The sequence below is a fragment of the Phyllobates terribilis genome, unplaced genomic scaffold (genome assembly GCF_046119375.1).
Source record: "Phyllobates terribilis strain yellow unplaced genomic scaffold, ASM4611937v1 Scaffold_1__5_contigs__length_1240528914, whole genome shotgun sequence".
NCBI classification, from domain to species: Eukaryota; Metazoa; Chordata; class Amphibia; order Anura; family Dendrobatidae; genus Phyllobates; species Phyllobates terribilis.
In genome coordinates this window covers 1,069,171,640-1,069,315,818 of record NW_027362761.1, presented here as the reverse complement: position 1 = coordinate 1,069,315,818, position 144,179 = coordinate 1,069,171,640, and positions in this window count along the sequence as shown.

Genomic DNA, 144,179 nt, shown 5'->3' with positions numbered 1-144,179 from the left:
TCGGTACGCCACTGCGCTGCAGCCGGCGTTGCAAAGGCGGGACTCGGGGGAAAAGAGTGCGCGCTCTCTGCTCCCACATAGAACGCTGACATGCCAAAGTTAGCGTTCTCTTATGTGCCACGCACGCAGCGGTACAAATATTGAACCTTGTGTGTGCGCGAAGCGCACCCCTAATCCTTGCTGTCACTGTGCCTCCAGATTTAAAAACGGGCCGGCGGCCGGATCAGTGGGTCGGTGGCCGGATCAGCGGGCCCCGCGGCCCACTATACATGCAGACATCCATGGCCCACCGGGATAATGCCCGGTGTGCCAGATTATCAATTCGGGCCTGCTACCAGGTACACATAAATTGGCCAATTTATGCGCTAAGATTTCTCAATTATTTATATTCTCTAGAGTAGTAATGCTATTCAGATTTCATATATTTCATGTTTGCATACTTAGCGTTACAGAGTGCTACTTTATTTGTTAGTTATATATGGAGATGACTACTCTTAGTAAGCACCTATACACACCTGTTTTCTGTTTTGGATGTGACAGTCAGTCTTTTTCGTTGAACTGTGCATTATAGTCAAAAATTGAAACCTCTTAGGCTTATTAGACCAGTGTTAAGCCCCCCTATCTCCAAGACTGCACAGAGTGAGCCATCAATTAAGACTATGTTCGCATGATAGTGAGTTTTTCACACTGCAACTTTTCTGCAGCATTTCTGCACCTACTAGGTAAATTAGGTTTCTTGCATTTTTTTCATTGTGGTTTTGAGTGCATTTTTTTCACATGCATTTTTAACACTTTTCTCATACTGCGTTTTTTGTCTCTTTTTGGTATGCCATGATTTAAATAAAGCTGCTTTGTTTTTTTGATACTTCCACGTACTTTTCCACAGCAGAAACGCACTATAAATGCATCTGCTTCGTCACAAATCTTACTCCATTTGGGGCTGTAGTAAAGACCCCTATACACAGTAGACTAAAGTCAACTGATCACACCGATATTGACGTTTTTGGACTATGGTCTAATGTGTATGGAGGCCCCGTCCGACTGATAGTCAGGAGAGATGACGATCACGCATGTTGATTTTGGATTGCATTGTTCTTCCTGAGATAAGCCTGGCTGTCAACGTGCCAGCTAGTGGCTTTCTTATAGTGAACACAGGAGCGCTTGGCCGAACCAGCGATCCTGTGTATGGTAGAGTCGACTGAAATGGCTATCGGCCGAACGATCAGCCAAAGCATCGTTCAGCCGACAGCCATGTAATGCGTATGACCAGTGACTCGCCCAGGGGATGGGGATGACTCGGTACCCGGGCCTTTAGCCTTAAGGATGTCGCAGTGGTCGGCTCCCGGGCCCGTACCCTGGGGTCTCTCTTTAAAAGGGTGGATAATTATTAATTTTAAGAACGAGTTTGTGACGCCACCTGTGGCTTCTGGTGAGGACCACCTGCGCTGCTCAGTCCACTGAGGCCGATGATAAGGCAGCTCGATGGTATAGCTCCCCACAGGTGGAGCTAGGCCTCAGGGCAGTGTATAAAGGGGGATGCAGGACAGGCGAGACCCAGCCGGGTCAGAGCAAGAACAGGGACAGACACGATTGTCACTTCAGTACCTTTTACTGATGGAAATTCAGGCACATCCCGGAGTACTGTAGGGTGAAGGGTGCTTGTCAGGATCCTCCCCAATGAGCAGGTTTTGGGCCTCCTGTTTCTTGCCTCTGCGTAGTAAGTTTCTGACCTTCCTGGAGCTAGGCCTAACTTTATCTCTGTCCTGCGCTGGCTGACTTTGTGGTAGGGCCTTTTCATGGAGTACACGCACCTTAGCTGCGGGCCTATGTGTCTCCTGGCTCTGGTACGTATCAGCACTTTAGCAATCCTGGAACTTGTAGTTCTCCAGGGATTCCGGTTATATCTTACTGGGTAGTGGAGATCCCGGTAAGCTTCGGACCCGGTGTCCGGTAACTGCTTCGAGGTGAGCTAGTTAAGCTCCTCTGCCCCCTATGTACTAGCTCTCCACTCGCCTTTGGCCTACTCGGGCCCTCACTAGGCTACTCACTCTAACGGCAGCTTGCCGTGCTTCACCGATCTTATGGTGCCGGCACACCTAAAGCTCACTACTCTGAGCTACAACTGAGTCTTGATCTGGATAAGCTCTACTGCAGGATAGCAATTGCAGGAGCGGGAACAGGCTTTTGTCCTCTGAGGTAACTCCTTTCATGCTGTACTGGACTCACTGCTAAAGACTGAACTAGACTCTGACTGACTGCTGTCTGGCTCCACCTTCCTTATTTATCTATCCCTAACGGGCTCCCTCTGCTGGTCTGAGGTGGGAGGTGGAGACGTGTGAATGGTTATGGGGGCCTCTTGTGGAGGAATCCTTCAATGCACACTTCCAGGATCTGTGATACCAATCGCAGCTGGGCGTCACATTCCCCCCTAGTTAAACTCAGCACTCCCGGGCTGAAGTACATTTTATAAAACAATAACAATAGGAAACATGAACAATGCAAGAACAATCTTCCCTTTATGGGAGGCACGAATCTTAAACGTTACATAACAGTATAACAAATACAGAGTGTCCTCAGAATTCAAGTCTCCTGTGGTGAGGTTCCCATACAGGATGTCCATCTCACTGGGTAGAGTACTTGGTGGTTTTGAGGGACCTGTCCTAAACCCTCAACGTAGGCCCTGGGGTGGCTGCAGGGCATGAAGATCCCGAGTAGGACCTCCAATAGAGCCACTCCAGACAGGTTTTCCTTCTGAGGTCACCTAAAGGGGCACTCCAGGGAGTGCAATTATATACAAAAACAGTTTTTGGGCTGCACACAGTCCTCAGCCTCGCAGTTCTTTAGGTATGCATAAAAGAATTAATGAGGTAAAGCACAAATTGATAAAAACATGCATGAAAATACACAATTAATTCAGTACATTTCAACTTAATACACAATACCCCAGGGGTAACTTTCTACACTTTCAGAAATTTTTCTATTTACTGAGTGTACCTCACAGGGGGTTTACCTCTCGTGCTACGTGTTGATTTGCGTAGTGCGGTGGTCTGTGGGGTGTCAGTGTCTGTATTTTCAGTTACTCTACCAGTTCTACGGGTGACTAAGTTGTAAAACTGCCTTAACCTCTCTCTTGGACTGGTAAGTTCACCATTGGCTGGGCCCTCTTGCTCTGCTCCTGCCGGGGATCCTTCATCCGGGAATACTTCTCGAGCTGGCTCTTCTGCAGCACTTACAGGTTCAACTTGCTGTGGAGGGTTTTCTGGCTGTTCATAGAATTGGAGTACTGGGATGATTACTGCACCTCCTATTTGAGGCCAATCAGCTGGGAAGTCTCCTAGGTCAGTGTGTATCACCACTTCTTCAGGTTCTTCCTGGATTGTGAGAGGCACTTTTTCTTGGGGTTTCAGTAATTCTGGACACAACTTTAGGTGGTCCCTGGACACTGTAGCAGTCGTCCTTTCTCCATCTCGACTGATTACACAGGTCTTTTTGTTGTCAAACCTTGACGGTAGCACAGTGTAGGGGTCTTTTTCCCACTGGTCATCAAGTTTGTGGTTTCGTCTTTTTCTTTTCAATACTGTTTCACCTGGTGTGAAGGGTTCTGCCGGTGCGTTTTTGTTATAGTGCGCTTCCTGCTTTTCTCTCACCCGAGTGCGACTGTCCTCGACACAGGCTTGTACTCTTCTGTACTACTCTTGTCTGGTCTTGTCCCAGTCCTCAGTGGTCATATCAGCTTCAGGCTCAACAACACCAAGCTCCAGATCCATGGGCAGCTTTCCTGGCCTTGCCTGCATGAGATATGCCGGAGTGCAATTGGTGGAACTCACTGGTATATGATTATACAGATCCACTAGGTCAGGTAGTAGGTCTGGCCACTGATTTCTCTCCTCAAGTGGTATGGTATTTAGCAGGTCGATGATGATGTTGTTCATCTTTTCGCAGAGACAGTTAGTTTGTGGGTGATACGGTGTAGTTCTTATCTTCTTACAACCGTACAAATGGCAGAACTCCTTGAACAACTCAGCCTCAAAGGCCGGGCCTTGGTCCGTCAGCACTTGCTCAGTGTAACCATGAGGTCTACAGAAATACGCTTGGAACGTCTTTGCTGCTGTCTCTGCCGTCAGGTCTTTGACGGGGGCGACCACCAGGAAACGTGAGTAGTGATCCACCATGGTCAGAGCATAAGAGTATCCTGACCTGCTGGGGGAGAGCTTGACATGGTCCAGGGCCACGATCTCCAGGGGTCGAGTCGTCTTGATGGGTTGCAGGGGTGCCTTCTGGCTGCTGAAGTCTTTTCTTCTTAAGCCACAGGGTCCACAGTCACGGCACCACCTTTCAAGGGAGCTGCGCATTCCTACCCAGTAGAATCGACTCTTCAGCAGGGTCTCTAGCTTTTTCCAGCTAAAGTGCCCCGCCTGATCGTGGTAAGCTTTTAATACCATCTGGATGTCTGTCTTGGGGACCACTATCTGCCACACCATCTCATGGGTTTTTGGATTGATGTACCTCCGGCACAGCTTCTCACGGTAGATAAACAGCCGGCTTCTCTCGTTCCACAGCTGCTTTGCTTGGAGAGACGCATCCTTCTCCAGGCAGGCACCTTATTGGGTTATCAGCTCCTTTATGCAGCTGACAACCGGGTCACTGTCCTGGGTCTCTTTCCAGCTGTGGTGAGGCAGGGGGTTTAACATCTTTCCACGTGGCTTCCTGGAGGCCCGTTGCTCGTGGATCATCCCATTCCGGTGAAAGGCAGGTAGCTCTATCTCTTCCAGGTCATCCACTTCTTCTTCTGTGTCTGACTGGTGAGGCATCCTAGACAGGGCATCGGCGTTGGCGTTCTTGCGGCCCGCCCGATATTTAATTGTAAATTGGTAGTTTGACAGCCGAGCCATCCATCGTTGTTCCAGTGCTCCCAACTTAGCTGCTTCAAGATGGGTCAAGGGGTTGTTATCAGTGAAGGCAGTGAACTTACTGGAGGCTAGATAGTGCTTGAATCTTTCAGTGATGGCCCAGACCAAGGCCAGGAACTCTAGCTTAAAGCTGCTATAGTTCTCTGGGTTTCTCTCAGTCGGGCGGAGCTTCCTGCTTGCGTATGCGATCACCTTCTCTTGGCCATTCTGCTTCTGACTTAGGACAGCTCCCAGTCCTTCGTTGCTGGCATCTGTATACAGCAGGAACGGTTGGCTGTAGTCAAGGTAGGCTAGGATCTCATCGGTTGTCAGGATCTCCTTCATCTCCTGAAACAACTCGGCTTGCTCCTTACCCCAGTGGAATGGGGGATTTCTGCCTTTGGGGGACTGCCCTACCAGGAGGTCTTGCAGAGGAGCTGCTTTCTTCATGTAGTCCTTTACGAACCTCTGGTAGTATCCTACTAGTCCCAAAAACTGACGCACCTCCTTGAGGTTCTTCGGCTCCGGCCACTTCTGGATGGCTGTGACCTTCTCCTGGTCTGGTGCTACCCCTTCCGGACTGACAATGTGCCCCAGGTAATGTACTTTTCTCTTAAGCAGGTGGCACTTTGAGGGCTTCAACTTCATCCCGTACCGGGACAGTAACGCAAATACCTCCGCCAGGTGTTTCAAGTGGTCCTCGTACGTTCTGGAGTACACTATCACGTCGTCCAGGTAAATTAACACAGTCTCAAAGTTGCGCTGTCCCAGGCAGCACTCCATCAATCTCTGGAACGTTCCGGGGGCATTGCAGAGTCCAAATGGCATACTGTTGAACTCGCAGAGTCCCATCGAGGTGGTGAAGGCCGTCTTCTCCCGATCTTCCTCAGCCACAGCTACTTGCCAGTACCCACTAGTGAGGTCAAGGGTGGAAAAGTAATTTGCAGACTTTAAGGCAGCTAGGGACTAATCTATGAGTGGTAAAGGGTATGCATCTTTATGTGTAATGCGATTTACTTGACGGTAATCTACACACATTCTCGTGCTCCCGTCCTTTTTCCTAACTAGCACTAGGGGAGCTGCCCAGGGACTACAACTATCCCTTATTACTCCCGCCTTCCTCATGTCGTGCAGCATTTCTTTTGCCTTCTGGTAGTGAGCTGGGGGTATAGGCCTATAACGTTCTTTGATTGGGGAATGGTTACCTGTGGGGATATGATGTTGAACCCCCTTAACCCTCCCAAAGTCAAGTGGATGTTTACTGAACACCTGCGAGTATTCCTGAACCACCCGGTGCACACCCTGTTTTTGATGGGCAGGAGTGGTGTCTGTCCCAACATGGAGCTGTTGACACCAATCCTCCACCTGGGTTGCAGGGTCATTATCCTCTACTTCATCTGGCGAGGTTAAGGACTCCGCCTCATGGATGCAGTTGTTATTGACAGCATGTAATTTGGCAACAGTGGCATAACGTGGCAGTCTGACCTCATCTTCCCCTAAGTTGAGAAGACGGACGGGCACCCTCCCATTACGTACATCTACCACTCCCCTGGCGGTTAAGAGCGTGGGTCTATGCTCGGAGCAAAGGGGTTCTACTACCGCCGGGCAGCTCTGTCCTCTAAGACCTATGGCAGCTCTACACCAGATGAGCATTTCACTCATTGGGGGGATGACAATGGGCATGGGGTCTGTTACCCTCACGTTACCGATTTCACCATCTGTTAACCTTACTTGCTGTTGATACATCAGGACTCGGATCTCCCTCTGCAGTGCCCTCCTCTGTCTTGGTCTGGCAGTGTCGGCAATCTGTTGGAGTAAGAACACAACCTCTCCCAAACAGTTACCAACAATGTTAGTGCCTAATACCATATATGGATTGGTGTCATCAGGATTAGTCTCTACTACAATTAGTCCCTGGTCCTTTAGCTCCACTCTCCCCACCTTTACAGTCACGTTCTTAACCCTGAGTAGGGTAAGGGGGAGTCCATTTGAGGCATATGCAGAAAGATTTGGAGCTGGCGGACGTAGGTCGTCCATGGACCAGAACCTCTTGTAGAGGACGTCAGGCATGATGGTTACCTGAGATCCTGTGTCCAGCAGAGCATGGGTCGGGATCCCGTCCAACACAATGGACAGGAAAGGTCTTCCTCCGACGAACCTGTTGTACCAGTCTGATGGGCCTGGTGAGTTTACTCCTGGGTGTCGGCCCTCGGACCCAGGGTTTTCTCGTTTAAAGGACAATTCTGGGTGATGTGTTCGGTCTCGCGGCAGCGGTAGCAGGCAGGGTCCTTCTGTGGACGGCGCTGGTCACTGGTCCTCGGCGAGGGTGGTGTTGGTCTCCTCCTCCTTCGCATCTAGGGGACATCCCTAGGGCTATCGGCTAACAGGATCTTCCCTCCTTCCTCGGGCTCCGTCCGCAGCTGCAGAGCACTCAGCACAGTGGTCAGGGTTTTGCTCAACTGATGCACCTCAGAGCGCAAACTGTCCAGTTCTTTAGGGGACGTTGCTGGAACTTTAGCTTCAGCAGCCACTGGGGAAAAAGTGGGTGTAGCAGGCACTGGGGTAGCCCCACCCTGGTAATATTGGATGGCATTTGTTTCCAGGGGCTGCAGTCCTTTTATAGCCATGTCCTTGAGATTGTCAAAGGTGGCATCTGGATGATCCAGGGACCACCAACGCACAGTCCTGCTCTGCTCTGTAGACTCTTCCTTCAGCATTTTGTTCTCATTCTCAACGCTGGTTGGACTAACCTGGTTCAGAGCCCGCAGGGCCCCCTGCAGACGCCAGGCGTAGTCCCGAACATTGTCCTCTGGCTGTTGGGAACAGCTGTAGAACCTCATCCGGAGGTCCGCCTCAGTAAGGTCCTCAAAGACAGTCTGTAATTTTCAGAATATTGCGGACACTGACTCCTGGTCTGCGGCTGACCATGTTTCCACTTCCCGTTCCGCAGCACCGGTCAGTTGTCCTAATACAACGGCTGCTCTTTGTTTACCGGTCATAGAGTACATGTCTAAGATACCACATATCTTCCGTTTGAATCCAGACAGGGTATCTGGTTTGCCGTTGTACTGGGGGAGCCACTTCGCTCCAGGAATGTACGGTAAAGTCATAGGAATTACAGGTGTTACAGGCGCTGCTGGTGGAGCGGCGGCTTCGGCCTGCTCATCATCGGGCGCGGGCTGAACTTCAGGGACGTTGGCCGGCATGTCGGCGTCCTGCTGTTCGTCGGACATCTTGGCGCCCCCCTAGTTAACCGTGGCCTACCTTCTGGTTTTTCTTCCGGTAGGCTGCAGCTCCGCAGGTGACGGTCATCTTCAGGACCTTGCGTCGCTTGCATCCTACGTCAGCGCGTTCAGCGACGTTCCTTACAGGACCTGGCGCTTCTAGCTTTGACGTCGAGGCGTGGGGCGTGTCCGGGGCTTCGCGCTCTTTTGCAGGTACACCCCTAATTTTCCCGCGGTTACGCCCTTCTTCTCGCTCGGTGGCGGCAATCTTCACCACAACTTTACGTACACAGTTCAGAATAAAGGCACACAGTACCCGGTGGCAACGGGTACAACACTTCGTCGTTGAAGCGGGCACGTGATCCTGTTCGTGACGCCAGTTAGAGATGACTCGCCCAGGGGATGGGGATGACTCGGTACCCGGGCCTTTAGCCTTAAGGATGTCGCGGTGGTCGGCTCCCGGGCCCGTACCCTGGGGTCTCTCTTTAACAGGGTGGATATTTATTAATTTTAAGAACGAGTTCGTGACGCCACCTGTGGCTTCTGGTGAGGACCACCAGCGCTGCTTAGTCCACTGAGGCCGATGATAAGGCAGCTCGATGGTATAGCTCCCCACAGGTGGAGCTAGGCCTCAGGGCAGTGTATACAGGGGGATGCAGGACAGGCGAGACCCAGCCGGGTCAGAGCAAGAACAGGGACAGACACGATAGTCACTTCAGTACTGTAGCGCCGGCGTCCCTGCTCTCTGCTAGGCAGGGACGCTGTTCCCCTCACCCCTCTGCTCTGAGCCCGGCGTCCTCCTCCCGCTCTGCTGGCAGCGCGCGCTCCTTCCCGGCCACTGTGCTTAGGGCGCGCGCGCGCGCTCCCTCCCTCTTAAAGGGGCCGCGCGCGCCGTCCTAAGGAGTCCCCGGCCAATGGCCGGAGGACTTCACCATATATAAGGCACCTCCTCCAAAATGGAGGTGCCCGAGCAATGTTGTTGCACTGTTCACTACTCTGCTTCAGCCCTCAGGTACCGTTGCCAGTTACCTGCCAGATTCCTGCCAGTTTGCTGTCTGATTCCTGCCTGATATTCCGCTTACCTGCCTGCCAGTCTGAGGTCCGACGGTCTGCCTACCGACTCCTGTCAGTCTGTCTAAGGACCAGCTTGCCCGCTCACCTGGGAGCGCTCTTCTGCTACCTGCCTGCTAGCCTGAGGTCCGACGGTCTGCCCTCCAACTCCTGTCAGTCTGTCTATGGACCAGCTTGCCCACTCACCTGGGAGCGCACACCTGCTACCTGCCTGCTAGCCTACCTGGAGGCTCCGCCGTCACGTGCTGTGACCACCTGCCATTCCAGAGACTCCTGCCCGCTCACCTGGGAACGCACACCTGTTTCCTGCCTGCTAGCCTACCTGAAGGCTCCGCCGTCACGTGCTGTGACCACCTGCCATTCCAGAGACTCTCGCTTGCTCACCTGGGAGCACACATCTACCATCTGCCTGCTAGCCTACCTGGAGGCTCTGCCATCACAGGTCGTACCTACCCTTTACCCAGAGACTGCCCCGGTCACTTGCCGTGACCTCCTGCCCATTCATCCAGAGACTGCCCCGGTCACTTGCCGTGACCTCCTGCCCGTTCATCCAGAGACTGCCCCGGTCACTTGCCGTGACCTTCAGCCCGTTCACTCAGAGACTGTCCCGGTCACCTGCTGTGACTGTCTGCCCGTCTTCCTCTTCCCTGGTCGCCACCCACTCCCTTACAAGGACCGCCCCCTTGTATAGTAGCTCAGAGATTCCACCTCCCAGACCTGTTACAGTTTGCTCGGGCCATGGAACCCGGTGGCACCCAAGCTCCCTCACTCTCGGACCTGTGTCATGAACTGTCCCGTCAGAGGTCCCAACAGGAGTCCATCCTGGGTCATAGAATCATAGAATCATAGAATGGTAGAGTTGGAAGGGACCTCCTGGGTCATCTGGTCCAACCCCCTGCTCAAAGCAGGATTCACTAGATCATCTCAGACAGATGTCTGTCCAGCCTCTGTTTGAAGACGTCCATTGAAGGGGAACTCACCACCTCTCGTGGCAGCCTGTTCCACTCATTAATCACCCTAACTGTCAAAAAGCTTTTTCTAATATCTAATCTGTGTCTCCTCCCATTTAGTTTCATCCCATTGCTTCTAGTCTTTCCTTGTGCAAATGAGAATAAAGATGATCCTTCTACAATGTGACAGCCCTTGACATATTTGTAGACAGCTATTAAGTCTCCTCTCAGTCTTCTTTTTTGCAAGCTAAACATTCCCAAATCCTGCAACCGTTCCTCATAGGACATGGTTTGCAGACCAGTCACCATTCTGGTCGCTCTTCTCTGAACTTGCTCCAGTTTGTCTATGTCTTTTTTAAAATGTGGTGCCCAAAACTGTACACAGTATTCCAGATGAGGTCTGACCAAAGAGGAGTAAAGACCGATAATGACTTCACGTGATCTAGACTGTATGCTTCTGTTAATACATCCCAGAATTGTATTTGCCTTTTTTGCTGCTGCATCACACTGTTGACTCATGTTCAGTCTATGATCTATTAGTATACCTAAGTCTTTTTCACATGTACTGTTGCTTAGCTCTATTCCTCCCATTCTGTATATGCTTTTTTCATTTTTATTGCCCAGATGTAGTACTTTGCATTTTTCCCTGTTAAAAACCATTCTGTTGGTTGCTGCCCACTGCTCCAGTTTATTTAGGTCTTTTTGAATCCTCTCTCTCTCTTCTCTAGTATTAGCTATCCCTCCTAGCTTTGTGTCATCAGCAAATTTAATCAGTTTACCCTCAATTCCTTCATCTAAATCATTGATAAAGATGTTGAACAATACAGGTCCCAGGACGGAGCCCTGTGGTACCCCACTTGAGACATTCATCCAGCTGGATGTGAAGCCATTTACAACCACCCTTTGAGTCCGATCACTAAGCCAGTTATGAATCCACCTAACAGTTGCCTGGTCCATTGCATACTTGGTCATTTTTTCAATAAGGATGGTGTGAGATACTTTGTCAAATGCTTTGCTGAAGTCAAGATATACTATATCTACAGCATTTCCCTGATCCACCCAGTCAGTGATTCTGTCATAGAAGGAAATTAAGTTAGTCTGACATGACTTGTTAGTTACAAACCCATGCTGACTCTGGTTAATCACTTCATTCTTATCCATGTACTTACATACATGTTGTTTAATAATTTGTTCAAAGATCTTTCCTGGTATAGAAGTCAGACTCACCGGCCTATAGTTCCCTGGGTCCACCTTCTTCCCCTTTTTGAAGATAGGAACAACATTTGCTCTTCTCCAGTCTTCTGGGACTTCTCCTGTTCTCCAAGAATTTTCAAAGATTATGGAGAGTGGTTCTAAAATTTCTTCTACGATCTCCTTCAGTACTCTGGGGTGTAATTCATCTGGACCTGGAGACTTGAACTCATTTATGTTAGCTAAATATTCCCTCACAATCTTTCTGTTTACAGATAACTTGGATTCCTCTATTCCTTTAAAAGGACAGTGAAGATCAGTTGATGTTACATTTTCTTTCTGAGAGAAAACAGATGCAAAATAGGAATTAAAAAGTTCGGCCTTCTCAACATCCTCTCTTACCATTTCTCCATTTTCATCCTGTAAAAATCCTATAGCATCTTTGACTTTTCTTTTACTTTTGACATACCCCCAAAATCCTTTTTTATTGCTTTTGACATCTCTTGCAAGCCTTAATTCATTGTCAGCTTTAGCTAACCTGATATGTGCCCTGCAGGATCTGCAGACTGCATTATAATCTTCTTTAGATATGCCTCCCTCTTTCCATTTAATAAACATTTCTTTCTTTCTTTTTAGCATGTGTTTAAGTTCTGTGTTCATCCATCCTGGTTTCCTTAAAAGCTTCCCATTCTTCCTACTTTTCGGGATTGTTAACGATTGTGCTTTGAGAATCTCATTTTTAAAAATTTCCCATCCTTCCTGGACATTTTTGTCCTTAAGGACATCCAGCCATTGGATCCCTCCTATTCTCTTTCTGAGTCTCTTAAAATCTGCCTTTCTAAAATCTAACCTTGAAGTTTGAGTCTTCACATGTCTTCCTCCTCTAGTTATCCAAAATTCTATAATAGCATGATCGCTGCCTCCTAGGGTCCCAGCCACCTTTACCTCCTCAACCATTTCCTCCCTGTTTATAAGGATTAGATCCAAAGTAGCAGATCCCCTTGTTTTCTCCCCTACCTTTTGGAAGATAAAGTTGTCAGCAAGAGAGGATAAGAATTTGCTTGACCTGTTAGTTTTACTTGAGAGAGATTCCCAACAAATGTCTGGATAGTTGAAATCTCCCATGACCACTACGTCATATTTTTTGGAGAACTTGGTCATTTGATACATAAAGAGTTCATCCATATCTTCAGCTTGCCCAGGTGGCCTGTAGTAAATGCCTACAATGGTGTCCTTTCCGTTGTTCTCTCCTTGTATTCTTACCCAAACAGTTTCCACAGAACTCCCAGTCTCTGAAGCTTCAATCTCTGTGCAGATATACGCTTTTCTAACATACAATGCAACACCTCCTCCTCGTTTATCAAGTCTGTTTCTTGCAAATAAGTTGTATCCTTTTAGCCTTTTATTCCAATCATGTGTATCGTCCCACCAAGTTTCAGTGATTCCAATGACATCATATTCCTTTTCCTGCATTAGTAGTTCCAATTCTCCTTGTTTGTTGCCCATGCTTTGTGCATTTGTATAAAAACATTTTAGTTTGTGATTGGTTTCTCTTCCTCCCATATTTTTATTATTTAAATTGTTTTGTCTTTGTTCTTCCTTTCCACTTCCAGTAGCAGAGATCTCAATAGTATTTGTCAGCTGTATGGCTTTTTCTGGCCTTTTGCTTCCCTTCCCACATTGTTCTAGTTTAAAGCTCTTCTGATGAGTGTAGCAAGGCGACTTCCAAATACATGTTTTCCAGTCTTCGTAAGGTGCACCCCATCTCTAGCAAGTAGTCCATCGTATAGGTAATTCATTCCGTGATCCAGAAATCCAAATCCTTGTTGACGGCACCATCGACGTAGCCAGTTGTTCACCTGTAGAATCTTATTCCACCTCATTGTTCCATGGCCATCCACTGGGAGGATGGATGAGAAGACCATCTGCGCTCCCAATTCTTTCACTTTCTTGCCTAAGTCTTCAAAGTCACTGCAGATGGTTTCCAGGTCCTTTCTTGCGGTGTCATTTGTCCCCACATGTATTAGCAGGAATGGGTAGTGATCTGTAGGTCTGAAGAGTCTTGATATCCTGTCAGACACATCTTTAATTTTTGCTCCTGGAAGACAGCACATTTCTCTTGAGGTTATGTCTGGTCTGCAGATAGCGGCCTCTGTTCCTCTTAACAGGGAATCCCCCATGACCACCACTCTCCGTTTTTTCTTCACAACATTCTTCTTTCTCCATCCAGGAGGATTCTGAGGGCTTACAAGGTTATTCATTGCTGGCAAAGTCTTATTTTGCTGTATTTCTTCATGGTTCTCCTGCGTGAGAGCCTGGTACTGGTTCCTGAGCAGTATGGGTGCTGACTGCCTCTCGATCCTCCTGCTTCTGTGGGTCACATGCTTCCATTCCTCTGTTTCGTCAGGTGCAGTTCGAATTTCTTCTCTTTCTGAATCATGAAGAGATAATTCTGCTCTGTCTAAGAACTCTTCACCTTCCTTAATGATTTTCAAGGTAGTTAACCTCTCTTCTAGATTTCGCAACTTTTCCTCCAACAGGGACACAAGCTTGCATTTCTGGCATGTGAAGTTTGGCTTTTCCACTGGCAAGTCTGTGAACATGTAGCAGGATATGCAGCTCACCAAATGGCTCCTGGACTCTTCCATGTTCTTATTGTTAATGTGTTATGAAAACAGTGAAAAAAGCTTAAGAAAAAAGCTTCAAAATGCGCGCGCCTACCGGCGCGCGGTTTACCGATGTCCTCTTTTCAGCTCTAACAGCCAAAATCCAGTGTTCTTTGAGCTCGCGGAGACTCTTCACTTACCCCAAAATGCAGTGGGAATATGCAAATTATCTCCTCAGGACTCCTCCCCTGGTTTACCGATGTCCTCTTTTCAGCTCCAACAGCCAAAATCCAGTGTTCTTTGAGCTCGCGGAGACTCTTCACTTACCCCAAAATGCAGTGGGAATATGCAAATTATCTCCTCAGGACTCCTCCCCTGGTTTACCGATGTCCTCTTTTCAGCTCCAACAGCCAAAATCCAGTGTTCTTTGAGCTCGCGGAGACTCTTCACTTACCCCAAAATGCAGTGGGAATATGCAAATTATCTCCTCAGGACTCCTCCCCTGGTTTACCGATGTCCTCTTTTCAGCTCCAACAGCCAAAATCCAGTGTTCTTTGAGCTCGCGGAGACTCTTCACTTACCCCAAAATGCAGTGGGAATATGCAAATTATCTCCTCAAGACTCCTCCCCTGGTTTACCGATGTCCTCTTTTCAGCTCCAACAGCCAAAATCCAGTGTTCTTTGAGCTCGCGGAGACTCTTCACTTACCCCAAAATGCAGTGGGAATATGCAAATTATCTCCTCAGGACTCCTCCCCTGGTTTACCGATGTCCTCTTTTCAGCTCCAACAGCCAAACTCCAGTGTTCTTTGAGCTCGCGGAGACTCTTCACTTACCCCAAAATGCAGTGGGAATATGCAAATTATCTCCTCAGGACTCCTCCCCTGGTTTACCGATGTCCTCTTTTCAGCTCCAACAGCCAAACTCCAGTGTTCTTTGAGCTCGCGGAGACTCTTCACTTACCCCAAAATGCAGTGGGAATATGCAAATTATCTCCTCAGGACTCCTCCCCTGGTTTACCGATGTCCTCTTTTCAACTCCAACAGCCAAAATCCAGTGTTCTTTGAGCTCGCGGAGACTCTTCACTTACCCCAAAATGCAGTGGGAATATGCAAATTATCTCCTCAGGACTCCTCCCCTGGTTTACCGATGTCCTCTTTTCAGCTCCAACAGCCAAAATCCAGTGTTCTTTGAGCTCGCGGAGACTCTTCACTTACCCCAAAATGCAGTGGGAATATGCAAATTATCTCCTCAGGACTCCTCCCCTGGTTTACCGATGTCCTCTTTTCAGCTCCAACAGCCAAACTCCAGTGTTCTTTGAGCTCGCGGAGACTCTTCACTTACCCCAAAATGCAGTGGGAATATGCAAATTATCTCCTCAGGACTCCTCCCCTGGTTTACCGATGTCCTCTTTTCAGCTCCAACAGCCAAACTCCAGTGTTCTTTGAGCTCGCGGAGACTCTTCACTTACCCCAAAATGCAGTGGGAATATGCAAATTATCTCCTCAGGACTCCTCCCCTGGTTTACCGATGTCCACTTTTCAGCTCCAACAGCCAAACTCCAGTGTTCTTTGAGCTCGCGGAGACTCTTCACTTACCCCAAAATGCAGTGGGAATATGCAAATTATCTCCTCAGGACTCCTCCCCTGGGTCACCTGCGGAATGTCAATTCTCGCCTGGACACTCTGACTGCTCCACCAGCAACCACCGCCAGTGTCATGACTCGTAATCCGGCAGCTCCGCTGCCCACCAATACTACGGTATCCTACCCCGGACCCCGGCTTTCTGCACCTCCTCGCTTCGGAGGCGACTCCGCTCAGGCTCGGGGCTTTATAAATCAGTGCACCCTGCACTTTGAACTCCTGTCCCACCAGTTTAACTCCGACCGGGCCAAAATTGCCTTCATCATGTCCCATCTCACCGGGGAGGCCCTGGCCTGGCTAAATCCTCTATGGGAGAGAGGAGACCCCCTGGTGTCCGACTTGCCTGCCTTTCTCACGGCTTTCCGGAAAGTCTTCGACGAACCTGGACGGAAGACCTCATCCGCATCATCTCTGCTACGCCTCCGTCAGGGAAGTCTCACCGTGGGCCAATATGCCATACGGTTCCGTACCCTTGCCTCGGAGCTGGCCTGGGATAACGACGCTCTGGTATCTGTCTTCTGGGAGGGTCTGTCCGGCCGTATTAAAGATGAACTTGCCGGTCGAGACATTCCTACCACTCTCGATGACCTAATAACTCTTGCCACCCGGATTGACCTACGGTTCCAGGAGCGTGCCAAAGAAGTCACCCGTGAGAGGAGGTTCCCACGTCTAGCTCCTACTTTTCAGAAATCCGTCACTCCCTCCATTTCTCCCCAGGTACACTCTCCTGAGCCTATGCAGGTCGACCAGACCAAGATGGTCAAAACCCGTCAGGACTTACGCCGTGTCGAGGGGAGCTGCTTCTACTGTGGCAGTAAGGAGCACCGGATCCGTACCTGCCCGGAGAGGTCGGGAAACGCCTGTGTCTAGGTTCGCTCAGAGAGGTCGACCTAGACAAGAATAAATCCTCTCCATCTCTGCTGCTGTCAGTCTCAATTATCTGCGGGGAGAATCGTTTTTTCGAACTAGCCCAACTTGACTCTGGAGCGGCCGGGAATCTTATTTCACAGGCCCTGGTAGAAAAATACCGCATTCCCACCAAACCTCTGGCTATACCATTATCTGTCGCTGCTGTGGATGGGGGCCTCTTACCACGTCCCATCCAACTCATCACCGAATCCGTAACTCTGCAGGTGGGAATGCTGCATTCTGAGAGCATCTCTTTTCATGTTCTGCCTGGACTCTCTCACGCCCTCTTACTAGGTCTACCTTGGCTCCAGAGACATGCACCCGTGCTTGACTGGCAGACCGGAGAAGTCCTTCGCTGGGGACAGGACTGTCATAAGACTTGTTTGGTTCCTGTTCATCCCGCCCGTCCTTCTCCTACCCCAACTAATCTACCTGGACTTCCGATTCCCTATTGGTCATTTGCTGATGTCTTTAATAAAAAGGAGGCAGAGACATTACCCCCTCATAGACCATACGACTGTCCTATCGACCTGTTACCCGGTGCTACGCCTCCCCGTGGGCGTATTTACCCATTGTCCGCTGCTGAGACCCGGTCGATGTCCGAATATATTGAGGAGAATTTGGCCAGGGGATTCATCCGGAAATCTACCTCCCCGGCGGGAGCAGGCTTCTTTTTCGTAAAAAAGAAGGACGGCTCTCTCCGTCCCTGTATAGACTATAGAGGCCTTAACCAGATTACGGTGAAGAATAAGTACCCCCTTCCGCTCATTCCAGAATTATTTGATCGTCTGAGGGGGGCTAGAATCTTCACCAAACTGGACCTCCGTGGGGCGTACAACCTGGTCCGTATCCGTCAAGGGGATGAATGGAAGACTGCATTCAACACCCTGGACGGCCACTATGAATATCTGGTAATGCCCTTTGGTCTCTGTAACGCTCCTGCCGTCTTTCAAGAGTTGGTCAATGACATCTTCCGGGACCTTCTCTACTCCTGCGTAGTGGTGTACCTGGACGACATCTTGGTCTTCTCTCCGGATCTCCAGACTCACCGGAGAGACGTTCGTCAGGTCCTGCTCAGGCTCAGGCAGAATCACCTCTTCGCTAAATATGAGAAGTGCCTCTTTGAGCAGACCTCGCTTCCGTTTTTGGGCTACATTATTTCTCAGACCGGCCTACGAATGGATCCAGAGAAACTGTCTGCCATCGAGAAATGGCCCCGACCGGAGGGGTTGAAGGCCATTCAGCGGTTCCTGGGCTTCGCCAACTACTACCGCCTCTTCATACCGCACTTCTCTTCCCGGACTGCCCCAATTTCCGCGCTCACCCGTAAGGGCACTAATCCCAGAGAGTGGCCGCCCAAAGCAGAGGAGGCCTTTCTTTCCTTAAAACAGGCCTTCTCTTCCGCCCCGGTGCTGCATCGCCCAGATGGCAACAAGCAGTTCTTCCTGGAGGTTGACGCCTCCTCCTCTGGAGCCGGAGCGGTACTTACCCAAAAATCATGTTCCGGGAGAATGGTAACTTGTGGCTTCTTCTCCAAACTCTTCTCCTCTTCTGAGCGCAACTATTCCATTGGAGATCGAGAGTTATTGGCCATCAAGCTGGTATTGGAGGAGTGGCGTTACCTGCTCGAAGGGGCTCTTCACCCGGTAATAATTTACACTGACCACAAGAACTTGGCTTACCTCCAGCATGCCCAGAGACTTAACCCGCGCCAAGCTCGGTGGTCCTTGTTTTTTGCTCGCTTTGATTTTATTCTTCATTTTCGCCCGGCTGACAAAAACATCAAGGCGGACACCTTATCCCGATCCTTTCTGGTGTCTGATCTCGAGGAAGAACCGAAACACATCATCGATCCCGCCAGAGTAATGCAGGTGGCTCCCGTGAGTCTAAATCGTCTCCCTCCCGGTAAGACGTTAATATCAGTACCTGATCGGGAGAAGATCCTACACTTGGGTCACTCGTCTAAACTAGCTGGCCACGCCGGTCAGAAAAAGACCCTCCAGCTTATTACCCGGCACTACTGGTGGCCTACCCTACACAAGGACGTAATAGACTTTGTTTCTGCCTGTGTGTCCTGCGCCCGCAACAAGGTTCCGAGACATCTGCCAGCCGGTCGCCTCCTTCCGCTCCCAGTACCTGCTGCCCCCTGGCAGCATATAGCAATGGACTTTATAACTGATCTACCCGTCTCTGCCGGTTGTACGGTCATTTGGGTGGTCGCTGGCCGCTTTTCCAAGATGGCTCATTTCGTTCCCCTGCCAGGCCTCCCGTCTGCACCCGAGCTGGCTAAAGACTTTATCCGCCACATCTTCCGTCTTCATGGCCTGCCCCTCCACATCGTGTCGGATCGTGGGGTACAGTTCACCTCACGCTTCTGGAGAGCCACTTGTAAACTACTAGACGTCACCCTGGACTTCTCCTCCGCTTACCACCCACAGTCTAATGGTCAAGTGGAGCGGATCAATCAGAACCTGACCAGTTACCTCCGGCACTTTGTTAATGCCCACCATTCAGACTGGGTGGATCTCCTGCCATGGGCCGAATTTTCTTACAACAATCACGAGAGCGAATCTTCCTCCGAATCCCCGTTTTTTATAGTCTTCAGTCAGCATCCTCGGATCCCATTTCCCGTCTCCACCTCGGTGGACAATCCGGCTGCGGAATCTCTTGTTAACAAATTTTCCTCCATATGGGAGAGTACCCGATCCGCACTCCTTCTGTCATCCGAGCGTATGAAAAGACAAGCTGACAAAAAACGTCTGGATCCTCCTCAATTCCGTCCAGGGGATAAGGTCTGGCTCTCGTCCAAGTATGTCCGGCTCAAGATTCCTTCCTATAAGTTAGGGCCTCGGTTCATCGGTCCTCTGGAGGTCATCAGTCAGATCAACCCGGTGGCCTATAAATTGAAACTCCCGGCCAACTTGCGGATCCCTAACTCCTTCCATGTATCTCTCCTCAAACCTGTGGTACTTAACTCTTTTTCCAAGCCTACAGGTACGCCTCCTGCTCCGGTTTCCGCTGAAAACGAATTTGAGGTAGAGAACATTCTGGCCACCAAAAGGGTAAGAGGGAAGACCTTTTTTCTAGTAGATTGGAAGGGGTTTGGTCCTGAAGAGAGAACGTGGGAGCCCCGGGAGAACATCCATGCCCCTCTCATCCTTGCTAAATTTCTCTCTGGCCTAAAAAAGGGGGGACCTAAAGGGGGGGGTACTGTAGCGCCGGCGTCCCTGCCCTCTGCTAGGCAGGAACGCTGTTCCCCTCACCCCTCTGCTCCGAGCCCGGCGTCCTCCTTCCGCTCTGCTGGCAGCGCGCGCTCCTTCCCGGCCACTGTGCTTAGGGCGCGCGCGCGCTCCCTCCCTCTTAAAGGGGCCGCGCGCGCCGTCCTAAGGAGTCCCCGGCCAATGGCCGGAGGACTTCACCATATATAAGGCACCTCCTCCAAAATGGAGGTGCCCGAGCAATGTTGTTGCACTGTTCACTACTCTGCTTCAGCCCTCAGGTACCGTTGCCAGTTACCTGCCAGATTCCTGCCAGTTTGCTGTCTGATTCCTGCCTGATATTCCGCTTACCTGCCTGCCAGCCTGAGGTCCGACGGTCTGCCTACCGACTCCTGTCAGTCTGTCTAAGGACCAGCTTGCCCGCTCACCTGGGAGCGCTCTTCTGCTACCTGCCTGCTAGCCTGAGGTCCGACGGTCTGCCCTCCAACTCCTGTCAGTCTGTCTATGGACCAGCTTGCCCGCTCACCTGGGAGCGCACACCTGCTACCTGCCTGCTAGCCTACCTGAGGCTCCGCCGTCACGTGCTGTGACCACCTGCCATTCCAGAGACTCCTGCCCGCTCACCTGGGAGCGCACACCTGTTACCTGCCTGCTAGCCTACCTGGAGGCTCCGCCGTCACGTGCTGTGACCACCTGCCATTCCAGAGACTCTCGCTTGCTCACCTGGGAGCACACATCTACCATCTGCCTGCTAGCCTACCTGGAGGCTCTGCCATCACAGGTCGTACCTACCCTTTACCCAGAGACTGCCCCGGTCACTTGCCGTGACCTCCTGCCCATTCATCCAGAGACTGCCCCGGTCACTTGCCGTGACCTCCTGCCCGTTCATCCAGAGACTGCCCCGGTCACTTGCCGTGACCTCCTGCCCGTTCATCCAGAGACTGCCCCGGTCACTTGCCGTGACCTCCAGCCCGTTCACTCAGAGACTGTCCCGGTCACCTGCTGTGACTGCCTGCCCGTCTTCCCTGGTCGCCACCCGCTCCCTTACAAGGACCGCCCCCTTGTATAGTAGCTCAGAGGTTCCGCCTCCCAGACCCGTTACAAGTACCTTTTACTGATGGAAATTCAGGCACATCCCAGAGTACTGTGGGGTGAAGGGTGCATGTCAGGATCCTTCCCAATGAGCAGGTTTTGGGACTCCTGTTTCTTGCCTCTGCGTAGTAAGTTTCTGACCTGCCTGGACCTAGGCCTAACTTTATCTCTGTCCTGCGCTGGCTGACTTTGTGGTAGGGCCTTTTCTTGGAGTACACGCACCTTAGCTGCGGGCCTATGTGTCTCCTGGCTCTGGTACGTATCAGCACTTTAGCGATCCTGGAACTTGTAGTTCTCTAGGGATTCCGGTTATATCTTACTGGGTAGTGGAGATCCCGTTAAGCTTCGGACCTGGTGTCCGGTAACTGCTTCGGGGTGAGCTAGTTAAGCTCCTCTGCCCCCTATGTACTAACTCTCCACTCACCTTCGGCCTACTCGGGCCCTCACTAGGCTACTCACACTAACGGCAGCTTGCCGTGCTTCACCGATCTTATGGCTTCGGCTCACCTAAAGCTTACTACTCTGAGCTACAACTGAGTCTTGATCTGGATAAGCTCCACTGCAGGATAGCAATTGCAGGAGCGGGAACAGGCTTTTGTCCTCTGAGGTAACTCCTCTCAGGCTGTACTGGACTCACTGCTAAACCAGACTGAACTAGACTCTGACTGACTGCTGCCTGGCTCCACCTTCCCTATTTATTTATCCCTAATGGGCTCCCTCTGCTGGTCTGAGGTGGGAGGTGGAGACGTGTGAATGGTTATGGGGGCCTCTTGTGGAGGAATCCTTCAATGCACACTTCCAGGATCTGTGATACCAAGCGCTGCTGGGCGTCACAACCAGTCTTACACCATAGCTGATCAAGAATTAGGTGAGCTGTGGTGTCCTGCATTTTGGCCGAGTTGAGCGCAACTGGCCGGTAAAAAACAAAAGTCGCAAAATGTTTGCACTACCTCGTGTTATGCAAAAATTTGCTGACTTATCAAAGTGTCTGAAAAATGGCATAGAAAATCAAGTGTTGCACCTCCACTGATCTGCTATTGATAACCTATCCAATGAATAAGATTGTCCGATTTTGACCCTTTTGTCTACCATCGCTTGAAAATAAACTACAAATGATTGTGTGCCATTGTGTGTATGGAATGATTGACAAGATTTCATAGAGTTCACTGCATTTTGTTTTTCAAACCTTAAAAGGATATTCCAATTGAAAGAATTTATCACTTATCCGTAAGATAGGTTATAAGTTCTATATTGATGGGAATCTGATGCAGGGATCCCCACCGATCACTTGAACGTGGCACTTTTATCCTTACTGGAATGGATTGGCCATGTGCATACTTAACCACCAATTCATTCATATTCTATGTGACTGCCCAAGAAAACAGTGCCATAGAGATTAAATGGAATGATAGTTGAGTATACACACTGCGCCTCCATTTCAAAGGACATAAAAGTGCCCCCTTCTAATAATCTGGGGGTCCTAGCAGTCAGCTTGCATTGATCTAGAAGTTAACACCTATCTTTCTTCCATCACACCAAAGAAATGAGCCAGATAATATATTGGTATAAGTGGCTCCCCCTTTTTGAGCAAGGCATTTTGTCTATATACAGTAGCTTTCAACGGGCAGGTGTCTGAAAAGTCTGGACTGGGTCCTGCTCTGTCCCGATCTATTTTGAGGTCTGCTGACACATGGAGGGGTTTAATAATAGAAATAGGACCGTCCTAATAGCTTACATCTTGTCATGGTAGGATGGCTTTTACGCGTCTTTGATCAAAATAGTGTTAACTAAGTACCCTATGTTATTTCCTTGTACAATTATGATTTATTTATTTACTTACTGCAGGGTATTTGATTATTTAGTTTTTTTCTTTTTGCCTTCTTCCAATCGGTATAACCCTTTAATCTACCAGTTCAGTCTGCAACATGGTCTACCTCAGTAAGTTACTTTTACAGCCACAGATCACCTGAGCATTGAACCAGAGACTAGCAATTAATTGCAGGAAACCAATTCAGCAAAATATTCATAGAAAACATTAAAGAACAGCAGGAAATGGGATGGAAACCTAAACAGTGTAACATATGTGATCAGCATCCTGCCGGGGTCTCCACTGCTATGCTAATAGAGCTCTGCATACTGTCAGTGACTCTACATGGAGGTTGTGTGAACCCCACTGATATGGCACTAAGATGGGAGCTCAACAAAGACTTGTAAGGTGAAGAGAAGTAATGCAGGTGAAAAGTGCCCTAATTTGGCCACTCTCTGATGTCTTTTGTTATGCATGGTTTTCATATACTTTAGGTCTTTTTACTTTTGGTGGTTACTTCAACGACCTTTATCTGACTTAAGAATCTTTCCTTATGCTAAGTTTTAGATCTCTTTTTTTGTACTAAACCATTTACCATTTGCCATGGTGGGATAATTAATACTTAATTATAACCGTTAAAGAAAGGAACCAATTAACCAGAAAACATGAAAGTTAAACCTGATTTAGAGCATTGCATGAAGGTGGAGTCACTGAAATGACAAAATGACAAATGGTGGGATAAGTGTACGGTTAAATTGTAGGGTTACACTTCATCCTCCAAAGACTGGGAAATCCACCACAGCACATGGATCAAGTTTTAATCATACCATATAATAATAATCTTTTTATTTATATAACGCCAAAATATTCCACAGCGCTTTACAATTCTGACAATTTACAGACATTATCATCACTGTCCCCATTGGGGCTCAAATTCTACATTCTCTATTAGTATGTTTTAGGAGTGTGGGAGGAAACCGGAGGAAACCCACACAAACATGGGGAGAACATACAAACTCCTTGCAGATGTTGTCCTTGGTGGAATTTGAACCCAGGACCCCAACGCTGCAAAGGTGCACTGCTAACCACTGAGCCATCATATTACTTGTTGTAGGAAGAAGACTTTATTGGAAAAAAAGCTGTGCAAATTTCTTTGTGGAAGTGCTGCAGATTTGTGGCACATTTTCCCTTTGCATTGCAAAGCATGAAATTCACAGAGATAGAGCGGGTGAGATAAGTATTTCACATGTCACCAATTTTCTAAATAAATATATTTCTAAAGGTGCTATTGACATGAAATTCTCACCAGATGTCGGTAACAACCCTTCCAGTCCACACATGCAAAGAAATCATACCGTAGATGTCCATATATTAAGTTATGTGTAATAATGAGAAATGGGTGAGTAAACTGTTACTGACATATGTTGAGATTTTCAAGTCAATAGCATCTTTAGAAACATATTTCCTTGGTGACGTGTTCAATACTTAGTTCACCCGCTGTATCTGCAGTATAAATTTACATGCTGCGGATTTGAAATCTGCACTGTAGGTCAATTTACTATGAGGATTTTCTTGGTAGCTTAGGCATTAGAGTACATGACATTTTACACACAATGCAACTATATTAAACAGCAGATTTTTACCGTATGAATCTGAAATTCGTATACGGCTCGTAGACATATGCCTCATTTTTTCACACATATTGTAGTCATCAGTGGTGGACACAGACTGAAGTAGGCCTCTGTGCAAGAACAGTACATGGGCCCTTTTATATGTCTGTGACAGATGTTGTTTGCTGCTTTGGAGCTGAAAGTGGGCCCCTGTGCGGCTACATTATTTAAGGTATGACAACGATATAGCACAAAAATATGACCTTGTTTTAGTTTTACATGTATATTAGCCCATGCAACATTACAGCCCTGTAAGTTAGTGCTTGAAAACAGCTAGAACGTTGATAGTGGCACCAGGACCAGAAAATGACACGTCACCTGCAGGACTGGACATGGTTATATTGCTGTAATCTGGCGATGGCAGGTTTTGCTATGTAATATGAGAGCAGCATGAAGTAGAGGCTGAGACACAGATTTCAGCAATGTGTTATTTATTAGGCTGTGTGCTGTTGTTTCAATACAATGAGTGTTTTATCAGCATGTGTTTATCAATGCTGGACTACGTGCCCTTGGGCCTCCTGGTCCAACTACACCCCAGCACTATTTGACAGCTTACTGTCAATATACTGTCACGATTCCTCCTCTCAGTGTGGTAAGTGTCAGTTCAGCTGTCCAATCTGGGGCAGGGGCATACTGACTGAGCTGTCAGTATCATGATAGACAGCTCATTCATCCAATTTGAGGTTTGAGCGCGCTGCGCTGTCAGTGTGGTGAGTGACAGTCCAGTCACCCAATAATGGCCGGAGCATGCTGGGTTTCCTACAGGTGTCTCCTGTTCGGAATGATTCCCAGGCTATTTAGCTGTCTGTCTGCCTCTTGTCTCTGCCACTTGTAGCTTTGCTCAGTGTGGTATGTGTTTGCTCTGAGCTATAAGTTCTAATATTTTGATATTTGTTGACCGATCTTGGATTTGCCTTAGCCATCCACTTGCCTAGCCCCTTTGACTTGATCTGCTACCTTCTTGGAATTCTGACCCCAGACTGTGACCTGAAAACATCTTTGCCTCACCCCTCTGCTTATGACGTACTCTCCTGTCTTTTGACCTTGGACTCCTTGACTTCCCCACCTCGTGTCTGTGAGTAGTGACTAGCAACACATTACAACTGGACATACATTTGTCTTTTTCACCAGCATGGATTTTGTTCACACGCTCTGTTACCAGGTGGCAAATCTGATGCAGATGACTCAGGATCTGGCTAAGGAATTCCAGAGTCTTGGATCATCGCAACATCCATTGCAGGGTCAGAAGTTTCATGAAAACTTCCTATAGCCCTCCACCCACTGCCAGCAGTGTCTGTGACGTTGGTTCCTTCTGATGTACAGTTGCTTTCTTCCGAACCTATAATGGCCCTCCCTGTTAAATTTTCAGGAGAGAAAAAACAGCTTAGGGTGTTCAGGGACAGCTGTAGGCTATTTTTTACCCTGTGACCTCGGTCTTCAAGGGATGAGTTCCAGCGGGTGGGGATAATTATGTCCCAACTGCGAGTAGGCCCTCAAACCTGGTATTTTCTTTGTCCCCACAAGCCCCCGAACAGTCTTCTATTGATGCCTTAGGTTTGATCTATGATGAACCCTACAGGATCCAGGTCGCTGAGGCAATCATCATGAACTTGGCACAGGGGGGCTGCACTGCTGAGGACTATTGCACCGAGTTCCGGCAATGGTCCACTGAAGTTCTATGGAATGATGCGGCTCTCAGGTGCAAGTTCCACATAGGTCTTTCTGAGACTCTTAAGGATGCTTTGGTTCTTCGGAATTCCCCTTTGTTCTCTGACATATACCAGAGAGGGTGCCCGTTTACTCTTCTGGAGCAGGTTCATTTATCGAAGGTGGAGCCATTGGAAGTGGGAGTTGCCAGTTTTCGAGCTGTGGAGAAAAGATGTAGACAAGGTCTTGGACTCAATCTATAATATGGTCTTGCAGGACAATTTTTAAAATACTGTCCAACTTGCCCTCAAGCAAACAAGCCATTGGGAAAACGTCTAAGTCTGGTTGATTGTCGAGGGGGTCACCCAGTCTTCCAGGTAACTTTTTTTTTCCCTCTGATAAATTACTGCTTAGTATGTTTTTTTCCTTTAAGAACCAGGTATTGCCAGCTTTGCCTTTCATTGACTGTGGGTCTTCAGCTAACTTTATTTATTCAGGACTGTTTCTGAAATTAGGATTAGGGACAGCTAGTTTGGAAAAAGCCATTCAAAATTTTGTTATTGGCAAAACACTGCCACTTCAGAAATTCACGCTTCAAGTTGGAGCACTTCACTCTGAATCCATTTCGAGCTTTGTCTTGGATAATTTACCTGCTGGCGTGGTACTGGGACTTCCATGGCTACTTCTTCAAAATCCTGTTATTGATTTGTGTCAGAAAGAGATTGGTAAACTCGATCTCCGTCGCTGTATGTGTCACACATACAGAAACTAAGGTCACATTTAGTATTGCGCTGTTCATCTCCTTCTACCATTGTCTTTCCTTCCTCCCTCCTGCTATCCGTTTTGGTCAGACGTAGGTCCAAACATTACTATTTCTGATTTTGGATTGCACATGAATAAATCATCTAAACTGCCTTTGTGACATGGCGAAGTAGTGCTGTTGCTTCAAAAGCATCCAGCAACTATTAGAGTTAACACAGTCACAAGAGACAGGGAGTGGTTATCAGAGCCCCAGGGGGATTGTGGGGAACTTGTTTACTATTCTGGCTGCAGCCAAAGAGAGAAGTGGTGTGTGTGATCTGTATCTCACAGAAGTGCAGGAAAGAGAACGGGACTCAAGTCCAGGGTGAAGCTCAACACAGGTCAGATACCCTGCACAGTTAGTTCAGGAAGTATATCATCGGGCAGGAAGATAAGGACTGGAAGCAATTGTGCCACAGAGATCATCTCCCTCATCAAACCCTCCCCCCCTCCATCTCCATGCAGGATAAAGAATGCTGTGTACAATTGAGTCCTTGTGAAGGAAAAGCCTGTGGTTGTGTATGCATTAAAACTGTGCTGTACTGTGCTACAGGATAATAGACAGTGTACTGCTGTGCTGCTAAGGAGATTGCACTGTTATAACTGGAGCCTGCTGCTCAAAGAGACATTTACATTGCACTGGCCATGCCTCATTAAATGTTACTGTTCTACCGTTTATGAGAATTCTTGTCAAATGTGTCTGGTCAGTAATTGAATCTATCGTGTGCCTGAGAGAAGCTGCAACCTACGGTCACCCGGAATAACGGTTCCCCCAGGATTCCAACAAATTCATGTAACTGGTCTCGCCCCTATCTGAACTTAGGCGGTGTGCGTGTAACACCTTTCATAATGGAATGGCAAGTTCTTTATCTATAAAAAAAAGCGTTATAACATTTTTTCTCTTATAGATTTATATCTAATGAATGACATTAAAATAAATTCAAGAGACTGTCACTTTAAGGCCGGGGTCACAGGAGTGTTGATACTCTCACCTTACTGTGGTCCAATTCTCTTGCATGAGAGAATTGTGTCACAGGTGCGGAGAAGACGGAGAAATTCATTTCTCCATAGTCTCCATTGTTGATGTCTATGTAAATCAGACTGCACTCGGATGTCATCTGAGTGCAGTCCGATGTCTTAAACACATCCATAGACTTGAATGAGTGCGCGTGATCCGATTTGCGGAGCCATTCGCAGCATGCTGCAATTTTTTTCTCATGCCAAATCGGCATGAGATAAGAAATTTTTGATCTGCATGGCCCAATAGAATAATATTGGTAGGAGTGCGATCCAATAAAACATCAGATTGCACTCGTCTGAGTTAAACGCTTTTGTGAGCGACCCCTAAGAAGAACAATTCTTTTTCTAAAAGTAATTCACAATTTTTTTATTCTGACTTTGATGTTTCCAGCAGGGATCGACTGAGACTTAAATCATGTTAAGGAGATAGGAACCTAAAGCAGTGGAAATTTTTTTTTTTTCTTTTAGGAAGTTCCGCGCTTTTACTCTCAGGTTACTCTTTTTTTGTATTCATGTTCTTTACTACAACAGATAGGTTGGTTAATTAAAGGTGCCTCACTTATAATTACCATTTATAAAGCAGCAAAATTGTCCCCAGTGCTGTTCAATTATATTCATTAAATCAGTTCAGAGGTTATTAAATCCACAGCAGTAGGCATGCATGTGGTGGTTATTATGCGATTCTAGTATAATAAAAACAATATTCAGGAAATATTGGGTTGTGTAGTTTAACTGAAGTTTAATAGTGATATATGATTGAAAACATTGGTTGTCAGTTTACTAGATGTAACCAGAGGTATTCTGGTGAGGCCGGTTTTACACATCAGTTTTTTTCATTATATAAGAAAAACTGTTAATTTTTTTTTTTTCATTGTGCTTGTTTGGTTTGCATGTCACTGTTCACAGTCTCTGGTGCATCTGATTTTAGCCCCTTCCCAAGTGGGGAATTTTTCATTTTTGTGCTTTCAATTTTTCCCCCCTTTTTTCCAAGAGCTACAATTTTTTTATTATTCCGACCATATAGCCACATGAGGGCTTTTTTATGTGGAACGAGTTGGATTGTTGAATGACACTATTAATTTTATCATCTGATATATTGGAAAGGTCAAAAAACTCCAAGTTTGGCGAAATAGTGAAAAAGTGCAATTCCGCAATTTTTTTCTTTCATTTGCCATGCCTATTGTAAAGAAAAACTGAACTTGCAATATGATTTTCCAGGTCAGTATGATGATACACATACCAAACATGATTTTTTTATTTAACCCCTTTACCACTTTGGGTTTTTCCGTATTTGCGTTTTCGTATTTTGCTCCTCTTCTTCCCAGAGCCATAGCTTTTTTATTTTTTCGGCAATATGGCCGTGTGAGGGCTTGCTTTTTGCGGAACGAGTTGAAGGTTTTGAACAACACCATTGGTTTTGCCATATTGTGTACTGGAAAACGGAAAAAAATCCAAAATGCGGTGAAATTGCCAAAAAAGTGCAATTACACTATTGTTTTTTGGATTTTTTTTACCGTGTTCACTAAATGCAAAAACTGACCCTACATTATGATTTCCCAGGTCATTATGAGTTCGTAGATACCAAACATATATAGGTTCTTTTTTATTTGAGTTGTGGATAAAAATTAAAAAATTTGCAAAAAAAAAAAAGTCACCAATTATCAATACCTGTAGAGTCTCCATTTTTCAGGATCTGGGGCCGAGTAAGGGCTTAATTTTCTTGAGGTGAGCTGATGTTTTTACTGATACCATTTTGGGATAGATACGATCTTTTGATCGCCTGTTATTGCAATTTATTGCAATGTTGTGGTGAACAAAAAAACATAATTCTGGCGTTTTGATTTTTTTTCTCGTTACGCCATTTACCAATCAGATTCATTAAATTTTTATATTGATAGATCGGGCAATTCTAAACTGGGCGATACCAAATATGTGAATATTTTTTTTTTTATTGTTTCATTTTTAATGGGACAAAAGGGAGGGGGTGATTTGAAGTTTAATATTTGTTTTATTTTTTAAATATTTTTAATAACCTTTTTTCTACTTTTCACATGCTTCAATAGTCTCTGTGGGAGACTAGAAGCTGCGATTATTTGATCACCTGTGCTAAACACAGCAGGGTTTCAGCCCCACACTTCAGCCCTACTGTGTGTAGCTAAAGCGCTCACTTTGTATGAGCACCGACCACTGGGCGACACTCATAGCATCCCGGCAATGACAACCGCAGGGTCTCCTGTCATACCAACCGATCGGCGCCCCACGGTCATGTGACACGGTGGCCAATGGGCGGGACTAGTGATGTCCTTCCGCCGCGGCAATGTTAAATGCCGCTGTCAGAGATTGACAGCGGCATTTAACATGTTAACAGTCGCTGTTAGGGGCACATGACAGCTCATCAGATCAGCTGTAATGTGCCCGAAAACATGGGGTGCAGGGATGCGACCTTGGACATATGAGTACGTCCAAGGTCGTAAAAGGGTTAACTAGTGAAAAAAAATTCAGACATTTGTAAAAAAATAAAATGAAATTTGCTTGTGTCTACATTTTCCAAGACCCGTAATGTTTTAAATTTTTGATCGATGGGGCTGTGTAAGGGCTTATTTTTTGCACCCTGAGCTGATGTTTTTATTGATACAATATTGTGGTAGATTCACTGTAATGCAGTGTTGCGGCAGCCAAAAAAACACAATTTTGATGTTACAATCTCCTTTCTCATTACACTATTTATCAATTGGGTTCATGTATTTTACATTTTCATAGATCGAACTTTTGTGAATGAAGCGATACCAAATATGCATATTTTTTAACTTTTTTTATTTCTTTATTTTAATGGGGTGTGGTAAAGCGGCTTGCTCGGCTGTACACGGAGGTAGACACGGAACACTGTCTCTTTAAGTTTCGGGTTGGTTTATTAAAAATGTCATAAACCAACCTAGAGTCCATAAAGTAAACACAACCCATTCGGCATAATGGCAAAGCAAAATAAAAAGATGTAGCACAGTCCATATATCGGCCGGGTCCGGCACTCAGGGTTAACCACACACGGTTCAGCACAACACATGCAAGTTCCTCTCTGGAGCAAGCCTCTTCAGATACTGAACAACTAATGCCTCAACAGGCCGTGTATTTAAACCCCAGACCACACCCTGAGGTGGAGATATGGAGAACAACCTCATGCCCGCTCTATGGTTGTTCTCATAAAAACACGCCCTTTCACAAATGGTGGATTAACCTCTCTCAGCAAATAACATGCTGGAAGAAACGTAACGGTTTTAATTCACTGAAGCTAATAGCCTCAGGGAAACATATCTCCCCTCCAGTACTTTGCCATTGACTTTGTCACAGGGAGAAAAGGGGCTAATTTGATTTTTTTATTTTTTCACATTTTTAAAAACATTTTTTCACCTGCTACTGTACCTGAACCTGCGATCATCAAATTGCTTGTACTGTACACTGCAATAACATAGTATTGCTAGTATTGCTATGTATTGCAAAAATCGCGATCTCCTATTAACGCCATCTACAGGCTGACTTTCACAGGAATACTGTCAGGACAGGCACGGGCGTTTTCAGCAGACCCCAGGTCATCATAGCAACCCATCAGGGCCTTGCAACCGCATCATGGGCGCACTGATGAACGCATAGAATGATGAGCCCCCCTACCAGAGTACATTAAATGCCGTTGTCAGAGATTGATATCATTTTGTAGGTGGTGGGCCTTATACTGCGTGTGAGGGCTGTGGGGACCATCATACTATGAATAAGTGGCTGTTGGGACTCCATGTTATATATAGGGGATCTTAGGGGCATCATATTGTGTGGGGGCCTTTTTGGGGCATCATGCTGTTGGAGGAATTATACTGTGCTGGGGTTACTGTGGCGGATCATATTTTACTGGAGGCACTGTTGTATTATCATAATTTATGTGAGGGGGGACTTTGGGGGAAATTCACTATGAGGGTACCGTGAAGTATGGAGGGGCAGGTTTAAGGGTATTATACTCTATAAGGGCCATGAAAGGGGCTTCAATATTGGCATAATACTAACCCTGCCTACACTGCTAATTTTTGTTTGGTAGGGGGGTTGCGTACAGTGGTGGGGGGCAATTGGGACTTTTACTATGAGTCCCTGTGATTTCTATGTACGCCACTGCCTCCGACTGCCATAACAACCCATCAGCCACTCAGCCCATCGTATTGCAGAGATGCTGATGTGTTTATATAGGAAGCCCACTTCTTTCTCAAGCTCTTTAGATGCTGTGGTCAATACTTGCAGCCGGGGAAGAGAACTTGGGACTGCATCCCAAACCAGTGAAAAGATAAAGAAAAATGTTCTTTTTTTCGATTCTAAAACTATGAAAAATACTCATCTGCAACATAATACCCACATAATCCACTGGTGTTTGTCGTTAATGAAAATTATCCAAATCAGAAGCTGCATTAATTAGAGCAAAGGCCGACAGGAAGGCCATAGTGTACAAGTAATGAAAGATATAGCTGTTATTTGCCTTCATTTCCTAAGAATTGGGCTGGTGCCACCAGCAGAGAGTTTAATTACTGATGAAAGGTGGAATATTTAGCACGACCCATAATAATGTGTTTTATGTGACTCTTCCTGCTGATATAAATAGGGAGTCCTGTATAGAAAATGGCTGTGACCAAACTAGTTGACCTGGACTGTCCGGTTCTGTAATTACTTGTTTTACACAGTCTATTCGAGCTTTAATGAACTTGACTAATAGATGTAGGTATAGTAGTGGGAGAGAACTAGCAGGTGCCACAACAAAGGCGAAGACAAAGCTGTCACATTTTGGAAGTGGTTGCTGAAGTGCAGCTTTTCTTGCCCTGTGAATTTGTTTCTGGATGCCTCGGCTCTATTTGGAAGAAAAGCATAGATGCATCACAAACAGGAACAACATTTTTCTAATTTTGGTTCTAGATATTACCACAATGAATTTTAAACAAAACAATTCAGATGCAGTTGAAGTTCAGACTTTCAGCTTTCATTTGAGGGTATCCACATTAAAATTGGATGAAGAGTTGAGGAGTTTCAGCTCCTTAACATGTGCCACCCTGTTTTTAAAGGGACCAAAAGTAATTGGACAATTGACTCCAAGACTATTTCATGGACAGGTGTGGGCAATCCCTTCGTGATGTCATTCTCAATTAAGCAGATAAAAGGCCTGGAGTTGATTTGAGGTGTGGTGCTTGCATTTGGAAGGTTTTGCTGTGAAGTAAACATACGGTCAAAGGAGCTCTCCATGCAGCCGAATGAATTCTGATGTCTTCAGAGCCATACTGTGTGCTCAGATCCAGCCAAATGCAGACAAACTGATTGGTCGTCGTTTCATACTACAGATGGACAATGACCCAAAACATAAAGCCGAAGCAACCCAGGAGTTTATTAAAGCAAAGAAGTGGAATATTCTTGAATGGCCAAGTCAGTTGTTAGAACCTTTTTCTTAGTTTTTTTTCCTTTGCTGGTCACATGACCTTGTTGGCCTATTTAATCCTGCTCCGCCCTTCTGGCTTTGCTGGACTTCATTGTTTAACTACTTTCTAGCTAGCCTGTGCTCTGTATCTAACTCTGTTAGTTTGCTTGGTCTACGGACCTCTATGTTCTATATATTTTGTTTGTTCGTCTGTCTGCTACTATTTCTGTTAGGAGGTGTCCCATTTTCCTCCCAGTCCTTAGTACTTGTAGGGATTCCTTCCCCACATCTATAGGTCTCCGTACAGACTAGCTTAGGACTTTAGCAGGTCTGATCGCAGGATCAGGTCCCCTGTTACATCGTAGGGATTAAGCTGAGTTCTATCGTAGGGACAGATCTCCTCTCTTTCCTTAGCTCTGGTAGCAGAACATAACAGTAAGTCCAGCCCAGCAAATGCTCTAAGGAAAGATTTTTTTTTTCTGCTCCATCATGGTGTCGGTTCTGGATTTGGCTAAACACCTGCAGGGACTCTCTTTGGAGGTGACTGAGCTCCGTCAGCACGTGAGTAACTGTCCTGGAGCACATTTCTTGGAGCCTAAGGTACGTTTGCCGGATTTATTTTTTGGTGAACACCGAGAATTTTTTTCATTTAAAAATGCTTGCTTATTGTATTTTCGTTTGAGACCCAAGTCCTCTGGGGATGATTCCCAGCGCATAGGGTTTATAATGTCACTTTTGCGCAAAGAGCCTCAGGAGTGGGCCTTTTCTTTGCAACCTAGTGATACATGCTTCAGATCAGTGGATAGTTTTTTTTCTGCTTTGGGACTATTATATGATGATCCTGACCGTGTCGCATCAGCTGAGACTGAGTTAAGACGTTTGAGACAGGGATCAGGTAATGTGGAAAAATATTGTACTCATTTCCGTCGATGGTCTACTCAAACAGGATGGAACGATTCTGCTCTGAAAAGTCTATTTCTTGCTGGGCTCAGTGAAAGGGTTAAAGACCTGCTAATTGCTTATCCTACACCTGAAGATTTGCAACAGGCTATGCAATTAGCTATACGGGTGGATAGGAGACTGCGTGCAAGGGTTAATGAGAGCAAATCCTCTGCTATGTCAGTTTCTGGTTATGAGAATGTGTGTACTAACAGTGGTGAATCGATGGAGATTGGAGCGATGGCACCTCGCTCTCAAGAAAAAGATCGCAGCTTTTCTGAAGGCTTGTGTTTCTATTGCGGAAAATCTGGTCATTTAATTAAAGACTGTGAGCTTCGTATCAAGAAAGAAAAAAAAATGGTCAGTCATGCCTGTATTGCCTGTTTAAATTCCAAGGGTGTATTTTTAGCTGCTTCCACGATTGCTCAGGAAAAATTAATGGAATTTCGGGTGTTTGTTGATTGTGGGTCTACTCTGAATGTAATTGATGGGGGATTCTTGGAAAGACTCAATTTAAAACCCGAACCTTTATCATCCCCCATTGCTGTGGTTTCGGTGGATGGATCCCCTTTGAAGAATATTACTCTCAAGGTCTGTGAATTTCCTCTCACTATTAATGGTGTTCACCATGAGAAATTGGATTTGGTAGTGTTGAATAACTTGCCTTCTCCAGTAATATTGGGATTGCCCTGGTTAAAATTTCACAATCCTGTACAGGATTGGTCTACCAGTGAAATTAAATCCTGGAGCCATAAATGTTATGACAAGTGTTGTAACGGGCGTATTGCAGCTTTGGATAGGGGAGAATTGCCTGTTCCTATTCAGGATTTTTGGAGAGTTTTTTCTGAGAAGGAATCGCAGGTTTTGCCTCCCCATAGAGACTATGATTGTTCTATTGAATTTGTCCCTGGAGCGACTCTTCCTAAAAGTCGTTTATTTAACCTTACTATTCCTGAGAGAAAGGCTTTGGAGGAATACATACAGGCAAGTTTGGCCGCCGGTCACATTAGGCCCTCTAAGTCTCCTGTGGCGGTTGGATTTTTTTTTGTAAAAAAAAAGGACGGCGGTTTACGTCCTTGTCTGGATTTTCGTGAGATTAACAAAATTACTGTGCGCAATCCTTACCCACTGCCATTGATTCCTGATCTGTTTAACCAGTTAATGGGGGCCAAGTGGTTCTCTAAAATTGACCTTAAGGGGGCATACAATCTGTTGCGCATGAAGGAGGGTGACGAATGGAAGACTGCTTTTAACACTCCTGTGGGTCATTTTGAGAATCTGGTTATGCCTTTTGGTCTTACTAATGCTCCTGCATTTTTTCAGAATCTTATTAATGACATCCTTAGACCTTTGATCGGCAAAAATGTGGTTGTGTATTTGGATGACATTTTGATTTATTCGCCGGATCTGGAGTCTCATTGGCGGAGCGTACGTGAGGTATTACAGTTGTTAATGGACAATTCGCTTTTTGCTAAGCTGGAGAAATGTGAGTTCGCTGTACAGAGAATTAGTTTTTTGGGCTACATTATCTCCAGCGAAGGTTTTGAGATGGACCCGGTTAAAGTTCAAGCTGTACAGGAATGGCCTAGGCCTATTGGTTTGAAATCGATACAGAGGTTTTTGGGTTTCGCCAATTATTACAGAAAATTCATAAAAAATTTTTCTAGTATTGTCAAACCTCTGACCTATCTCACCAGGAAAGGTGCTGATGCTGTTCAGTGGTCTTCTGAGGCCATTGAAGCTTTTGTGTATCTCAAGGAGAGGTTCACCTCTGCTCCCATCCTTATGCAGCCTGATGTGACTAAGCCGTTTTTGGTTGAGGTTGATGCTTCCTCTGTGGGGGTTGGCGCAGTATTGTCTCAGGATAACGGGGATGGATTACATCCCTGTGCCTTTTTTTCAAAAAAATTTTCGGAGACTGAACTGAATTACGATATTGGTAATCGGGAATTATTGGCTATTAAACTCGCATTTGAACACTGGCGCCACTTCTTGGAAGGTGCGGAATTTCCCGTTCAGGTTCTTACGGATCATAAAAATCTGATATATCTTGATGCTGCCAAGTGCCTGAATGCCCGTCAGGCTAGGTGGGCACTGTTTTTCTCGCGGTTTAATTTCTTCGTTACTTACATCCCTGGTACTAAGAATGTTAAGGCGGATGCCTTGTCTCGCAGTTTTTCTCCCATAGTCGGTGCTGAGAAAGAGGAGAACATTTTACAAGAAGGTGTTGTGATAGCTGCTTTGGACTCCGTTTTGGAAGATGAGATTCTTAAAGCACAGGAGAATGCCCCATCTAACACTCCTCATGGGAGGTTGTTTGTGCCTGGGACCTTTAGGAGAGATTTGTTTGTTGAGTGTCACGAATCTCGGTTGGCAGGTCATCCCGGAATCTCTGAGACCAAGAGACTGGTGGGTCGCAGTTTTTGGTGGCCTGGATGGCAGAAGGAAGTCATTAAGTGGGTGCGCCAATGTACTATTTGTGCTAGATCTAAGTCCTCACATACTCCTGCTGCGGGGTTGCTTTGTCCTTTGGAGGTTCCCAGTGCTCCTTGGACACATTTGGCTATGGACTTTATAACTGACCTTCCCCCCTCTGAGGGTTTTACTGTCATCTGGGTGGTCGTGGACCGTTTTAGCAAGATGTGTCACTTGGTTCCCTTCGTCAAACTGCCCTGCGCTAAAACTCTCGCTAAGGCCTTTGTCAAGGAAATTGTCAGACTTCATGGCGTTCCTACTGACATTGTTTCTGATAGAGGTCCTCAGTTCGTGGCTCGTTTTTGGCGTGCCTTTTGTGACAGGTTGGGAGTTCATTTGTCGTTCTCGTCCGGATATCATCCTGAATCTAATGGCCAGACAGAAAGGAAAAACCAGGATGTTGAGCAGTTCTTGCGTTGTTTTGTGGCAGACAATCAAGAGGGGTGGTCTGAGTTTCTGCCACTTGCTGAATTTGCTCTGAACAATCATACATCTTCTTCTGCTGGTTGTTCGCCTTTTTTTTGCTGTTCTGGGAGACATCCGTCGTTTGGGTCGTTCTCCAAGTTGGGATCTGCCGTGCCTGAGGAGAAGAATTTTTCCGGTGATTTGGAGAGAGTTTGGACGGATGTGCGTGGTAATCTTCAGGAGGCCAACAGAAAATCTAAAGACTACTTTGATAGGAAACGACAGGAGGTTTTGTTCGCTGTTGGTGACATGGTTTGGTTGTCCTCTAGGAATCTGCGGTTGAGGATTCCTTCTAAGAAATTGGGTCCCAAGTTTGTAGGGCCCTTTAAGGTGCTTCATCTTGTCAACCAATCTGCTGTTAGGTTGAAGGTTCCTACCTCCTGGAGAATTAATCCGGTATTTCATGTCTCTCTGTTGAAAAAAGCTGTTGTATCGGATTGTGACGCCTCTGCCTCTGTTCCTCCGGTGGTGGAGGACGGGGAATATGAAATTTCTCGCATCCTTAACTCTAGACAGTATAGAGGTAGTTTGCAGTATCTTGTGGCCTGGAAAGGTTTCGGACCCGAGGATAACTCTTGGGTGAGGTCGGATGATGTTTCCGCGTCCAGACTTATCAGAGCATTTCACAGGAGATTTCCTGATAAGCCTGGTCCTAGGGGATCCGGAGGATCCTCTTAGAAGGGGGGGTACTGTTAGAACCTTGTTCTTAGTTTTTTTTCCTTTGCTGGTCACATGACCTTGTTGGCCTATTTAATCCTGCTCCGCCCTTCTGGCTTTGCTGGACTTCATTGTTTAACTACTTTCTAGCTAGCCTGTGCTCTGTATCTAACTCTGTTAGTTTGCTTGGTCTACGGACCTCTATGTTCTATATATTTTGTTTGTTCGTCTGTCTGCTACTATTTCTGTTAGGAGGTGTCCCATTTTCCTCCCAGTCCTTAGTACTTGTAGGGATTCCTTCCCCACATCTATAGGTCTCCGTACAGACTAGCTTAGGACTTTAGCAGGTCTGATCGCAGGATCAGGTCCCCTGTTACATCGTAGGGATTAAGCTGAGTTCTATCGTAGGGACAGATCTCCTCTCTTTCCTTAGCTCTGGTAGCAGAACATAACATCAGTCACCTGATCTCAACCCAATTGAGCATGCATTTCACTTGTTAAAGACTAAACTTCAGGCAGAAAGTCCACAAACAAACAGCAACTGAAAACCACCGCAGTGAAGGCCTGGCAGAGCATCAAAAAGGAGGAAACACAGCGTCTGGTGATGTCCATGAGTTCAAGACTTCAGGCAGTCATTGCCAACAAAGGGTTTTCAACCAAGTACTAGAAATGAACATTTTATTTACAATTATTTAATCTGTCCAATTACTTTTGGTCCCTTTAAAAACAGGGTGGCACATGTTAAGGAGCTGAAACTCCTAAACCCTTCATCCAATTTTAATGTGGATACCCTCAAATGAAAGCTGAAAGTCTGAACTTCAACTGCATCTGAATTGTTTTGTTTAAAATTCATTGTGGTAATGTCTAGAACCAAAATTAGAAAAATGTTGTCTCTGCCCAAATATATATGGACCTAACTGTATGAAAAAAAATGTGGATTTATCTGGAATAAGACATCGGTTCGCAGATATAATTTTATTCAGCTTCCTACCACCTACATGCCCATATAGGCCTCTTAGGAGAGTTGATCCTACTTATAACTCTCTCCACTTGAATGGAATCTATCTAAGAGATAGCAGATTAAACAACAGTAGACTAAGGGTATGTTCATACATGGCATTTTGCAGGTTTTTTTTATTTGCGTATTTTCGGGCTGAAAGGAAGAAGCATTTTACAGTACCAGCAAAAGCAATGAGATTTCAGAAATCTGGTACATATGCAACTTTATTTTTCCTGACTGAATTTGAGCGCTGCAACGTTTTTGGAAAAGCGGCAGCATGTCAATTCTTTAAGTATTTTTGCGTGGGATTTTTATCCATTGAAAGTAATAAGAAACTGCAAAAACACTGAAAAAATGCAGCATAACATTTGTGCTGGATTTGTTCAGTTTTTTTTAGCTGTGTTGTTGAATAAAACCAACTTTATTAACGTACTGAACAAAAATCAAACATGTAATCCACCTGAAAAACGCATCAAAAAATGTACCAAAAATGCAGCAAATAACTGTGTTTTATATGTAGCATTTTTACTACCAAAAGTGAAGATTTTGGCTGCAGAAAAATATGCTGCAAAAATGCTATGTGTGAACATACCCTATGTGTTTGATGAGTTTAGGGATGAAGGTGTTAGAGATAGGTTAGTAGTTAATAGAACAGTTCTGGTCAAGGGATTTTTTTTTGTAACGTGGTTATAATGGCATGTTTGAAAGATGAAGGATAGATACCGTAAGAAAGAGAGAGGATAAATATTTTAGTTAGGTGGATAGTGACAGCCGGGGAGAGGAACTGGAGGATGTGAGAGAGAATAGGGTCACTGTTGCAGATAGTAGTGTGAGAAGAAGTGTGTCACCCTGGCCTGGATGCCACAAAATGTAATAAAGCTGTGTCTGAGAGCAAGGGGGAGGTTCTCTAGTCAGGGGAACATTAGCATGCAGTACCTCCTGTCTCAGGCCAGTAGGGGGAGCAGGCTGCCCCTATAAAAGCTGGTGCTGGGGGCAGGGTTAGTGAGAACTGGATGACCTGTCTCAGTACTGAGACTTGTCCCGGAGCAGAGCAGGGACAGAAAGTTGTATTGCACCTAAGAGGAAGTGTGGCAGGAGGAGAGCCACAAGCCAGAGACAAGAGGCGAAGTGAGCCTGTCTTAGCAGATAAAGGACTTAATTTACCAGACTTTGGTGTCTGAGGCTGGGAGGATTCCACATCCCACAGCAGATAACCAGTCCGCAGGGGACTGTATGTTCCTTGGCCTAAGAAACCTGGAGGCTCTGCCACAACAGAAGGGACCAGTAAAGCCGTACCAGGCCGGGAGCAGAAAGGAACCCACGTCGCAGGCCATACAGGCGAGAGTACACGGAAAGCTCAGAAACGTGGGCTGTTACCCTATAAGGAGGAGATAGCCAGAAGGAGCACAGAAAGCACGGTAGGCCTACACCCTCTCCCTGACCAGGGCCAATTTCCCCATTGGTCTCAGACATCCAGGTCCCCTCCTAGCCGGGACTGTTTATGGGTCAGTTTACCTGTTTTAGTAAAGGCCCTGGACTGCAACCTGTTGTCTGTGTGTTCCTTCGCGCCTCCAGCACTACCGGTACTGGGACTCTCACCACCATCACTCCCACCATCCATTATACTGCCCTGGGGCCGCACTCTTCCCGTGGGGAGTCACACTACCCTAGCTGCACACCTCATCAGCCCCAGCGGTCTGCATGCAGCGGCGGTTCCTAATAACCGCAATCCACGGGTGGCGTAGTCGGACATAATCATCAGCGCATAACGGACTACCACTGGCCTGACAACCCTGAGCCACGGAACCGGGTTGCCACTACTACTCCCATCGTTCCCCTATGGCCCGGATCCGAGTGCCCCACGGCCCAGGGGGCGAGTCAGCTTTGGCGTAGTCGGCAGGATTGCAACCAACCCGCCACAAACGGGTATTGCGTGCCTGAAAAAGACTTTGCACTTAACTGAAAAGAGGTTTCCCGCCGTCCAGAGCCGTTTCCCGCCATTTCCAGCCATCTCCCGCCATCTTCCATCGGTTCCTGCCATCTTCAGCCGTTTTCCCGCCATCGGACGCCATCTTCATAACGCCGCGCGAGAAGAAGAGGGGCGTGGACGTCCAAACTGCACGAGACCCGAAGCTCCGCCCCACGCACCGACACTGCGCAAGGTCCTGGAAGGGAAAGAGAGCGACGCTGACGTCACCAGGACGCGACGCAAGGTCCTCGTCCAGAGCAGCAGCAGCAGCGGAGCCGCGGCCTACAGAAGAGGATCGTCGGAAGGTAGGCCACGCTTAACTAGGGGGGAGGAAGATGTCGGATACAGAGGCGCCCACTACCACCAACGCAGCTGCTGCAGCGGTGATGCCATTTTCCCTGCCCTACATCCCTGGAGCGGCCTGGCTGTCCAAGTACTCAGGGGAGCCCCATGCCCTAACTGACTTTAAGGAAAGGCTGTACAGTTTGTTCCAAGTCTACCCCCTGACAGAGGAACAGAAGGTCAGCATATTAACAGGGCAGTTAACTGGCGCAGCCCAAAGGGAGGTAAAATCATGGCCCACTGAGGAGAAAAGGACCGTGAAGGGTATTCTGGCCCGGCTGCGGGGTACCTTTGACACGTACCTCCGCTGAAATTAAAATGAGGTTCTATGGATGTAAGCAGCGGGCACAGGACATCATCAGAGACTATGCCCTAAATTTGCAGGAAGGCTTGAGGGCCATCCAACAAGCTGACCCTGGCAGCATGCAGGAAACGGATAAGCTACTAACAGAACAGTTTATAGATGGTCTGCTGTCTAGCGCCCACAGGACCCAGCTGCGCCTCATGTTCTTTCAGAACCCTGATCTGAACTTTGCCCAATTTAAGGACAGGGCCATAAGGGTGCTCCATGAACCCGCAACCAGTGGCGCTATATACCCCCGACGTCCTGCTCTCACCTACCAACAGGAGGCAGCGCCCTCCCCTATGGACTCTGTGGGGGCTGATGCACAGGCCCTGAACCAAGCCCCGTCGAAAGATCTGCACCACCAAGTCCAGGAGCTGACCAGGAGCATCGCGGCGTTGACCAGGACCGTCCAGGCGTTACAAGTGGACCCGTCAAGACCCATCGAGCTGGCTTCAAGTCCGGAGGATGTCCCGTGGCGTCGACAGAGGAGGATCCCGTCGTTCCGAGGGAGGCTCACAGACCGCTACGCAGAGGATGGACAGCCCATTTGCCGTCGATGCAACCAGCCCGGACACATTTCCAGGTACTGTAATTTAAACGGGTCCAACCTAGGGCAGAGGGCCAACCCCCAGGCATAAGATCACCAGGCCCTGACAATTGGCGTAATAAGTACGTTGGGAGGCGCCCGGTTTTACCCGTGGTGCTGGACGGTATCCCCATGAGCGCCTTGCTGGATACTGGGTCGCAAGTAACCACTATCCCTTATGTACTTTTTAAGCAGTATTGGACTGATGCTGATATCACACAGTATCCAGACAGTAACTTGAGCATCATCGCCAGTAATGCCTTACCCGTGCCGCAGATGAGGTTCAAGGAGATGACCATTAAGATTGGTAAAGTTGAACTGCCGGCACAGGGAGTAATTATTGTGGACATTGACCGTCGTGAAAATCACCCTAAAATAACTGTGGGTACTAACGTGATTGAAAATTGTCTTTCAGAGGTAATTGTAATTCTACAACAGGTGGCGGTGAATGCTAGTTCCAGCCAACAGAGAGTCCTCAACAAGGAGATAAAAGCCCTGATGAGACGGCAGCAGGTAGAACTGTCTGGTGGTGAGATCGGTAGCGTAAGACTGAGTGACCCATTCCCCATTTACATGTCTCCCAAAAGTGAAATGATGATCTGGTGTCGGACTGCAATCGGGTTGAGAGGTAGAGACTACCAAGCCATGGTAGAACCCGTGTACTCGGACAGCAGGCCCACCATTTTGACAGCCCGGGGGGTGGTTGATGTCCGTCATGGGAGAGTGCCCGTCCGCATACTCAACATTGGGGAGAGGGAAGTACACTTACCCAGGTACGCTACACTCGCCAAACTGTTTGTTGTCAAACACAAAGCTATCAGGGCCGTGGAACCCTTGCCTCCATCTCCACAGGCAGAGGGTAATGGCTCCCTGAAACAAAAGGAGGACTGGTGCCAGAAACTCCATGTGGGTGCTGACTCCACTCCTCTGCACCAAAAACAAGGAGTCTACCGGGTGGTCCAGGAGTACGAGAGAATTTTTAGTAAGCACCCGCTAGACTTCGGCAGAGTAAAGGGGATAGAACACCACATCCCCACAGGGAGCCACCCACCGATAAAAGAAAGACACAGACCTGTACCCCCTGCACATTATCAGAACGCAAAGGGCATGCTAAAAGACATGAAAGAAGCTGGGGTCATTCGAGATAGCTGTAGCCCCTGGGCAGCCCCCTTGGTTCTGGTGAAAAAGAAAGACGGCACCATGAGAATGTGCGTAGACTATAGACAAATCAACCATATCACCTATAAAGACGCATACCCGCTGCCTAGAATAGAGGAGTCTTTAGCCGCACTAAAATCAGCTAACTTCTTTTCTACTTTGTACCTTACTAGCGGGTACTGGCAGGTTCCTGTGGCAGAGGCTGACAAGGAGAAGACCGCCTTCACCACCCCGATGGGACTGAGCGAGTTCAACTGTATGCCTTTCGGGCTCTGCAACGCACCAGGGACCTTCCAGCGGCTGATGGAATGCTGTCTAGGGCACCGAAACTTCGTGACGGTCCTCCTTTACCTGGACGACGTGATCGTCTATTCGAAAACCTACGAGGACTATCTAAAGCACCTGGTCGAGGTGTTCAAAGCCCTGGCAGGCTATGGCCTGAAGGTGAAACCATCGAAGTGTCACCTTCTGAAACCAAAGGTCCAGTACCTAGTGCACGTGGTAAGCGCGGAAGGAGTGGCCCCCGACCCTGACAAGGTCACGGCAATCAAGAGCTAGCCAAGCCCCTCGAACATCAAAGAGGTGAGACAGTTTCTCGGATTGGTAGGCTACTACCGAAGGTTCATCCCCAGGTTCACTAGGATGGCAGCTCCTATGCAGGACCTCCTAATCGGACAGTCTAAGTCCAGGAGCCAAAAGCCGCCCTTCAAGTAGGATAAACCGGAAGAGGAGTCCTTCCGCCAGTTGAAGATGGCCCTCACGGGGGATGAGATCCTGGCCTACCCTGATTATGGTCAGCCTTTTATTCTCCACACGGACGCCAGTAATGTGGGACTGGGAGCAGTACTGTTCCAAAACCAACAGGGCAGAGAAAGGGTGATCGCGTACGCCAGCCGGAAGCTGAGGCCCACCGAGAGGAACCCGGAGAATTACAGCTCCTTCAAGCTAGAATTCTTGGCGGTGGTGTGGGCCGTGACAGAACGCTTCAAGCATTACCTGGCCTCCGCAAAGTTCACCGTGTACACGGACAACAACCCGTTAACACACCTGGACAATGCAAGACTGGGTGCCCTAGAACAGCGGTGGATGGCCCGTCTCTCCAACTATGACTTCGTGATCAAGTACCGGGCCGGCAAAACCAATGCCAACGCTGACGCCCTATCGAGGATGCCTCACTTACCTGAAGGTGACGAAGACCCAGAAGAGTTGGAGGAGGTAGAACTCCCCGCGTTTCACCGGTATGGAGCCGCTCAATACTCCCACCGCGTGAAGGAGGAGGATCTAACAACCATGATGATCAATCCCCTACCTCTCCACAGCTGGGCCGAGACCCAAGATAGTGACCCTGCCATCCACCTAGTGAAAGATCTGCTGACCCAGGAAGATGCCCGCATGGATCCGGATGCTCCAGAGGAAGCCAAGCAGCTATGGAAAGAGAAGAGCAAGCTGTTCCTCTACGAAAGAAAGCTGTGCAGAAGGATTGTCAACCACCGGATGCACGAGCTGACCTGGCAAGTCGTGGTTCCAAGGCGGGATGCAGCTATGGTCCTGGGGGCTTACCATGACAGAGCGGGGCACTTCGGTTGGAAGAAACTGGAGTTCCTGCTAAGAGGACGGTTCTTTTGGGTCGGCATGAGAGGGGCTGTAGAGAAGTGGTGCAGAGACTGTGGCCCTTGTCACCTAAGGAGGAAGGACCGTGCCAGCCAGAAGACACCCTTGAGGCCCATCGTCACCACGCAGCCTCTTGAGCTGGTAGCTCTGGACCACATCAAATTGGCTCCAAGCCGGTCAGGATACATTTATGCCCTGACAATCGTAGACCACTATTCCCGTTTTCTAGTGGTGGTCCCGGTAAAAGACTTGACAGCCCAAACAGCGGCCAGAGCCTTCCAGCAATACTTCTGCCATCCACACGGGTATCCGGAACAGGTCCTGACAGACCAGGGTCCAGTGTTCGAGGCTGAAATCTTCCAAGAGTTCTGCAACCTCTATGGCTGTAAGAAGATTCGGACAACGCCTTACCATCCACAAACCAACGGGATGTGTGAGAAAATGAACAATATAGTCATTGATCTCCTGAAGACGTTGCCCCTGGAGGAACGCAGCCTGTGGCCAGAAAAACTGCCGGATCTGATATACTTATACAATCATATCCCGGTGAATGCTACCAACTGCACCCCGGCTTACCTGATGCGAGCCAGACCAGGTAAGCTGCCCGTAGACCTGGAGATGGGAGTCCTGACGCCTGAGGACACCTCCCCGGATGCAGACTGGGATACGGAAAGGCAACTGCAGTACAAGAAGGTACAGGAGAGTGTGGAGAGGAGCCTGGCCCAGGTGAGAGAACGGCAAGAAAGACTCTTCAACCAACACGCCCCTGCTGGTCACCTAGAACCTGGTGAGCAAGTCCTGAAGCGAAAGAGAAGGCTACATAAGTTGGACGACCAGTGGGAAAGGGAACCCTACACCGTACTGCAGTCTGACCACGACAACCCGAAGGTGTGCGTGATTACCAAGGACAGAGGAGAAACCACTAGTACCGTCTCCAGAGACCACCTAAAAAGGTGCCCCGAGCAACTCCGTAGTGCAGAAGAGGATCAAAGTGACCTTGAACCCGCAGAGGACAAGGAAGAAATGATCAGCACCGTTCTCGGAGAGTTCCCTCGGTCCTGGACTCGCATAAACGATGCCATAGTGGTACCCGTCCTGCATTTCCTGCAACCGGCACAGCAACAACCAACACCAGAGCCGGAAGGTGAAGAGGAGCAAGCAGTTCCAGAGGCAGAAGAGCCTGTACCAGCAGCCCAGGAGAGTCAACCCTCTGCTGACAGTGAGCCTGCCATGCCTGCGGTAAGCCAAAGAACCCGCAGACAGCTGCCTGCCCTACCTGTACACCCAGCTGGTAGCTGTACCCCTAACGCTAGTGGGGAAAGCCAGGTTGGTCCACCACCAGACAGTGGGTTAAGGAGGTCAACCAGGAGCACAAAGGGGCAGATACCCGCTCGCTGGAGAATATAGGATGCACTAGAACTGTAAATAACCCTGTTGCTAAATGTTGAATTGTTTGCAAAGTTACATGCATGTTTGGTAATTCTGTGTTTCAGTTTCTTGCAGTTACCGTAAGGACTCAAAGGTTATGGACTTTTTATAACCGGGACCTTGTATGGACTGCGTTCGGAGCCTTACCAAGGAATGAACTAAGACTGTGAAGGACTTGGGGTAGGACAGACCCCCACCTGGTTAAAGCTCCCGTTGTTCTGGTGATATGGACACCCGGTCACGGACCACACTGTGACCTTAAGAACTCAATCTGTGCGTCGTCTGTCTGTTAATGTTTTATGGTATGCATATTGTCTTTGTTTACTGTTTAGTCCCGGAGTACTAAATTTTACTAGGGGGGAATGTGTCACCCTGGCCTGGATGCCACAAAATGTAATAAAGCTGTGTCTGAGAGCAAGGGGGAGGTTCTCTAGTCAGGGGAACATTAGCATGCAGTACCTCCTGTCTCAGGCCAGTAGGGGGAGCAGGCTGCCCCTATAAAAGCTGGTGCTGGGGGCAGGGTTAGTGAGAACTGGATTACCTGTCTCAGTACTGAGACTTGTCCCGGAGCAGAGCAGGGACAGAAAGTTGTATTGCACCTAAGAGGAAGTGTGGCAGGAGGAGAGCCACAAGCCAGAGACAAGAGGCGAAGTGAGCCTGTCTTAGCAGATAAAGGACTTAATTTACCAGACTTTGGTGTCTGAGGCTGGGAGGATTCCACATCCCACAGCAGATAACCAGTCCGCAGGGGATTGTATGTTCCTTGGCCTAAGAAACCTGGAGGCTCTGCCACAACAGAAGGAACCAGTAAAGCCGTACCAGGCCGGGAGCAGAAAGGAACCCACGTCGCAGGCCATACAGGCGAGAGTACACGGAAAGCTCGGAAACGTGGGCTGTTACCCTATAAGGAGAAGATAGCCAGAAGGAGCACAGAAAGCACGGTAGGCCTACACCCTCACCCTGACCAGGGCCAATTTCCCCATTGCTCTCAGACATCCAGGTCCCCTCCTAGCCGGGACTGTTTATGGGTCAGTTTACCTGTTTTAGTAAAGGCCCTGGACTGCAACCTGTTGTCCGTGTGCTCCTTCGCGCCTCCAGCACTACCGGTACTGGAACTCTCACCACCATCACTCCCACCATCCATTATACTGCCCTGGGGCCGCACTCTTCCCGTGGGGAGTCACACTACCCCAGCTGCACACCTCATCAGCCCCAGCAGTCTGCATGCAGCGGCGGTTCCTAATAACCGCAATCCACGGGTGGCGTAGTCGGACATAATCATCAGCGCATAACGGACTACCACTGGCCTGACCACCCTGAGCCACGGAACCGGGTTGCCACTACTACTCCCATCGTTCCCCTACTGCCCGGATCCGAGTGCCCCACGGCCCAGGGGGCGAGTCAGAAGCAAGGAACCTAGTAACCTCTTTTGTGAACGGTTCAAAGACGGAAAGTGAACTTCATGAAGTACAGGAGGGAAGAAGATGCATAATATAGGGGATTGGGAAACAATTTCATGTCGGATATAGTCAATTTTTTCTCAGATTTTCAGTGCTGATGTTGGTAATAGGGTTCTGCACTCTAGGAGTAAGGAGGAAATGAAAAGTGCCAGAGTTTTTAGGATTGTTGGATAGTGAGTAGAGATGAGCGTTGTTCTACTCGAACTGTTCGCCAATCTCAAATTCGAGCTGTTTTGGGCGGTGTTCGAGCCGTTCGGCGAACACGAACAATTTGAGAAAAATTCGGCTGTTCGAGGTTATGTTCGATAACTGTTCGTGCACCAAAATCATAACTGGATTTTTTCTCAGTAATGATGAAAATTAATGTTAATACGCAGTTTGAGTGTACAGCGGGGTGGGGGGAGGGGCAGGGGATGGATCTCTGCAGGAACAATGAAGATCTCCATTTTTTTTCTCTTTCCCGCATTTGCAGTGGGGAGGTGCAATCTGTCAGCTTATCAGCAGCGCACACACGGAGCGAAGTGCTTTTTTTCACACAAGCAAGGGCATGTGTCATTGGCAGTGTATGTCACATGTCCTTGCCCTATAAGACCAAGCCATTTTCCCCGTCGCCACCATTTTCTCACTGCTGCAGCTGCGTGTTAGACGGTACCGCTGTTGCTGTGTGCCCTATACCTTGTTAATTTCAAGCCAATTTTCGCACAAATATACAGATAGCTTGGGAGTAGGGAATAGTTGTGATTGCAGTCCTTTTAAGGACTAGGTTACAGCATTTCCTACGACTTTTATCAGGGAGGTCTGTGCTCTTAAATAGATAGGTTGTGGGAGTAAAGACTAATTGTAATTGGAGTCCTTTTCAGGACTAGGTTACATGAGTTCCTATCAGTTTTTGCCAGGCAGGTCTGTGCCAGTGCTGTGCAAGTTTTTTTCACAGCATTTGGCTGAATCTAGCAAAGCTAATCCTTTTTGGCCTATTGCAGAGTGTGTTAGTCAGTGGAGTAGCCTATCTGTGTTGCAAGATATAACACCTGTGTATAGAATACCAATTTTTTTACTGCACCTAGTGAAGTAAAATCTTTTGGGCATAGCATCATTCTATTAGTCCATCTATACTGACCTCCATCAGGTTGCAAACTGAATATAATTTTTTTCTGCATCTAGCTCTGAAAAAATATTTGGGCTTCTAGCAGTGTGTGGGACTTGGTCTATTAGTCCATCTATACTGACCTCCATCAGGTTGCAAATTAAAAATAATTTTTTTCTTCATTTAGCTCTGAAAAAATATTTGGGCTTCTAGCAGTGTGTGGGACTTGTTCTATTAGTCCTTCTATACTGACCTCCAGCAGGTTGCAAATTGAATATAATTTTTTTCTGCATCTAGCTCTGAAAAAATAGTTGGGCTTCTAGCGGTGTGTGGGACTTGGTCTATTAGTCCATCTATACTGACCTCCATCAGGTTGCAAATTAAAAATAATTTTTTTCTGCATCTAGCTCTGAAAAAATATTTGGGCTTCTAGCAGTGTGTGGGACTTGGTCTATTAGTCCATCTATACTGACCTCCATCAGGTTGCAAATTAAAAATAATTTTTTTCTGCATCTAGCTCTGAAAAAATATTTGGGCTTCTAGCAGTGTGTGGGACTTGGTCTATTAGTCCATCTATACTGACCTCCATCAGGTTGCAAATTAAAAATAATTTTTTTCTGCATCTAGCTCTGAAAAAATATTTGGGCTTCTAGCAGTGTGTGGGACTTGGTCTATTAGTCCATCTATACTGACCTCCATCAGGTTGCAAATTAAAAATAATTTTTTTCTTCATTTAGCTCTGAAAAAATATTTGGGCTTCTAGCAGTGTGTGGGACTTGTTCTATTAGTCCTTCTATACTGACCTCCAGCAGGTTGCAAATTGAATATAATTTTTTTCTGCATCTAGCTCTGAAAAAATAGTTGGGCTTCTAGCGGTGTGTGGGACTTGGTCTATTAGTCCATCTATACTGACCTCCATCAGGTTGCAAATTAAAAATAATTTTTTTCTGCATCTAGCTCTGAAAAAATATTTGGGCTTCTAGCAGTGTGTGGGACTTGGTCTATTAGTCCATCTATACTGACCTCCATCAGGTTGCAAATTAAAAATAATTTTTATCTGCATCTAGCTCTGAAAAAATATTTGGGCTTCTAGCGGTGTGTGGAACTTGGTCTATTAGTCCATCTATACTGACCTCCATCAGGTTGCAAATTAAAAATAATTTTTTTCTGCATCTAGCTCTGAAAAAATATTTGGGCTTCTAGCAGTGTGTGGGACTTGGTCTATTAGTCCATCTATACTGACCTCCATCAGGTTGCAAATTAAAAATAATTTTTTTCTGCATCTAGCTCTGAAAAAATATTTGGGCTTCTAGCGGTGTGTGGGACTTGGTCTATTAGTCCATCTATACTGACCTCCATCAGGTTGCAAATTAAAAATAATTTTTTTCTGCATCTAGCTCTGAAAAAATATTTGGGCTTCTAGCAGTGTGTGGGACTTGGTCTATTAGTCCATCTATACTGACCTCCATCAGGTTGCAAATTAAAAATAATTTTTATCTGCATCTACAGTACCTCTGAAAAAATATTTGGGCTTCTAGCAGTGTGTGGGACTATTTGTATTAGTCCATCTATACTGACCTCCATCAGGTTGCAAATTCAAAATAATTTTTTTCTGCATCTAACCCAGCCAATAGTTTTGGCCTAATACCACAGTTTGGCCACTCAGCTCTGCTCGGTTACCATCCATTGTTTTTTTGTGCAAACAACTCCAGAGTTGTCAATTAGTTAACCACCAAAATGAGTGGAAAAAGGCCTGCTGCTGGTGGAAAGGGGAATAGGCGTGTTGGGAAGGGGAAAAAAGGTTGTGTCCGTGGGGTAGGTGTTAAAGCAACAGTAACATCTGCAGAAGAAAGACCATCTTCCAGCCAAACTAAAATGTCTACTTCTTTTAGCGGACAATGTGATAAGATCCCTTTCTTACGGACACGCCAATCGCTACAAATTCCAGATGAGGCACAAAAACAGCAGGTGCTTCAACGGATATCAAGTGCTCCTTTAAGTGGGCTCTCCTCCACATCAACTTCAACATCACAAATACTCCAGTCCTCAAAGGTGTCACCCAAATCGCACTTGCTTCCTCACAGCTCCCAAATCTCCAGCTGCCCGTCTGAGTATGAGGTAGAACAGATGGTTGAGTCTGCAGAGCTGTTTACTCATACTATAGCCTGGGAATCAGAGGTCGACTCCAGCGCTTCTGTGAATCCAGACGAGGAAATGATCTGCACTGATGCCCAGAATCTTTATGAGTCGGATCCAGGACCAGACGCAGAAGGTTCTGACCATAATGTAGACCCTCATTCCCAAACTGTAACTCCTGTTGGTGGAGACAATGAGGAAGACGATGATAAGACTCAAATACCTGATTGGAGCGACAACTTTAGTTTTTTGTCAAGGCAGGAACAGGTTGGCTCTGAGGACGACGGGTGTGATAACGCACAGGGTGATGATGATGAGGTCGGAGATCCCACTTACTGTCAACCCACAGTCAGCCAAGAGATGAGGTCAGCAGAGGAGGTGGAGGAAGATGCTAGTGACGACGAGGTCAGGTTGCGCCTTCCTGGACAGAGACGTAGTACTGGAAGCACGTCAACAACTGCATCCTCAAACACAACTCTGCCTCTCACCACAAGTCGTGGTGGCTCTTCAGGTCGCATGGGTGCTAAGCCTTGCATAGCCTGGGCATTTTTTCAGATCGATAAAGATGACCCAACTCGTGTTATCTGTAACATTTGTCAGCAAAAGCTAAGTAGAGGCCAAAAAATACATAGTTTGAGTACTTCATGCATGAACCGGCACATGGACATGAAGCATAAGTTGCAGTGGGAAGCTCAGTGTGCTACAATGCGGCCTAGCCGGCCGGGCCAATCACCGTCTGCCATATCTTGTGCATCCGCGGCCTCTTCATCCTCTGTGACTGGGGGGACAGCAGTCACACCTGTTTTGGGGCGCAGACCTGCCACCTCTTTACCCGCAACAGCCAGCGTGATTGGCAGGTCATCATTTTCTTTGGCAGTGGTAACACCAGCTGGTGTTGAGCGCTGTCCGACATCGATAGCACCACCTTTGGATCAAGGCAACCTAACATGTCCGCCTGCATCTTCCTCACAGACCGGCAGTTTGCCGGGGACACCCTTATCAACCCCGTCTAAGCACAATAGCCAGCCCTCGGTCCCTCAGATGTGGACAAGTAAAAGACCATTTCCCCCTAGCCATGAGAAAGCTAAGAGGTTGAATTTCACCATCTGCAAGCTCTTGGCTACAGAAATGCTGCCTTTCCGCCTGGTGGACACAGAGGATTTTCGAGACCTTATGTCCGTCGCAGTGCCCCAGTACCAGATGCCCAGTCGGCACTACTTCTCAAAGAAAGGTGTGCCTGCGCTCCACCAGCATGTCGCACACAACATCACCGCTTCCTTGAGAAACTCAGTGTGTGACAGGGTGCATTTCACCACAGACACTTGGACGAGTAGGCATGGACAGGGGCGTTACATGTCGCTGACTGGGCACTGGGTAACTATGGTGACAGCAGGACAAGGGGCTGCTGTCCAAGTCTTGCCGTCCCCACGAGTTGTGCGTCAATCCTCTTTATGTCAAAGTTCCTCCACTGCTTCTGCCTCCTCAACCTCCTCTCGGTCTTCCACCTGCACCCAAAGCCTGTCTGGTCATGCCACAAGCTTTCTAACTGCGCAGAAGGGATCCTGCACACCTCTTTACTATGCTGGCAGTAGGGCTCAACGTCATCAGGCGGTTTTTACATTGAAATGTCTGGGAAATGTGAGTCACACAGCTGAGGAGTTGTGGTCAGCTCTGGAGAACCAATTTCATGAATGGTTGTCTCCACTGGACCTGAAACCAGGGAAGGCCGTGTGCGACAATGCTGCAAACCTGGGTGCGGCCCTTCGCCGGGGCAATGTCACACACGTGCCTTGTATGGCTCACGTGTTGAACCTGGTTGTCCAGCAATTTTTAGCCCACTATCCCAGACTAGATGGCCTTCTGCAGAGGGCACGGTCGCTGTGTGCTCACTTCCGCCGTTCGCATCCCGCAGCTCAGCGACTTACATCTCTACAGAAGTCGTTGGGCCTGCCACTTCACCGGCTAAAATGCGATGTGCCTACCCGGTGGAATTCAACTCTGCACATGTTGCAGCGACTGTGGCAGCACCGACAAGCCCTGGTGCAATACGTTCTGACGTATAGCCTGGGCCAACGAGATTCAGAGGTGGGGCAAATCACGCTGGAGGAGTGGTCTCAGATCAGGGACCTATGCACCCTTCTGCACAGTTTTGAAATGGCGACGAAGATGTTTAGTGCTGACGATGCCATTATCAGCATGACTATTCCGGTGATTTACATGCTGGAGCACATGTTAAACAGAATTCGGAGTCAGGTGGTGGCACAAGAGGAGGTGGAGGAAGTAGAGGAGGAGGAGTTGTATGCGGAAGGGCTAACATCTGCAAGGTCCAGACGGTCGGCAGCACCAAGGCGGCAGGCATGTGAGGGTGGGGGAGATGGTTTTACCAGGGCGCATGGTAGCAGCCAAACTAGTGAGGAAGGTGCAGGAGCCCAGGAAGAAGTGGAGGACGAACTGATGGAAGACTCATCAGATGAGGGAGACCTTGATCACATTTCTGTTGTGCGAGGTTGGGGGGAGAGGACAGAGGAAGGAAGCATGATTGTTACCTCGCCACCAACACAACAGGGACTTGGTGCTCCTGGATGCGCAACACACATGAGTGCCTTCTTGCTGCACTACCTGCAACATGACCCTCGAATTGTGAGAATTAGAAATAATCCTGACTACTGGGTTGCCACACTGTTAGATCCCCGGTACAAAAGTAAATTTGCAGAAATTATTCCTGCCATAGAAAGGGATGCACGCATGCAGGAGTATCAGCAGAGACTGTTGCAGAATCTTACATGTGCTTTTCCACAAAATACCAGTGGTGCACGTAGTGAATCTCACAGTTCCAACTTGCCAACCGTGGGAGTTCAGCACTCAAACCGTAACAGAACCACAGTATCTGCTGGTAACATCAATTTTGCGGAATCATTTCACCACTTTTTTAGCCCATCCTTTGCAAGGCCACAGGAGACAAGAAGTCTGACACATAGTCAACGCCTAGAGACGATGGTACAGGAGTATCTCCAAGTAAACATTGAAGCCACGACTGTGTCACTGGACCCTTGCTCTTTTTGGGCTTCCAATCTGGATAAATGGCCGGAGCTAGCCACTTACGCCTTGGAGATCTTGTCATGCCCCGCAGCCAGCGTTCTGTCTGAACGTGTGTTCAGCGCTGCTGGTGGTGTGCTGACAGATAAGCGCACGCGGCTCTCCACTGATAATGTAGACAGACTCACGTTCATAAAGATGAACAAATCATGGATCCGAAACGACTTTTCTACCCCTGTGTCATCCTGGGGAGAGTAAAAGCTTGATGATTGGTTAAAATCACCCTACCAACCGTTTTAAGCTTTCAAATTACTAATCATGTTTATCTGTATCTTGACTGGAAAATAATTTGGGCTTTGTAGCAGTGTGCAGCACTGATCCTATTAGGCCATCTATACTAAAGCTTCACCAGATTTAAAATTAAAAATAATTTTTAGCTGCATCTAGCCCGGAAAATAATTTTGGGGCTCCGAGATGCGCAAGGCACATAAGTGCCTTCTTGCTGCACTACCTGCAGCATGACCCTCATATTGTCAGAATTCGAAGTAATCATGACTACTGGGTTGCCACACTCTTAGATCCCCCAAACTTTTCGATCAACCTTTTCATTTTAATAAAGACCAAAAAAATGGTCATTTTTGAAATTATAAGCATTAGCAGGTTGTTAGAAACTGAAATCAAACAGTTTTCAACTCAAAACTTTATTCTAGGTGATGTTACATTTTCACATAGGACCCCTTGTTCGAAAGGAGCTTCTGAACTCTCTCGTCCATTGAATTTGTCAGGTTTTGGATGGTTTCTGCTTCAATTGTTTTGCATGAGGACAGAATACCCTCCCAGAGCTGTTGCTTAGATGTGAACTGCCTCCCGCCATCATAGACACTCCTTTTAATGATGCTCCAAAGGTTCTGAATGGGGTAGAGGTCAGGGGAGCATGGGGGTCACACCATAAGTTTGTCCCCTTTTATGCCCATATCAGCCAGAGATGCAGATGTTTTATGTGCAGCATGAGATGGTGCATTATCATGCAGAAAAATGATCTTGCTGTGAAATACACGGTTCTTCTTCTTGAACCATGGCAGGAAGTGCTGTTTGAGAAAATCCACATACATTATGGAGTTCATCTTTAGCGCCTTCAGGGATCCTAAAGGGGCCGAAAATCTCTCTCCCCATGATTCCAGCCCAAAACATTACTCCACCTCCTCCTTGTTGGCGCTGTAGCCGTGTTTGCGTGGGGTGTCCATCAACCAGCCATCCTCCACTCCATCCATCTGGACCATCGAGCGCTGCACGGCACTCATCCGTGAACAAAACAGTTTTGAAATCAGTCTTCATGTAATGTTTGGCCCACTGGAGCCGTTTCTGCTTGTGTGAAGTGGATAGAGGAGGTCGACAGGATGGCGCATGCACAGCTGCAAACCTCTGAAGGACCCTGCATCTTGTTGTTCGGGGGACGTTGGAGGCACAAGCAGCTTCAAAAACTTGTCTGCTGCTATGACAAGGCTTTTTTGCCGCTGCTCTTTCAACCTGACGTAATTGCCTGTAGGAAAGAGTCCTCAATTTGCCCTTATCAGCACGCACACGTGTGTACTGTGAATCAGCTACATACTTCTTGATTGCCAAGACACTTCATCCTGATCATCGCACAATGTTGATTGTAGTCATGCCTTGACCTAAACACTCCACAATTTGTTGCTTCTCAGCAGCCGACACATCCTTTTTCTTTCCCATTTTGGCAGAAAATGTAGGCTGCTTAATAATGTGAGAGAGCCTTCTTAAGTAGTCTTGCCTTTCATTGGACACACCTGCCAAACTAATTAGCACAGGTGTCTGCAATTGCTTACAGTGATATAAAGAGCCCTGACACACATCACCATCAATGAGTTTAACTGACAAACAAACAAATTCTTCCCGTATCACTCCTAAACACTTTTTGTATAATAATTTGGAACGCAGTGTACATGTGCTTTTCCACAAAACACCAGTGGTTCACGTAGTGAATCTTACAGTTCTAACTTGCCAACCGTGGTCTGTATGGGGTTGTTCAATAAAGGGCCCAAAATTAAGATAACATAGATGGGAGAGGTCTCTATGAATAGGAATTCCTAAGTATTTGATACCCTGTGAGGGCCAGGCAAAGAGAAAGTTGGACTGGATGGAATCCTATATGGATTTGGGGAGGGAGACATCGAGGGCCTCAGACTTCGCTGCATTGATTTTAAAATTTTACCATGTAACAAAGTGATCTATTTCAGCCATAACAGCATGGATGGATATATGTGATTGAGTGATATATACTAGGACATCATCAGCAAATAGAGAGCACTTGTACTCGGTGCCTCCCACCTCAATCCACCTAATATTGGGGTTATGGCGAATTGATGAGAGCAGGTGCTCCGTCACTAGGATGTATAAGAGAGGGGACAGAGGACATCACTGCCTTGTCCCATTGGTGATTGTGAAAGGTGATGAAAATGTTCTGCCGCACCCCCTGGGCCTTGGGACACCCGGAGCCGGACCCTTTTTGGTGGATGCTGGTGGTTGTAGTCTTCGTGGCGGCGACCCAGTTCCGTGGCTCAGGGCTGTCAAACCAGTGGCGGAACTATTTATGTGGTTTTCATGTTTAAATGTCCGACTACGCCACCCGTGGATTGCGGTCAGAGTGAACCGCCGCTACAGGGCAGACCACTGAGGCTGGTGTTGTGTGTGCAGCAGAGCGTAGCATAACTCCCCACGGGAGGAGTATAGCCTCAGGGCAGTGTATGCGGAGGATGGGGGTGATGGTGCAGGGCAGCAGCAGTAACGACACAGAGTCAGTGATGCAGTTCAGGGCCTTTACTCACAGTTCTTATTATCCAGACCACGTCTGCAGGTAACGGCTGCCCACGTCGTACTGTGCTCACCAGGTGAGGGGCTCAGACAACTCCCAGATAACTTTGGAGCACTTCACAGGACCCCCTTTGTGTGTCCTTTGTCTGGCCTTTCTTACCAACACTTCTGTCCGGCTGCCTCGGGCCTCCTCTTGGTAAACTTGGCGCCAGTTTCCCTGACCCTATGTGGTGCCTTCCTAGCGGGTGTAGCGAGGGGCTGCGCCACATAAAATGTCAGAGCCTCCGGTTTCTAGCTGAGGGTCGTTTCCTGCCTCCACTAGTTCGGGGACCGGTCTCCCCCTTTGGCCTGACCCCTCCACGCAGGTGGATTCGGGCGTGCGGTGGCGACTCGCCCGTCCGCACCCCTGGGATCCCTTCATTCCTCGTTCCTGGAGCCTTCTCCGCTCCTCTTCCTTCCTTCTCCCTCTTCCAGGCCTGGGCCTCTGTTACTAGGCCCGCCTCCGGAGCAGAGCTCATGCAGAGCCCCTGCTCCCTGCCACTTCTGCTCAGACTTCTCTGCACTGAACTAAGATGGTGCCCACCTTTTATACTCCCTTCTCAATGCACCCAGGAACTGCTTCCTCCCTGCTCCTGCACTACAGGGTTCCCCTTCCTCAGTGTTCCCTCCCCCCACTCCAGCCAGGGACAGGGACTGTCGTGCCCATCTCAGGGGCATATTGGTCGCCCTGCCCCACGGCAATGTGGTGTAATGCATGCAGGTGTCGGGTCCTGATCCACACTCCATCCTTACCTGAGAGTGAGATATCACACCTCTGGGTGAGGTGCAATACGTCTGTAGCAACCGAGCCCTCAGGGTGCTACAGTTCCATTTATCTTCAGCCTAGGTGACGTATTGCGATACAGGGCCGTGATTTTGGCTATAAAAGGGTCCCCTAGACCCCTACCCCAAGCTTTTTAAGAGAATCATATATGGCGTGCCAGGAGACTCTATGGAATGCTTTCTCAGCATCCAACGAGAGTATCTAATTACAAATTTTTAACTGCATCTAGCCCAGGAAATACTTTGTGCCTAGTAGCAGTGTCTGCTAGTGAGCGGATTATCCCGGCTGTTAAGCAAGCTGCACCACCTGTAGTTTAGACACTTAATTTTTTCAAAGGAAATGCTTCGGGACCATGGGATACTTAGTGAAGAGCATCAGGAGGCACCCCAAGGCATAGGGGCTGGGACTGGCAGTAGGATGCCTTGCGGTGGACAGCCGAGCTCGATCCTTATAAAAGCTTTTTAACTGCAGCAGCTTTAGTGGACGCTACTGGAGCTGGAATTACCGCGGCTGCTGGCATGAGACTTGCCCTCCAATAGATCCTTGTAAATGGATTTAAAGTGTATTCATTCAAATTAGAGAGACAATTTAAATTAAAAATCTTAGAGCTGCCTCCACCACAGGGGGGCTCGCTCGACCCACCAGCGGACAGGCACCAGTATTGGGAGAGGGGGGCTGGCCGTCAGGGTTCACCGCGGCTCTGGCACAAACCCGGCGACACGGAGGTGGCACGGGCAGGAGCGGACTGGCCGTGTCGGCTTCTCACTTTTTGGATTTTAGAAGGGCATGACATGCCTATATCTGTGTCTCCCCCTCCTTTTACTCCTCCACCTCTTTTATTTTCGCATGACTATATGTACTTGTCACTTTTCCATGTGTTAGTTATGTCTTCTGAGCAGTTTGTCAGCTTTTGGACACCTTTGAAGGTGTTTTCTATGTGTTTCTATGTGTTTTTGTTTGCCTGCCATTGGTTTTAACGGTGTTCGAAGGTGTTCGACGAACAGTTCGACGAACAGTTCGGCGAACACACGGGTGTTCGACGAACCGAACTCGAACACTACGGGGGTGGCTCAACACTAATAGTGAGGTGATGAGGGAGGTGAGGGAGGTGAAGTAGGCATGTTTGGAGAGCTGAAGTTCAGAGTTATATGTTTTAAGCATAAACATATAATGGATGAAGTCTTCCAGCCAAAAGGGAGTTTCTCCTCAGAAGTTCGGTGCACCTGGAGCATCACTGAAGAGAACGTGTTTGCAGTGTGTACCAGGGTTGCTGCCATCTGTGCAGGGGTGTTCTGTGTCTAAGGCATAAGATTTCATGTAGGGCACTTTTCAATGTCTTATAATGTTTCAAAGCTAAGTTGGGACATGAGAGGTGGAGATTTGGGCAAATGATGGCAGAACATTCTTCATAAGTTGTTGGGTATTGATGGCTCATATATTTCTGAATGTGTTGTATGTGTATGGAGTGATGCCGCGCCCTCTAGTCGGCCACACCCACTGGCCAGCCACGTCACTAGACTGGGCACAGCATTGCTCAATACAAGTGTATGGAAGCGAGGCCGCGCCCACTGGCCGGGAGTACGTATAACTCATACATATCCTCCGGTCCCGGGTCTGAAACCAGTGAATCCCCGCAGCGCACAGTGCGTGCGTAGGGTGAATTCATAAGTCTGAAGTCACACAGAGTGACTGCAGACTTATCGATTTGGATGGCAAAAACATGAAACAGTGGTGAACCTTCCCAGGAGTACCCGGCCAACCATAATTAACCCAAGAGCGCAGCGACGACTCATCTAAGAGGTCACAAAAGACCCCACAATAACATCTAAAGAACTGCAGGCCTCACTTGCTTCAGTTAAGGTCAGTGTTCATGACTCCACCGTAAGAAAGAGACTGGGCAAAAATGACATACATGGCAGAGTTCCAAGATGAAAACCACTGCTGAGCAAAAAGAACAAAGGCTCATCTCAGTTTTGCCAGAAAACATATTGATGATCACCAAGATTTTTGGGAGAATACTCTGTGGACCGACGAGACAAAAGTTGAACTTTTTGGAAGGTGTATGTCCCATTACATCTGGCATAAAAGTAACACTTCATTTCAGAAAAGGAACATAATACCAACAGTAAAATATGGTGGTGGTAGTGTGATGGTCTGGGGCTGTTTTGATGCTTCAGGACCTGGAGGACTTGCTGTGGTAAATGGAACCATGAATTCTGCTGTCTACCTAAAAATCCTGAAGGAGAATGTTCGGCCATCTGTTCATGACCTCAAGCTGAAGCGCACTTCGGTTATGCAGCAGGACAATGATCCAAAACACATCAGCAAGTCCACCTCTGAATGGCTTAAGAAAAACAAAATTAAGACTTTGGAGTGGCCTAGTCAAGGTCCTGACCTTAATCCAATTGAAATGCTCTGGCATGACCTTAAAAAGGCAGTACATGCTCGGAAACCCTCCAATGTGGTTGAATTACAACAATTTTGCAAAGATGAGTGGGCCAAAATTCCTCCAGAGCATAGTAAAAGACTCATTGCCAGTTATCGCAAATGCTTGATTGCAGTTGTTGCTGCTAAGAGTGGCCCAACCAGTTATTAGGTTTAGGGGCAATCACTTTTTCACACAGGGCCCTGTAGGTTTAGATTTATTTTTCCCTTACTAGTACAGACCTTCATTTAAAAACTGCATTTTGTGGTTACTTGTGTTATCTTTGTCTAATATTTAAATTTATTTTGTGATCTGAAACATTTAAGTGTGACAAACATGCAAAAGAATAAGAAATCGGGAAGGGGGCAAACACTTTTTCACACCACTGTATACTGGATTGTGAAGTTCATTCACAAAACAAAGTGGGCTGTCTGTGTAATGTCACCAGAGTGACATCACAGCACAGGTTAGTCGCTAACACAACATGAGACAGTGCTAGAATTTTTAATATAATATAATGTACAAGTTTGTTTACATTGCTGAGGGATAGCTTATGAACAAATAAAAATTATTTTGGACAACCCCTGCAAATATGATGTAGAACAATATAAAATTGGGGACCCAAGAAGTACAGCATAGGAGCATTACCAATACTTATATTACTACTTCTACCACCACCAAATACTACTAATATTAATAAAAGGACAAGCTTTCCAGTTAAAAACTTGACTGCATCTACTTCATCTAGCACTGCTCTCTTGTGGAACATTGTATGAATTGCATTGCTAACTGTGATCATTGGAATTTAAAAGATGTTAACTAGTGATGAGAAAGCACTAAAATGCTCGGGTACTCATTGCTCGGGTCGAGCAAATTGGAATGCTCGAGTGCTTGGTCCAAATAATGAGCCCAATGTAAGTCTATGGGAAACTCGAGAATTTTTACGGCGCCCCCTCCACCCACCTAAAAATTGCCGAAATCGATGGGAACAGTGCTCAAATGACATGGGAACTGCATGGGGAAGACCCCTCGAAGCATCTCTGACTCCCAGTCACTGCTGTCAACAACGTTGTCAGAGTATTACACCACTTTTACGGACTCACAATTAAACATACAAAAACGAAACCTGGGAAATATGTTAAGGAACATCCTTTCCAGGGTAATGACTTGTATCTAAGGTAAAATAAATATACAAAAACAAAAATGCTCCTCCACACCTTGGGTTATGTTCACACGTAGCGTTTTTGATGCATTTTTGCACTTTTGCATTGCTTTCAACTGTGAAAAATGCATTCACCAGGAAATGTAATTTTAACATTTTACTACCTTATCTGGCCATGTGGTGTGTGAGACATGATCAGACACATCCTGTTTCATTTATGAAGTAGGGACTCTGAAAGTCACAAACACTATTTTTATAGGGCCATCAGGCGGCCCTTACTATTCTTAAAGGGCCAGCAGTCGGCTATGCTTTGTTGTTCCCATTATTAAAGAGTGGGTCTCCTACAGTGGTAATGCCCATGCAGTGACTGCAAGGGCTGCCAACATTTGGGAAAAACCCCACTAACAATTTAAAGACACATAGAGCTGGGCCATAGTAACAACAGGTTCCCATTAGAAAGGAGTAGGTCTCCCATACTGTTTGCCTATGCAGTGAATGCAACGGCTGCCAAAAATTTAGAGGAACTCCAATGTCCCTTGCAAAAGACGTAGAGGTTGGAGGGCCTCCTGAAAACAATGTTCCCATTATTAGGAAGTGGGTCTCCCATACTGTTTGCCTATGCAGTGAATGCAATGGCTGCCAAAAATTTGGAGGAACTCCAATGTCCCTTGCAAGAGACGTAGATATGGTGATATGGTAGATATGGTGGTGATACGGTGGTGGAGGATGAGGATGAGGAGAAAGAGGAGGACAAGAGCAAATAGACAAAATCAGAAAGCGTATACTCATGTCTGGGTGTGAAGATAGAGGTGCATGGGAATAGAGTTAGACCTCCCAAAAAAAAGACACTGGATTTGAGTTTATGTCACGCTGCTTATCATTCAGTGGTGTTGAGAAGTCTGGCCCAATCCAGCCCTTGTTCATTTTTATAAGAGTCAGCCTGTCAGCATTTTCAGTTGACAGTCGGATGCGCCTATCGGTTATAATTCCACCAGCGGCACTAAAAACCCGCTCTGACAAAACGCTAGCGGCAGGGCAGTCCAGGACCTCCAAGGCATAGAGAGCCAGTTCATGCCACGTGTCCAGCTTGGATACTCAATAATTGGAAGGCACAGAGGAATCACGGAGGATGTTGGTACAGTGGGCAAGGTACTCCCTCACCATCTTCCTAAACTTTTCCCTCCTTGTGAGAGTACCCCGCACCTCAGGGCCTGTGCGATGGGAGGGTCTGAGAAAACTGTCCTAAAACTTTGACAGTGTTCCCCTGCCTCTTGGATTGTATTTGTGGCTCTCTCGCTTGTATTCCTTGGTTGTCGAACGAACTGTGACCTCTGCGGCCAGCATTTTTAGATGGGAATTTTTTTAATAATTCCGCAACAAGGGCATTCTGGTACTGCCCCATTTTATTAGGCCTGTCCAGCATGGGAATAAGAAACAGAAAGTTTTCCTTGTAGCATGGGTCTAGAAGTGTCACCAACCAGTAATGACTGTCACTCAAAATTTGGACAACGCGAGGGTCACAGGAAAGGCAGCGTAACATAAACTCAGCCATGTGTGCCAGACTGCTAACAGGTAAGACTTCCGTGTCCTCACCAAGAGAATGACTGACCATTCTCTCCTCCTCATCCTCCTCCGCCCTGTCCTCAGCCCATCCATGCTGAACAGACGGTATAACAGTTGTTCAGGTAGTACCATCTATAGCCCAGGAAACTAGCTCCTGTTCTTCCTCCTCCTCCTCCTCCTCATTGTCACCCAATCCACGTTGGGATAAGATGAGGCTGGGTTGTGTGGAATCACCCTGTATGGTTCCTTGCTCCATCTCATCATGCTCTGCCTGCAATGCATCCTCTTTAACTATGAACAGAGAGCGTTTCAGAAGACAAAGAAGCAGGATGGTGACACTAATTATGGCGTCATCGCTGCTCACCATCTTGGTGGAGTCCTCAAAGTTTTGGTGGATGGTACAGATGTCTGACATCCATGTCCACTCCTGATGTCTTATGTGTGGAGTCTGACCTAAATACCGACGGCCTTGTTGATGCTGATAGTTAACAACTGCCCTCTTCTGCTCACAAATCCTTCCCAACATCTGCAATGTAGAGTTCCAATGCGTGGGGACATCGCACACCGGTCGGTGAGCTGGTAGCTGCAAACGCTGCTGAAGCACAACAAGGGCGGAGGAAGCTGTAGCTGACTTTCTAAAATGGGCACACACGTGGCGTACTTTGACAAGAAGATCCGGGTAGGTTTTTAGAAATCACTTAACCACAGGGTTAAGCATATGGGGCAGGCATGGTACGTGTGTGAGCTCACCTCGCTTCAGAGAAGCCACCAGGTTGCGGCCATTGTCACACACGACCATGCCTGGCTGTAGGGTCACCGGTGTCAGTCACAGATCTGCCTGCTCTTTCAGAGCTGTCCACAACTCTTCAGCGTTGTGCGGTTTGTTACCTAAGCATATTAGCTTCAGCACAGCCTGTTGCCGCTTGGCCGATGCAGCACTGCTGTGCTTCCAGCTTGTGACTGATGTGGTCATTTCGGAGATGGAGGCTGAAGAGGAGGAGGAGGTGCAGGAGCTGTAGAATGTGGTGACAGCCCTGATTGACCCAGGGCCGCAATCCTCGGTGTCAGGAGGACATGTTCTGTCCCAATGTCCGACTGGGTCCCGGCTTCCACTCTATTAACCCAGTGTGCCATCAGTGAGCTGTACTGTCCCTGCCCACAAGCACTTGTCCACGTGTCCGTGCTTAGGTGGACTTTCCCTGTAACTGCATTTTTGAGGGCGCGGCTAATGGGACACGTGTAATGCGGGGACGGCACACAGGGAGAAATAGTGACGGCTGGGGACCGAGTACTGAGGGAAAGCTGCCGTCATTAGGTTGCGGAAAGCTTCCGTCTCCACGAGACTAAAAGGCAACATTTCGGGCGCAAGCATTCACGAAATGTGTGAATTTAGTAGTGTGGCCTGTGGGGCGTTGGCTGCATATTTGCGCTTGCGTTCCAAGGACTGGGGTAGAGACATCTGAACGCTGCACTGGGACAAGGACGTGGACATGCTTTCTGATGGTCAAAACCTATTAAAGTTATCTCTTTACCAAAGTATAAAACCAAAGGAAAGAGAATTGTAGCCAAAATATCAGCTATGCTTATTATTAGCACAAGTCTCCAAAAGAGTAGCCAGAGAAAAAGCTCTTAGTGGAAATATATATTTATTAAGTTATAAATAGAAAAGGTAAAACATTACATTACATAAATGTTGGCTAATGTGAGAGATACGACCAAGTTGGCAGGTGGAAAACGCCAAGGAGAAAGAAAAGACGATATCCCTCGTGGCAGAAACTCTGCAGCAGCCGCCGAGAAAGATAATAACTGCACCAGTATACATATACAAGGAGTCTGCAGAGGGAATAATTAGCAGGTGGTTAGCAATTAACCTAATCTATTCAAATTTGACTAGGTACTATAATGTGGTCAGATCATATATGAGATGTTCTGTTAGTTATAGCAGAGCCTGCAAATGAGAGGTATATATAATCTGCTGATACAACTTCTGCTAATGAGTCCCTGTGCATAAGGTCAGAGAGTAACCTATTCTAAACATGTATTAAGTTAAATCCATGTATGGTGCATGCATAAGCTGAAACCGTATGACTCTGTGCTGTTCACATATATAACAGTAATACATGACCTTGTGACATGTTGAATGTGGTGTGCAGGTACTGTCAGGAGGGTGCTGATAGCGCGCCTCAACGTGCGTTTCGCCTTCGTGGCTTCGTCAGGAAGCGTGGCTAAATATGTATTAGTGGGTGTATAAATATGGCTCAGTGATGATGTCAAACCAATCAGTACTTTCACAATGCTTTCTGATGGTGCTATTTGAGAGTGTGCAACAACAGCGGCAGGGCAGGAGGCATCTTCGCATGCACCATGGACAGGGGATTGGCGTGCATGCACAACAGCGGAAGAAGCAGTGGTGTCACCCGCAGACACGGTTTCTGGTCTCTGGGGTTCGGCCCACTTAGTTGCGTGCTTTGCTGCCATGTGCCTAATCATGCTGGTGGTGGTCAGGCTGCTAGTTTTGCTACCCCTGCTGATGCTGGCCTGTCAGGTGGTGCAAATGGCCTTTTTGGGGTTATCTGCAGAGTCTTTAAAAACCAAACAGACTTGGGAAGACCTAACAGTTGTACTGGTAACTTCCGTCGGGGAACGCTTTCCCGCCTTGTGTTTGGGGCCACCACACTGCTTCTTCCTGCCTGTTATGGTGCTACACCTCCTTCCTCCTGTGTGCTGCTGTCCTCGCTCTGCATGTCCCCCTGTCAGGTTGGGTCAGTTACTATATCATCCACCACCTCGTCTTCCTCTTCCGCACCCTGGTCCTCCTCCTGACTTTCTGGCAATTGTGTCTCATCATCATCATCCACCTCTTGCGACAGTAAGTGCACTTTCCCACCGTCGCCTTCATGTGACCATGGCTGCTCAAATATTTGGACATCGCTACACGCGTTCTCCACTTTATTCATTTGAAGCTGGCCGGGCGGGAGGCCCAAATCTACAAATGGAAAAGTGAACAGCTCTTCTGAGTGTCCAAGTGTGGGATCAGATATCTCCGGGCTCTCGGCATGGTGGGAGGAAGAAGGATCAGGGTGAGGAATATGCAGTCCAGACTCACTGCTACTGAGACTTGACTGTATGCAAGATAGGGATAGGGTGGTGGTGATGGTGGAGGTGGTGGCAAAGTGACTGGAAGCATTATCTGCTATCCAACCAACAACCTGTTGACACTGCTCTGGGTTCAATAGTGGTGTGCTGCGGTCCCCTAGTAATTGGGACAGGAAAGTCGAGCGACAAGATGTGGGTGTTTGCTGTGGCACAATTTCAGCTTACCCAAGGCCACGTCCTCGGCCTCTGCATGCACCATCACCATCACGTCCACTTCCCCGTCCCTTGCCACGCACCTTGCCCATTTTAAATGGAGGACAATATTTTCCACTTTCACAAGAAAAGGCTGATTTTGGAACGCAGTTATATGTGATACGTCTGACAGAGAACCACGGTTTTAAATAACAGGCCTGTAATTTACTAATACTATTCTTCACAGAGACCTAGTCTAAATCGCTTGACCGACACACTGCAACGAAATGGAAGGCAGAAATGGCTGATTTTGGAATGCTGTTATATGTGATATGTCTGACAGAGAACCATGGTTTTTAATAGCAGGCCTGTAATTTACTAATACTATTCTTCACAGAGACCTAGTGTGAATAGCTTGACGACACACTGCAATGAAATGGAAAAGGAGGCCAATATTTTCCATGTTCTGTTCAAATTTCTGGATTTTTATCACTGAAATATGAAACAGATATGGCTGTATTCTGCAGTGCTAACAAGCAAATGTACTCTGGACTGCTTTTTAAGCAAATAACCAGGATTAAGATAAAAAAAATGTTGTGCTAGCCCCTGATATATAGGGCTATGTCTACAAATATCAATAAGAACAGCAGCAGCAGGAACGTGCTATGGACCCTCTTGCACTATATGCACTTCAGTCTGCCACATACTTTGTCAGCCTGCCTGACTCCTGGTATCACTATTACCACTGAATATATGCTGCTGGATTAGTCCTCAGAAGGACTGTTAGTTCAGATGGATATATAAATATGCTGTGGAATACTTTTACTAACTCGCTCATCACTAGTTATTTCCTATAATACACAGTGGTGGATCACTATACATGCAGTTAAATGTTATATGTATCCAAATAAGTGATTTTTTTTTGTTTTCTGTGCATTTATCTCATGGGATAGTACAGTAAGTTATGATTACACACATTCATTGTGATTTCCCGGCGCCTGCGCAATAGAATTCTGCGGCGCAGTACACAGACAAGCGGGGCCAGGAGGAAGCAAAGCGCGCTCTATGTGAGCGGCGCTTTGCGCATGTGCGAGAAGTGAGAGAGACTAGTGCACATCACAGGGCCCTGTGACGTGTGTTACGCACACGCCCGGACTGACTGGCATGAGCATGATTAGTGATCCCACTGGACCATGAACCGAGGAGTGCCTGGAGGGGCATAACTAAGTATCAACTCGGTCCGACCAAGGTCACACGGCGGCTCAGTCGACTCCATGAACCAAGGAGGAACCGAGCAGAGGGAGCAGGTGCTACTCAGGACAGACCCCGGTCACAGCTGTTGACCCACACTGGGGAAAGCAGGAACAGGCAGGTTAGGCTGGCATACAGACAGGTGGATACTGGCAGGCACGGCTGGTATGCAGACAGGTGGGTATTGGCAGGCACGGCTGGTATGCAGACAGGTGGACACTGGCAGGCACAGCTGACATGCAGACAGGCGGGTACTGGCAGGTAGGAACACAGGCAGAATAGGGACCAGTACAGACTGGGACACAGGAACGGAGCCGCAGGTGCGGTAGACAAGCAGAGCAGAGCAAAACCCACAGATGCGGTAGACAAGCAGAGCAGAGCAAAACCCGCAGATGCGGTAGACAAGCAGAGCAGAGCAAAACCCGCAGGTGCGGTAGACAAGCAGAGCAGAGCAAAACTCGCAGGTGCGATAGACAAGCAGAGCAGAGCAAAACCCGCAGGTGCGGTAGACTAGCAGAGCAGAGCAAAATCCGCAGGTGCGGTAGACAAGCAGAGCAGAGCAAAACCCGCAGGTGCGATAGACAAGCAGAGCAGAGCAAAACCCGCAGATGCGGTAGACAAGCAGAGCAGAGCAAAACCCGCAGATGCGGTAGACAAGCAGAGCAAAACCCGCAGGTGCGGTAGACAAGCAGAGCAGAGCAAAACCCGCAGGTGCGGTAGACAAGCAAAGCAGAGCAAAACCCGCAGGTGCGGTAGACAAGCAGAGCAGAGCAAAACCCGCAGATGCAGTAGACAAGCAGAGAAGAGCAAAACCCGCAGGTGCGGTAGACAAGCAGAGCAGACCAAAACCCACAGATGCGGTAGACAAGCAGAGCAGAGCAAAACCCGCACGTGCGGTAGACAAGCAGAGCAGAGCAAAACCCGCAGCTGCGGTAGACAAGCAGAGCAGAGCAAAATCCGCAGGTGCGGTAGACAAGCAGAGCAGAGCAAAACCCGCAGGTGTGGTAGACAAGCAGAGCAGAGCAAAACCCGCAGGTGCGGTAGACTAGCAGAGCAGAGCAAAATCCGCAGGTGCGGTAGACAAGCAGAGCAGAGCAAAACCCGCAGTTGCGATAGACAAGCAGAGCAGAGGAAAACCCGCAGATGCGGTAGACAAGCAGAGCAGAGCAAAACCCGCAGATGCGGTAGACAAGCAGAGCAAAACCCGCAGGTGCGGTAGACAAGCAGAGCAGAGCAAAACCCGCAGGTGCGGTAGACAAGCAGAGCAGAGCAAAACCCGCAGGTGCGGTAGACAAGCAGAGCAGAGCAAAACCCGCAGATGCAGTAGACAAGCAGAGAAAAGCAAAACCCGCAGGTGCGGTAGACAAGCAGAGCAGACCAAAACCCACAGATGCGGTAGACAAGCAGAGCAGAGCAAAACCCGCACGTGCGGTAGACAAGCAGAGCAGAGCAAAACCCGCAGCTGCGGTAGACAAGCAGAGCAGAGCAAAATCCGCAGGTGCGGTAGACAAGCAGAGCAGAGCAAAACCCGCAGGTGCGGTAGACAAGCAGAGCAGAGCAAAACCCGCAGGTGCGGTAGACAAGCAGAGCAGAGCAAAACCCGCAGGTGCGGTAGACTAGCAGAGCAGAGCAAAACCCGCAGGTGCGGTAGACAAGCAGAGCAGAGCAAAACCCGCAGGTGCGGTAGACAAGCAGAGCAGAGCAAAACCCACAGATGCGGTAGACAAGCAGAGCAGAGCAAAACCCGCAGATGCGGTAGACAAGCAGAGCAAAACCCGCAGGTGCGGTAGACAAGCAGAGCAGAGCAAAACTCGCAGGTGCGGTAGACTAACAGAGCAGAGCAAAACCCGCAGGTGCGGTAGACAAGCAGAGCAGAGCAAAACCCACAGGTGCGGTGAACAAGCTGAGCAGAGCGAAACCACAGGTGCGGCGAACAAGCTGAGCAGAGCAAAATCGCAGGTGCAGTGAACAAGCTGAGCAGAGCAAAACCGCCGATGCGGTGAACAAGCTGAGCGGTGCAGAGCGAAACCGCCGGTGCGGTGGACAAGCAAAGCGGAGCGAAACCACAGGTGCGGTGGACAAGCAGAGCAGAGCAAAACCCGCAGATGTGGTAGACAAGCAGAGCAAAACCCGCAGGTGCGGTAGACAAGCAGAGCAGAGCAAAACCCGCAGGTGCGGTAGACAAGCAGAGCAGAGCAAAACCCACAGGTGCGGTGGACAAGCAAAGCGGAGTGAAACCACAGGTGCGGTGGACAAGCAGAGCAGAGCGAAACCGCAGGTGCGGTGAACAAGCAGAGCAGAGCGAAACCACAGGTGCGGGGTACAAGCAAAGCAGAGCGAAACCGCAGGTGCGGTGAACAAGTAGGGCAGAGCAAAACCGCAGGTGCAGTGAACAAGCAGAGCCAGATACATACAAGGTACTTACAATGAAGTAGTGAGTGTACACAAAACTCACAAACAGAAGTTCAGAGACAATGAGTTGGAGTTAGGTGCAGGTACAGACACTGCAGCAAAGGGAAGGTTCGGACAAAGAGAGAAACAGGTAACAGGCTAGGACACAGTTCAAACAGGAACTGAACCAGGAATAAGATACAGGAAAGAGCCTGGGAACTCAGGCCCCAGGGTGGCGGAGACAGACTAGAAGTCACAGATACAGGTAACAGGCCTGGGTATACAGCCCCCAGGGTTGGTGGAAACAGACAAGATACAGGACAGGACCTAGCAACTCAGTTGCACAGAACACACTGAATGAAAGTGTTGCTCAGGCACCCCCTACTGGGTGGAGGGGGTTTAAGTATCCAGTGACTCACAGCAATAGGCTGGGGAGGCATTAGGAGTGCACACACAGTAACTATAAGAATCAGGCAGTAGCCGCGCCGCTGCCCTAAGCAATCAGACAAGAGACACAGCAGGTACTGGAGCAAAGTGTGCAGCCTGGATTGATAGGTAAGATGGCGGTCTTGCATGGTGGGAGGTGGTAAGCCATGCCAGCACACCGCCAGGGATGTTACAACGTGCAAGGGAGGGCTGGAATATGATAAATAAACACATGGGCGGGGATTTCGGGGATTACTAAGAAGATAGGAGGGGATTTCTTGGCGTCCTGGGGACGCCAAGCATGTGCAAAGCCTAGTTGATAAAAACACATTTCTCTACAATCAAACCTCTACTATGGGCCATACAGGTATGTATAGATTTACTTTTCTATAATCTGTATGCCCATATTAGAGGTCTGATATCTCCCAGGGGGTGACAGATTCCCTTTAATTTCCTCACAACAACCTACCACAGAAATGGCTGGGAGGAGTCTCCCAGCTCAGTGCACACTTTCTGTGGACTGGTACAAACCAGTCTAGCCCTGTCTATTCAAGACAGAGCAAGGAAACTCCATTGCTAACTGAATCCATTCCAGTCCACGCTGAGGGGCCATGATTCTCCACATAGTCACCTCCAACAAGGAGTGAAGCCTCATACAGTCAGGAGAGATAAGACCAGGGGTGGGATTCAAATTTTTAACAACATCTTCTGTGTTTGTGTGTAGGAAAGCCACACCCATTTTTAAAGCCACACCTTTTTTTACACACACCTTTTTCTCAAACATATACAAGTAGGAGCGCAGTTAGATAGTTCCGAGACAGTCAGACAGTAAATACCTGTTAGCCGTTATTTCTGTTATAGTGAAGCGTCGACTGTAAATCACAGGCGGCTCCTGAACATCTATTGGGCGCCACTTTAACTGGGATGTACAATTAAGGTAGTTTGCATTAAAGGGATTCTTGGGTTAAAAACAAGTTATCACCGATCCATTGGCTCCACAGGATAGGTGATAACTTATGGATCGTTTGGGTCCGAACATTGGAAAACGCATCTATTGGAAGAATGGGGAAGATTTATCCTTGTCAGGACACTTATCCCCATTTTAAAATGCAGCAGTAGGTGGGACGTCTGACCGCAGCTCCATTTATTCTCTTTGGGGCTTCCAGAAAAAAACAAGAACAGCCACTGAGGGAATGAATGGATCAGTGGTCAAGTCGCACATGAGCTCCAGTCTAATGGGGATAATGCATCACATTCCACCAATCGGTGCAGGTCCCAGCATTCAGACCCCCACCAATCAATAATTTATTACTTATCCTGTGGAGAGGTGATTACTTGTTTTTCCTGGAGAACCCCTGCAATTGCATCTTGTTCCAAGTGTTTAATCACTAATAGAAGTAAAGAATCTTCTCCTAATTAATATCAGAGAGAACAAATGACCGCCATACACAACACAATCCACTATACCAACACCAATAGTACCATATACAAGGGAGAAATACTGCCACACCAAGACTGGTCTACATATTACCACCACATAGTGACCGAATAATACTACATACAAGGGAGAAATACAGTGACACCCGTGGCCAGACCACATAATGACCGAATAATACCGCATACAATGGAGAAATACCGCCACACCATGACCAGACCAGATATTACCACCACATAGTGACCAAATAATACCACATACAAGGGAGAAATACCACCACACCGTGACCAGACCAGATATTAACAGCATATAGCATCCAAATAATTCCCAATCATTGCTCTCCACCATCCCCATCATTGCTCTCCCCCACCTCCTCCGTCTTTGCTCTCCTCCACATTCTCCATTCATTGCTGTCCCCACCTTTTCCATCATTGTCATATCTCCCCCATCATTGTCATATCTCCCCCACCTCCTCCATCATTGTCATATCTCCTCCATCATTGCCATATCTCCCACCACCTCTTCCATCATCATTGCCATGCCATATCTCCCCCACCTTCTCCATCATCATTGCCATGCCATATCTCCCCCCACCTTCTCCATCATCATTGCCATGCCATATCTGCCCCCACCTCTTCCATCATCATTGCCATGCCATATCTCCCCCCCCACCTCCTCCATCATCATTGCCATATCTCCAGCCACCTCATCCATCATCATTGCCATGCCATATCTCCCCCCACCTCCTCCATCATCATTGCCATGCCATATCTCCTCCCACCTCCTCCATCACCATTGCCATGCAATATCTCCCCCCACCTCCTTCATCACCATTTCTTTTCCCCCACCTCCTCCATGACCATTGCTGTCCCTCATCTCCCCCCACCTCCTCCATCACCATTGCTCTCCCCCCACCTCCTCCATCACCATTGATGTCCCTCATCTCCCCCCAACTCCTCCATCACCATTGCTCTCCCCTCATCTCCCCCCACCTCCTCCATCCATCACCATTCCTCTCCCCCATCTCCGCTCACCTCCTCCATCACCATTGCTGTCCCTCATTTCCCCCCACCTCCTCCATCACCATTCCTCTCCCCCATCTCCTCCATCACCATTCCTCTCCACTCCCATCACCATTCGTCTCCCCCATCACCATTCCTCTCCTCTCCCATCACCATTCCTCTCTCCCATCTTCCCCACCTCCTACATCACCATTGCTCTCCCCCATCGCCAGTGCATTAGTTGAAAAAAAAAAAACTTACCTCTCTCTGCTCATTCCCCCGCAGGCCGCAGCATCCTCGTTGCCGCCAACTTTCTCCCTGACACAGGCGTGCGCTGCATGATGACGTCATCAAGCCACGCACCTGTGTCAGGGAGGATTCAGAGCCGGGCAGGAAGCAGAGGCAGGGCCGTCTCCAGGTTTTTGTGGGCCCTGGATGAAAAAGTCTCAGTGGGCACCTTTAACACATACCACGATTCATGATGCACAGATACCACAGAGAAATATATATATAGTACAAGGCCAAAGATTTCACTTCTTACATTTCATGACCGATATCAATTGTAAATTCTACAATAGCTCAGAAACCGGTGAACCCTCACAGCGCACAGTGCAGACCGGACAATATAGTCCTCCATACAATATAATGGCACCACATAGTCCTCTATACACTACTATGGGCCCCATATATTGCTCCATACAGAATAATGGACCCCATATAACGCTCCATACAGAATACTGGCCCCCATAAAATGCTCCATACAGGATACTGGCCTTCATATAACGCTCCATACAGAATACTGGCCCCCATAAAATGCTCCATACAGAATACTGGCCCCCATATAGCGCTCCATACAGAATACTTGCCCCCATAAAATGTTCCATACAGAATACTGGCCCCCATAAAATGCTCCATACAGAATACTGGCCCCCATAAAATGCTCCATACAGAATACTTGCCCCCATGTAGGCTGTTCTTCCCACATAATGCCCCATGCAGACTTTTCCTCCTCCCACATAATGCCCCATGCAGGCTGTGCCCCCCACATAATGCCCCATGCAGGCTGTCCCCCACCACATAATGTCCCATGCAGGCTGTTCCCCCATCACATAATGCCCCATGCAGGCTGTCACCCACCACATAATGCCCCATGTAGGATGTCACTTTCCCCCCATATAATGCCCCATGCAGGATGCAACTTTCCCTCCATATAATGCCCCATGCAGGATGTCACTTTCCCCGCCATATAATACCCCATGCAGGATGTCACCCCCCCATATAATGCCCCATGCAGGATGTCACTCCCCCCCCATATAATGCCCCATGCAGGATGTCACTTCCCCCCCATATAATGCCCCATGCAGGATGTCACTTTCCCCCCATATAATGCCCTATGCAGGCTGTCACTTCCCTCCCCCATATAATGCCCCATGCAGGCTGTCACTTCCCTCCCCCATATAATGCCCCATGCAGGATGTCACCCCCCCATATAATGCCCCATGCAGGATGTCACTCCCCCCCCCACTTAATGCCCCATGCAGGATGTTACTTTCCCCCCCATATAATATAATGCCCCATGCAGGATGTCGCTTCCCCCCCATATAATGCCCCAAGCAGGATGTCACTTCCCCCCATGTAATGCCCCAAGCAGGATGTCACTCCCCCCCATATAATGCCCCATGCAGGATGTCACCCCCCACCCATATAATGCCGCATGCAGGATGTCACCCCCATATAATGCCCCATGCAGGATGTCACTCCCCCCATATAATGCCCCATGCAGGATGTCACTCCCACCCCCATATAATGCCCCATGCAGGATGTCATCACTCCCCTCATATAATGCCCCATGCCCATGCAGGATGTCATCACCCCTCCATATAATGCCCCATGCAGGATGTCATCACCTCCCCCCTATATAATGCCCCATGCCTCCATACATTAAAAAAAAATATCAAATACTCACCTCACTTCTCCTCACCTGCTGCCGCTGCTCAGCTCCGGACTCCTTAGCCGCGTCGCCGGTGTCTTCCCGCTCTGTGCTGCCTGTGACGGCTCAGCAGAGGGCGCATGTCACCCCAGGTGTGAGTGCAACACAGAGAGTCACACCAGGTGTGAGTGCAACACAGAGGGGAAAGGGAGCCCAGACACTAAGAAAAGGGGGAAGAGGTGACCTCCTAATATGGACAAGCATCACCCTATCTACCCCTAACGTCCCTATACAGCCTCCGCAGCTGTCGCCGATCACGTTCCTCGCCCTACTATCCCTGGCGTAAGGCTATAGCTGGGGAGTGGAAGGAGATGAGCACTAGTCAACCTCCGCTAGCACTCTAAAGACAAAAGGGGAAGACAACATAGGGGAATAACAACTTAGCTTAAGAAGAAACTCCAACAAGGAACACGGCCTCAAGACTCCAGAGAGGACGTGATGCTGCTTCAGCCAAGTTCCAAGTAGAAATGAATATAACCGGCAACGCCCACCTGGAGAGATCAAGTATATATACACCCAGGCCAGAGGGAGGTAGTCGCTGGGTCCAAAAGACAGCCTCCTATTTAGGCAGCTGTCTGCATTGCCAAATGTGGAGATCTCCTGCAAACCACTGCAGGACGACTGTCTGTCAGCTCCGACACACCCGTGACAGTACCCCCCCATATACAAGAGGCCTCCAGACACTCAGGACCGTATTTCTCAGGAAAAGAGGTGTGAAAAGTGCAAACCAATATGGAAGCATTTACCTCCGACGCTGAAACCCACATCCTCTCCTCTGGACCATAGTCTTTCCAGTGCACCAAGTATCATAGAGAACGACGTTAGAGACGAGAATCTACAATCCTCGAAATCTCGAACTCCAGGTTACCATCAACCATTCTGTGGACAGTGGTAGAGGTGAGGGCTCAAGAGGTTCTATGTACCTTTTGAGTAAGGACCTGTGAAACACATTATGGACCTTAAGGGCCCGAGGAAGTTCAAGATGAAACGCTGCTGGGTTAATGACGGCGGTTATTTTGTAGGGAACAATAAACCTAGGTCCCAGCTTCCAAGAATGAACTTTCAATCTTATATTCTTGGTAGACAACCACACTAAGTCATTCACATTCAGGTCCGGACCGGGCAAGCGTTTTCTGTCAGCCATACGTTTATACCTGTCACCCATGATCTTTAAATTACACAGAACACCCTGCCATACCGAGGAGAGTGATGAAGCAAACCATTCCTCCTCAGGAACTCCTGAAGCTCCACCCCCACTGAAGGTACCAAACTGTCGATGATAACCATATGCACCAAAGAACGGTGACCTGCCAGTGGATTCTTGACAATGATTATTGATGGCAAATTCTGCCAGCGGTAAGCAGGATGCCCAATCCTCCTGATTTTCGGAGACGAAACACCTGAGGTATGTCTCCAAGTTCTGATCGACATGCTCGGTGTGACCATTCGACTGAGGGTGGAAGGCAGAGGAAAAGGACAGCTGCACCCCCAGTCGAGATCAGAATGCCTTCCAGAACTTAATAACAAACTGGGTCCCCCGGTCAGACACCACATCGGAGGGAACCCGTGAAGCTTCACAATCTTATTTATGAACACCTGGGCAAGTGTCTTAGCATTGGGAAGTGCAGGTAAAGCGATGAAGTGAACCATTTTACAGAACCTATCTACTACTACCAAAACCACCGTTTTGCCTGCAGAAACCAGTAGGTCAGTAATAAAATCCATGGACAAGTGTGTCCATGGCCTGCTAGGGATAGGTAGCGGAAGAAGAGTACCTGACGGATAGGTGTACGAAACCTTAGAACGCGCGTAAATACTACAAGCAGCTACATGTTCAATTACATCCCGATGCAACCCCGGCCACCAAAAACTACAAGAGAGGAGGTCTGGGGTTGCCTTACCACCTGGATGCCCAGCAAGCACAGAGTTATGATGTTCCTTGATTACTTTACGGCACAGATCAGGTGGTACAAATAACTTTCCTGAAGGGTAAGAGGCAGGGGCGTCCCCCTGAGCCTCCAGCACCTCCCCCTCCAGTTCAGGAAAAAGAGCCAAAATAACTACCCCTTTCTGTAATATCGGGGCAGGGTTCTCATGGTCACCACCACCAGGGAAGCTCCGAGACAAAGTATCAGCCTTGAAGTTTTTGACCCCTGGACGAAAAGTGACAACAAAATTGAACCTAGTAAAAAACAGGCACCATCTGGCTTGCCTAGGGTTGAGACGTTTAGCTGACTGGAGATATGACAGGTTCTTATGGTCAGTAATAACAGTAATAGGATGGACAGCCCCCTCCAACCAGTGTCGCCATTCCTCGAACGCCAATTTGATCGCCAAAAGTTCCCTATTACCCACATAATAATTTTTCTCAGCCAAAGACAATTTTTTAGAAAAGAAGGCGCATGGACGCCATTTACCAGGGGACGAATCCTGAGACAACACAGCCCCAACACCGACATCCGAAGAATCGACCTCCACAATAAAGGGTTGAGAAACATTGGGTTGACTGGGTATAGGTGCAATGGCAACGTGCTTCTTTAAGGAAGAAAAAGCCTGGAGGGAAGCCTCCGACCATTTGGAAAAATCAGACCCCTTCTTAGTCATGTCAGTAAGGAGTTTCACTACAACAGAGTAATTTTGGATGAATTTCCTGTAAAAATTAGTAAAGCCCAGAAAACGTTGTAGGGCCTTCAGGTTCTCGGGACGTTCCCAGTCAAGGACTGCACGGATCTTCTCCGGATCCATCCGAAAACCTGAAGATGACAACAAGTACCCCAAAAACTGCACCTGCTGAACAGCGAAAACACATTTCTCATGTTTGGCATAGAGTTTGTTATCCCTTAATATCTGGAGCACCTGCTTAACATGCCCCCGATGGGTCTTAAAATCAGGTGAATAAACCAGAATATCATCCAGATAGACCACCACAAACCTCCCCACTAAATTATGAAAAATATCGTTTATGAAATGCAGGCATAACCAGACTCTCAAAATGACCTTCCGGGGTATTGAACGCTGTCTTCCATTCGTCCCCTTCTCTGATTCTAACCAGATTGTAGGCTCCCCTTAAATCCAACTTGGAGAATACCTTAGCTCCCACAATCCGGCTGAATAAATCAGGAATCAGAGGAAGAATGGATCACGGATGGTAATTTGATTTAATTCCCGGAAATCTAAACAGGGACGTAGACCGCCATCTTTTTTCTTCACAAAGAAGAACCCTGCCACCACTGGCGAAGATGAGGGTCTGATATGTCCCTTCTCCAGACTCTCCTCAATGAAATCCTTCTTGGCTTGTCTCTCAGGGCCAGAAAGATTATATAGTCTGGACTTTGGTAGTTTAGCTCCGGGGGTCAGTTTAATAGGACAGTCATAAGCATGATGAGGAGCCAAATCCTGACACCCATTCTCAGAAAAAACGTCCTCAAAACCAGACAGAAAAGCAGGCAGTATCTCCGCAGAGACAGCAGCAATGGAAACATTCAGACAGTTCTCATGGCAGTAATCTCCTCATTCAATAATCTCCCCGGTTTGCCAATCCACCAATGGATTATGTTTAACAAGCCAGGGGATACAAAAACAATCGGAGTAGGGAGATTCTCCAAAACATAGCAAGGAATGATTTCACAATGAACTGACCCCACCCTCAGATTCACATTATGTACAATCTGTGTAAATGCTTTCTGTGCAAGTGGTGCCGAGTAGAGATGAGCGGTGTTCGACTAGAACTGTTCGCCAATCTCAAATTCGAGCTGTTTTGGGCGGTGTTCGAGTTGTTCGACGAACCCGAACGATTTGCAAAAAATTCGGCTGTTCGAGGTTATGTTCGATAACTGTTCGTGCACCAAAAGCGTGTCCTGCATGTCTGGCACTATTTAGAGCACCAATCATGCAGGGATTGTCTGCCACTCACTGTAATGCCACAGCCATGGTGGTTGTGGCATTACAGTGATTGCCCAAATCGATGGGAACAGTGTCAACAGTGAAACATGAAAAGCCGGCAATTCAGCAGCGGCATACACCGGTACCCGACAATTTAGAACCGAAAGAATAGAGCTTCACACATAGATTAGATAGATATAAACATGTCAGCCACATATATACGAAGTACAGTGAAAGTGCTGCTTACTGTACTTGTCATTTAGCGTAAAGGATTTATCAAAAAAAATAATAGTGTTTTCATGCACCGTCTCTTTAAAAAAGCCGGCCGGCAATTCAGCAGCGGTACCCGACAATTTATAACAGACAGAATAGAGCTTCACACATAGATTAGATAGATAGAAACATGTCAGTCACATATATATGAAGTACAGTGATAGTGTTGGTTACTGTACTTGTCATTTAGTATTAAAATAAAGGATTTATTATTAAAAAAATTGGCGTGGGGTTCCCCTTAATTTTAGGCTCTAGCGGAGGTTAAGCAGACGGCTGGGGCAGATGTTTGAAGCCTGGGAAGGGGGTAATACCCACGGAGCTTCCCAGGCTACTAATATCAGCCCCCAGCTGAATACATAGCCTTTACTAGCTATTAAAATGGGGGACCCCCCAAAAAAAATGACGTGGGGTCCCCCCTAATTTAATAGCTAGCAAAGGCTAGGCAGACAGCTGGGGGCTGATATTAATAGCCCAGGAAGGGAGCCATGAATATTGGCCCCCTCCCAGGCTAGAAACACCAGCCGTCAGCCGCCCCAGAAATGGCGCATTCATAGGATGCGCCAATTCTGGCACTTAGCCTCGCTCTTCCATGCTGCCCTGGTGCGGTGGCAGGGGGTAATAGGGTTGGGGTTGATGTCAGCTTATAATGCCAGCTGACATCAAGCCCAGGTTAGTAATGGAGAGGCGTCTATAAGACACCCCCATTACTAACCCCATAGTCAAAGTTAAAAAAAACACAAACACCCAGAATAAAGTCCTTTAATTGAAATAAAGACACAATCCTTTATTGTTCTAAATTAAACCATACTTACCATCACGCCCATTCCAGCTGAAGCCAACGATCTCCTGCAATAAAAGAAAAATAATAAAGCAACCTCATCCTTACCTTTCCATGGTTCCCACGACAGCTTCAGCTCTGCTACATCGAGATGACAGGCTGGACCGCAGCAGAACGCTGCCATCCAGCCTGTCATCCCGCAGACACTGAGAAGCGCAGGCTTGCTTGCGCTGCTCAGCGTCTCTCTGTGACGACATCCAGATGAGCCGAGTTCATGTCCAATGAACTCGGCTCACCTCATGCACGTCACTGACAGCGTGGGAAAATTCTCACGCTGAAGCGGTGAGTGCAGGAGAATTCTCCCACGCTGTCAGTGACGTGCATAAGGTGAGCTCATGTCCAATGAACTCAGCTCACCTCCTGCACGTCACTGACAGCGTGGGAGAATTCTCCTGCACTCAGCGCTTCAGCGTGAGAATTCTCCCACGCTGAAGCGCTGAGTGCAGGAGAATTTTCCCACGCTGTCAGTGACGTGCATAAGGTGAGCTCATGTCCAATGAACTCAGCTCACCTCCTGCACGTCACTGACAGCGTGGGAGAATTCTCCTGCACTCAGCGCTTCAGTGTGAGAATTCTCCCACGCTGAAGCGCTGAGTGCAGGAGAATTTTCCCACGCTGTCAGTGACGTGCATGAGGTGAGCCGAGTTCATTGGACATTAACTCGGCTCATCTGGATGCCCTCACAGAGAGACACTGTGGAGCGCAAGCAAGCCTGCGCTTCTCAGTGTCTGCGGGATGACAGGCTGGATGGCAGCGTTCTGCTGCGGTCCAGCCTGTCATCTCGATGTAGCAGAGCTGAAGCTGTCATGGGAACCATGGAAAGGTAAGGATGATGTTGCTTTATTATTTTTCTTTTATTTCAGGAGATCGTTGGCTTCAGCTGGAATGGGCGTGATGGTAAGTATGGTTTAATTTAGAACAATAAAGAATTGTGTGTTTATTTCAATTAAAGGACTTTTTTCTGGGTGTTGTGTTTTTTTTAAATACTTTACTAGAAATTCATGGTGGTCATGTCTAATATTGGCGTGACCCCATGAATTTCGGGCTTAGGGCCAGCTGATAATGCCAAGCTGGCCCTAACCCCTTTATTACCCAGTGAGCCACCGCATCAGGGCCCTGGATGAGTTGGGTACAGCGCCAGAAGATGGCGCTTCTATGAACGCGCCATTTTCCGGGGTGGCTGCGGACTGCAATTTGCAGTGGGGGTGGCCCAGAAAGCTTGGGCCTCCCTGCGCTGCGGATTCCAGCCCCCAGCTGCCTAGTTGTACCTGGCTGGACACAAAAACAGCGCGAAGCCCCACGTCAATTTTCTTTAAATTATTTCATGAAATAATTAAGAAAAAAAGGGCTTCCCTATATTGTTGTGTCCGGCCAGGTACAAATAGGCAGCTGGTGGTTGGGGGCAGCCCGTTCCTGCCTGCTGTACCTGGCTGGACACAAATATAGTGCGAAGCCCCACGTCAATTTTTTTTAAATTATTTCATGAATTTCCTGAAATAATTTAAAAAAATTGAAGTGGGGCTTCGCACTATATTTGTGTCCAGCCAGGTACAGCAGGCAGGAACGGGCTGCCCCCATCCACCAGCTGCCTATTTGTACCTGGCCGGACACAACAATATAGGGAAGCCCTTTTTTTCTTAATTATTTCATGAATTTCATGAAATAATTAAAAAAAATTGAAGTGGGGCTTCGCACTATATTTGTGTCCAGCCAGGTACAGCAGGCAGGAACGGGCTGCCCCCAACCACCAGCTGCCTATTTGTACCTGGCCGGACACAACAATATAGGGAAGGCCTTTTTTTCTTAATTATTTCATGAATTTCATGAAATAATTAAAAAAAAAGTACGTGGGGCTTCGCCTTATTTTTGTGTCCAGCCAGGTACAACTAGGCAGCTGGGGGCTGGAATCTGCAGCGCAGGGAGGCCCAAGCTTTCTGGCCCCCCCCCGCTACAAATTGCAGTCCGCAGCCACCCCGGAAAATGGCGCGTTCGTAGAAGCGCCATCTTCTGGCGCTGTACCCAACTCATCCAGGGCCTTGGTGCGGTGGCTCACTGGGTAATAAAGGGGTTAGGGCCAGCTTGGTATTATCAGCTGGCCCCAAGCCCAAAATTCATGGGGTCACGCCAGTATTAGACATGACCGCCATGAATTTCTAGTAAAGTATTTAAAAAAAACACAACACCCAGAATAAAGTCCTTTAATTGAAATAAAGACACAATTCTTTATTGTTCTAAATTAAACCATACTTACCATCACACCCATTCCAGCTGAAGCCAACGATCTCCTGCAATAAAAGAAAAATAATAAACCAACCTCATCCTTACCTTTCCATGGTTCCCACGACAGCTTCAGCTCTGCTACATCGAGATGACTGGCTGGACCGCAGCAGAACGCTGCCATCCAGTCTGTCATCCCGCAGACACTGAGAAGCGCAGGCATGCTTGCGCTCCTCACTGTCTCGCTGTGACGGCATCCAGATGAGCCGAGGTCATGTCCAATGAACTCGGCTCACCTCATGCACGTCACTGACAGCGTGGGAAAATTCTCACGCTGAAGTGCTGAGTGCAGGAGAATTCTCCCACGCTGTTAGTGATGTGCATGAGGTGAGCTCATGTCCAATGAACTCAGCTCACCTCCTGCACGTCACTGACAGCGTGGGAAAATTCTCCTGCAATCAGCGCTTCAGCGTGAGAATTTTCCCACGCTGTCAGTGACGTGCATGAGGTGAGCCGAGTTCATTGGACATGAACTCGGCTCATCTGGATGTCGTCACAGAGAGACGCTGAGCAGCGCAAGCAAGCCTGCGCTTCTCAGTGTCTGCGGGATGACAGGCTGGATGGCAGCGTTCTGCTGCGGTCCAGCCTGTCATCTCGATGTAGCAGAGCTGAAGCTGTCGTGGGAACCATGGAAAGGTAAGGATGAGGTTGCTTTATTATTTTTCTTTTATTGCAGGAGATCGTTGGCTTCAGCTGGAATGGGCGTGATGGTAAGTATGGTTTAATTTAGAACAATAAAGGATTGTGTCTTTATTTCAATTAAAGGACTTTATTCTGGGTGTTTGTGTTTTTTTTAACTTTGACTATGGGGTTAGTAATGGGGGTGTCTTATAGACGCCTCTCCATTACTAACCTGGGCTTGATGTCAGCTGGCATTATAAGCTGACATCAACCCCAACCCTATTACCCCCTGCCACCGCACCAGGGCAGCGTGGAAGAGCGAGGCTAAGTGCCAGAATTGGCGCATCCTATGAATGCGCCATTTCTGGGGCGGCTGACGGCTGGTGTTTCTAGCCTGGGAGGGGGCCAATATTCATGGCTCCCTTCCTGGGCTATTAATATCAGCCCCCAGCTGTCTGCCTAGCCTTTGCTAGCTATTAAATTAGGGGGGACCCCACGTCATTTTTTTTGGGGGGTCCCCCATTTTAATAGCTAGTAAAGGCTATGTATTCAGCTGGGGGCTGATATTAGTAGCCTGGGAAGCTCCGTGGGTATTACCCCCTTCCCAGGCTTCAAACATCTGCCCCAGCCGTCTGCTTAACTTCCGCTAGAGCCTAAAATTAAGGGGACCCCCACGCCAATTTTTTTAATAATAAATCCTTTATTTTAATACTAAATGACAAGTACAGTAACCAACACTATCACTGTACTTCATATATATGTGACTGACATGTTTCTATCTATCTAATCTATGTGTGATGCTCTATCTTTCTGTTCTAAATTGTCGGGTACCGCTGCTGAATTGCCGGCCGGCTTTTTTAAAGAGACAGTGCATGAAAACACTATTATTTTTTTAAATAAATCCTTTACACTAAATGACAAGTACAGTAAGCAACACTATCACTGTACTTATTATATATGTGACTGACATGTTTCTATCTATCTAATCTATGTGTGAAGCTCTATTCTTTCTGTTCTAAATTGTCGGGTACAGATGCTGAATTGCCGGCCGGCTTTTTTAAAGAGACGGTGCATGAAAACACTAATATTTTTTTTAATAAATCCTTTACACTAAATGACAAGTGCAGTAACCAACACTGTCACTGTGCTTCTTATATGTGTGACTGACATGTTTCTATCTATCTAATCTATGTGTGATGCTCTATACCTTCTTGTCTAAATTGTCGGCTATCGGTGTATGCCGCTGCTGAATTTGCCGGCCGGCTTTTTTAAAGAGAGTGTCTTCTGAGCAGTTTGTCAGCTTTTGGACACCTTTGCAGGTGTTTTCTATGTGTTTCTATGTGTTTTTGTTTGCCTGCCATTGGTTTTAACGGTGTTCGACGGTGTTCTAAGGTGTTCGACGAACAGTTCGACGAACAGTTCCTCGAACATCCCGGTGTTTGACGAACCGAACCGAACCCGAACACTACGGGGGTGGCTCAACACTAGTGCCGAGTCAATGGCAAAGATGGAAATAGGTTCAGCTAAAGCATAGCAAGCGACACCATGAGTTTTCACAAACTCAGCATCAACCATGCTGACCCCGGCTCCACTGTCAACAAACACAGAATTTTTTTCGATTTTGCTCTCTAGCACCACCTCTGCAGTCAGGACAAAGCGGGAACTGCAGTTTAGCCACAAATGCACCCCTTGTTTATCCAACTCCAGACTACCGAGAGTTAATCGAGTCTCTTTTTGTTTAGGAATTGAAGGACAGGTCCCAACAAAGTGTCCCTTTTTCACACAAAAAAAATATGCCTTTTTTTTTGCGAATCTCCGGGGAGATGTATGATGTAGAGACACCCCCTAATTGCATAGGTTCCTACACCTCCCCCAATACTGGTTCACCCCCAGACTGCTCCCTTGGCAAAGTTACACAACACCGACAAGAAACCCCCAAAGAAGGAGGTCGCACCCGTCTATCCTGGAGGCGCCTATCCAGACGTATGGCCAAAGACATTGCAGCCTCCAAGGACTGAGGGGTATCATATACAGCCAAGGTGTCTTTCAACTTTTCCGTTAGCCCCTCACAAAATTGACTTTTCAGGGCTGAGTCATTCCATTTGGAATCCGTTGCCCATCTACGTAATTCCGAACTGTATGTTTCCACTGACCGAATCCCCTGCTGAAGATGACGTACCTTAGACTCAGCCAAGGCAACTCAGTCAGGGTCATCATAGATGAGGGCAAGAGCTCCAAAAAAAAAACTCCACAGATTGGAGACAAACCAAATCCTGCGGTAACGAAAACGCCCACGACTGAAGATCTCCCTGCAGTAGAGAGATCACAATGCCAATCCGTTGTGCCTCATTACCGGAGGAGTAGGGACGAAGCTTGAAATACAATTTGCATGCCTCCTTAAACAAAAAAAATCTGTCCCTACCTCTTGAAAACCTGTCCGGGAGGGCAACCTTGGGTTCAAGCTGGACAGGCCTACCTGCAGAGACCCCTACATTGACAGCCTGTAACTGCTGATACTGCTGCTGAACCTCACAGCGGAGGTCATTCACCTCAAGAGACAGACAGCGGAACTGCTCTGCGAGCTCTGCAACTGATCCCATACTAAAGGGAGTAAGGAAAAAAAGTGCACGCCCAAAATCACAAAAAGAAAAAAAAAACAAAATGTCAATCTTGTGTCGTTTTTTTTTTCTTTTTTTTTTTTTATAATGTCACGCCAGGTTTGAGTGCAACACAGAGAGTCACGCCAGGTGTGAGTGCAACACAGAGGGGAAAGGGAGCCCAGACACTAGGGAAATGGGGAAGAGATGACCTCCTAATCTGGACAAGCGTCACCCTATCTACCCCTAACGTCCCTATAGAGCCTCTGCAGCTGTCGCCGATCACGTGACTCGCCCTACTATCCCTGGCGTAAGGCTATAGCTGGGGGTGGAAGGAGATGAGCACTAGTCAACCTCCGCTAGCACTCTAAAGACAAAAGGGGAAGACAACACAGGGCAATAACAACTTAGCTTAAGAAGAAACTCCAACAGGGAACACGGCCACAAGACTACAGAGAGGACGTGATGCTGCTTCAGCCAAGTTTCAAGTAGAAATTAGTATAACCGGTGACGCCCACCTGGAGAGATCAGGTGTATATATACACCCAGGCCAGTGAGAGGTAGTCGCTGGGTCCTAAAGATAGCCTCCTATCTAGGCAGCTGTCTGCATTGCCAAACGTGGAGATCTCCTGCAAACCACTGCAGGACGACTGTCTGTCACCTCCGACACACCCGTGACAGCGCGGTGGAAGGACGTCACTGGGCCCTCTAATCTGAGACGTCACAGTGCAGCAGCCGCGGAAGACATCGGAGCTGCTGCAGGGGCACGGGGAGAGGTAAGCATTGTGCCGGGACCCTGAGCAAGCGAGGCCGCCTATTCAGGGCCCCGGCACTTGCCCGGGTGCTGGCGCCGGGCCTGGACGTGTGTGCCTTTTTCAACTACATGTGGGGCCAGATGCACATTAGTTGAAAAAGGCGGCCAGGGCGCCGCTTCTGGCCGGTTCGGGGAACCGGCAGCAATTTGAACAATCGAACCGAATCGGCTGAATCCCACTCCTGGATAAGACTGAGTGTTTTCCTGCATACTGGTCTTCCTTTGTGCTTCCATCCGGAAACTAGATCCATGTATCTGCCATGCCATGAACTTTGTCTGTCCTACCCCCTGCAATAGGGAATGGTAGGGCCAAAACCGTGACTACTTCTACACCACTAATGTGTCGCCACGGAGAACCAACCTGTGAAGGTCCTACAAAAGCAAGTGAAAAGAACTGGGAGGTCCTAACCTTGCTTATTTCATGAGAAGACATCTTCTTTCATACACACAATATACAATGTAACCTATATTGTGAACTACCCTCACTTTGCCTTTAAGAGAGAGACTGTACCCTGTTTCCTCCTTCAGTAAATTGTTACAAGTTCACACATGTCTGTCTGCTTGAAATTGCAGGAACCTCATGGACTCTCCAACACCTGCACCCACCAGACACCACCTCTACAGGAGCGTCCCCGGGGGTGTCTTATACCATCTCCATAAGTGCCACCTCCTGCTACTAACAATTGTTATGGATGAAAGGGAAGTGTTTAAGAATCCAGCGACCCACTTCAGCTAACATGACATTAAAATCCACTGCCAGTGGAGCTACATGTTTCAGCCGGCCCCTCCGCAACATCTTGCGCCTCCCCCACGACTCACTGCATTTGCATGTGTTCTAAGCAGACTGTTAATCAACGTGCAAAGGGAGTGATTACAACATACTTGCAAGGAAGCGAGTAGCTGCAAGGAGAATATAATTAAATTTTCTCTTTTTAGTTGACTTTGCAGTAAACTATCTAGACATGATTTAAATCCTAAAGCGGGTGAAATATGTATTGAACACGTCACCAGTTTTCGAAGTAAATATATTTCTAAAGGTGCTATTGAAATGAAATTCTCATAAGATGTCAGTAACAACCCATCAAAATTCTCATAAGCTGTCAGTAACAACCCATCGAAAATCTCATAAGATGTCAAAAACAACCCATTTAAACCCACACGGGCAAATAAATCAAACCATAGATGTCCATAAATTAAGTTATGTGTAATAATGAGAAATGAAGCAGGGAAAATTATTAAACACACTTACTGAAATGTATTTAATACTTCGTATACAAGCCTTTGTTGGTTATGACAGCTTCAGGACACCTCCTCTACAGAGAAACTAGTCGCATGCATTGCTCAGGTGTGATTTTGCCACATTCTTCCACACAAATACTCTTTACATCCTGAAGGTTCTGTGGGCTCCTTCTATGAACTCTGAACTTTAGTTCCTTCCATAAATTTTCTATTGGATTCAGGTCAGGTGATCGGCTGGGCCATTCTAGCAGCTTTATTTTCTTTCTCTGAAACTAACTTAGAGCTTTCCTTGGCTGTGTGTTTGGTTACCTGACCCAAACTTTTGAGAAAGTTTGGTTCGGGTTCCAGAACAGTACCTAAACTTCCATCAGAATCCACACCCCACTGAAAATAATGGAGACCAAAACTGCTGATATAATATCTCTCTTTCTCCGTCTCTTCTCTCTACTCCCCCACCCCCCAGACTGCACCAGACTTCAAGAGAAAGATGGTGCTCGGCGTTTAGGCCTGAACACTGACTGTCCTGTACCAACGCTGAACAATTATATTCAGGTGTCCATCTGTGTTTGGGATCGGTGTATTGCTGAAATGTTCACCCTCATTTCATCTTCATCATACTGGTAAATGGCTGCAGATTTTTACCAAGAATGTCTCGGTACATTTGTCCATTCATCCTACACCATGAAGTTTGCCAGTGACATATGCTGAAAAACAGCCCTACACCATAAAGTTCCCACCTCCAAACATCACTGTTGGTATGGGGTTTTTGGGGTGATATGCAGTGCCTTTTGGCCTCCTAACATGATGTGTATTATGGCATCCAAAGAGTCCAATTTTGGTCTCATTTGACGAGTTTATATTTTCCCACTATTTCACAGGCTTGTCTAAAAGTTTTTGAGCAAACTTTAAATGCGCTTGAACATATTTTTTTGTTTTGCAATAGAGTCTTGCGTGGTGAGCATGCATACAGGCCATGGAGGTTGAGTGCATTACTTATAGTTTTCTTTTAAACAATTTAGGATGATTGCAGGTCTTTCTGTAGCTCTCCACAGGTGGTCCTTGGCTCTTGGATGACTCTTCTGATAATTCTTTTCCCTTCTCTGTCTGAAATCTTGCGAGGAGCACCTGATTGTGGCTGGTTTATAGTGATATGAGTTCTTTCAACTTCTTTCCGGATTATAGCCCCCACAGAGCTCACTCGATCCTTCAGTAGTTTAGATATTCTTCTGTAACCAATGCCATCATGCCATCAGTATGTTTTGCAACAATAGGGTTGCAAAGGTCTTTAGACAGTTAGGCTATGTGCCCACGATGCAGAAATACTCAGGATTTTTTCCTGAGCGTTTCTGCATCTCCCTGGCAGAAAAAAACGCATGTGGATTGTACATGCATTTTTCCTGCCAGGGACATGCGGATATGAAGCGTTCTTCACATGCATTTCCGAATGCGGGTTGACAAGCGCTTTCCAAGCGATTTTAGCATCACTTGGAAAGTGCTTGTCAACTTGGTCACACTATATAAATCCATGCAAACGGCATGGATTTATATAGTGTGACCGTAAAGAATGTTTAAAAATAAAAAAATAAATCTATACTTACCTTCCGATGGCCCCCGGAGTCTTGCTTCGCTCCATCCTGGCTTGCCGGTAGCTAGCGGTACACTCCACTGATGGACCTGCCGTCACATGACTATGACGTCAGTGCAGGTCCTTCAGTCCACCGCGATCTGCCAGCAAGGGAGGACAAACACAGCGGGGGCCGTCAGAAGGTAAATATATTTATATTTTATTTTATTCTTTTTTTTACAGGTTCTATGGTACCCGGGTACGGAGGAGAGTCTCCTCCTCTCCAGACCCGGGTACTATCCGCACATTGAAACGCTTGGATTCCGAATGTACAGATGCAGTGATGCGGAATCCAAGCGATTCAATGCAAGTCAATGGCGGTAAAAACGCCGCGCTTCCGCAAAATAATTGGTAGTTCTGCGTTTTTTTCCGCAATGATAATCCGCAGCGGAAATTTCTGCAGCATGTGCACAGCACATGTGGATTATCATTGGGGAACATGGCAGGCCTTCTACCATGCATTTTTTAAGTGTTTCTGCAGCATTTTTGCCGCTTAAAAAACGCATCGTGGGCACACAGCCTAAGAACAATCAGAGGCCTTTTCCTTAGCACTGCAGTCGAACTGTATAATTACACACAAAAGATGTCACCCTTGAAGAGACAAGTCATTTTGTTCTTTGTTTGTTACATTAACAGTAATCATGTATGTATCTGCTTGCTCCCGGAAAAGGTAAAATGGCACCACCTGGTTAATGACGACCTATATGGTGGAAAGGTTGGGTAAAGGTGATATCCTTGTATATGAGATCATGCAGAAGAAATAAATAGTGAGGGAATATGAAGGAATCTGTTGTTTTAATGATCATTCAAATATTATAAAGCAATTACACTTTCCTTTTAGAATTTTGTCCAGCATGGAAATCTAAGTGGCCTCCAAATCCCTGCTTTTCCCAAATCTATTTGCCTTCCTTCAGCTACATTGCTGTCAGAACATACTCATTGGGAGTACATTGTCACATTGAATGCACTTCCGCTGTTGGTAGCTCCTTTTGTAATTGCCGACCAATGACGTCCCAGATATACTGAAGTCCGGAGATACTGAGTGGCCTGTGAAGCATGCAAACCCCTTCTGATAGATTGTGTAGACTATTGCTGTACAGAACGGATCAATCATGGAACCAGTGGCACGGCCATTTCTCCAAAGTGTTGTAGAAGACTTTTTTCTCAACATGACAACACCAGGCAGCATGTTTTTTGTGCTACTGTGAGCAGCCTCCATGGCCTAAACATGCTACCATGGCCTGCAGCGTCTCAGTTCTCATCTCTCATTGAGAATATCTGGGAGGTCATCTTGTCGGCAATTGCAAAGGGTCAAAGTGAGCTGCCAGCAGCGGATCTTGATGATTTGCTGCCCAGATGCATTTAGCATAACAGAACATTCCTCAGACAATCGTTAATAACCACATTGATAGCAGCCAAGGCTATAAGTTCGTGTATACACGCACTAACCTAGATAATCATGTTCCAGATCATTATACAAAGAATTTGGTGAAAACAAAACACAATCACTGAATTGTGTTTATTCACTGCAGATTTAAATTGAACTGCTGGAGAGGGGGTACATACATCACTTTTTATTACATTTTTTTAGACAGAAGTGATTAAAAACACAGCGTATGTGCACACTTTGAGTATTTTGTGTGCAGAAATTTCTGCACCATTTCTGGATCTCTTGGCAGGAAAATACAGCCTCAAAAACATTGCATTTTGCAGCATTTTTGCCGCGTTTTTTCAGTGCATTTAATGGATGAAAAATGCAGGCTCAATGTGTGCATGACACTTCAGGTTTCTCATTCACTTTGCTGGCATCAGGTTTTGCTAGAAAATCTGCATGGCAAAAATGCACCAAATCTGCAACATGTGCACACAGCATTATGGTGCTCTGATTTTGTCTCCCTTTATGGCAGTTACTGTACAGGTGAATTCATTTTATATTTGATAGACTGGACTTTTACAGATGACATACTACTAAGAACGGTTATTTTATTTAATTTTTTTCATTCCTTTTTTTTATCTGGGGGAAAAGTATGTGATTTCAACTTTTAGCTTTTTTTAAGAGGAAGGCAAAAAAATAAATGAAGCATATAATTATACATTTTATTTTCTCTGCCCAAGTGCATTACCTTACATTTATGCTCATTAAAGCTCATTTGCCATTTATCAGCCCAAGCTTCTAGTTTACATAGATCCTCCTGTAATATAAAATTGTCCTCTTCTGTATTGATTACCCTGCAGAGTTTAGTGTCATCTGCAAATATTGAAATACTGCTCTGTATGCCCCCTACAAGGTCATTAATAAATATACACTGCTCAAAAAAATAAAGGGCACACTTAAACAACACAATGTAACCCCAAGTCTATAACACTTCTGTGAAATCTACCTGTCCAGTTATGAAGCAACACTGATTGTGAATCAATTTCTCCTGCTGTTGTGCAAATGGAACAGACAACTGGTAGAAATGATCGGCAATTAGCAAGATACCCCCTATAAAGGAGTGGTTCTGCAGGTGGTGACCACAGACCATTTCTCTGTTCTCATTCTTTTTGGCTGTTGTTCTGGTCACTTTTTCATTTTGCCATTGCTCTCACCCCTAGAGGTACAGTAGCATGAAGCGGTGTCTACAGTACAACCCACTGAAGTTGCTCAGGTAGTGCAGTTCATCCAGGATGGCACATCAGTGCGAGCTGTGGCAAGAAGGGTAGCTGTGTCTGTCAGCACAGTTTCCGGAGCATGGAGCAGATACCAGGAGATGTGGAGGGAGCCATAGGTGGGCAACAACCCAGCAGCAAGACCGTTACCTCCACCTTTGTGCAAGGAGAAACAGGAGGAGCACTGCCAGAGCCCTGCAAAATGACCTCCAGCAGGCCACAAATGTGCATGTGTCTGCACAAACGGTTAGAAACCGACTCCATGAGGGTGGTATGAGGGCCCGACGTCCACAGATGGGGGTTGTGCTCAGAGCCCAACACCGTGCAGGACACTTGGCATTTGCCACAGAACACCAGGATTGGCAAAGTCGTCACTGACGCCCTGTACTCTTCACAGATGAAAGCAGGTTCACAATGAGAACATGTGACAGACATGACAGAGTCTGCAGACGCCGTGGAGAGCGATCTGCTGCCTGCAACATCCTTCAGCATGACCGGTTTGGCAGTGGGTCAGTAATGGTGTGAGGTGGCATTTCTTTGGAGGGCCACACAGCTCTCCATGTGCTCGCCAGAGGTAGCCTGACTGCCATTAGGTACCGAGATGAGATCCTCAGACCCCTTGTGAGACCATATGCTGGTGCAGTTGGCCCTGGGTTCCTCCTAATGCATGAGAATGCCAGACCTCATGTGGCTGGAGTGTGTCAGCAGTTCCTGCAAGATGAAGGCATTGAAGCTATGGACTGGCCAGCCCATTCCCCAGACCTGAATCCGATTGAGCACATCTGGGACATCATGTCTCGCTCCATCCACCAACGTCACGTTGCACCACAGACTGTCCAGGAGTTGGTGGATGCTTTAGTCCAGGTCTGGGAGGAGATCCCACAGGAGACCATCCACAACCTCATCAGGAGCATGCCCAGATGTTGTAGGGAGGTCATACAGGCACGTGAAGGCCACACACAATACTGAGCCTCATTTTGACTTGTTTTAAGGACATTACATCAAAGTTGGATCAGCCTGTAGTGTGTTTTTCCACTTTAATTTTGGGGGTGACTCCAAATCCAGGCCTCCATTGGTTAATAAATTTGATTTCCATTGATGATTTTTGAGTGATTTTGTTGTCAGCACATTCAACTTTGTACAGAACAAAGTATTCAATGAGAATATTTCATTCATTCAGATCTAGGATGTGTTATTTGAGTGTTCCCTTTAATTTTTTGAGCAGTGTATTAAAAAGAAGCTGGCCCAAAACTGACCCCTGTGGTACCCCACTGTTAACTATGACCCAGTCTTAGTGTGTTCCTGTTAGCAGAGGATTAATCCGCGTGACATCCAGAGTTTAGAACACAGAATGTAGGTTTATTCATATCCAGCATAGGCACAGCATGGAGTCTGGTGTTACTGCAGCATGAGGAAATCAAAATACATATATAACAACAACACAGGAAGAGAAGGAGGGGGCATCCTGTCTGTTGGAGTTTTTTTTTTTTTTAACTAAACTTTGTTAACAACCTCACAATATGCACAACATATGAAACAGCACAGTAGTTGTTGCAATACACATACAGATTAATATGTATTATTCCAACACCCCCACTCAACAACTACTTATCCTCTTAGTCCCATTGTGGTTCTCAATTCTTGGAACCTAGCTCGTGGCAATGGCTTTGTCATAATGTCAGCTATCATCTTATCAGTTTCACAATAGACAAACTGAATTATCCCACGATCTATCAAATCACGTAGATGATGATGTCTGACATCAATGTGCTTGGTTCTAGCACTGATCTTTTCACTGCATGCAAGTTTAATGCATCCTTGGTTGTCCTCATAAATCACCGTCGGCTGAGTTGTCGGTTTGCCAAGATCGTCCATCAATTGTCTTAGCCAAACAACCTCCTGGCTTGCATAGGCTGCAGACACATACTCCGCTTCTGTAGATGACAAGGCAACAGACATTTGTTTCCTACTAGACCAGAAGATTGAACTTTCTCCAACTTTAAACAAGTATCCACTTGTGGATTTACGATCACGCGAATCACCAGCCCAATCCGCATCTACATAGCCGGTAAGTTCTAGATCTCCTGCTGCAGATAGTTTTAAATTTACATCTTGTGTTTCTTTCAAATATCGGAGAAGTCTCTTAACAGCATTCCAGTCTCTTTGGCGCGTTTTTTCCACATATCTGCAAAGGATTCTAACTGTTGTTGTGATATCCGGTCGAGTCATAGTTGATATGTATAGAAGTGCCCCCACTGCCTGACGATATTTCTCATTGTTAGGCAACAGGTCATCTTCTCCTTCCAGCTTCAGGTAGGATGGTTCCATTGGGGTTGATATACCTTTGGCCTCTGACAGTTTAAACTGATTCAGAATCAAATTAAATTTTGCACTTTGGTTTAGAAGAAAACTTCCATCTTCCTCTCTCTGAATTTGGATTCCTAGATAATATGTCACACATCCAAGGTCTTTTGTTTCAAAGTGCTGATTCAGAATTTCAGTCATTTTTCCAATTTCTGCGTCGTCTTGATGAACAACAATCACGTCGTCCACATATAAGAGAATATACATCCACTTTCCATCTGTATATTTTGTGTATAAGCACAGATCTGCTTGACCTCTTTTAAATCCTTCTTCCAACAAGACTTTATTCATCTTGGTGTTCCATGCTCTTGCTGATTGCTTAAGACCATAGAGAGATTTTTGTAGTTTGCAAACAAGATTCTCTTCACCTCCTTTTACATAACCTTCAGGTTGAGTCATGTATAAGTCCTCCTCAATGTCACCATTTAAAAAGGCAGTTTTTATATCCAAATGTCTGACATACATCTTTTGTACAGCAGCTACAGCTAACAAAGCTCTGAACGTGGTCTGTTTAGCGACTGGAGCAAATGTAGCATCGGAATCTTCGCCATACTTTTGAGAATATCCTTTTGTGACCAACCTTGCTTTGAATCTGTGGACTTTACCTTCAGAGTCATATTTGGTTTTCAAGACCCACTTGCACTTGATTGCCTTTTTGCCCTGTGGTAGCTTGGTGAGTTTCCAAGTTTGGAGTTGATGAAGCGATTTGATTTCCTCATTAGCGGCATCGATCCACTTTGTTCTTTCATGGACAGGTAGTGCTTGCATTTCATCCCATGACTGCGGCTGTGACTCAGGTAGTGTCTTGACAATGTAGGATAGACGTTTAGCTGGTATACCTTTATTTGATCTTGACGATCTCCTGATTTCAGATTCACCTGATTTTTCTGTTGTTCCTTCATTAGTTGAAGAATCCAGCCAGACCTCTACATCCTCCTTGTTGCTGTCTTGTAATTGTGACTTCAGCTGGACTACTGGCGTGATGTCACAAAACTTGGGTGATACAAAGTTCTCATCAATCACTACATCTCTACTTATTGTGATCTTGTTTGTTTCTGGGTGTAGAATCCTATAACCTTTCTGGGTTTCGCTGTAGCCTACCAGGATACCTTCTTTAGCGTGAGATTCCCACTTAGTTCGCTTTTCTTTGGGAACATGTACAAATGCTTTACTTCCGAATATTCTTATGTGATGTAGTTTTAGCTTTCTGCTATTCCATTGCTCAAATGGAGTTTTCTCTGTAGCTTTACCTGGTAGTCTGTTCTGAAGATAGCAAGCTGTCATGATTGCTTCACCCCAATATGCTGTGGGCAGATTTGCATCAAATAACATGCTTCTTCCACTTTCACATAGTGTTCGGTTCCTTCTTTCCGCGACACCATTTTGCTCTGGGTTGTACGGTACAGTGGTCTGAAATAGGATTCCATTTTTCTTTAAAATGCTCTGTGTCTCATTACTTGTATATTATTATATCTGCACGTAGAATCTTTGGCATTCTTCCAAATTTATTATATACTTCAGCTAGGTATATTTCAAGTTTCTCTGGAACTTCCTTCTTGCTGTGAAGCAGGTGGACAACTGTATATCTTGAATGATCATCAATAAATGTGAGAAAATATCTCTTCTTCCCTGGAGTCAGAGTGCTCATTGGACCACAGACATCTATGTGTATTAAATCTAGTGGCTGTGCTGTTGTTGTACTAATTCTCTTAGGAAAAGCTTTCCTAGACATTTTCCCTTTGATGCAGCTAGTACACTTCATTGTCTGGTTACATAGATCAATTGTAATATCCTCAGCTAGTTGCTTTTGGACTAACTTTCTTATTGCCTCTGGGTCTCTGTGTGCCAGATGCCTATGCCACACATGAATACAGTTTTTATGCTCTTCTTGTTGCGCTGTATACACACACTCTTTGCATTTCAGCTGATAAAGTTCATCTGTGATGTTTCCCTCTGCTAGTGTGTGACCTTCCTTTGAGATGATGCAGCTATCATGCTTAAATGTAACTTCATTTCCTTGTTTTGTGAGTTTCTTCACAGATAGTAGATTACTTTCAAGACTAGGCACATACAGCACATCCTTTACTGGGATCTTCCTGCTTTGTGTTGGTGAGATTTGACAATCAATATAACCATCCCCTATGCCTTCTGAAGTCATGTACTGACCATTAGCCATAATCACTTTCTCTGATTTACCTTGGTCAAGCTTAGAAAAGAAGTCTCTGTTATTAGTCATGTGACTAGTTGCTCCAGAGTCTATACACCATGCATGCTTTGATGTATTTGCACTGACAGTAAATGCAGTTTCAGTATTCACAGAATCATTTTCTCCAGATACAGCACTTTTAACCCTTTGATGACTGCTTTGCTTTTTTCAGCTGATTCATTCTAGCTTTCCAGACTCTGCAGTCAGCTTTCAAATGTCCTGATTTCTTGCAAACAAAACATTCACGTGTTTCTTTTATGTGCTTCCTGTTATCAGTTAGGTTTTGTTGTATTGCAACAACATATGAAACAGCACAGTAGTTGTTGCAATACACATACAGATTAATATGTATTATTCCAACAGTTCCATTAATAACCACCCTTTGTTTCCTATCACTGATCCAGTTCTTAACCCACTTGCATATATTTTCCCCTATCCCCATTGTTCTCATTTTATGTATCAACCTTTTGTGTGGAACCATATCAAAAGCTTTTGAAAAGTCCATATACACAACATCCACTGCATTTCCTTGGTCCAGTTCGGAACTTGCCTCCTCATAAAAACTGATCAGATTAGTTTGACAGGAACGGTCCCTCGTAAACCCATGTTGATATTGGGTCATGAGGTCATTCTTCTTCAGATACTCTAGTATAGCATCTCTTAGGAAACCCCCCAGGATTTTGCCCACAGTAGAGGTTAAGCTTACTGGCCTATAATTGCCAAGTTCGTTTTTTGTCCCCTTTTTGAATATTGGCACCACATTTGTTATACACCAGTCGTGTGGTACAGACCCTGTTATTATGGAATCTTTAAAGATTAAAAATAATGGTCTATCTATGACATTACTTAATTCCTGCAGTACTCGCGGGTGTATCCCATCCGGCCTGGGGATTTGTCAACTTTAGTGATTTTTAGACGCCGCCATACCTCCTGCTGGGTTAAGCAAGTGACATTTAATGGAGAATTTTTGTTATCAATAATCATGTTTTCTGTCATGCGATTTTCTTGTGTAAATACTGTTGAATAAAAATCATTTAGCATATTGGCTTTTTCCTCATCCTCATCCACCATTTCACTCAGACTATTTTTAAGGGGGCCAACACTATCATTTTTTAGTTACTATTTATGTAGTTAAAGAATATTTTGGGGTTATTTTTACTTTCTCTGGCAATGAGTCTCTCTGTCTCGATCTTTGCTGCCTTGATTTGTTTTTTTTCAGAATTTATTTAATTTTCTATATTTATTTAATGCCTCATCACTACCTACTTGCTTTAGTTCTCTAAATGCTTTCTTTTTGTTACTTATTGCGCCCCTTACAGCTCTATTTAGCCATAGTGGTCTCCTCCTATTTCTACCATGTTTACTCCCATAGGGTATATATTGTGCACAGGTCCTATTCAGGATGTTAATAAATGTCTCCCATTTGCTTTGTGTAGCTTTATGTCTCAGGATATCGTCCCAGTTTATTGCCCTAAGATCATCTCTCAACCGTTGGAAATTTGCCTTCCTGAAGTTTAGTGTCCTTGTAACCCCTCTACTACACATCTTATTAAAAGATACATGAAACTTATTATTTTGTGATCACTATTACCCAAGTGACCTCCAACTCGTATATTTGATATGCGGTCTGGCATATTGGTTAATATTAGGTCTAGCAGTGCCCCCCTTCTTGTTGCGTCCTGAACCAGTTGTGAAAGGTAATTGTCTCTCATAGTTGCCAAAAACCTATTACCTTTGCTTGAGCTACAGGTTTCTGTCCCCCAATGTATTTCAGGGTAGTTAAAGTCCCCCATAATAATGACTTCTCCTTCAGTCGCTGCTTCATCTATTTGCTTTATGAGGATATTCTCCGCTTCTTTCATTAGTCCTTTAGTGGACTTAAACCTACGGCCACTTGATTGCTTAAATTATAAACTGCAATACTGCAGTTTTTCAGTATATAGGGCAAATCATGGTCTGCTATATGGTTCAGCCTGTGACTGAGCTTCATAGGAGAACCAAAATTGCAGCAACAGGAGTCTTCAGTAGGCCCTGGATGCCTTAGCAATCCATTTGTATACTGAGATCACATCACTTGGGGGCCAATGGGAGCCGACTGCTGCATATAAAAGCTGCTGTCATAGATTGACAGCGACATCTAAATGGTTTAGAGCAGCGATCAGAGCACATCTCCGGGCTCAGCTGTTAGTGACAGATAGCGGCTCTGTAACATAGCCAGCATCCACTGTGTGTGCAATGGGCTCGGATCCTGTTGATCCATGCAGCATTAACAAGACTGAGTTTTTTGTTCAGGATCTCAGGGGGTGCCATTTTGCAATAGCATGGGCAAGTGTCCAAGGCAGAATTCCCCTACTGTTTAGTGCCTGTAAGATGAATAATCTTTGGTTTAATTAACCCCTGTTGCACCCTTTTGCACCAATCCCTACCAATATGTCTGTTGAAAAATGTTGATGGGAAAAAAATGTAAAGGAAGATTTCTTTCGAAACCATAAACAACAAACAAATATTTGTCTCTCCACAACCGTAAGTAATTTGAAAATAAATGTATAAATTCATTGATCCATGAATAAGATGGATCTCAAAAATATAGCTATAGTAATACTGAAAAGGTGTCTTTTCTGTGATCAGATTGTCTTTATAGTCTCTTTTTATTCTGTTATGTGGTAAATTAGTAGCATAATATGTTTTTGATTTTACAATATTTATATCCATAGTCACATCCTTCCCCAGAATGATTAACATAAAATTTTCCCTGCATATTCCCTCTAATAAAAGTAGATTATAAATATATCCAACAAACTCCCAGTGATGTGCTTAGCACACCTGCTGTTAATCATAGAATCATAGAATGGTAGAGTTGGAAGGGACCTCCTGGGTCATCTGGTCCAACCCCCTGCTCAAAGCAGGATTCACTAGATCATCTCAGACAGATGTCTGTCCAGCCTCTGTTTGAAGACGTCCATTGAAGGGGAACTCACCACCTCTCGTGGCAGCCTGTTCCACTCATTAATCACCCTAACTGTCAAAAAGTTTTTTCTAATATCTAATCTGTGTCTCCTCCCATTTAGTTTCATCCCATTGCTTCTAGTCTTTCCTTGTGCAAATGAGAATAAAGATGATCCTTCTACAATGTGACAGCCCTTGACATATTTGTAGAGAGCTATTAAGTCTACTCTCAGTCTTCTTTTTTGCAAGCTAAACATTCCCAAATCCTGCAACCAGTCCTCATTCTGGTCGCTCTTCTCTGAACTTGCTCCAGTTTGTCTATGTCTTTTTTAAAATGTGGTGCCCAGAACTGCACACAGTATTCCAGATGAGGTCTGACCAAAGAGGAGTAAAGACCGATAATGACTTCACGTGATCTAGACTGTATGCTTCTGTTAATACATCCCAGAATTGTATTTGCCTTTTTTGCTGCTGCATCACACTGTTGACTCATGTTCAGTCTATGATCTATTAGTATACCTAAGTCTTTTTCACATGTACTGTTGCTTAGCTCTATTCCTCCCATTCTGTATATGCTTTTTTCATTTTTATTGCCCAGATGTAGTACTTTGCATTTTTCCCTGTTAAAAACCATTCTGTTGGTTGCTGCCCACTGCTCCAGTTTATTTAGGTATTTTTGAATCCTCTCTCTCTCTTTTCTAGTATTAGCTATCCCTCCTAGCTTTGTGTCATCAGCAAATTTAATCAGTTTACCCTCAATTCCTTCATCTAAATCATTGATAAAGATGTTGAACAATACAGGTCCCAGGACGGAGCCCTGTGGTACCCCACTTGAGACATTCATCCAGCTGGATGTGAAGCCATTTACAACCACCCTTTGAGTCCGATCACTAAGCCAGTTATGAATCCACCTAACAGTTGCCTGGTCCATTGCATACTTGGTCATTTTTTCAATAAGGATGGTGTGAGATACTTTGTCAAATGCTTTGCTGAAGTCAAGATATACTATATCTACAGCATTTCCCTGATCCACCCAGTCAGTGATTCTGTCATAGAAGGAAATTAAGTTAGTCTGACATGACTTGTTAGTTACAAACCCATGCTGACTCTGGTTAATCACTTCATTCTTATCCATGTACTTACATACATGTTGTTTAATAATTTGTTCAAAGATCTTTCCTGGTATAGAAGTCAGACTCACCGGCCTATAGTTCCCTGGGTCCACCTTCTTCCCCTTTTTGAAGATAGGAACAACATTTGCTCTTCTCCAGTCTTCTGGGACTTCTCCTGTTCTCCAAGAATTTTCAAAGATTATGGAGAGTGGTTCTAAAATTTCTTCTACGATCTCCTTCAGTACTCTGGGGTGTAATTCATCTGGACCTGGAGACTTGAACTCATTTATGTTAGCTAAATATTCCCTCACAATCTTTCTGTTTACAGATAACTTGGATTCCTCTATTCCTTTAAAAGGACAGTGAAGATCAGTTGATGTTACATTTTCTTTCTGAGAGAAAACAGATGCAAAATAGGAATTAAAAAGTTCGGCCTTCTCAACATCCTCTCTTACCATTTCTCCATTTTCATCCTGTAAAAATCCTATAGCATCTTTGACTTTTCTTTTACTTTTGACATACCCCCAAAATCCTTTTTTATTGCTTTTGACATCTCTTGCAAGCCTTAATTCATTGTCAGCTTTAGCTAACCTGATACGTGCCCTACAGGATCTGCAGACTGCATTATAATCTTCTTTAGATATGCCTCCCTCTTTCCATTTAATAAACATTTCTTTCTTTCTTTTTAGCATGTGTTTAAGTTCTGTGTTCATCCATCCTGGTTTCCTTAAATGCTTCCCATTCTTCCTACTTTTCGGGATTGTTAACGATTGTGCTTTGAGAATCTCATTTTTAAAAATTTCCCATCCTTCCTGGACATTTTTGTCCTTAAGGACATCCAGCCATTGGATCCCTCCTATTCTCTTTCTGAGTCTCTTAAAATCTGCCTTTCTAAAATCTAACCTTGAAGTTTGAGTCTTCACATGTCTTCCTCCTCTAGTTATCCAAAATTCTATAATAGCATGATCGCTGCCTCCTAGGGTCCCAGCCACCTTTACCTCCTCAACCATTTCCTCCCTGTTTATAAGGATTAGATCCAAAGTAGCAGATCCCCTTGTTTTCTCCCCTACCTTTTGGAAGATAAAGTTGTCAGCAAGAGAGGATAAGAATTTGCTTGACCTGTTAGTTTTACTTGAGAGAGATTCCCAACAAATGTCTGGATAGTTGAAATCTGCCATGACCACTACGTCATATTTTTTGGAGAACTTGGTCATTTGATACATAAAGAGTTCATCCATATCTTCAGCTTGCCCAGGTGGCCTGTAGTAAATGCCTACAATGGTGTCCTTTCCGTTGTTCTCTCCTTGTATTCTTACCCAAACAGTTTCCACAGAACTCCCAGTCTCTGAAGCTTCAATCTCTGTGCAGATATACGCTTTTCTAACATACAATGCAACACCTCCTCCTCGTTTATCAAGTCTGTTTCTTGCAAATAAGTTATATCCTTTTAGCCTTTTATTCCAATCATGTGTATCGTCCCACCAAGTTTCAGTGATTCCAATGACATCATATTCCTTTTCCTGCATTAGTAGTTCCAATTCTCCTTGTTTGTTGCCCATGCTTTGTGCATTTGTATAAAAACATTTTAGTTTGTGATTGGTTTCTCTTCCTCCCATATTTTTATTATTTAAATTGTTTTGTCTTTGTTCTTCCTTTCCACTTCCAGTAGCAGAGATCTCAATAGTATTTGTCAGCTGTATGGCTTTTTCTGGTCTTTTGCTTCCCTTCCCACATTGTTCATACATCGCCATATTTAAACACTAGATGGCGATGTATGACCACTCAATTGTTGACAAACTTTCAGTAAAAAGCAAAGAATAAAACTTACAGCAGTGTGTGTACTAGTAGCTGTACTTAGAAACAGGAAATGCAGAAATGTGAAAACTTTTTTTTTCTCTTTAACTACTAGTAGATAATATATAGCATCTTTTCCTTTTAGGCTATGTTCACACTAGAGTTTGAAGTTTCATTTTTTTATTCCATTACAGGATCATAGCAGAACTCCTGTAAGAAACTGATCTGTACCATAACTGACACAAACATCGCCGGACTTATTCTATTGACTTCAATGGAGTCGTAATGTGCGATGGAACCTCCTAACATCATAGAAGTTTCGATGAACAACAAATCAGTGATTTCCCACTGATCATGCAACGTCCATTACGTTCACATTTTACTTTGAATGAAAATGTTTGCTTAATAGAATATTTTTAAATGCCCCTTACACTAACAATGACTCCATCAAATCTGTATTCCTATTACTATCTTTGTTTTCATATAATTCTGTTTATAAGGGTAAAAAAAAAAAATTTATATAAAAAAAATTAACCAACTTGGTTAACCCCTTAACAACCGCAGATACACCTTTTAGCAGTGATTATTATGGGACATCAACCCTAAGCACCGCCTTTTATGGCACTGAGGATTAAAGGTGTTATGACCTTCGTCTACAAGTCTGCAGTGACTCCATGTGACTGCACACTTGAGAAAATTCACATCGCACAAGCTGCATGCTATGAGGATTCTCTGGTGCCGGCGCCGGCTGCTCATGTGACTGGAAGTATGCGATTTGCATACTTTTGGCCACATTCCAACTAAACTGTATCCGGCTTCAAGGCATGTCTAGTTGGAATGTTACCATATATATGCAAATCGCATCCTAGCTGTGGTCACTCAACCGCCCCTCCCAACACCAGCAACAGAGAATACTCACGTCACATGCACTGTGTAGAGTGACTACATACTTTTAGCCTAAAACAAGACAACCCCCTTTAAAGGGGTTATCCAGGACTACTATTATTTTTTGTGTATCGGCCTAAGAACTAACAGGCAGGTAGTTAGCAACTACCTGCCTTTTCTGTACCGGGACAATTTCTGCTGGCTGAGTCTGTGATTTCCTTGCTTTATTTCTCGTGAACAGAGCAGCACCATCTCTTATGGTCTGCTCTGTCGACAGGGCGTCACTGCCGACGTCATGCTGATTGACAGTTGGCTCCCCACAGTTAGTTAGCGGAGAACCAGCTGTCAATCAGCATGACATTGGCAAAGACGCCCTGTCAACAGAGCAAACCGTAAGAGATGACGCTGTTCTGTCAATGTGACGTCAGCGAAATCAGGGGAATCGCTGGCAGAAGCGGCCTGTGATTGCTCTGACCAGGGAGAACTTGTTGCCGGGCAGAACAGGCAGCTACTTTGCAACTACCTGACCATTAGTTCTGAGCCCCATATGCCAAAATAATAAAAGATCCCTGATGTAAACTGTATATTATAGCTGACACTCACAACACTGGCATCTAGATGGTTAACATCAGGACACCGCAATCACAATCATTACTTGGTCGTAGGGTACGGTCATCTCTTAGGCCCTGCAGGGTCTAATAGGCTGTGTCAATGTAAAACTGACAGGTCTCAGGCACTGCATGAAATGAGTACTGTAGTGCATGAGATTAGCAATCACAGTAAAAAATGTTCAAGTTCGATACACATAAATAATATCACCACATCAAGAGCGATCAAAGCTATAAATCTGACATTATTTACCCTATAAAATGAGCACCATAAAAATAAGCACACCAAAAATAGTTTTTCTTCATATTGACAGACAAAAAATGGGATATAAAGTGATCAAAAAGTCATATGTAAAAAAAAAAATGATATAGCTGAAAACATCAACTGGTCCTGCAAAAAAACAAATCTCACTGTACACTGTCAGCAGAAAAAGAAAAATATTTACAGCCCTCTGAATATGGCGATGCGAAAACAATTTATATTTTACAAAATATTGTTTGTAGCAAGTCACAAAATGTGGTATAGCTATAATCGTACTGACCCAAAGAAAACTTATCACTTTCATCACACAGTGAAATGAGTAAAAAAAAAATCTAAATAAAAAGCGTTTGGTGTCTGAAAAATCTGAATAAAAAGAGACTATAAAATGATGTGACTGAAAATGGTACCAATAAAAACTTTAACTTATACAGCAAAAAAAGGAACTAACCAGCTCTGACTCTCAAAATATGGAGAAGAAAAAACTATTTCTGATAAAAATTAGTTTTTAGTGTGCAAAAGTAGTAAAATATAAAAAAAACAACTGGTATCGCTGTAATTGTACTAACCCAAAGAATAAAGCTGTTTTATCATTTGTACCGTACAGTGAATGGCATTAGAAAAAATATAAACAATTGTTGAACTGCAGCTTATTTGTTCATTCTGCCTCCCAAATATACTGTAAGTATAAGAGTCAGTTCACTTTTATCCTGTGCTCTAGATTGAGCTCTTATCTTGGGGTTTCCATCTAAATCCCCAAATAAAGTAATTCCCGATAGAACCATTCAGTATACTGAGTCAGATGGATTTGACGCGCCCCCTGGGCCGTGGGGTACTCGGCAGCCAGGCCTCTGGTTGCTGGGGGATATCATGGTAGCTGGCCCGGTCCGTGACCCAGGGCGGTCAGTAAAAAGGGGGGAATATTTATAAGGGATTTAAAGTGTTCATGACGCCACCTGTGGAATGCGGCTAAGGGGTGCCGCCGCTGCGGAGCACTCCTCTGTAGCTGGTTTTACGGCAGCAGGGATGGTGTGGCTCTCCACAGGTAGAGCTACATCCTGGGCAACGTGGGGTGTAATGGATGGTGGTGCAGGGGAGAGACGGCAGGACGATCCCGGAGGAAAGACGGACACTCACAAGGGGGTAAGCTTCAGTACCTTTACTGGTGATGTTGCAGGCACGGTCCAGGGTGCTCCAGGCGAAGGGCACACTTTTGTACTCTCCCCAGTGAGCGGGTATAGGGCCTCCTGATCCGTTGCTTTATTCTCTAAGTTTCTGACCTGCCTGGAGCTAGGCCTAGCTTGGTTACTGTCTCTCTTGCACCTGCTGACCTGGTGGTAGGGCCTTCTCTTTGGAGATCACTCTCCCTGGATGCTGGGGCCTCCGTGACTCCTAGCCCTGGTACTGTAGTCAGCGTTTGGTGAACCTGGGACCTGTAGTCCTCCAGGGGTTCCGGTGGTTCCTACTGGGTGTAAAGGGTCCCTGTAGGCGTGGACCAGGTGTCCGGTATATATATCGGGTGAGCCTGGTATGCTCCTCTGCACCCTCGATACTTCTTCCTTCTCCTCTCGCCATCGGCCCACTCAAGGCCCTCACTAGGCCTTCACACGTGCTGTAGGCCTTGGCTCGCCTAAGCACAGCAGCCAGGGTGCTGCTCTCTTCACTGCTCTCTGAGCATCAGCACGCTCTCTGCTCAACTCTGAGCTCTGTCCCTCTCTGTGTCTGAGTCTAAACTGAGCTGCCTGGCTCCACCCTCCCTATATATATCCCTAACGGGCTCCCTCTGCTGGTCTGAGGTGGTAGGGTGGAGGTGTGTGAATGTGTGAGGGCCTCTGGTGGAGAAGTCCATCCATGCACCCTTCTGGGTTCTGTGGCACCAATGCACAGCAGGGCGCCACAGATTCGCTTTGGACTCCATTTGGCGTCTGTTCCAGCTGTGTCCCATCTCTTTAGTGCACAAAAGTGTGGTCGTCCACAATTTTATTCATACCTAAAAGGATCAGACAACGCCGGAATATATGCCAAATTGAGTCCAAAGTGAATCCATCTGACTCAGTATAGTGAATGGCTTTCTGGGGAATCTAATTTTTGGGAGATTTAGACAGAAACCCTGACATAATTGCTCAGTGTAGAGCACAGGATATGAACCTAGCGATCAAAAATGTTATGTATCCCAAAATGTTATCAGTAAAGACTTCAATTCATCACACAAAAAATAAGTCTTCATACAGGTCTGTGATGTATCAACAGAAGTATAGGAGGTCTCCACGTTATTGATAGCAACAAGGCTCTGGAAAAGTGGCATGGCTTCTCCCCAAATAAAAAAAAAAGTCAGCGAATTTGAGCACCCAAATCCAAATCCTTTTGAGCCTCCTTAATTCCTTCTTAGTGTCCACATGTTTGTGTGGCGCCCCTGAGGGTTCAGTCGCCACAGAGGTACTGCACCTCACCCAGAGGTGTGGTGTCTCCTTTCTCTCAGGTAAGGTGGGAGTGCTGCACGGAACCCCAAACACCTGCATCCAACACTACACTACTCCTGGCCGGCTGGAGGGGCAAGACACAATGTATGTTTCTGCTGAGCCCTGACCCTGGCTGGAGTGGGGGGAACCCAAAGGTAGGGGGAACCAGTAGTGGGTGTGGGTGGAGGAAGTAGTTAGAGGGAGCACTTTAGTAGGAGTATAAATAGGGGAGCCATCTTAGGGTGGCAGATTAGTTAAGTGGTCAGTTCTAAGGAGCAGTTCAGAAGAACAGCTCGGGACAGTTCAGAAGAACAGTCCGGGAGCAGAGTCTCATTAGGAGACCTGCTCCACAAGTAGGGTCCAGTGTCAGAGGCCCAGGAGGGGACCAGGGAGTAGGCTCCGTTCTACAGAAAGGATCCCAGGGGGTACGGCGCGTGCAGGACGGCACCCGTACGCCCCGCATCTGTCAGAAGACAGAGGGATCGTTGCAGCATTCTAATCCCCAGGAGGGTCAACTGGGTCCCAGATCCGACGTACAGGAAGGACTTCAGAGCACCCGAGCAGGATTGAGAGTGGGCAGCGCAGAGCAGGAGGGAGAAGGACCTAGTGTGAAGACGGTCAAAGTAGGAACACAAGAAAGTGGGGTTCCGCCAGGTATTCCCAAGCCGCCTGAGGAAGGATTGAACCCCTGCCCGTGCACCTGTGAAGTGTCTTAAGAACTGTGAGTAAAAATCTCGGATGACTGCACTGCATTGCCTCCGTCCATTATTCATCGGCGCCATCGTTCCCCTGGCACCACAATGCCCAGCGCACCCACACAACATCACTACACTGCCCTGAGGCCTGCTCCACCTGTGGGGAGCCGTCCCATCACAAGCTGCCCTAACATCTGCCTCAGAGGACTGTTGCAGCGCTGATGATTCTCACCAGACACCACAGGTGGCGTCACGAACTTTCCAATAATAAACCCCATTTTTGCACTGACTGCCCTGGGTCACGGACCGGGCCAGCCACCGTGATATTCCCCTGCAAGCAGCCAGAGGCCCGGCTGCCGAGTACCCCACGGCCTTGGGGGCCCGTCATTTACAATTACTGTAGTGAGAAGCCCACTTAAAGGGCATCTGTCACCAGGTTATTGCTCTTTAATCTGAGAGCAGCATGATGTAGGGGCAGAGACCCTAATTCCAGCGATGTGTCACTTACTGGGCTACTTAGTGCAGTTTCAATAAAAGTAGTGTTTTATCAGTAGGAGACAATCACTATAGGACTAGTTGTCTCATGCCATCTAGTCGTCCTACTCAGTGTTACCCCACCCCCACCATTGATTGGCAGCTTTCTGCCTATGCACAGTGACACAGAAAGTTGTCAATCAGTGGTGTGGGTGGCATTATACAGAGCTCAGCATTCAGAGAACTGGTAGATTCTCAGCAGAGAAAATTGCAATTTTATCAAAACTGCAGCATCCAACTCAGTAAGTGACACATCTCTGGGGTCTCTTTCACTACATCATGCTGCTCTCAGATAACAGCAAACATCTGGTGACAGATTCCCTTTAACAATTTATGGGGTATGGGTATCCAGAATCACCTGCTAGTATATAGTCACTACACCGGTAGATGAATTCAAATGGGGTTGATGCACCCCCTGGGCCGTGTGTGGGGGAGTACCCGGAGCCGGGTCTCTGTGTAAAGCTAGGGGTTGTAGTCTCCGTGGCGGCGACCCGGTCCCGTGGCTCAGGGTGGTCAAACCAGTGGCGGATCTGTTTATTTGGTTTTTAATGTTTAAATGTCCGACTACGCCACCCGTGGATTGCGGTCACTGCGGGGCAGACCGCTGAGGCTGATGTTGTGTGCGCAGCAGAGGGTAGTATAACTCCCCACGGGAGGAGTATAGCCACCAAGCCACTTCTGCAGGTAATGGCTGCCCATGTCGTACTGTGCTCACCAGGTGAGGGGCTCGGCCAACTCCCAGGTACCTTTGGAATGCTTTTCAGGACCCCCTTCGTGTGTCCTTTCTCTGGCCCGTCGTACCCCACAATTGACCACGTTTCTGTCCAGCTGCCTCGGGCCTTGGCGGGCAAACGTATGTTCCGTTTCCCTGGGCCCTATATGGTGCCTTCCTAACGGGTGTAGTGAGGGGCCATAACACGTTCAATGCCACGGCCTCCGGTTACTAGCTGAGGGTAGTTGCTCTCCTCCACTAGATGAGGGATCCGGTTCCCTTTCTTGGCCTGACCCCCCTACTCTGGTAGCGGCGGGCGTACGGTGGCGACTGGCCGGTCCGCACCCCTGTGGTCCCTTCACTCCACTCCTGGAGCCTCCTCCGTTCCTTCTCTTCTCTAGGCTCAGGCCTCGAGACTTGGCCTCCCTGCGGAGCAGAGCCCGTACAGAGCCCCTGCTCCCAGTCCTCTTCTCTCTCTTTTCTCTCTTCTGCCTGGCTCCAAGATGGTGCCCACCTTATATACTCCTCCTTCCAGTGCACCCTGGATCTACTCTCCCCACCCACACACTACCGGGTTCCCCCTTTCTAGGTGTTCCCTCCCCCCACTCCAGCCAGGGACAGGGGCAGTTATGCTCACTCTTGGGAGCATTGTCGCCCTGCCCCCTGGAAATGTGGTGTAGTGCATGTGGGTGTTAGGGTCCTGAGCCACACTCCATCCTTACCTGGAAGTGAGATATCACACCTCTGGGTGAGATGCAATACCTCTGTAGTGACCGAACCCTCTGGGCCCTACAGGGTCACTTTTGGGGTGTTTCTGCTGTTCTAGCACCTCAGGGGCTCTGTAAAAGGTGCTCTCAAACTATTCCAGGAAATCAAAAGTGCAATGCAAAAGTCAAGTGCCACTACGTAATTCCAAACCCTGCTGTGTGGCCAAACAGTAGTTTCCAATGACATATGGGGTATTGCTACATTCAGGAGTAAAAGCTTAACAAATTCTGGGGTCTATTTTTACCTATCACCCCTTATGAAAATGAACAATTTGCAATTAATATGAATTAGTTTAAGAGTGTATTCTCCAATATTGGATCACTTGAGGGTTTTTATTTTGCAGATCTGGCCCCTCAGGGGCTCAGCAAATGCCACCCACAATCTATTCAAACACAACCTGCATTCCAAAAGCTTAATAGCACTTCTCCCCTTCTGAGATCTGCTGTGTGCGCAAATAGTAATGTACAATCACCTATAGGGTATTAACACTTTCAGTAAGAATTGCATAACAAATTTTGTGGTCCATTTTCTACTATTTCCCTTGGTGAGAATGAAAAATTTGATGTTAAAGTACTATTTTAGCAGAAAAAATAATACTTTTTTTCCATTCATTTATTAAGGGATTTAGTTTCCAAACAGGGCTGACTTTTGCGGTGTTTCTGCTGTTTTGGCAACTCAAGCAGAATATGGTGTTCACAATCTATTCCAGACTAATGTGTGCTCCAAAAATCAAATAGTGCTCTTTCCTATCGGAGCCCTGCCATGCGCCCAAACATTAGTTTTTGACCACATATTGGGTAAAGTCAAGTTCAGAAAAATTATGACATACATTATGAGGTTATTTTTCTCCTTTTGTAAAATTACAAATTTGGGGCTAAAACAACATTTTACTGGAAATTTTTTTTTTTTTTTTTTTTTTTTATTTCCCAATGTTATAAAAGTCTGTGAAGCACCTGTGGGTTCAAAAAGCTCACTACATCACTAGGTAAATTTCTTTAGGGGTCTATTTTGAAAAATGAGGTCTCTTGTGACCGCAAGTATGCGATATGCATACTTCTGGCAATATTCTGCATATTGCAAAATTGCAGTCATGTGACTGCCTTTTTTCGCCGCTGAAACTGGAGGATCCTAGCAGCACATGCTGTGCTCGATGTGATAGAGTGACTGAAAACTTTCGTGATAAACCTGGACAGCCACTTTAAGACCATTTTATTGGTGCAAAGCTTTATATAAGTAGCAGTCATAAAAATGTGGCTTCCTTAACTGATCACTAAATGTACAAGTGAAACAGGTTTATAATATACAGTATATGATCTAAAAATATTATGGCAGTCCCTTTAATGAGTGCAGAAGGAGGTACACTGGAGATCGGTGCTGTACTTTTCACTACTGTACTAACACTAGAAACCTTTGGAAAATGTGTGTCTGGATTTTCAGTGCACATACTGATTGTTACAAAGTCATATATTTACATTACAATAATTACTGTGCACTAATGCCCAATTCACTCAAGTTTTACATGAAATAAGTGTACTGTGAATACTTGACAACATAAGAATAGAAATGTAGCAGCAGGAAAAGGAAGTTTACATGGCAACATCATGGGTCAAGAGTGAGATGTAGCATAGATCATTGTGTTCTGTAGTGTTAGTCTCTACAGTTCAGATTATCATTGGTGTTTAAGGATGGGTTGTCTTCTGCAGGATATTTGAGGCTAGTTATTGTTACACATGTGCACATGTGACATGCAGAAGTAGTGCTGTTGCAGAGTGTGAAATGCAGAAGTAGTTCTGTTGCTTTAAAAGCATTCAGTAACTATTAGAAGCAACACAAGCACATGAGACAGGAAGTGTTGTGCTCCAAAAGCATCCAGCAACTAGAGGGGTTAACACAGTCACAGGAGAAGGGGAGTGTTTTAGCAGAGCCCCAGGGGGATTGTGGGGAAGTTGTTTACTGTCTGGCTGGAGCCCAAGAGAAAGGTGGTGTGTGTGTTCTGTATCTCACAGAAGCACTCTGCAAGTGAAAAGGATTCAGGTCAAGAGTGAAGCTAAGCACAGGTCAGGTAGAGTTCCTGAACTAACAGTGCAGAGTATTGTCAGGCAGAAAGATAAGGACTGGAAGAAATGGTGTCACAGGGATCATCTCCCTCAGCAAACCCTCCCCCATCCTCCATCTCACTGTGCTGTAAAGAATGCTGTGTTCATTAATGTGCCTTTGCATTATAACTGTGCTGTCCTGTACTACTGGGAACACTGTGAACTGCTGTGCTGCTAAGGAAACTGTATTGTTTGTCACTGGAGCCTGTTACTCATAAGACTTAACTTGCACTGGCTGTGCAGCTTCTTATTAAATGCTACTGTTCTACCGTTTATGAGGACTCTTGTTAAGTGTGTCTGGTCAGCAAGTGAAACAACCTATGTGTCTGTGCCTGAGGGTCAATACCCCTGTGTGCCTGAGAGAAGCTGCAGCACATGGTCTATGGTCGCCCTGAGTAATGGTTCCCCCAGGATTCCAAAGAATTTATGTAACCTGTCTCACTCCTATCTGAACCTAGCTGCGTGCATGTAACACACAGAACCTGTAGGTCTGCATTAGAAGTGATGCAAAATTGGGATCATGCTGCAAAATCCTAATTACACCACATTCCAAATTATTATGCAAATTGGATTTAAGTGTCATAAAGATGTATTTTTTGTTTTTCAAATAAACTCATGGATGGTATTGTGTCACTTTGGATCATTGAACTCAATCTCAAACAGGTGAGCCCAATTAAAGGAAAACTACTTAGTAAGGACGTTCCACATTATTAAAAGAAACCTGTCATCAGGATTTTGCTAAGTAAACTACAGGCAGTGTCAGGTTGATGCTGTTACACTGATTAAAATGATACCTGGTTTGATTAAATCCATCTTGTGGTTGTTGTTTAATCTGTGTTTGGAGTTTGGAGATAATGAGATGCTCGAGCTCTGGGGCGGCCTGTGGGTGAGTCTTTTTTTGGTGCTCTGGCCTCATTGTCATCATTCTAGGCTTAAATGACTCACTTCAGTGACCTGCCTCCTATTTTAAATACTGCGCCTGCGCATTTAATTTTGTGGTCTTAAAGGAAAAAATTTGGCTCCAACAAAATGACGCCGACGCATGCGCAGATTGAGAGCGTCTCTTGCAGATAGATGCTACTGCGCATGCGCCGGCACCATTTTGTTGCTCCAGCAAAATGGTGGCGCATGCGCAATAGCATCTATCAGCAAGCAATGCTCCCAATCTGTGCATGCGCCGCTTACTGGTTGGAAACTTTTAAAGGATTTATCCAGTACTATTTAATTTATTTACGACAGGCCTTAGAACTAGCAGTAGTTGTTGGCTACCTGCCTGAGTGCTGCAAACTGGCTGTCAGACACCATAACTTCTGCAGTCACTGCCTTTTGAGAGAGCAGCTCGGAAGAAGACGTTGATGTGGAGCAGCTGAATCGCCAGCAGGAGCGGTTGTTACCGCTCTGAGCCAGCGCCGGGTAGAACAGGCAGGTAGTTACCTCTATTGACAACTACCTGCCTGTTAGTTTTTAGGCCCATAGTAAAAATAAATAGTCCTGGACAACCCCTTTAAGTATAACAGATAACAGTATAACTCCATAATCTGTCCAGTTAGGAAGCAGAAGTGACCGTGAATCAATTTCAGATTCTTTGCTGCAAATGAAAGTGACAGCAGGCGCACTGGAGAGGCAACAGCAAGACAACCCCCCAGAAAGGGAATGGTTTTGTTGTTAGGCCACATACAATTACTCTCTCCATATCTTTCCTAGCTAATTCTTCTCTAGTTTTGCATTTTGCCAGTGTCCTTGTAACTATTGGTAATATTAGGTGGCACCTCCAGTCCAGTTGCACATCTTATACGTGCCATCTCAAGAAAGTTTGCTGTGTCTCCCAGTACAGTCTCAATGGAACATATACCAGGACATAGGCCATTACTAGTGTTGAGCGAACATGCTCGACACTGCTCGGTACTCGCCCGAGCATCACGCTACTTGGGATGTTCGGCGAGCACCGAGCATTTCCGGGTTACTCGGGTGGGAGCTCGGATCTCCGCCCTGCATGTTTGGCACTCTTTACAGAGCCAATGAACATGCAGGGATTGCCAGCCAGTCACTGTAATGCTGCAGCCATGTTGGTTGTGGGCATTACAGTGATTGGCTGGCCGCACAGCGTCACCTCGAGTATTTAAAACCGGGCACCGCCATCTTGGACACAGTCGCTCCGGATTAGACAGTGTAGGGACAGCGCTGCTGATTTAGGGAGAGATATAAACTGCGAAATAGTTAGTGTGGGGTCTGTAAAGGCTGCCAGAACAAACAAACAGTCCTTTTCAGGACTAATATCCATCCCAGATACCAGGCAGGCAGGCTGTATAGGAGACACAGTGGTTATACCAGCAAACGCTGCATTACAGTCCTGTGTGCTCCTGTTGCTGAAATTGCTGGACTTAGCACCAGGTGTCGGGGGCCAGGAAAAATCCTTTTTTTTTCATCTAAATCCTCCTTTTTTTTTCCTCCTTCACACTGTACAAATACCCGTCTTATTAACCTTTTGGTGTGTCCCCCCCCCCCCTCAAAAAAAAAGCGTGTCTCTGATTTTTCAGACACAAATATAACTGTTGAAAATAGTCTGGTGTAGGCTAGAGAAACAGAAGTGTTGTTTTGCACTTCCACGGTTCAAACCTCTGTATTATCCATTTTGGGCCATTTGTCTCTAAAAAAAAAAACAGCTTGAGTGTGTCGCTCACTGTTCAGCCGCAAATCTATATATTTAAAAAAGTGTGGTATACCCCAGTAAACAATAACTGTGGTTTTGCCATCCCACGGTAAAAAATCTCTATTATTCAGGTTTTGGTATATTTTCCGTAAAGAAAAACAGTAGTGTCTCCAGACTGTTGTGACACAAAAATATATCTGTTGAAAATAGTCTTGTGTAGGCCTGACATCCCAGTGTGGTTTCGCAGTTCCATGGGTCAAATCGCTGTACTATCCAGTTTTGGGCCTTTGGTATCTAAAAAAAAAGCAGTTTGAGTGTGTCGCTCACTGTTCAGCCGCAATTATCTCTATTTAAAAAAGTGTGGTATTCCCCAGTAAACAATAACTGTGGTTTTGCCATCCCACGGTAAAAAATCTCTATTATTCAGGTTTTGGTATATTTTCCGTAAAGAAAAACAGTAGTGTCTCCTGACTGTTGTAACACAAAAATATATCTGTTGAAAATAGTCTTGTGTAGGCCCGACATCCCAGTGTGGTTTCGCAGTTCCACGGGTCAAATCGCTGTACTATCCAGTTTTGGGCCTTTGGTATCTAAAAAAAAAGCAGTTTGAGTGTGTCGCTCACTGTTCAGCCGCAAATATCTCTATTTAAAAAAGTGTGGTATACCCCAGTAAACAATAACTGTGGTTTTGCCATCCCACGGTAAAAAATCTCTATTATTCAGCTTTTGGTAGTTTTTTCCGTAAAGAAAAACAGTAGTGTCTCCTGACTGTTGTGACACAAAAATATATCTGTTGAAAATAGTCTTGTGTAGGCCCGACATCCCAGTGTGGTTTCGCAGTTCCACGGGTCAAATCACTGTACTATCCAGTTTTGGGCCTTTGGTATCTAAAAAAAAAGCAGTTTGAGTGTGTCGCTCACTGTTCAGCCGCAAATATCTCTATTTAAAAAAGTGTGGTATACCCCAGTAAACAATAACTGTAGTTTTGCCATCCCACGGTAAAAAATCTCTATTATTCATGTTTTGGTATATTTTCCGTAAAGAAAAACAGTAGTGTCTCCTGACTGTTGTGACGCAAAATTATATCTGTTGAAAATAGTCTTGTGTAGGCCCGACATCCCAGTGTGGTTTCGCAGTTCCACGGGTCAAATCGCTGTACTATCCAGTTTTGGGCCTTTGGTATCTAAAAAAAAAGCAGTTTGAGTGTGTCGCTCACTGTTCAGCCGCAAATATCTCTATTTAAAAAAGTGTGGTATACCCCAGTAAACAATAACTGTGGTTTTGCCATCCCACGGTAAAAAATCTCTATTATTCAGCTTTTGGTAGTTTTTTCCGTAAAGAAAAACAGTAGTGTCTCCTGACTGTTGTGACACAAAAATATATCTGTTGAAAATAGTCTTGTGTAGGCCCGACATCCCAGTGTGGTTTCGCAGTTCCACGGGTCAAATCACTGTACTATCCAGTTTTGGGCCTTTGGTATCTAAAAAAAAAGCAGTTTGAGTGTGTCGCTCACTGTTCAGCCGCAAATATCTCTATTTAAAAAAGTGTGGTATACCCCAGTAAACAATAACTGTAGTTTTGCCATCCGACGGTAAAAAATCTCTATTATTCATGTTTTGGTATATTTTCCGTAAAGAAAAACAGTAGTGTCTCCTGACTATTGTGACGCAAAAATATATCTGTTGAAAATAGTCTTGTGTAGGCCCGACATCCCAGTGTGGTTTCGCAGTTCCACGGGTCAAATCACTGTACTATCCAGTTTTGGGCCTTTGGTATCTAAAAAAAAAGCAGTTTGAGTGTGTCGCTCACTGTTCAGCCGCAAATATCTCTATTTAAAAAAGTGTGGTATACCCCAGTAAACAATAACTGTGGTTTTGCCATCCTACGGTAAAAAATCTCTATTATTCAGCTTTTGGTAGTTTTTTCCGTAAAGAAAAACAGTAGTGTCTCCTGACTGTTGTGACACAAAAATATATCTGTTGAAAATAGTCTTGTGTAGGCCCGACATCCCAGTGTGGTTTCGCAGTTCCACGGGTCAAATCGCTGTATTATCAAGTTTTGGGCCTTTGGTATCTAAAAAAAAAGCAGTTTGAGTGTGTCGCTCACTGTTCAGCCGCAAATATCTCTATTTAAAAAAGTGTGGTATACCCCAGTAAACAATAACTGTGGTTTTGCCATCCCATGGTAAAAAATCTCTATTATTCAGGTTTTGGTACATTTTCCGTAAAGAAAAACAGTAGTGTCTCCTGACTGTTGTGACACAAAAATATATCTGTTGAAAATAGTCTTGTGTAGGCCCGACATCCCAGTGTGGTTTCGCAGTTCCACGGGTCAAATCGCTGTACTATCCAGTTTTGGGCCTTTGGTATCTAAAAAAAAAGCAGTTTGAGTGTGTCGCTCACTGTTCGGCCGCAAATATCTCTATTTAAAAAAGTGTGGTATACCCCAGTAAACAATAACTGTGGTTTTGCCATCCCACGGTAAAAAATCTCTATTATTCAGCTTTTGGTAGTTTTTTCCGTAAAGAAAAACAGTAGTGTCTCCTGACTGTTGTGACACAAAAATATATCTGTTGAAAATAGTCTTGTGTAGGCCCGACATTCCAGTGTGGTTTCGCAGTTCCACGGGTCAAATCACTGTACTATCCAGTTTTGGGCCTTTGGTATCTAAAAAAAAAGCAGTTTGAGTGTGTCGCTCACTGTTCAGCCGCAAATATCTCTATTTAAAAAAGTGTGGTATACCCCAGTAAACAATAACTGTAGTTTTGCCATCCCACGGTAAAAAATCTCTATTATTCATGTTTTGGTATATTTTCCGTAAAGAAAAACAGTAGTGTCTCCTGACTGTTGTGACGCAAAAATATATCTGTTGAAAATAGTCTTGTGTAGGCCCGACATCCCAGTGTGGTTTCGCAGTTCCACGGGTCAAATCACTGTACTATCAAGTTTTGGGCCTTTGGTATCTAAAAAAAAAGCAGTTTGAGTGTGTCGCTCACTGTTCAGCCGCAAATATCTCTATTTAAAAAAGTGTGGTATACCCCAGTAAACAATAACTGTGGTTTTGCCATCCCACGGTAAAAAATCTCTATTATTCAGCTTTTGGTAGTTTTTTCCGTAAAGAAAAACAGTAGTGTCTCCTGACTGTTGTGACACAAAAATATATCTGTTGAAAATAGTCTTGTGTAGGCCCGACATCCCAGTGTGGTTTCGCAGTTCCACGGGTCAAATCGCTGTATTATCAAGTTTTGGGCTTTTGGTATCTAAAAAAAAAGCAGTTTGAGTGTGTCGCTCACTGTTCAGCCGCAAATATCTCTATTTAAAAAAGTGTGGTATACCCCAGTAAACAATAACTGTGGTTTTGCCATCCCACGGTAAAAAATCTCTATTATTCAGGTTTTGGTACATTTTCCGTAAAGAAAAACAGTAGTGTCTCCTGACTGTTGTGACACAAAAATATATCTGTTGAAAATAGTCTTGTGTAGGCCCGACATCCCAGTGTGGTTTCGCAGTTCCACGGGTCAAATCGCTGTACTATCCAGTTTTGGGCCTTTGGTATCTAAAAAAAAAGCAGTTTGAGTGTGTCGCTTACTGTTCAGCTGCAAATATCTCTATTTAAAAAAGTGTGGTATACCCCAGTAAACAATAACTGTGGTTTTCCTCTTCCACGGTTCTAATCTACTCTTTATTACCCTTTTTCCATTGATAGTGCAAGTGTAAGCTATTTTACTTCATTTACAATGGGCAAGACGCGTGGCAAGGGACGTGGAAGTGGACGTTCTGGTGATGGTTCATGCAGAGGACGGGGCCGTGGCCAAGGTGAAAATGTGCCACAACCAACAGCCACATCTTCTCGCTCCCACTTCTTGACCGAATTACTAGGGAAGCACAGAACAACACCAGTATTGAGAACTGATCAGTGTGAACAGGTTATTAATTGGATAGCAGATAATACTTCCAGTTACCTGGGCAACACCACCTCCGGTCTGTCTTCCACATGGTCAACTCTTAGTAGCCGTGAGTCTCGACCGCATACTCCTCTTCACCCTGATGCTCCTTCCTCCCACCATGCCGAGTGTCGTCAGACAGCTAGTGATCCGACACTTGGACACTCTGAAGAGCTGTTCACTGGTCCATTTCCATATTTGGGCCCCTCGCCTGATACGCTTGAAGTGGTGGAAGAGGAGATCCCATGTTGCGATGCCCAAATATTTGAACAGCCACGGCCACAGGAAGTCGACGTTGGCAATCTGTCACAAGAGGTGGACGATGACGAGACACAATTGCCAGGAAGTGAGGAGGAGGATCGTGGTGCGCAAGTGGAAGAGGAAGAGGTGGTGGATGATCTAATAACTGACCCAACGTGGAAGGAGGACATGCAGAGTGAGGCCAGCAGCACACAGGGGGAGGGAGGCAGAGTACCCCAACAGGCAGGAAGAAGCAGTGTGGTGGCAGCAGACAGAAGGCAGGCAACCGTTCCCCGTAACACCAACACGAGGGACGTTGCCAGTACAAGCGGTAGGTCTTCCAGAGTCTAGAATTTTTTTAAAGACTCTGCTGATAACCCCAAAAAGGCCATATGTTCCTCCTGCCATGCGAGCATCAGCAGGGGTGACAAAACTACCAGCCTGACCACCACCAGCATGATCAGGCACATGGCAGCAAAGCACCCGACTTTGTGGAGCGAAACCCAGGGTCCACGACCAGTGTCAGCGGGTGTCAACACTGCTTCTTCCACTGTTGTGCGTGCAATAGAACCACCTGTTGTGTGTGCAAGGCAATCCCCTGTCCATACTGCATGTAAAGATGTCCCCTCCTCTCAGTCTTCACTTGTTATGGCAGTTTCTCAAGAAACAGCATCAACGTCCACGTCCACGTCCCACCACAGCGTTCAATTGTCCATATCCCAGACCTTTGAACGAAAGCGGAAATTCGCAGCTAATGCCCCACAGGCCACAGTCCTAAATTCGCACATTTCACGACTGCTTGCGTTGGAAATGCTGCCTTTTAGGCTGGTGGAGACGGAATCCTTCCGCAATCTTCTGGCAGTGGCCGTCCCTCGGTACTCGGTCCCCAGCCGACACTATTTTGCCCGGTGTGCCATCCCCGCACTACACAAGCACATGTCCCAAAGCATCTGCCGTGCCCTCAATAACGCAGTTACTGGGAGAGTCCACCTGACAACGGACACGTGGACAAGTGCTTGTGGCCAGGGACAGTACATCTCTCTGACGGCACACTGGGTAAACATAGTGGAAGCCGGGACCCAGTCGGACCTTGGGACGGAACACATCCTCCCCACACAGAGGATTGCGGGCCCTATGTCAGTCAGAGTTGCCCCCACAGTGTACAGCTCCTGCGCATCCTCCTCCTCATGTTCAGCCTCCATCTCAGATATCACCACATCAGTTACAAGCTGGAAGCATTGCAGTACTGCCTCTGCCAAGCGGCAACAGGCTGTGCTGAAACTCATAAGTTTAGGTGATAAACCTCACACTGCTTGTGAGTTGTGGACAGCTGTGAAAGAGCAGGCAGATCTGTGGCTGAGACCGCTGAACCTAGATCACGGCAAAGTCGTGTGTGACAGTGGCCGTAACCTGGTGGCGGCTCTGAGGCGAGGTGAGATCACACACGTACCATGCCTGGCTGATGTGCTTAACCTCGTTGTTCAGCGGTTTCTTAAATCGTACCCCGAGTTGCCAGATCTGCTCGTGAAAGTACACTGCCTGTCAGCTCATTTTCGCAAGTCGACTACAGCTTCCGCCGCCCTTGCTGTGTTGCAGCAGCGTTTGCAGCTTCTGGCACACCGACTGGTGTGTGATGTCCCCACACGTTGGAACTCTACCCTCCACATGTTGCAAAGGATTTGTGAGCAGAAGAGAGCAGTTGTGGAGTACCAGCTGCAACAAGGCCGTCGATATTCAGGTCCGACTCCACACATAAGACCTCAGGAGTGGACCTGGATGTCTGACATATGTACCATCCTGACAAACTTTGAGGAGGCCACCAAGATGGTGAGTGGCGATGACACCATCATTAGTGTCAGCATCCCACTTGTCTGTCTTTTGCAACGTTCTCTGCAGAGAATTAAAGAGGAGGCATTGCAGCCAGAGTATGATGAGGTGGATCAAGAAGCCGTAGCGGGCGATTACACACAGCCCAGCCTCATCTCATCCCAACGTGCATTGGGGGACAATGAGGGAGAGGAGGAGGAAGAACAGGAGCTGCTATCATGCGTTGTAGACGGCAGTACCTGTACAAGTGTCATACCGTCGGTTCAGCGTGGGTGGCATGAGGACAGGGGGGAGGAGGAAGAGGAGGAGAGCATGGTCAGTCGTCATCTTGGTGAGGACACGGAAATCTTGCCCGTTACCAGTCTGGCACACATGGCTGACTTTATGTTACGCTGCCTTAACTGTGACCCTCGCGTTGTCAAAATGTTGGGTGACAGTCATTACTGGTTGGTGACACTTGTAGACTCCCGCTACAAGGAGAACTTTCACTCTCTTATTCCTGAGGTGGAGAGGTCTACAAAAATGGGGCAGTACCAGAAGGCCCTTGCTGCAGAACTCTTAAAAGAATTCCCATCTGAACACGCTAGCGGCAGAGGTCACAGTTCGTTGCCCAACCAAGGCGTACAGGCGAGAGAGATTCAACTCCAATCCAGCAGAGGCAGGGGAACACTGTCAACGTTCTGGGACAGTTTTCTGACACCCGCCCAGCTTACAGGCCCTGAGGCGCGGGGTACTCTCACAAGTAACATAACATAGTAACATAGTTTGTAAAGCCGAATAAAGACTTGCGTCCATCAAGTTCGACCTGTTAGTTCTGTAATTGCTAAAGTTGATCCAGAGGAGGGCAAAAACCCCAAATGATTTGGCCAATCTTCACCTGAGGAAAAATTCCCTCCCGACTCTGAAACCAGCAGTCAGAATAAATCCCTGTATCAACTTGCTATTTTATTTTATTTTTAAGTATACGCTGAAATCTGCCTGGTATCTAGAAATGCATCCAGTCCCCGCTTGAACTGGTGTAGTGAATCCAACATTATCGTCTCCTCACTCAGTGAATTCCATATTCTCACTGCTCTTACCGTAAAGAACCCCTTCCTATGCTGGTGCTGAAACCTTTTCTCTTCCAGTCTTAGTGAATGCCCTCTTGTTACCGTAATATTCCTCCTTTTGAACAAATCCCTGGCAAGGTCTCTATACTGTCCCCTAACATATTTGTACACATTTATTATGTCCCCCCTCAACCTTCTCTTTTCCAGGCTGAATAGTCCTAGTTTTGCCAACCTCTCTGGGTATTGCAGTCCCTCCATTCCCTTTATTAATTTTGTTGCCCTCCTTTGTACCTTTTCAAGCTCATTTATATCCTTTCTATATATTGGGGCCCATAACTGAGCACAGTATTCCAAGTGTGGTCTGACCAGTGCTTTGTACAGTGGAAGAACAATGTTCTCATCCTTTGCAGCTATACCTCTTCTGATACATCCCATTACCCTGTTTGTCCTTACAGCAGCGGCCTGACTTTGGGCACTCCAATTTAGTTTGCTATCAATCAAGATGCCCAAGTCCTTCTCCATCTCTGAATTCCCCAATGATTTCCCATTCAGTGAGTACTGGTGACTTCCATTTTTCCTTCCCATATGTATGACCTTACATTTCTCCTCGTTAAACCTCATTTGCCATATAATGCTCCACCTTCCCAGCTTATCCAAATCCCTCTGTAGGTCTGCACTGTCCTCTTTTGTATTAATTGTTTTACATAACTTTGTGTCATCTGCAAATATTGATATTTTACTATTTATCCCGTTGACTATGTCGTTAATAAAGATATTAAATAACATTGGGCCTAGTACAGACCCCTGTGGTACCCCACTAGTGACGCTTACCCAATCTGAGTATATTCCATTTATAACCACCCTCTGCCTTCTATCCTTTAGCCAGTTAGCTACCCACTTGCAGACATTTTCCCCCAGCCCCATCATTCTCATTTTGTATACCAACCTATTATGTGGCACGCTATCATACGCTTTTGAGAAGTCGAGATACATGACATCCACTGGTTCCCCCTGATCTACTCGAGAGCTAACCTCCTCGTAGAAGTCAATCAGGTTTGTTTGGCAGGAGCAATTCCTCATGAATCCATGTTGATTCGGGATTAAAAGATTATTAGCATCAAGATGCTCCGTAATTGCCTCTTTAATGAAGCTTTCAAAAATTTTGCCCACAACGGACGTCAGACTCACCGGCCGATAGTTTCCGGCGTCACTTTTCGCTCCCTTTTTGAATATTGGCACTACATTCGCCTGTCGCCAATCAAGTGGTACAGACCCAGTCTCAACAGAGTCCTTAAATATAAGATATAACGGTCTGTCTATCACATTACTTAGTTCCCTTAGTACCCGTGGGTGTATGCCATCAGGTCCTGGTGATTTGTTTATTTTAATGTTACTGAGGCGTTTCTGTACCCCAGCTTGGGTTAGATCAGTCATACTTAGTGGAGGATTAAGCTTGTCACTTCTCATTTCTCCTGTTAGTTCGATTTCCTTTGTGAAAGTTGTCTAAAAAAAATTATTTAATAGATTAGCTTTATCCTCATCTTTCTCTATGATTTTGCCTTCCTCACTTTTTATCGGTCCAATATTATCCGATTTAATCCTTTTACTATTTATATACGTAAAGAACAGTTTGGGATTTGATCTACTTTCCCTAGCAATACGTTTCTCTGTTTCCTCCTTCGCTATTTTTATTTGTTTTTTACAGGTTCTCGTTTTTTCCTTGTAACACATTAGTGCCTCCTTACTGTTTTCCTGTTTTAATCTCTTGAATGCCTCTTTTTTGCTATTTAATGCCCCTTTTACATTCTTGTTCAACCATATTGGTTTCCTCTTATTTCGGGCCCTTTTATTCCCATACGGTATATACCTCTCGCACTGAGTATTCAGAATTCTTTTGAAGGTTTCCCATTTACTATTCGTATTCCTTTTATTAAGAACTTTGTCCCAGTCAATAAGTTGAAGGTTTTCTATCAGCTGATCAAACTTCGCCCTCCTAAAGTTTAATGTTTTTGTTGTTCCCTTATTGATAACCCTACTGAAGGGCATTTTGAAGTCGATAATATTATGATCGCTATTACCTAGGTGCCCCCCTATCTGTACCTCAGTTATTCTATCAGGCCTATTAGTTAATATTAAGTCCAATACGGCCGTCCCTCTCGTTGGTTCCTGCACTAGTTGGGAGAGATAATTATCCTTAATATTTGTCAAGAACCTTTTTCCTTTTTGAGATCTACAGGTTTCTGTTTCCCAGTCAATATTCGGGTAGTTGAAATCCCCCATTACAATCACTTCATTATGTTTTGCTACTTTGTCTATTTGTCCTAATAGCAGTTTCTCATTCTCCTCTGTTATATTGGGTGGCTTATAGCAGACCCCCAGTAATATTTTATTATTATTTTTGCCCCCTCTATCTCTACCCACATGGACTCGACCCCCTCTTCTCCCTCTCCTATATCTTCCCTTAGTCTGGGTTTTAGACATGACTTTACATATAAGCAGACTCCTCCGCCTTTCCCCTGTTTCCGGTCCCTTCTAAATAAACTATAATCTAATAAATTTACCGCCCAGTCGTAGCTATCGTCTAGCCAAGTCTCTGTTATACCTACGATGTCATACCTCTCCTCCGATATAAGCGCCCGCAGCTCATCCGCCTTATTGGTCAGGCTTCTTGCGTTGGTCAGCATGCAAGATAAAACTTTGGGGTTATTTAGCATCCTATTCTTCTCTAACAATCTAACTGGACTATCCCCACCCCCCTCTCCACCCTCATTATATTCACTTCTCCCCTTCCCCCTTGCTTGCCTCACATCCCACCTATTTCCTTGGTTTCCCCCCCCATCTCTAGTTTAAAAACTCCTCCAACCTATTAGCCATCTTCTTCCCCAGCACCGCTGCATCCTCCCCATTGAGGTGCAGCCCGTCCCTACGGTAGAGCCTGTAGCCGACCGCGAAGTCGGCCCAGTTCTCCATGAACCCAAGCCCTTCTGCCTTGCACCAACTCTTTAGCCACTTATTCACCTCCCTAACCTCCTGTTGGCGCTCCTGTGTGGCTCGGGGATTGGTAGTATTTCTGAGAAAACTACCTTGGAGGTCCTTGCCCTAAGCTTCCTACCTAGGTCCCTGAAATCCACAAGGAGTGGAAAGTTTCAAAAGGTGGTGATGGAGTACCTTGCCGACCGTACCTTTTAATTATTGGGTATCCAAGCTGGACACTTGGAATGAACTCGCTCTGTACGCCTTGGAGGTCCTGGCCTGCCCTGCCGCTAGTGTGTTATCGGAGCGTGTTTTTAGTGCCGCTGGGGGAATTATAACTGATAAGCGCACTCGCCTGTCAACTGACAATGCTGACAAGCTGACCCTTATCAAAATGAACAAGGGCTGGATTAGGCCAGACTTCTCATCACCACCAAATGACAGCAGAGTAACATAAATTCAAATCCACTGTGTTATTTCGGGAGGTGTATTCACATGCACCGCTTCACACCCACACATGGGTATATGCTTCCTCGTTTCGGCTGTTTTATCTTCTTCTCCTTATCCTCAGCCTCCACCACCACTATACCACCAGGGTGCCAGCATTGTAAGTTCCTCCGTCCTTATACTTAATACTATGGGAGACCCACTCCCCAATAATGGGACTTATGTTTGTAATATGCTGTACTGCATGGCTCTTGTAAGGGGCATTGCAAGTTCCTCCGTCCTTATTTTTGGCAGCTTTTGCTTGCAAGGCATAAGCAAATACTATGGGACACCCACTCCCCAATAATGGGACTTATGTTTGTAATATGCTGTACTGCATGGCTCTTGTAAGGGGCATTGCAAGTTGCTCCGTCCTAATTTTTGGCAGCTTTTGCTTGCAAAGCATAAGCAAATACTATGGGACACCCACTCCCCAATTAATGGGACTTATGTTTGTAATATTCTGTACTGCATGGCTCTTGTAAGGGGCATTGCAAGTTGCTCCGTCCTAATTTTTGGCAGCTTTTGCTTGCAAGGCATAAGCAAATACTATGGGTCACCCACTCCCCAATAATGGGACTTATGTTTGTAATATGCTGTACTGCATGGCTCTTGTAAGGGGCATTGCAAGTTGCTCTGTCCTAATTTTTGGCAGCTTTTGCTTGGAAAGCATAAGCAAATACTATGGGAGACCCACTCCCCAATAATGGGACTTATGTTTGTAATATGCTGTACTGCATGGCTCTTGGAAGGGGCATTGCAAGTTGCTCCGTCCTAATTTTTGGCAGCTTTTGCTTGCAAGGCATAAGCAAATACTATGGGACACCCACTCCCCAATTAATGGGACTTATGTTTGTAATATGCTGTACTGCATGGCTCTTGTAAGGGGCATTGAAAGTTGCTCCGTCCTAATTTTTGGCAGCTTTTGATTGCAAGGCATAAGCAAATACTATGGGAGACCCACTCCCCAATAATGGGACTTATGTTTGTAATATGCTGTACTGCATGGCTCTTGTAAGGGGCATTGCAAGTTGCTCCGTCCTAATTTTTGGCAGCATTTGCTTGCAAGGCATAAGCAAATACTATGGGAGACCCACTCCCCAATAATGGGACTTATGTTTGTAATATGCTGTACTGCATGGCTCTTGTAAGGGGCATTGCAAGTTGCTCCATCCTAATTTTTGGCAGCTTTTGATTGCAAGGCATAAGCAAATACTATGGGAGACCCACTCCCCAATAATGGGACTTATGTTTGTAATATGCTGTACTGCATGTGACGCGCCCCCCTGGGCCGTGTGTACACGTGTGTGGGATACCCGGTGCCGGGTCTCTGGGGTCTGTAGTCTCCGTGGCGGTGACCCGGTCCCGTGGCTCAGGCTGGTCAAACCAGTGGCAGTCTTTCTTAGGTTTTGAGGTTAATTGTCCGACTGCGCCACCCGTGGATTGCGGTCAGGGAGTACCACCGCTGCGAGGCAGACCGCTGAGGCTGGTGTTGTGTGCGCAGCAGAGAATGGTATAACTCCCCACGAGAGGAGTATAGCCTCAGGGCAGTGAGTGTGGATGATGGGGGTGATGGTGCACGAGCGCAGCAGGAACGACTCCGAGTCTTTGCAGTGCAGTTCAGGGTCTTTACTGATGATTATAAGGTAGACCCTCCCGGGAGTACTGGCTAGCATAAGAGGCCTGGTCAGTCTGTGACCAAGCAGGAGTTCCCCTGGCCAGGTGGAGTTGTAGGCCTCCCGGTCTGTCTGCACTCTTCCTGGCTACCTTGCTGTAAGCGGGTAGAAGTAGCCCACGTCCCTGAGTGTACCGTGTAGTGCTCACCCGTATGGCTGGTGACTTGGGGCCTTCTGTTAGCCTCCGCTCCACGACGGCGGTGCTGGTCCCTTGCTTGTGACTGAGGCTCCGGGCTTCTATGGCCAGAGGACCTGAAATCCCCTGCCGGCTGGTTTCTGCTGCTGGATATATAAGTTCTCACAGCCTCGGACTTCTGTGTCCGGTTCCTATTGTCTTCTGCCAGGGCGAGCTCTGCTCAGCTTCCAGCCCCTGGTCTTTAGCTCCTAGCTCCTACAGAGCTCCTTGCTGTTACTTTCCCTTGCTCTCACTCTGACTCTGACTGTTCTCTGTTCTCTGACTCACTCAACCACGCCCCAGATCCAGTTTATAAGGGCAGAATTCTCCTCTCCCAGGACTGGGGCAGGAGGATGTTGCATGTTTAAGGGATCCTGACCAGTAAACCTCCCACTTGCTCTCCGACGTAATAGCTCTATTACTGTGGTGACCAGACCCCTGGGGTGCCACACATGGCTCTTGTAAGGGGCATTGCAGTTCCTCATAATTTTTGGAAAGCCTTCCATTCACTGCTTAGGCCAACAGTGCACAGGAGACCCAGTTGCTATAAATGGAAAAAAAGGTTTAGTTAACGCCCTCTGACCTCCATGTCATTTCCAAGGGGCATTGGAGTGCCTCGAAATTTTTGGTAGGCATTGCACTCACTGTATGCCCTATAACTGTGTAGCCGAACCGCTCCTTTTGTTATAGAAACATATCCTACAAGACATATCTGGTTGACTGGCCTGATATTGATGTGACTGGTCCCTGTTCCTCCTGCTCTTTCTCCTTTGCCACTACCTCATCCATCATTTATCACCTGAAGCTTTGTTTTAACGGGAGTCATAGAACTTGGATAGTAGCAGGACAACATCCAGCAATCCTCGGAGGAGGTAGGATATGCGCCAAAACGCTGACCACCTCAGGCCTAGCCGCTACTACATACATGCGCTTGCATTACAACAAAACAAAGCAGATGCTAACTTCTATCATCCTCATCATGCTCCTCACCTTGGCACTCTCAACTCCCCTGATGGAGAAGCCAGGGCCCACCGGAGGAGTCTGATAGTCCGGTGGGCTCGGCCAATGCTGCCCTAAAGCAGGCCAGGCTAAGAAAAGTGTGGGAAAGGTTACCGGGACAAATAGGGGTGGCTGGGGACCGAGTATGGACACCCGGCCAGACCCTGGAGGCTGGGGAGCAAGCGGGGACACCCGGCCACCAGGCGGCTGGGGACTGAGTATGGATACCAGGCCGCCGACACAGCCATAGCGTGGTGGCCAGATTCCGCCTCCACATGCCTAAAAGGCCCAATTTAAAGTGCAAGCAAGCAAGCAGTATGGTATTGCAGCCTGGGGGTGGGTGGGTGGCAGGCTGCATACTTGCGCTTGTATTGCAAGGAATGGGGGTGGTACAATTGAACACTGCCCTGGGACTAGAACTTGCATGGGGATAGTTGCAAGTCTGCATCTTCTGATGCGGCAAGGATCACTTATGATGGGCACACTTTTAGACAGTGACCTGGGAGTCAGAGATGCTTCCAGGGGTCTTCCCCATGCTGTTCCCATGTCTTTTCAGCACTTTATGCATGTGTCACACAGCACATGGCCAGATAAGGTTGTAAAATGTTAAAATGACATTTCCTGGTGAATGCATTTGTCATAATTGAAAGCAATGCAAAAGTGCAAAAACGCATAAAAAATGCTACTTGTGAACATAGCCGAAGGTGTGGAGGAGTATTTTTGTTTTTGATCATTTATTTTAACTTATACACAAGTCTTTTCCCTGGAAAGGATGTTCCTTAACATATTTCACAGGAAAAAAGTTTCACTTTCGTTTTTGAACGTTTTATTGTGAGCCCGTAAAAGTGGCTTAATACCTCTGACCACGTTGTTGACAGCAGTGTCCTGGGAGTCAGAAATGCTTCCTGGGGCGATCCCCATGCTGTCACTATCGTTTTGGGCACTTGTTGGGCTTTTAAAAGACTGCCGGAGGTGCCACCGCAAAAATGCTCGAGTCTCCCATAGACTAACATTGGGCTCGTTGCTTGGGTCGAGCACCCGAGTATCACGGCGAGCTCGGCCCGAGCTTCGAGCACCCGAGTATTTTAGTGCTCGCTCAACACTAGCCATTACACAAGGAGAACACTACTGTAGATTGCATCACCCCAGCAAGCAGGACCAGTATCTCCTCCTTTGTATGATGAGTAAAAGGAACAGCAGTCCCAGAGCCCTTCAAAATGACCTCCAGATGGCTATTGGTGTGCACGTCTCTGACCAAACTGCCAGAAACAGACTCAATCAGGGTGGCCACAGCCACAGCCCAGTACCATACAGCTCGGTTCAAATTTATTAGGGTACACCAGAATCAGAATGTCCACCATTAGTGCCCCTTTCTCTGCATGGATGAGAGAAAGTTCACTCTGAGCACATATGGAAGACTTGAAACAGTCTCATGATTCCGTGTTGAATGTTTTTGCTGCACAAAACATGACTGTGATGGCCTGGTTACTCGTTGAGGCATATCCTTGGAGAGTTGCATAAACCTCCATGTCATAGCCAATGATATCCTGAGCTCTGACTACTGTTAAATACCGGGACGAAATTGTCAGAACTGACACTGGGCACTGGATTCATGTGACTAGAGTGTGTAGGCAGTTCCTGGATATTAAAGGGAATTTGTCAATATTATCAACCCTCCTAAGCATTTTGTATGGCATGTAGGCCCGTGTAAGGGGAGTTACCAATCTGAGACATGTAGATCAGGAGAGTAGATCCCTTTTCATTTAACATACGCTCTGGAGGCAGATCTCAGGATGAGATCCATAGATCTTAACAGCTCATTTACATACAGTATATGAAATGTCGATTTCTCTGGAATACAAGATTGGATCCCACATATCAAGATGTCATTATATTCAAAATCATATGGACAGCTTAGGAGGAGGGTTAATCCTACTGACAGATTCCCTTTAAATCATTGATGCCATTGACTGTCCCTTATGTTCCAGAGACCTGAATCCAAATAAGAACCTCTAGGAATTTATGTTTCAATACATCTGATGACAGCGCATCAAAGGAGATCCCCAGGACTCCCTCCGATCAGAACGCTGAGTCTTTGTCAGGAGTATATATTTTTGAATTGCCGTAATGAAATTCACACAGATTGAATCCACCTATAATTTCAATTTTTAAATTTAATTTTTGAAGTAATTTGGAATCCAGCCCTCATGTTGTTAATGATTTTAGATTTCACTGACTGATAATACGCCATTTTATTATCAGTGAATTACACAATGTATAACTGGAGAGATTTTCAAATTGAATTTTCAACATCCGATGTTTGATTTAAAGGGGTATTCCCATCTCCAAGATCCTATCCCAATATGTAGTAGGTGTAATAATAATAATAATATTAGCAAATACCTCCAATTAGAAACGTAGTATAGTTTTTCTGATTCGCTATGTCTCTTTCCTCATGTGCAGGCATTGCAGGACTTAAGGTACCCATAGTTACAACCACTGATATAGTGACAGGTAGTTGTTAATTTAGAAAATGAAGAATTCTACATAGCAAAGGTGCAAAATTATTTTTGCAAGAAAAGGGTTAAGCGTGGAACTATATCTTTGTTCTTTGGAGATAATAGTAAAGTATTTCCCCAGAAAACCATTCATTTTTATTCCTCACATGCATATCCCTCAAAAGTTAAGTCTATCCTCCTTAAGCATGAAGATCCGATCCAAAAGCTTTGAAGGAAGGAAGTTATACAACAGAAAACAAGCTACTTAAAATCTGGCATGAGTTTTCTAATACATTATTTTAAATGTCAAAATGTTAAAAACAAATTGTAGGACGTGAGCACAGACTTCTTCCTTGGACTAGAAGTCAAAGCAATGTCACACCCCGTGGGAACATTGTATAACAAGCCACCATTGCAACAGACCTACCCAAACTCAACTCTTTTCAATCACCCAGAAACTTTACTGGAACCTACAGAACCTCCTGCTGATCTTGTTCTGTTTTTCTTTGTCTGTCACAATTTGATATGATGTTGGTATTCATAAAATAAATTTAAAAATGTAAAAAATAAAAATAAGAATAAGTTTACATGGGTCAAAAATGGATGGAAAATATGCAGCAAACTACACATTATAGCATATCATTAAGATACTCAACTGATGCCAATACATCATGATAGTATTCAGATATAGGCAACTAACTGCACCTGCGGACTATATTTAAAACGGGGCATAATCGCTAACAATTAGCAAAACAGACAAAGAAACAGACCACGATCAAAAATCCTCAATATCTTGGAATCTCTTGTTAATAATAGAACCTTTATTAATAATTAGTTTAAAAATGTACAGGTAAGTGGAACATGATGGTAGGGAAATCACATACACATGCATAAAGGACAGCGCGTAACACTATGGGAAAACCAATTCATATAATAAATAATCTAGTATAAATAATGGTACAAAATACCACATAAAGATCAGAGTGATCAATTTGACTCCTGACCTTGTGCTAACTAATAAATCAACAATGATACATAGCGGTAATATAGCAGTTAATTATTGTAACCTAAACAAATTAGATAATCGGGCTACATGCTCAAGCAAGTGTAACACCTATAGCAGGAATCATGTAAAGGAAAAATAATGCACGATACCTAATGGTGGAGTCGTGGGGTAATGGAGTTCCCAGGTTGAGCGCAAATCCACCCCAACGCACGTTTCGGCACAGCCTTCTTCAGGGGGCATCCAAAAATCTGCAGTAAACTACACACTATAGCATATCTATTTCTATTGAAAACAAAACAAAGATATTTTTGCAGAGTTTCGATGTCAACCTCTCCAGAAAAACAGAAATTCTGCAATTAAATCCTTTAGTTGCTTATTTTATCTGAGAACCTGGAGATCTCCCCTAAAATTGACTAGTGAAGATTGGTGTACCGGTGAAGTGTGATTATGGGAGTGACAACAGATGAATGATGATTTTACAGGCTTTTTTTTAAACTAAACAACTGTTTTAGAATCCGCAAACAGGAAACCAGCATACAATTTCAAATGATTTGGTGTATGTTTGCTACATCTGCGGATTCTTGGTCTAATTTTCTGCAGAACTGCTTCATTTAAAGGGAATCTGTTAGAAGAAAATGATTGTTCAAACAGAGCACAGGTGCTTAGTGCACCCTTGAAACGGCTAAACAGTGCATTGCATTGTCCTACTTATCTGTTTTTCACCGTCCTTTTCCTTTTATCTCCTCCTTTCTCTTCATTGATTGACAGCTCTCGCTTTACAGGTGCCAGAGAGGGGTGAAGATAAATGGAGAACAAGTTGGTGGGAAGGTGCACTGAACTGTTTGGCCATGTCAAAGGTGCACCGAGCGCCTGTGGCTCATTTGAACCATTATTTTGTTTTCCTAACAGACTCTTTTTAATGTGTAATTCTTATGCAAGCAGATTATAAAGTTGCGGTGCTGCGGCCATCCCTGATATAGAGAATAGAGTGACTAGAGAAGCTGTACAGGAGGACATGTGTACAAAGGTAATATCAGCTTTTGATGAATACGTATGGATGAGATACGTAGCTATAAAGTGAAGCTCCCAGAACTTTTGAACTGGAAAATTTTTCTTTCTCTCCTCCCAGACTTCCCCTGGATATCGGAACATTAGTAGTACTTAATATACTAATATATTAAACAAGTCACACAGCCAAAACTTTGTACACTGTAGTGGTCAATGGTTGCACAATTTTGAGACAAATCATTAGGCCATTGGCCACTGCAGGGCTGCAATTTCGGTCACAGTGTCATCCTCTCTATGTGGTCTCACCCTGATAGAGCAGAGAAGCAAGGGGAAATGAAATCATCCATCACTGCACTTGTACCCATTAGTTCATGCATTCTGTGAACAGAGAAAGGGGCTGTAAGAAAAAGTCCAGTTCTTCTACTCTGAGCAGCGCTTTTATTTAAAACACGTCATCAATGTTCTATACTGCAAGAGAAAGTTCTGTGCCATCTCCCTGTTGCATACTAATACAAAATACTAATGTTCCAAATAGTATTGAACAGTAAATTTGCACTCAAAAGTATTTTCAGACTAAGCATTTCCTTTCCTCCTGTTAAGAAACTTCTGAAAACAGGAAAAGTAAATATAATTATTCAGGAAAAATGGATTCAGGAAAAACAAGTGCCATGAGTAACCTTTTTGTTTCTTGATCTGCCATTCTCTTGGAAATATGTAGCACCCTGAGGATTCGGCTGCTACAGGGGTATTGCACCTCAACCCAGAGGTGTGATATTCCACTCCCGGGTAAGGATGGAGTGTGGACCTGAGCTCGGTAGGCTGCATGCACTACATACATCCCATTTCCGGGGAACAGACCGACGGTACTCCCACTTAGAAATGTGCAGGTACGACCGAGTCTGTTCCTGGCTGGAGTGGGAGGGGGGTGGTACATCCCAAGTAGTGTAGGGGCAGATAGGGGGAGCAGCCTGGGTAAAGATAGGAGCTCATTGGGTGCTGGTCACCTGAGCTCACACATAGAGGGTGTATATAAGGTGGGCACCATCAAAGAACAGGGTCAGTCAGCCACAGTCAGTCAGTCAGCCACAGTCAGTCAGTCTGTGAGTCTTTGCAGAGAAGTCGGAGGAAGAGGAGCAGAGAAGCCCCAGAGAGAGAGAGGAGAAAGCCAGAAAGACCCAGAGGGGGAAACAGAAAAGGAACTCTGAGAACCCAAAGTCCATCAGCGGGTGAAGAGTTGGCAAAAGGGTACCGGATCCCAAGCTGGTGGGGGCAAAAGCACACCCTAGCCAGAGACCGGAGGCCGTGGGCAGTGTCTGCCACGGCCACCCACCACATCCACCCCGAAGGCATACCACGTGGAGGGTCAGGGAACCCAAGGCCAAGGGTCTCCCAACAGAAGGCCCGAGGGAGCTGGACCTGGGTGGATCACTAGTGGGGACGGCCAGAGGAAAGGACAGAAGGAGAGCTCAGGGTCACGCTCCGGACTTGTTTGGGGGTTGGCTGGATCCAGGACCTGGTGGACGCAGCACGGCTCGGGTGGTCACTTGAAGCTGGAGTGACCGGAACATCAGCAGTGAGTAAATACCCTTAACTGCACAACCCGACTCTGTCTTCATTTTACATCTACGCTGCACCACCACAACCCCCATCCTCTGCACCTGACCCCCTGAGGCTATACCCCACCCGTTGGGGGTTATACCATCACAAGCTGCACCTACACCATCAGCCTCAGCGGACCCTGCTGCAGCGGCGGCCATAGTGACCGCAATACAACGGGTGGCGTAGTCGACATTAAGAACTTAATAACATCTGTAGGACTGCCACATACAACTGAGTTTGACACCCTGGGCACGGACCGGGTCACAGCCACTCGGAAGACTACAACTCCCATCTGATCCGGCTCCGGATATTCCCCCTAAAGAATATGGCCCAGGGGGCGCGTCAACTTTGGCGTAGTCGGCAGGATTACGTGCCCGCAACACCCGGGTACTGCGTGCCTGAAGAAAAGTGCAAGTTTACCTCAAAAAGAAGTCTCCTGCCGGTTCCGGAGGGTGCCCGCCATCGGACTCCATCACAGGTCGATTCCCGCCGGTTGTCCGCCATTAACAGCGTTTTCCCGCCATCTGCAGTTTCCCGCCACTGGGAAGCGATTCCCGCCATTTCCAAAGGTTTCCCGCCTTGGAAGAGCGGACGCCATTATGGGCGTGCCAGAGGGTGGCGAGAGGCCACCTCCCATCGTGGGCCAGGACCGAAAATGGCGCCAAAAGTGGAAACCGCCCCCACCAACAGAGACTGTGATGCTAGAGGTGTCTGTCAGCGTGAAAGAACAGCCCCTGGAGCTGACAGTCACCAAGTGGCCCCGGGACCGCCCTCGAGGTGGGAGGAGACGAAAGGAGAGAACAAAGATGGGTGTCGCCTGGAGCAGTCGAGAGCGAGCGCACCCGGAGGCAAGAAGCCTGGAGAAGAATATCGGAGGAGCTTACCCGGAGATGGCGAGAAAGCAGAGCAGCACCGGCCCGTTGGCCAGGAGCCTGCTAGAAACAGAGGAGGGAGAGCAGAGCAGCACCGGCCCGTTGGCCAGGAGCCTGCTGGAGACAACAGTAGGAGAGCAGAGCAGCACCGACCCGTTGGTCAGGAGCCTGCTGGAAACAACGACCCCACTAGGACTAGTGGAGGTCCTAGCACAGCTCCCCCGAGACCGGGAGTGTGCACAGACCGCTCTGGAGGGCCTCGCAAGGAGGATGGCCCGGGTGCAGCGAGAGACGTTGGCGGAGTGGAGCCGTGAGATGGCCCAGCAGACCGAGACCTGTCAGCGGAGCACGCCACCCGAGACGAGGAAACAGACCGCCTCTGAGGATGGCGCGGGAGGATTGAAGGCCGGAGACGGCGCCGAGAAGGGAGCCGAACGAGTGGAGGCAGGTAAAGGGGACGTCTATACCCCAAACCGGGAAACCGCGTACCTGCCCCAGCTCCCCGTCGCAGAGCCCGAAGTCTATCCTGCCGTGCCCGTCGCTGCAACGTCACCGCCGCAGACTAGGCCTCAAACGGGAGCCGCGACCCCTGTGACGTCACACGCCTCGACCCCGAGCGTGACCAAGCAGGAAGTACCACCAGCCTGGTCGCAAGGCCTAGTACCCCCGGGCGCCGCAATACCAACAGCGCCCCCTACCTCCGCGGAGCCCCCGGCCTGGTCGCAGGGCCAAGTAGCCCAGGGCGCCGCCGTCCTTACGGTGCCCTTCACTTTCCAGGTGCCCCAGGCCTGGCCGCAAGGCCTGGGCAACCCGGGCGCCACCACCACCGCGCCCATAAGACCAAGAGTGCCGCATCTGGGAGAGGACCTGTACGCCCAGCACACGTGCCCGGATGGGCAGCCATTTATATGGCCACCGGAGTTTCACCATCCCCGACTCCGGAGAGAGAGACCCCTGGATGAACCCCTGATCCCGGCTCCAAAGCCCGTAAAGAGGATCTCGCCCCCGCTAGCAGAAGCGCAGTTTGAGTGGGACCCCACCGGAGAAGATCTCATGGGGTTCACTCAAGAGACTCGGGCAGCTGCAGCGGAGCGTGCTGAGTGCTGCCGCCAACAGCTCGAGGAGTTTGAGAGGGAGCGGAGAGAGAGGCGGGTCCGGGAACAGCAAGCTCAAATAAGGAGCGCGGAGCAGAAGAGCCGGGCCAGGAGAGACCCCCGTGCAGCGCATAGTCCCCGCACCACCGGGACTGTGATAAAGTTTAACATGCAGCATGGGTGGGGCTTCATCCGAGACCACCGCACCCTAGGCGACGTCTTCGTGACCAGGAGAGACGTTGAGTCCCACCTACCGGAGGGACACAGAGGTCGTGACCTTTACATCGGGGACGAGGTCACCTTCACCCGGCACAAGTGTGCCAAAGGACCCTACGCCCTCCATGTACATCGCCTGACGGAGGAAGAGCTGCGGTGTGAGGAGGAAGAACAAGAGGACCCGGACGGGTCTGAAGCCAAAGGTAACCATAAAGCAAGAGCAGGAGGACGCCGTCGTTAAGTACAGCGAAGCAGAAGCTGTATATAGTTGCCCGTCGGGGCACCGTGAACTGAAACTGTTACTGTTGCTAATATAGTCCCCGTTGGGACCAGCATGTGTGAACTGTTTACCCGTTAACCCCTAAATCCCACTGACCGAGGACTGAGAGCGGTCATTCCTCCCCAATACCTGGCCGAGGACTGAGAGCGGCCATAATCCTTGTAAATAGTTGCGCGTCCTAAAGCGCCCCTACTGGTTTTATGGGAAAGCCACGAGTTCCAAAGAAAGTGACTACGAGAAAGTTTTATATGAAAAGTTTTATTAATATATATATATATGATGTTTTATATGTTTATGCAAAAATTTGTATGTTTTTGGTGTTTTGTTCTTACAGCCCGAGGACGTGCTGTGATTTACCAGGGGGGAATGTAGCACCCTGAGGATTCGGCTGCTACAGGGGTATTGCACCTCAACCCAGAGGTGTGATATTCCACTCCCGGGTAAGGATGGAGTGTGGACCTGAGCTCGGTAGGCTGCATGCACTACATACATCCCATTTCCGGGGAACAGACCGACGGTACTCCCACTTAGAAATGTGCAGGTACGACCGAGTCTGTTCCTGGCTGGAGTGGGAGGGGGGTGGTACATCCCAAGTAGTGTAGGGGCAGATAGGGGGAGCAGCCTGGGTAAAGATAGGAGCTCATTGGGTGCTGGTCACCTGAGCTCACACATAGAGGGTGTATATAAGGTGGGCACCATCAAAGAACAGGGTCAGTCAGCCACAGTCAGTCAGTCAGCCACAGTCAGTCAGTCTGTGAGTCTTTGCAGAGAAGTCGGAGGAAGAGGAGCAGAGAAGCCCCAGAGAGAGAGAGGAGAAAGCCAGAAAGACCCAGAGGGGGAAACAGAAAAGGAACTCTGAGAACCCAAAGTCCATCAGCGGGTGAAGAGTTGGCAAAAGGGTACCGGATCCCAAGCTGGTGGGGGCAAAAGCACACCCTAGCCAGAGACCGGAGGCCGTGGGCAGTGTCTGCCACGGCCACCCACCACATCCACCCCGAAGGCATACCACGTGGAGGGTCAGGGAACCCAAGGCCAAGGGTCTCCCAACAGAAGGCCCGAGGGAGCTGGACCTGGGTGGATCACTAGTGGGGACGGCCAGAGGAAAGGACAGAAGGAGAGCTCAGGGTCACGCTCCGGACTTGTTTGGGGGTTGGCTGGATCCAGGACCTGGTGGATGCAGCACGGCTCGGGTGGTCACTTGAAGCTGGAGTGACCGGAACATCAGCAGTGAGTAAATACCCTAAACTGCACAACCCGACTCTGTCTTCATTTTACATCTACGCTGCACCACCACAACCCCCATCCTCTGCACCTGACCCCCTGAGGCTATACCCCACCCGTTGGGGGTTATACCATCACAAGCTGCACCTACACCATCAGCCTCAGCGGACCCTGCTGCAGCGGCGGCCATAGTGACCGCAATACAACGGGTGGCGTAGTCGACTTTAAGAACTTAATAACATCTGTAGGACTGCCACATACAACTGAGTTTGACACCCTGGGCACGGACCGGGTCACAGCCACTCGGAAGACTACAACTCCCATCTGATCCGGCTCCGGATATTCCCCCTAAAGAATATGGCCCAGGGGGCGCGTCAAATACACTCCTCAAGATTGAAACACCAAGAAGGAAAAATCATTGAATTATGGAAATTACAGTATTGATAGGTATGGAAGTGATTAGAGATGAGCGGACGCATGGAAGTTCGAGTTCTGGTACCCGACCTAAGCTTTATTCCAAAGTTTGGTTCGGGTACCAGAACTGTACCCAAACTTGAACCAGAACCCGAACTCCATTGAAAACAACGGGGACCCGAAATTTTGAACTGGAAATATTTTCTCGCTCTCCTCCCTGATGTTCCCCGGAACTCCGAACATTAAAACAGACTTTAGTAGAAGTCCATGTTCGGAGATTAGCATCGGACGCTAATTGTCCAGTACAAACCTCAAATTTTTATGTTCAGGTTCGCTCATCTCTAGTAGTGATAAACAAATGATGTAAAGACAGAAACAAAATTTTCACATTTTTGGTTGTGTGAGGAATGTCTGCCATGCTGGATGCACTTGGGCACAAAAATCATCAGGTGTGACGTTAATACTGTTCAATAGATCACGATGTTTCGAAAATTTTGTTCCTATTTTTCATCATTTATACATCATTGACATGTCTATCAATCCTATGATTTTCATAATTCCACGACTTCTCCATCTGTGTTGCAATTTTTTGAATGTGGAAGTGTGCATTTGCACTAATAACTACTTTAGTACAAAAGAAAAGCAAAGTTACAGCTGAAAGCTACATTACTACTCAGGCTTGGATTACATACCAAATACAGATATCACTTACAGTAAACAAACTAACAATGACAGACTGGTACAGAGGGAAGAGGACCCTGCCCTTGCGGGCTTACATTCTACAGTAATGGGGAAGGAGACAGTAGGTTGGGGGGTTGTAGTAGCTCCAGTGTTGTTGAAGTGGCAGCAAGCAAGGTCATGGCAGTCTGTAAGCTTGTTTGAAGAGATGGGTTTTCAGGTTCCATCTGAAGGATCCAAATGTGGAGGCTAATTGTACATGTTGAGGCACAGAATTCCATAGGATGGGGGATATTCGGGAGAAATCTTGGAGGCGATTGGGTGAGGAACGAATAAGTGTGGAGGAGAGAAGGAGGTCTTGAGAGGACTGGAGATTACATAAGGGAATATATCAGGAGATTAGTTCAGAGATGTACGGAGGAGAAAGGTTATGGATGGCTTTGTAGGTCAGTGTTAGTAGTTTGAACTGGATATGCTGGGCAATTGGGAGCCAGTGAAGAGATTTGCAAAGGGGGGTAGCAGAGGAGTAGCGAGGTGAGAGATGAACTAGTCGCGCAGCAGAGTTAAGAATGGACTGGAAAGGGAGGTTATGGAGGAAGGGCAATGGTCAGGAAAACAAAGGAGTTGTGGTGGTTGGATAGTGAAGACTTGCCTTGTTTGCTCAATCTTGATTTTGAAGTGTGTGGCAATCTCCTCAGCAGAGATGACGAAGGTCGGAGGGGGCAGTGAAGAGCGGAGGAGAGAGTTAAAAGTGTGGAATAATTGTTTGGGTTTGAAGGATAAGGAAGATATGAGGGTTGTGAAGTAGGCCTGTTTAACAGAGGTGAAGGCTGATTTGAATGTGAGTATTGCTTATTTGAATGCAGTGAAGATATCTTGCGAACGTGTTTACTTCCAACACCGCTCCACAACCCTGGATGCTTGCCAAAGCTGTTTAGTGAGATTGTTGTGCCAGGGTTGCCTATTGACTCGTCGCGCTCTGCTATGAACAAGAGGGGCAACCGAGTCAATAGCTGATGCGAGAGTGGCATTGTAGAAAGTGGTGTCGCTGTCTGTGTCGTGGAGTCAAGATATAGATGTCAGTGGTAGAATAGAGTCAGAGTGTGTGAGTGTCTAGATGTGCAAAGTTCCTGCATGGGTGTGCTAGTTGCTGGGCATGGGTGACAGGTGAGGAGGACAGGGATGAGAACGTGAGTAGATGGTGGTCAGATAGGGGTAGGGTGGAGGTTGTGAGGTTAGATCAGGTTAGAGCAGAGTCGGGTGAAGTTGAGGTCTAGTGTGTTTCTGTCTGTGAGGGTGGCTGAGGAGGACCACTGAGTGAGTCCAAAGGATGACGTAAGCGACAGGAGTTTGGATGCTGCTGACTGGCGAGTGTCAGTGGGGATGTTGAAATCGCACATGATGATTGTGGGAATGTCAGCAGAGAGAAAGTAAAGAAGCCAGGTGGAGAATTGGTCAATAAAGGCAGTGAACAGGCCTGGAGGTCAGTATATGACAGCCACTTGGAGGTTGGAGGGAGAGTAGATGCGGACAGAGTGGACTTCAAAAGAAGAGAGAATAAGGGAGGGTGGGATAGGGATAAAGGTGCAGTTGGTAGAAAGGAGAAGACCCACTCCTCCACCATGTCTGTTACCAGGGCTAGGGTCGGCTCCAGGTTTTTGTGGGCCCCGGGTGAAAGAATCTCAGTGGGCCCCTTTAGTGGGCAGCATAGTGGCTCAGTGGTTAGCACTGCAGCCTTGCAGCGCTGGGGTCCTGGGTTCAAATCCCACCAAGGACAACATCTGCAAGGAGTTTGTAGGTTCTCCCCGTGTTTGCGTGGGTTTTCTCCAGGTTCTCCAGTTTCCTCCCACACTCCAAAGACATACTGATAGGGAATGTAGATTGTGAGCCCAATGGGGACAGTGCCCATAATGTCTGTAAATTGTCTGAATTGTAAAGCGCTGTGGAATATGTTGGCGCTATATAAATTAAAAGATTATTATTAACACATACCACAATTCAAGATGCACCCCTTCACTGTGTAAGGCCCCTAACATGCAGCCCTGTGCATGCAGCATCAGTCAAATTCCATGTGCAAGAGGAAAGAAATGCACATCACCCCCTTACATATGCAAGGCCCCAACATGCCACATTAACCCATTCCCTGTGCAAGACCCCACAACATGCAGCACATGCATGCATCACCCGGTTCCCTGTGCTAGACCCTCAACATCACCCACATGCATATGCAAGCCCCCAACATGCAACATCACTCCCCTATGCAATCCCCCACAACATGCAGTGTCATGCATGCATCACTCCCTTCACTGTGCAAGCCCCGCCAACATGCATCCCTGTGCATGAAGCAACATGCATCCATGTGCAAGACCAATGACATATAACATAACCCCCCTTCCCTGTGCAAGACCCACAACATCCTACCCCTATTTTGGCCCTGATAAAATAATAAAACCTATACTCCCCTCCTGTGCTGGCGCCATTCCCGCAGTATCGGCACTCGCGGTCCCGGGGTTCTCATGCGGTTGTTGTGACACGTGACACCGATGCCCAATCGCCGTCACTGTCCCCACCTTTGGACAAATCGAAAATGAAGAGGAAGTCTGAGCTGCAGCTGATCTCTGACTTCCCCTTCATGTTCAATTTGTCCGAAGGTGGGGACAGTGACGGTGATTGGGCACCGGGGTTATGTGTCACAACAACCGCATGAGAACCCCAGGACCGCGAGTGCCGATACTGTGGAAACGGCGCCAGCACGGGAGGGGAGTATAGGTTTTATTATTTTATTGGGGCCAAAATAGGGGTATGAGAAGGGGTTGTCCTAGTAGTGGACAACCCATTCTCTGAGAAAGGCTTCAGAACATGCAGCACCATGCATGCATCACTACCTTCCCTGTGCAAGACCCCCAACATCACTCACTTACTTATGCACAGCCCCAACATGCAACATTAACCTATTCCCTGTGCAAGTCCCCACAACATGCTGCACATGCATGCGTTACCCGTCCCCTGTGCAAGACCCCCAGCATCACCCCGTTACTTATGCAAGCCCCCACAACCTGCAGAACCGTCCATTCAACTTATGCACATTCTCTGTGCAAGACAAACGACATGCAACCCCATATGTAGTAACTTGATCCATTTTTTATGCCCCCAAAACGCAGTATTAGACCATTTACGCTTAGACCTATATATGCAAAAATAAAATACATAATTCCTGTCTCCACACTGACTCATTATGCAGCTCCTCAGTTCTCTCAGGATCTGTAGTGAAGTACCACCATGCACCTCATCTCCAGCAGCATCATGCTGCTTCCTGGTATTGGGTCCAGATTGAACTGGAGGAGGCCCCGTCCCTTCCAATCACATTATCACCGCCCAGGAGCAACTCCAGTATAGATGCTACACTGAGCTGATACCAGGAAGCAGTTTTGTCCCAGACGGCCAGTGGGCCCCCTGTTTGTCCAGGGCCCCGGCACTTGCCCGTGAGCGACGGGTGGTGGCGCTGGCCCTGACCAGGGTGAGGAGTGTAGGTGAAGTGGAGGGCATCATAACACAGCGTAGCAGGGGAGGCAGTGTCGGTGGGTGTCAACCATGTCTCTGTGATGCCCAGAATCTATCCAGTTCATTGTTATATAAAGTTGTGATTGAGGATGATGTCACATTTGCAGGAAGCTGAAAAGTGGGGCCCTGGAGTTCGTTACTGGTGGGCCCTTACCTCCCCAGCCCGACACTGTTAGTACTCCACTTGAGTATGAACTTACCTTCCCATAATTAATAAAGGAAAAGCAGAATGACAACCCGTATAAGTTCCATAATCCAGTCTAGGTAACTGGCCACTCTGAGACTGGAGAGTGGCCGGTAGCCTTGGCAATGAGCAGTACACAATAGAAATAAAAATCCCTCCGTTCTCGATAATGGAGATAATTTTTAATAAGCGGTAAATTGCAAAGATGCTGGGTTCTATAAGCACTTAACAATTTTACCCATTTATAGTGATAATTTTAACATATTAATTAACTTTAACAGATATAATACATCAATTATTTAGGAAGCTGTATTACATTTTTTAATATATTTTTAATTGTGAATGTAAACAACTGATATCAAATGGGTGCGGGGACTGGAGAGAATTTGCAACTAATTTTACGACTTTTTATAACATCACAATTGATGAATCAAGCGAAAACATCAGAAATAGCTAAACTGTACTCACTAAACAGAAAATTTTAAAAAAGGCAAGCACATGTAAAATAGACTTAAAAAAGGCATAAATAGAATAATTAATTGGGTGCAAACAAAAAAAAACAGAAAACCGCAAAACACAAAACTAGACAAAAAACAGGCGCAAAGGCAATGATTAATCTGGGCCTTAGTGGTTTGGCTGCTTTATGTGACTTTGTACCATCAGTATCACACAGGTAATACTCTATTATACCTTTCTTCCCTTATTGAACCATATGGAAAATAGTAGAAATGTTAGCTATGTCATCCATTAACCTTTCCCCTCACTTTCACTGATAAGATGGTCAGTTCTGTGGGCTGTGCTGCTTTAACATAATATCCATGAAATTGGGATTTCGCAGGCCAAGTAGACCCCCTTCTTCACACTTTGATGAATAAACATGACATGAAGTGGCTTTATACCAAGCTTGTTTTTCTATAGAAAGAGGAGCCTTAGAGTAACAGAAGTAGACATAAATGACACATTTTGAGCCCTAGATAAATACTTGCCTTGTGTCAGTCTCTGCTTTGATTTTAAGGCTATAACTTTTTATTTTTCAGACACGCATTAGTAGGAAGTCATTTACCTTGTTTCCTTTTATAAAATTGGTAAAAGTTAGTCTTTAGTCTTCTTGGTCTTAGATTTCAGTGACGCAAAAGAAGATATCTAGTGTAAATGCAACTAGACCCTAAAATATTGAATAGTGACCCTGAATAAATATATTTACTTTAGAATATTACATTTACAATAGTTAAATGGTCTAGTACCTGACTCGTCCCCTGGGCCTAGTGTGGACTTGTGTGGGATACCCGCAGCCCGGTCTCTGGGGGTTGTAGAATCCGTGGCGGTGACCCGGTCCCGTGGCTCAGGGAGGTCAGGCCGATGGCGGTATTTTGTGCGGGTTTTAGGTTAATTGTCTGACTACGCCACCCGTGGATTGCGGTCAGCGCGGATCGCCGCTGCAAGGCAGACCGCTGGGGCTGATGGTGTGTGCAGCTGAGGTAGTGTGACTCCCCACGGGAAGAGTGGAGCCCCAGGGCAGTGTAGTTGATGGTGAGGGTGATAGTGCACGGGAGTCCCAGCACTAGTAGTGCTGGTGCGGCGATGAAGCAGGAACGACTCAGAGTCTTTGCACTGCAGTTCAGGGTCTTTACTGGTGATATTAAGGCAGACCCTCCCGGGAGTACTGGCTAACATAAGGGGCCTGGTCAGTCTGCGAGCAAACAGGAGTTCCCCTGGCCAGGTGGAGTTGTAGGCCTCCCGGTCTATCTGCACTCTTTCTGGCTACCTTGCTGTAAGCGGGTAGAAGTAGCTCACGTCCCTGAGTATACCGTGTGGTGCTCACCTGTATGGCTGGTGACTTGAGGCCTTCTGTTAGCCTCCGCTCCTGGATGGCGGTGCTGGTCCCTTCCTTGTGACTGAGCCTCCGGGCTTCTATGGCCAGAGGACCTGGAATCCCCTGCCAGCTGGTTTCTGCTGCTGGGTGACTATCAGTCCCCACAGCCTCGGACTCCTGTGTCCGGTTCCTAGATTCTTCTGCCAGGGCGAGCTATATCTCTGCTTAGCTTCCAGCCCCTGGTCTTCAGCTTCTGCTCCTACACAGCTCCTAGCTGTAACTCTCCCTGTGTCTGGAACTGTCTCCAGGCTCTGACTCTACTAATCCCGCCCCAGACCCAGTTTATAAGGGCAGATTCCTCCCCTCCCAGGTCTGGGCGGGAAGTGTTGCATGCTTAGGGCTCCTGACCAGAGAAACCTCCCGCTTGCTCTCAGACGTAATATTTCTATTACTGTGGCAACCAGACGCCTGGGGTGCCACATTCCCCCTAGTGAATTTTAGTACTCCGGGACTAAACACATTTTTAAGAAAACACAAATACAGGGTATAAACAATAATACAACAACATATATACAAGAAGCTTTAGTCTTTAGAGGTCACGGCGTGTCCGTGACCGGGTGTCCATATCACCCAACATGGTGAAGTCTTGGCACAGAGTAGGGGACCTGTCCAAAGCAAACCCCAAGTGTTGGCCCTGGGCGTGGCTGCAAGGCTGAGACTAGCTACTTTGGGCCACAAGGAGGCCACGCCAGACAGGTTTTCTCTTCTGCGGCCATCTTCGCAAGAGGCACCAAGGTGCAACCATCTACAATGTAGTTCCGGTTATTCAGCATCCATAACCTGTCAGTCCAAATAAACCTGCAGGGTAACTAGAGAAACATAATCAATACACAGGCAACAAAAACATAAACCTTTTTCAACATTGGCAATTTACAAGCAAATTCACATTACATGTTAGATTCTCCAGCGAGCAGGCATTTGTCCTCTAGTGCTCCTGGTGGACCTACGTAACCCACTATCT